The sequence below is a fragment of the Phoxinus phoxinus genome (assembly GCF_949152265.1).
Source record: "Phoxinus phoxinus genome assembly, chromosome: 16".
Classification (NCBI taxonomy): Eukaryota; Metazoa; Chordata; class Actinopteri; order Cypriniformes; family Leuciscidae; genus Phoxinus; species Phoxinus phoxinus.
Genome location: NC_136891.1, coordinates 30,734,399 through 30,878,577, shown reverse-complemented (window position 1 = coordinate 30,878,577; position 144,179 = coordinate 30,734,399). Strand labels below are relative to the sequence as shown.

At 37.6% G+C, this 144,179-nt stretch overlaps 7 protein-coding genes and 1 long non-coding RNA gene across 21 annotated transcripts in view; 4 read left to right on the top strand and 4 right to left on the bottom strand.

Moving 5' to 3' along the window:
* The window catches only part of asb2a.1 (ankyrin repeat and SOCS box containing 2a, tandem duplicate 1), an 18,329-nt gene extending 10,320 nt beyond the window's left edge, over positions 1–8,009 (top strand). For 2 of the 10 annotated variants that reach the window (XM_079639460.1, XM_079639461.1), the window contains exons 4-12: positions 231–363; positions 1,111–1,280; positions 1,376–1,531; positions 1,796–2,041; positions 2,137–2,308; positions 2,478–2,519; positions 5,703–6,264; positions 6,354–6,507; positions 6,597–8,009. In XM_079639460.1, coding sequence (XP_079495586.1) covers positions 231–363; positions 1,111–1,280; positions 1,376–1,531; positions 1,796–2,041; positions 2,137–2,308; positions 2,478–2,519; positions 5,703–6,264; positions 6,354–6,507; positions 6,597–6,742 — 1,781 coding nt within the window. In that variant the 3' untranslated portion in view covers positions 6,743–8,009. Of the gene's footprint in view, positions 1–77; positions 142–230; positions 364–1,110; positions 1,281–1,375; positions 1,532–1,795; positions 2,042–2,136; positions 2,309–2,477; positions 2,520–5,702; positions 6,265–6,353; positions 6,508–6,596 lie in introns of all 10 variants that reach the window. The other 8 variants (XM_079639455.1, XM_079639457.1, XM_079639458.1 and 5 more) reach the window with 6 other exon arrangements.
* Positions 8,010–16,507: 8,498 nt separating this feature from the next.
* On the bottom strand, positions 16,508–54,688 carry prima1 (proline rich membrane anchor 1). 2 transcript variants are annotated; one of them, XM_079583596.1, is made up of 4 exons: positions 53,989–54,688; positions 52,872–53,022; positions 34,781–34,913; positions 16,508–18,945 (listed from the first exon to the last, which is right to left on the bottom strand). In XM_079583596.1, the coding sequence occupies exons 1-4, from the start codon at positions 54,067–54,069 to the stop codon at positions 18,843–18,845; spliced, it is 468 nt and encodes a 155-aa protein (XP_079439722.1). In that variant the 5' UTR covers positions 54,070–54,688; the 3' UTR covers positions 16,508–18,842. The 2 variants fall into 2 exon arrangements, with proteins under 2 accessions (XP_079439722.1, XP_079439721.1); XM_079583595.1 differs by having other exon boundaries at positions 53,808–54,664.
* An 11,880-nt stretch (positions 54,689–66,568) lies between these two features.
* LOC306983771 lies at positions 66,569–71,645 on the top strand. Its single transcript, XR_013794431.1, has 3 exons — positions 66,569–66,664; positions 68,066–68,189; positions 68,269–71,645. It is a non-coding gene; the product is annotated as an uncharacterized lncRNA (long non-coding RNA).
* Positions 71,646–76,524: 4,879 nt separating this feature from the next.
* On the bottom strand, positions 76,525–78,573 carry LOC307012740 (cytochrome c oxidase subunit 8A, mitochondrial). Its single transcript, XM_079639733.1, has 2 exons — positions 78,323–78,573; positions 76,525–76,972 (listed from the first exon to the last, which is right to left on the bottom strand). Exons 1-2 carry the CDS (start codon positions 78,440–78,442, stop codon positions 76,862–76,864), a joined length of 231 nt encoding a protein of 76 aa, XP_079495859.1. The 5' UTR covers positions 78,443–78,573; the 3' UTR covers positions 76,525–76,861.
* Positions 78,574–82,059: 3,486 nt separating this feature from the next.
* On the top strand, positions 82,060–132,324 carry btbd7 (BTB (POZ) domain containing 7). 4 transcript variants are annotated; one of them, XR_013800639.1, is made up of 12 exons: positions 82,060–82,536; positions 104,146–104,366; positions 105,556–106,680; positions 115,558–115,766; positions 119,248–119,323; positions 120,532–120,692; positions 122,765–122,908; positions 123,181–123,370; positions 123,922–124,100; positions 124,757–125,164; positions 126,702–127,484; positions 128,130–132,324. XR_013800639.1 is itself a non-coding variant. In XM_079639397.1 (11 exons), exons 2-11 carry the CDS (start codon positions 104,285–104,287, stop codon positions 127,347–127,349), a joined length of 3,222 nt encoding a protein of 1,073 aa, XP_079495523.1. In that variant the 5' UTR covers positions 82,060–82,536; positions 104,146–104,284; the 3' UTR covers positions 127,350–132,324. The 4 variants fall into 4 exon arrangements, 3 of the variants coding, with proteins under 3 accessions (XP_079495523.1, XP_079495524.1, XP_079495525.1); XM_079639397.1 differs by having other exon boundaries at positions 126,702–132,324; XM_079639398.1 differs by lacking the exon at positions 82,060–82,536 and adding an exon at positions 103,836–103,957 and having other exon boundaries at positions 126,702–132,324.
* A 1,483-nt stretch (positions 132,325–133,807) lies between these two features.
* On the bottom strand, positions 133,808–139,745 carry ubr7 (ubiquitin protein ligase E3 component n-recognin 7). The gene is made up of 11 exons (XM_079639728.1): positions 139,165–139,745; positions 138,702–138,835; positions 137,948–138,008; positions 137,763–137,858; positions 137,169–137,222; positions 136,893–136,998; positions 136,265–136,380; positions 135,616–135,807; positions 134,902–135,082; positions 134,723–134,784; positions 133,808–134,630 (listed from the first exon to the last, which is right to left on the bottom strand). Exons 1-11 carry the CDS (start codon positions 139,294–139,296, stop codon positions 134,538–134,540), a joined length of 1,227 nt encoding a protein of 408 aa, XP_079495854.1. The 5' UTR covers positions 139,297–139,745; the 3' UTR covers positions 133,808–134,537.
* LOC307012739 (uncharacterized protein) lies at positions 139,722–140,935 on the top strand. The gene is made up of 2 exons (XM_079639732.1): positions 139,722–140,015; positions 140,479–140,935. The coding sequence occupies exons 1-2, from the start codon at positions 139,820–139,822 to the stop codon at positions 140,586–140,588; spliced, it is 306 nt and encodes a 101-aa protein (XP_079495858.1). The 5' UTR covers positions 139,722–139,819; the 3' UTR covers positions 140,589–140,935.
* A 773-nt stretch (positions 140,936–141,708) lies between these two features.
* Positions 141,709–143,194, bottom strand: tmem251 (transmembrane protein 251). Its single transcript, XM_079639731.1, has 2 exons — positions 143,088–143,194; positions 141,709–142,644 (listed from the first exon to the last, which is right to left on the bottom strand). Exon 2 carries the CDS (start codon positions 142,627–142,629, stop codon positions 142,201–142,203), a length of 429 nt encoding a protein of 142 aa, XP_079495857.1. The 5' UTR covers positions 142,630–142,644; positions 143,088–143,194; the 3' UTR covers positions 141,709–142,200.
* Between the last annotated feature and the right edge of the window lie 985 nt (positions 143,195–144,179).

The following is a 144,179-nucleotide window of genomic DNA, read 5'->3' as shown; positions in this document are numbered from 1 at the left end:
AAATATATTAAAGCCTATATGGCCACCTTATTAGGTACACCTGTTCAACTGCTCATTAACGCAACTCAATTCATTAGCCATGTAGACATGGTCAAGACGATCTGCTGAAGTTCAAACTGAGCATCAGAATGAGAAAGAAAGGTGATTTTGAACGTGGAATGGTTGTTGGTGCCAGATGGGCTGCTCTGAGTATTTCAGAAACTGCTGATCTACTGGGATTTTCACTCTAGGGTTTACAGAGAATGGTCCGGAAAAAAAGAGAAAATATCCAGTGAGCGGCAGTTCTGTGGGCGAAAATGCCTTGTTGGTGCCAGAGGTCAGAGGAGAATGGCCAGACTGGTTCGACCTGATAGAAAGGCAACAGTAAATAAAAAAAATAAAAAAACATTCGTTACAACTGAGGTATGCATGTCGTACCTTGAAGCAGATAGGCTAAAACAGCAGAAGACATATTTTACATTATTTTACATAAGCTAATAGTTTTACATTTTAGCTTTTGTGGTCAGAATGTCCTCATTGTATGTTTCAGTGTATGATACATCCAAATGTACACTACCGTTCAAAAGTTTGGGGTCAGTGTAATTTTTTTTGTTTTTGAAAGAAGTCTCTTATGCTCACTGAGGCTGCATTTATTTGATCAAACCTAGAATAAAACCAGTAGGGAATTAAGGGTGAGTGGGACACTTTTTGCCATTGAAATGACTTGGAAAAAGTCCTAATCAACCTGAATTCACCCTAATATTGTGAAATATAATTTTCAGCAGACATTACTCCAGTCTTCAAAGTCACATCCTTCAGAAATCATTCTAATATCATATAACATTATTATTCCAGTGTTTTTGTGGAAGCCTAAATTCATATTTTTCAGTATTTGTTTATTAATAGAAAGTTCTATAGAACATTATTTATTAGAAATAAAGAAACTTTTGTTTTAAGCATTTTTTTTTTTACTGACTCCAAACTTGTAAACGATTTAACTAATGACATCAGGCTGCACATGGAACAGTTTATGTTATATACATTTTAATATTTACATATGCAAGAGCCATCATGAACATCATCTCACCTGCAACACTTCATGCATCAAAATAAAAGCGGTGTCTTCTCTAGGGAGCTTGAGCCTATTGTTAAGGCCATTTTGGACGATGATGTAGGAACAGTGAGGCTATTGGTTAAGCAACCTGGTTGCAACCTTCTTACACCAAATAAAGATGGATGGATTCCTTTACACGAGGCGGCATATTGTGGACAAGATCAATGCATTAAAATTCTCCTGAGAGGTAGAGTGAGCTCATTTGAAAGACTCAGTTTAACTTTTTTTTAGCCAAGCTCTAACTGTTTGTTCTGGCTTTTATCATGAACTCTATTCTCACAGCTCAACCTGGCATGGTTAACCAGCGCACATTGGAACGGAAGACTGCTTTAATGCTAGCTGTGACCATGGAACATCTTGCATGTGTGGAGAGACTTCTGGAGAATGGGGCTGATCCTGATATTGCCAATGTGGAGAAGGAGACTCCCCTTTACAAAGGTATCCATCCATCCATCCATGGCCTTTGACCCTTCAAATTTCAAGTTATTTCCTCCCCAAAACATGTTAAATCTTGATGTTGTTTTTTTGTTTAAAAAAAATTGTTATTTGAATTCTTGTTAATTCTAGTTACATTCAGATTTTTTTTTTAAGTTTAAAAGCCAGCCATACCATCCCAGATCCACAAAAATATATTTTGTTTTACACTGAATAAGACCTTCAGTGGTGTGATGGAAATTGTATCATTTCTATACATATCTGTAGCTTGTGAGAAGGAGAACCCAGCAATTGTTGCCATGTTACTGAATTACGGCGCCTCTGTGAATAAGAACTGTATTCAAGGCTGGACCGCTCTCCATGAGACTGTTTGCAGAAACAATGTGGAAATCTGTGAGATGCTAGTGAAAGCTGGAGCCAAAGTCAACATGGCCAACATGTACGGAATTACTCCCATCTTTGTCGCTGCCCAAAGTGGAAGAGTGGATGCACTTCGCATGCTTTTAAAAAATGGTAACATCTTTCACTTCACTGTCATTTTCCTTTCTGTTTCATTGTTGCTTTGTGATGTAATGCATCTCAAATGTAATGCATCTCAACTCAATCAGGTGCAGATCTCAACAGCCAGGCCGCAGATGGAGCCACCGCGCTGTATGAGGCCTGTAAGAATGGTCATGAGGACATTGTAGAGTTCCTTCTATCTCAAAATGCAGACGCCAACAAGCCGGGCAAGACAGGACTGATGCCAATCCATATTGCTGCCCAGCGTGGCAATGATGGGTATGAATTAAGAATTCACTTAATAAGGAATTTGTATGAATGAATTAATTTACTTTGAGAAAAATGTTCTCAGGTCACAGTTTATCTAGACAACTCATTTGTATGCGAAGGTCATTGGTTCTTACGAGTTTGGGTTTAGTATATCTCATGATCTTGCATTAATTTTCAGCAATGTCATCGGGTGTACCTACAAAAATGCCAGGGAAACTAAGTAAGTCTCAATGGGTTCTTTACAGCAATGCTGTGGCAAGAGGGTGCTAATCCTGTAACCTATCACCTGAAAACTCAAGCTAACTCAAGTAGTAAATGGTTTTATTTGCCAAAAAAGTGTTCTTTCTTCATGTCTTGTTAACTCTTCTAGTTTATTGTGTGTAGGGTCTTTTTCCCGCCTAACAGTTAAACTAATCATCCCATAGCATAATTCCTGATAGCATGAGATGTTTAGGGATGGGAATCGTAAAGAATTTAATGATCCCGGGTTCTGGTTCCTCTTAATAATTTCAATTCCTTAACAACTCCATTAACAAACATTTGAGAATTTTTAAGGAATATATATTTGAAAAAAGAAGCATTTTACTGTCAAATGATTATATAATTTTCACATTAAAAAATACGTTAAACAATTCTTGCGAGTGAAAGTGACATCAGTCACAATTTGTCCTCTACATTTAACCCATCCAATTAGTGCACACACATCAGGAGCAGTGAGTGAGTAGTGAACACACACACACACAGCAAACCAAGGACACACACCTAGAGCAGTGGGCAGTCATTGTGCTGTGGCACCCGGGGAGTGATTGAGAGTTAGGAGTGTTGCTCAATGGCACCTCAAGTCATTTCATGCCACTATTGAGAATTGAACCCACAACCTTCGGGTTACCAGTCTGATTCTCTAACCATTAGGCCAAGACTGCCCCAATAAGAGTCATTCGTTTAGGAATTGGACTACACTGCACTGTATGTTTCTCTAGAAAGAGCCAACTCATAGGAATCCGACTCTATTCACTCTTTGCCCTGTAGATTCAGTAGAGGTGTGCGGCGCCGTTGAAAATGTAGTGAAGGAAACTAGTAAATAGTGAAGTAAACTATATTGGTATTTCAGTGAAAGAATGCATGTTTGTGAACGTCTAGCCATTCACACACAGAATGTGTTTTTGCATTTCCACTGCACTGCTTTTCTGGGGGGTTTTATGTAAACATGTGCTAGACTGACATATTTGACCGTCTTGTGTCTTTTGCAGTGTCTAGTGTGAGACATGCGTTTTTAAAGTCGCCATGAAATGGAAGTTGCGATAATCTATTCTTCCCTTCTGTAATGTACATTCAAGTTAAACAGCTTCTCGAACTTGGTTTTGTCCATCAGGAATTGATTGAATCGTTGGATCGTTGTGGTTTGCTATTGCTGTGATCTCATTGTCAAGGTTCATGTTTTTTGGTTTCTGTCTCTGGCATGGTTGGCTGTCAGTGTTGCTGGGCAACTCATTGCACTGACAGGCCAATCACACCTGGTACTCATTTTGTTCTCCTCTATATCTACCCTTGTGTTTGTAGTCATTCTTTGTCAGATCTTTGTTACTCATGACCTGCCGTTTCTTTTGCCGTTAGTGTTCCCTGTTCTTGTGTTCTTGTTTCTTGTTTGGATTACCTGTTGTCATCACTGTTCCTGGATTTCTCTTTGGCTCTATTGGTCGGCAGTCTGCTCCTCCAGCCCATTGCATTTTGATTCGTGCTGCCAAAGCCTGTAACTTCACCAATCACCATGGCTCTACAACACCTGACCATCTACGTTCTGTTTTCAGTATTTATTTTATGTTTAATAAACAACCTATTTGATTGCATTTGCTACTGGATCCAGTTGTTTTTTCCCTTGAAATAACGTTCTGACCAAGATGGATCCAGCGAGGGCTTTGAGCTGAGAGACATTTTGGACAGCAACAACACTCGTATGGAACGCCAAGAGGATCAGATCATGGCGACGGGTTGGACGGTTCAGGCTTTGGTAGCACAGGTTGCAGAGTTGTCTGCCCAGTTCCAGCAACTGAAGACCGAGGCAGCTAACCCGTTCACTGCGCCTAACCTAACGTCAGTTTCCCCCTTCGGAGATCTTACTGCTCGTCACAGCGAACCTCGACTACCACCATAATCTGCCTATTATGGTGATCCAAAATCGTGTCGTTCATTTCTGGCTAAGTGCTCTCTGTTTTTTTGCTCTCCAGCCGTCTGCCTTTCTATCAGAGGGATCTACAGTGGCTTTGGTGAACACGCTGCTGACTGGCCGAGCAGCTCAATGGGGATGACATGTTCCGCCATGAGCTGAAGATAACACAGTCTCACCCCAAAACGTCACATACTGACGGGTCTTGACCATACGTCAACATACGACGAAAAGGGTACCCCTATAACGTCCATGTGTGACGATTCGGGTATGGTTGGGTTTAGGTATGCGTTAGGGTACCGCTAGGAGGCGCTGCTGGAGCGCTTATGTCTGCGTCTCATATTGACGTTATAGGGGAACCCTTTTCGTCGTATGTTGACGTATGGTCAAGACCCGTCAGTATATGGCGTTTTGGGGTGAGACCGGGTTGCTGAAGAAGGTGTTTGACCGTGCTGTCTCTGGAAGCGGTACGGGTGTTGGCAGAACTGCAACAAGGTGATCAATCAGTGATCTGTGTTTCGCACGCTGGCTGCTCAATGGAACTGGGACGAGGAGGCTCCGTGGGACATGCTCCTGCATGGGTTGGCTGACCGTATGAATGAAAGCTATGCTCTGGACATACCACCTGCCTTGGATGATCTCATTGAGTTGTCCAATCCTCGTGCCAGTTGACACGTCAGCACAAGCACAAGAGACATCGTTGCAAGAGGTAGCAGAAGTTATTTTGATTAAAGATATGGACGGATAAATAATTTATAATAAAAAGAAATTGTCCATTTTGATTTCATGGGGACTTTAAGTTGAACTGTTGAACAGTTTTTAGAATGCGCGAGACACTGCAAAAGATGCATGGGAGCGCAACAGTCAAACACGTCCATCTTGTGCATGAATGTTTACATTAAAAACAATGGAAATGCAGCACAGTGGAATTAAAAACTATGTGAACGAACCCTAATAAGCCCAAATGTCGTTCAGCTCTGCATTTTTTTTTTTTTTTTACACAAATTCTCGGTTCCCAACCCTAGAACTGGTTCTCTAAACTTTCATTATCGCTAATCACTATACATAAACGCTTTTTTAAAAGGTTTACATGTATTAATAGTCCTTTTATGAAATAATTTCCCCATTTTATAATGGTCATTTTAGCCTACCGTTGTCAAATTCTAACATGACATTCAATTGTATTTTGGTGCACACTAGCAAGGCAACACTCAAGAACACAAAACTTCTTGTTTTTAGCATTGTAGCCATGCTGATCCCAGCCACAAGTAAGGCCAGAGTGAGGCGTGCAGGTATCAGCCCTCTCCATTTAGCAGCGGAGCGCAACAGAAACGATATTCTCGAGGTACTGATCGAGGCCGGCTTTGATGTCAACGCCACATTGTCTGAGGGACATTCTATGATGTATGAAGATCGTCGCAGCTCAGCTCTCTACTTCGCCGTCATGAACAACAACATCGATGCTACCACCATGCTCCTGGAGGCTGGTGCTAACCCGAACCTGGACACGTTCAACCCGCTCCTGGTGGCCCTGAGGCAGGGTTGCATACAGACAGTGACTTTGCTGGTGCAATATGGTGCAAATGTCAATGCCTACATCCCAACTCACCCAACGACATTTCCAGCTGCTGTTATGTTCTGTTTGAAGTATCTGACCTTACTGAAGTATCTGATGGATAATGGCTGTGATGCCTTGTCATGTTTCAATTGTGATTATGGCAGCAATCCTCATCCTCCTATAAAGACTAGGCGTAATGTAAGATATGATTTAGACGAAACTACGGAAAAGACCTGCGTTCAGGTGAGTGACCTGAAGCCACTACATACAGTATAATTGTTATTTTATTACTGAACTGTGTATAGTACCACATTTTATACACTTTTTACTAGTTCTGTGAGGTGATTTCCACCGAAACCTACTCCCACTGGGCAGGACCCATTATAGATGTGCTGCTTGACTATGTTGGGCATGTGAAACTCTGTGCACGACTCATTGAACATCTGGACAGTTATCATGAGTGGCGATGCATCAAAGAGAAATCAAGTATGCGCACCCATATCTTTTGCTTAAATTATTCATATATGCTAATTATTTCAGTCACCTGTGTATTCATTTGCTGGTTCTGATTGCAGTGCCTCCACGCCCACTCATGCAGCTCTGCAGACTGAAAATACGCAAACTAGTTGGGATCAATAGACTGAAGAAAATTTGCAAGCTTCCAGTTCCTCCAAGGTTGATCAAATTCCTAAATCATCAAGAACGAGAGCGAGAATTTTAAGCCTGCTTTTGAGTGTTATCTCTTAGTCAGTACAGAGAACAATGACATTAGAAAATCATAAACTTCTGTTTACAGAACTTGCACTGAGCTAAATTTATAGAATAAATGGCATTTACTTTCTGAGTCCATTTTTGCACAAATATAACAAACACATGTGCTGCTTAATAGTGTAAAAAGGCCATAAATGTTTTTATCGGACATAAACTGAATTTTAGGGAACATTTATTAAATAAATTTAGTGGTTACATAGTACTTTAATTTGTCTACTGTATGTATGCTTATAGGAAAAACAATTATATGGGGTGTTATTGGTGCCAGAAATGACAGAGGGTGACAGAAAATAATTGTACTTTTGCAATGTAGTAGAAATGTATGAACGTATTAAGAAATAGCAAAAATGGTAGGTGGATCCTGTTGTAAAACAAGAAAATCCACGTCCAGGCACTAGATACACCTGTGACTATACATTTCAGGATCTGACCACTAGATGTCTCTCGAGAGTAAAAACTGTCAGATCCTGAACATGTATAGTCACAGGTGTATCTATTTAGCTACTTCTTACTCTCTAGTGTCTAGCACGACAAAGACGTTTGGGCTGATAAGTGTTGGTGTTTTTTAAGCTGTAGCCCTATCTTACAATAAAGGCCTTTCTAACTAAGTGCCTGGACGTGGATTTTATAGCATTTTTGATATTTTGTTCCCTTTCTGGAGCACCCATAGTTTTATTTGTGAGTACCAGAAGCGCCCCTGGTTGAGATTTTCTTTGTATTTAGAAATATACATGATGTTTGTGTATAGTTTTGTATTTTTACTCTTGACTATAGTTTTCTTAGTCGGGTGTAAATTTTTTCTAGTATTTTAATGTTTTGTTTGCTTGCAAAACGAACCATATACTCAGTAAAGCATCACACTCTTCAAACTTTCAATTCTATATACAGTACATTTTAAATGGGATACATTTCCCTTATTCATTCGGTGCTTTATTACTTGTGACAATGCATATGCTTGAACAACTTCCAACCATATGATTAATGATGGCATTTGAGTTTAGTTTTTCTACCTTTTTGGACAAAGTATAAAAAATACATCTAGTATTTTTTGGTCTTCACTAACTGTTGTGTTCCGGCGAGAATGTACAAGAAGCTGAGCTCGTGAGGCACTGTCAAAACTGCAGCCACTGATTATATTGTTCATTCAAAGCATCACTGCAATATTTCATTTTTTTGTTACGGCCTATTTAAATTAAAAGTTATGTTCTGATCTATTATTTTCTCTTGCTGTTATATTTTTCAATGTTTCTGTTACGTGTAGGCAGCAGGGACAAAGAGGGGTGAGAATACAGTTGCAGCCGTATTTATTGAAACCAAAAACAAAGATTATCCAAATAGAGGGTCAAAACCAGGAACAGGAACCATAATTAAAAGAGCAGGAGCTCAACAGCTTCACACAACATGCAAAGACAACAACCGACAAACCAAGACTGAAACACTGGGGAATATACACATAACAAGAGGTTAATAAGGCACACCTGAAACTGTGGAATTGAATCAATGGAATGCATCACTATGGTAACAAACAAGACAACGGTAAACAGGAAAGGGGAAGTAATGATATAAGTAACAGAAAATGCATTTCAAAATAAGAGTCCACAACAAGGAACCATGATACAGGGATCGTGACAGGTTTAATGGCATTGCAAAGCGAAATTGCAGGTGTTTTATAATTTTTTAAAAAAAATATTTTGTAGTCAGAGGTGGGGTGGGGAGCACCAGCGTGACCAAAAGGTTTGAGAAACACTGAGTTATACCCATTAATAGGCACAGTACTTCCTTGAAAATAAATTCTAGTACAGTACTACTGGCTCAACCCATAATGAAATAACCCTTCACAATAGAATAGATAATACTCTACAATGAACACTGTTAGAGAGCTACATATGACAGTTTATCTGTTCAACGAAATAGCTTAGGCTACTCACCCGTTGAGTAAAAAAACGCCATCTCCGTGTCACTTTTCAAATCCCTCAGTTCTCGCTATCTCCGAAAAGCCAAGCCAATGCTGATTCTCGTTTTATTACGAGCTCTGCGACTGTCCCGTTCTTTTTTTGCCAGCAGACTCTCCTCTTTTAGGCGTTTAAAAAACAAAAACAAAACAAAACGTGTGATTTCCCCGAAGGTTCGATATTTAGCGTGCTATTCTCGGTCATTGTGAATGTGATAAAGAAGCGGTAACAATTAAGTGGCATGGCCTCTTGCGCACAGAAAGCACTGGCACATGCAGCTATGCTTAGTGACACATTCAGTGGCTCATCCGGTTGTCATTGGCATGTGCCAGTGGATAAAACTTGCGACACATGCCGGGCGCCGCATGCCGGAACATTATGTAGCTTGTGTAATACTCACTTAACGGCAGTACGACATTTAATTAATAATATGTTGCTTGTTTATATATATATTTACATTTTACATAGTCAATTTATATTTATTTTTAAAAAATCACAAAATTTGGCTATTTGTTTAGGATTTAGTATCACAATTAGATCAGTATAACTGCTCAACTCATCAGTCACTACTGGAGAGGGATACAATCCATCGGCACGTCACAAGTTTTAGTGGCACATGCCACAATCCACTGGCACATGTACAAGTGGCACAAGACACAATCCACTGGCACGTCACATGTTTTAGTGGCACAAGCCAATAAAATCCAGACGTGCCAAAGCACAGCAGCATTTGCCAATGGATTCTGTACGTAAGATGCTATGCCACTTAATGTCAATATTCTGCTACATAGTTTCTATGCCACTCCTACACCATACACATGTCCAACTGGCCCGGAGCAACTTTTCTTTATTCACGGATCTGACGGTACACCATCCCACAAGGTCTAAATTATAAAAACTTAGCCTACTTATATTACCCTTTACTCATCAAGTTGAGAAAAGCTACAGCTTTTTCTTCCAGTTCTTTTACTCTTAATTAAACTTAAACTACTTAACCTAATTGAATACCCCTGGAATTTAGTTACATACCTTTTTCGAAATATAATTAATAATAAATCAAATATAAAGTACTTTTTTAATAACTGATTTTGTGTTAATGAATGTGTGGCGACGAAAAGAAAACGTGTTAGTTAAAAATGTAAAACGATACAGAGTAGGATATAACGTTATGTGTGGGAAATTATTCTGTATTTTCATTCATTTAGCCATTAATTGTTTCATGTGACTTCAGAAATCCAGCTTCCAAACTGCTATTTATTTATGTATTTACTGCCGTGAGATGATCCACCAATCAGAGAGGTTCCTTAATCTCAATCAATATTTTTGATTGGTTAAAATTATTGGAGACGTGTTTTTCTGTGGGTGTCTATGCTATGAAATAAATACTAAATAGATACTTTTTTTTTCTTCTAGTAACTAATTTGCATAATGTTGTCAGCGACAATGCTGTCAGTAATAGTAACACTGAATCTGTCTGTATGCCCTTGAAGGTGAACTTTTTCAGGTCAGTTTTGATGTCAGCCAGAAAAGGCTCTTTCCAGATGGCCAGACTGCTTGTTGAGAGCAGAACTGATGGCATTGCCCAGATTCCCAGTATGTCTACTCCTGAAGTATCTCATGTACATCGACATTCTGTCCTGGCTTTTCGTATTGTTTAAATTGTTTAATTGTATCATATTTATCTATTTATTATTATTGTGTTTGTGTATATATGAGGTTTTTAAACCTCATATATAAATCTAATTTTAAGTATTAAATTGAATATTACATAAAATTCAGATATAAAACAAAAAAAATTTGACTTGGCATATTGTCTGTTACAAAAGGCCACTCTAAATTATCCTCAAAAGCTCACGTGCACATTGAACTGAACTCTGCAAAGCTGGCTGATGTGGTGGCGTTGCAGGTTATGGGATTTTTGGGGGGGGTTAGCAATAAATACATGTGTGGGAGGAGGGAACTAGGACCTGGTTGTCTCTCACCAGCAGGGGGCAGAATGGAAAAACAAACTCTGTGGGACTTTTCCATGTGTTTGTTGCTATGTTTACATCCTCAGGCAAAGGCTAAAAAAGGCGTTTTTCGATGTATGATTAATTTTTATATGTTTGCTGCTTCTTTTGAATCTGATCTAGTACAATAATGTCACCACAATGAATACATTGACATTCCTAGATAAAATTATAAATATAGTTTTCAGCTGTAAACAAACTGGTTCAATTATATTTGATACAATTAAAAGACAGAAATTGTGCCTTAATAGTTTAGTTTAAATCACATATGTTGGACCGGGCTCAATGACTATTAAAAAAAAAAATCTATTTTAGAAATATATTCAAGCCAAAGTGAACACTATTCACAGGTTTTGTTTTGGTATTATTTAATGTGTTTATAAAATAACCACAGGGTGGCAATGTAACTCCATAGCTAATAAATTGAGAAAACTAGAGGGCCCAGATAAGACCATTGGTGTTGCTGACACTGATGCATTTGTTGTGTATTATATGCTAGTATTTGAATATATTACATATTGAATATTTTATAACCTATAGTGTAATATTTCTTTGTATATTACTAGAAATGTATATGTCAGTTTAACCTAGAAGAAATGTGACACTAACAAAGCACATATGATTTCATCACTGATGATTTGGAGGTATTTTCTCTCTTTTCCCCTCCCTCCCAGAACCTGTCATCACTCTATCCCACAACTGTCCACTGTCATTACAATTTGTGAGATGGGCCAAACCACAACACTCGGTCTTGAGCTTTGTTTTTGTTCATCAGTTTTCCATTGCGGCATTTATGTGGATGAATGGCCTAAGAAAGGTCAACACTGAACATCGATTACACACCTCGCTGTCAGAGGGGCATGGGGGAGAGGGGTAAGTGGCCATTTGTTTCGTGCAAACTCTTTTAAATGGCCAGAAATCTTCAAAAAGTGCTGGCAGAAGAGGCAGGAGGAGCATGGGCTCTCCATCACACTCTGGCACCGGTCGACACTAGAGCCGTTTAAGGGCTGACTTTTCCCCAGGCATCCAAAACTGCAGAGTGTGACTCTGCGGCTTTATTTAATGCAGTCAAATGGTAATGAAATTAAAGCTAAACCTACCTTAAAACATACTCTGTAGAAGAAATCCTGTTGCTTTATTGTTTTTGTTTTCAGAAAAGAAAAAGAAAAATCTGGGAGCTGTGGTTGCCAGAATAATTCTGTAAAAATACAGTAAAATGTAAACATTTACAGAACAACATTTTACAATATAAACCTGTAATTTACAAAGAAAAATACTTTAAAATTGGAAAAGCATTGAATATGAGCTGTCTTACAGGGAATTCTGGGAATGACAGTTTATGGCTTTTCACTGTAAATTATTTGATTGTGTTCTTTTCAAAAATGGTACATTTTCCAGTCCTTTACTGTAAAATGATGTAAAGTTAGATCTGTAAGGGAACTTACTGTTAACCAATTAACATGTTTTTGTAGCATTTTTAAAGTCTTTTAAAATTAAAATTACAATAATTTTTTACAGTGTACATTTTTACAGGGCTGCACATTTTTTTTAGTGTCTCATGGAATATTTTAACTGTCTAACCAAATTGAGCCTGATAGGCTATTGCTTTTATTCAACAGTTCAATAAACAAGAAGATATATTTATAGCATTTCACATTGTAGCAAATTTTGCCCACTATATTTTTGCTCCGCTAATGAAAATAGCTCCATATAAGTCAAAGCAAATGCGTTTCTGAGCAACACACAAGGTGTTTTTCATTCCTGAATGAATCGTTTAAGTGGATGATTCAAAGACTTGCTTATAAAGACAGTCCAATTGTTTCATTCTTAAATGAATCAGTGGTATTGAAAAAATCAGTTATGAGGACTCCTTGACTCACTCAGGTTGTTTCATTCCTCTAAATCAGTCATTTTGAACGAATAGTTTGAATGAATGATTCAATGACTAGCTCATAAACACAGTTAACTTGTTTTGTTCTTAAATTCCCCTTGTAGTAAATTATTTTATTCCCTCATCTTTGATCACCAAAATGACAAATTTAAATGTTTTTCCCAGTTTTTTTTAATGCCTTGAAATAGCTTGAATGTACTCTACAACACCCTTGCCTCATTTACGCGGTTCTATGAATATGCAAATTAGCCCCGGCTCCACTCACTCACGCACGCTAGCTAAGAGATCCACACGTTGATGTGATTGGTTACAAGGTAGTTTGTGACGTCAGAAACACCAGCGATTTCAAACCGTGTTTTTGAGACTGTCTTTAGATCACTGCAGTGTTAAAGAGAAAATACTCAGCAATGGTGTTGACATGAATTTGCACATGGTTTGTCTTAAAGCATATTAAAAACACCACATATATAAACAACATTAAAAGCTTGATTTTAACCACAGGGTGACAAATCAGTCAAGTAGATGATTCGTGTTTTTAAAATGTTGAATGTCTTTTAATGTTGTGATTTTTGAAAGACATGTCACTTAAAAAACGCAACATGCAAGTGCAATGCTCAAACACGTCTGCCTAGTGCATGTTTACATGAGGTGCATCCCAGTTAGCGTACTTGTGCACTATTACATGCTATTTTGTAGTATAAATAGTGCAAAACTAAAAATTGTTCACGCTAAAAATTCTCAACAGAAATAGTGCACTTTAAATACGCAGATGATTAATTACCCGGGAAAAAAAGTGTGCCATGTTGGACACTTCATGCAATGTCCCAGCTTTAATTTATGTAGCGGAGAGGGAGTGGCTGTCAGAGTCTGTTGAATGACAAAATAATAACCTTATAATAGTCATACAATACATAAGTATATGAAGACCTGTGCAAAAGCCTCTAAAAGCCACCTCTCTCAAAAATTTGATAATAATATTGAGTGAATGCTCTCCGCACATAGTATACGCTCATCAAAAACTTTCACTTCAAACTCACTAAATCCCAGCATCAGTCCATTCAGAAATGCCGGTACTTGGGTAGAAACCTATACATAGGAGCCTGATAAAAATGTTAATATTAAACAAAAACTTTAGACAGGCTTTTGCATCTGAAGTCCTTATATAGTGTATAAGTGCATAGTGTAGTGTGTCATTTGGGACACAACTAAAGAAAAACAATGGAAAAGCAGCAGTGGTTATGCTAAAGCACGTTCTGTGTGAATGGCCCCTTGATATATCAGCTCATACAATCACATTTGTGTAATAGAACTAACTGTAATGTATACTAATGCACACTATAGTTACGTCCCGGATCTGTGTGGATTAAGACTGAACTGAAACCAATAACTGATGGTAACCTTGCTGAGGTTTCTCACCATTGAACCGAGTCTGAAAACATCTCTTCAAAGAACAGCCTGTACAACAGAGAGGTGCATTTTCCACAGATGTTGTTGTTGTTGATTCTGAGGCTTGGACCAATGAGATGCAAATGGGTGCAGCCACATTAGCAGTGGTGCATTGGTTTTGTTTATGGGGACAGCAGAAGGATTATCCCCTCCAGTCCATTTCATTTGATCCATATGGCCCAAAAGGCCTTAGCTTCAGCTGTGCCACAGCTTTGGAGCCACGGTTGAGTTTGTTATTGTCCCAACTCAGACTGAATGCAGTGCTACAAATCCTGACAATATAATATGCGCAGTCAGTGCTCTCTCTACAATGACACGGACAGAAAAGCAAAGCTTCTTTAGTGTTCTGCTCACTTATTACAAATGTTGTGCATGCACACTGAGCAAAGTTTAATTTAATCTAGCATTTTCGTATGATTTCTCAGTGGAATCATCGATTACAGGGCTGTCATGATGAAGTCATATATCTATAGATTTGTGTCATCGTCTAAAAGTGGACCCCTTTCTCTCTATCTCTCTCTCTCTCTTCCCATGAGCAGGAGCTGAGCAGAGCGATTTACAGGCTGTCGGCTTGGCTTTGTTCCCGTGTAAGTCAAGTCTCGGTGGAGAAGAGACGCATCAGTGCTCCAAATGGCCCCAGCCGTCTCATTGCATTATCTTCAAATGGCACGTCTGATGGAGAAGTTAGAGAACAGCTCTCCTAGCTTCTCTCATTTAGAGATGCCTCCCTTATTAACATGTACTGCACCTAGATAGTTGTGTATATGTTCGTGTGACAAGATTTGTGGTTATTCATGGGTTCGTGCTGTTATATGTCCTCTCAATCTCAAGGAACGGCTTGAGATCAGCACTGCATTAATACTGGGTCACCTATTATAAAGGACGATTATGAGGAAGCTTTGAAAGGTGAGAGAACCAACTCCTCGTTCTGCCAGCGGCAAATGCATGACTGCCTGGAGGAAAAGGAGATATGCACATGAAAACTTGTTGATGAATTCATGAATGCTTGCACTGAAACACACATTTATTTGATAAATAATTATTATAATATATGTATAATAATAAGGTATCGTTGTTAAGACACTTTTATAAATATTTGTATTTATTTATGAGTTATTTATTAATGTTACTCTACTCATTTATATGTATACAAAATGTAGGCTACAATGTTTTTTTTATGCAAGTCTTTTATGCTCACCAAGGCTGGATGTGTTTGATCAAAAAAGCGTCAATTATTATAGAAATGTTGTGAAATATTATTCAAATTAAGATATTAAAATAATTACAATTAAAATAACAGTTTTCCATTTTAATTTAAAATACATTTGAATTTTCAGTGTCACATGATCCTTTAGAAATCATTCTAATATGCTGATTTGGTGCTTAAGAAACATTTATAATTATTATCAATGTTGAAAACAGTTGTGCTGCTTAATATTTTTGTGGAAATCATGCTACTTTTTTCAGGATTAATAGAAAGTTCAAAATAACAGCATTTATTTGAAATAGACATCTTCTCTAACATTGTAAATGTTTTTACTGTCACTTTTGATCAATTTAGTTACCCAACTTTTGAACAGTATATAGTAGTATATGAAAATGGCTTTTAACTTGAACAATATCTTAACTATATTTATTTAGAGTTTCAGAGTTTACATACATTTCAGAGACCTGTAATGTACACTGAGAGCATTGGGTCTGAATAATATGAAGCCGCTGGCAAATAACTTTGACTGACGTGAAGCCGCACTGGTGCCTGACTAATTGACAGTGTAAACATTGTAAAGCATCAGCTTTTTCACGTGTAACTGACTGACAGACAGCAGACTCGGCCTTCAGGTTCTCCAAGCAATTTATCATCCTTATCCACACTGGGGTAATTCATCTGGCAGCACAGAGAAAATATCTTTACACTGTGGTTCTTATTGGAAAGACATCTTGATATTCCACTTTTCGAAACTACTTGTCAAGGCAAGGTGTGTCAGCAGACAGGTGAGCCGACAACATTTTCTCTCGTTTAACTCCTTCATCAACGGATTCACCCTTGCCTGTCTTAGCTGAACTTTAACTTGAATAAAATGAAAAACAAATATTATACACCCAAATATTATATTAGAAGAATATAACTAAAATAGAATAGAAGAATAAAAGAAAACGTTTTATATGCGTGTGAGAGAAATCTCTTTTATAAAGAGTCCCACAAGGCCTTGTTGTTGCTAGGTATAGGATATTTTTAGGACAATAATTATATAGAGATACTTATATCTCAGATAGCAATTAATGGAATATAATTATCCTCTACATAAAGGTTGACAGATATCAGGCATCAACAGTGTAATGAAATCAGATATTTATAAGCATACACTATTTACATATGAAAGCCTATCTGCTATTTTAAGACTGGAAAGATGCATGTACAGAATTATGGAATTAGTCTTTCAGTTTAAATTTTGACAGACCAATTTAGAGACCAAATTATTTGTGCAGACAAATAAGCACGAGATACGATTCAGTAGTACAATTTTATTTAAAACTAAAAAAAGTCAGCAAGTTGCAATTAAATTAGTTCAATGCACAATATATAATTGTTTTACATTTTGGTATGTGATGCATACATTGTGCAACAACCTCTGATTACTCAAATATACATTAATGGCTTTTTCCAGACAAACAATAACACTTACTCTGATCTGACGACACATCGATTTATACTTATCCCTATAAACATTTTCTCTTACTCTGTACACACGATAGACTGTCAAGAAGGCAAATATTGATATGTACATTCATGCAATACAATTCTGAGTATCTTTGTACAGTATAATACACATATATCTTCAGTACGTATATCTTGTTGAACGGGTGAATGACTGTACAGTTGAGTGTGAGAATGTTTTACAGGATATGAAGAGGGATGTTTGTTTACATAAGCTTGTGTTTTATGTAAACATCATTGCTCAGTTGTATATGGTTTTATAGTATGATTCATAGTTCAGTGTTACTGTATGCATGAACATTGCATCACTGTTTTCTAAATACAACAAGCTCCTGTCTATAAAACAGATATTTAGATACATTGGATATACAGTTCTAATAAAAAATAAACTAAACAATAGAGAGGGGCTGATTGAGAGTGACATTACAAGCTAAATTTAGGGTTAAGCTCGTTTAATGAATCACCTTGATGCATCTTTGAAGCATCCACTAACCCACATGAAATCACAGTATTAACCACTTCAAAAATAGCTATAAACCACCTTAGTAAAAGTATGACAAGGACCATCCTAGATTTTAAGAGTTGCCAGAAAGGTCAAGAAGGGACTTGATGTGAATCTAGAATGATTTGCAAGCATTCCCAAGACTCGAGATGGACAACAGCCCACAAATGATGACATGATTATCAAATCCAGTTACACTAGTGGACCGTTTTCTGTTATATTAACCTTACTGATTTCTGTTAGGAAATGTCTAATGTAAACATGTATATTTCTCATTGCTTGAAGTTCTAGAAACAATTTTTTTAAGTTGAAATGATTGAACATTTATTAAAAAGTGTTTAATTTCATTTTATAATTTTATTTCTTGCTTCCCACTTGCAATATATCTAATTGGTGCAAAATCATGGACCACTTTCATATACAACTGCTAAATATTTGAGAACGGGAATGTGTGGCTACTGAAAGGTAAACTGATTCTAGACATCCATCATATTGTGTGTCCGTTACATAAATATATAACACAGAAAGCCAAACTTCTATATTATTAAAATAGTTAGAGAGGTCTCCTATGTTATGACTTTTAAAATCTCAACTACTCAAACAATTATTCATCTCAAAATGAGTAGTTATCCATATTTCATACTGTACATAATGTTGTCTAAGCAGCCAAACATTGCTTTGACATTCACAAAAACTATACATTTCAGTTTTTGGTGTCTTTTATTTTTATAATTAGACAAAAAAAAAAGTATAGATTTTAATATCAGCTATTTATCAGCCATAACATGAAACATGATTGATATTTTTCACATGTAGGCTACATCAGCCATATTTAGCTTGTTTAAAATGTATACATATCTATAGAATGATCAAACTTCAATCAGCTAACTATTAGCAATGCTAACGCTAGCATTGTGTTTTTTGTATTATCAACATGCACCTCAAAAAACTCTATCCTTTCCAATTGCATAGTAACACAAACCGCAACAAATTTCTGGATGTTTTCTTGTTCTCTATTGTATATTTGGTACACAAGTGCAGGATGAACCAATCCATTTGGACGCTCTAACAGACTCTATTAAAACAATGGGGCCAATGCGTCATTTATCCACTCAACACATTTACACAATCTACATGAGGTGAGAGAACCCTTAATGTTCAATGAGGGACACTGCAGAGACAGAGTTAAAGACAAAAGAAGACAGGAATTTAAAAACATCATTGCATTCAACAGAAAGTGCATGCGATTATTTTATTTGTTGGTGTTGTATATTGTCATCAGGTTGAGTCTGGTGATACTCGTGCAGCTGCCAACATTGCTAGGAGTTTCCAAGTCTCCTCAAAACCTGCTTACACTTGCCTATACAATCTTTTCTTTAAACATCGTTCTATGTCCCAAGAAGGGCAGCCATGCAGTTTACAGTTCTTAAATTCATAATATACCTTGCGTCCTTCTCATAAACCCAAACAGAGAGACGGTGGTGCTGTAGGGAACAGAATGTTCAGCTGTACATGCCTTGCTGTAGCATGGCCACTATACTCCAGTGTTATTGGTTTCCACTACCTGCTGCTTACAGCGTGAGCTCATGGCATACTCCCCTCGGCTTGTGCCGTTCTCTTCTTTCCGAAGGGGTTTCCTGGAAGAGAGAACAAAAAGAGGACACTTCAAACAACTATTTTTGCTCAGAGTGAGGATGCTATTGATCGGTTGTAGAGGCCTGAGCTAAGTCGAATGACATACAATGTCTCAAAAGGCAAACAGGAAAACTAGGAATAGAACATGCTAATTGTAGGGTTAAGATGGCCGCTTAAAGATCAATGTGCATATACTTTCATATTTAGATGTATGTTTAGCATGTGCAGGAGGCTCATGCATCAGCCAGTGAGTTAAGGAAAATTAATGGAAGCATTTGCTAAATAAGTAGTCACAGCACAAAATGTTACTAACATGTATATATATTTGAAAGTTTCATTAATGTTATATACTAAATCAACTATTCTATTTACAATTGGTTTGAAAATTTAGTTAAATAGTCAAACCAAACTAAATCCCAATAAAAGAGGTTCATCTGAAATGGAAATGTATTCTGACTTATATACAGGCATGACGTGTTTCCCCGAGGATTTTTTCAGGGACCCCTGAAAAAATAAAGTTTTGATGAGAATTTCTTTGTTATTAGTGTTAGTATTATTATTACATTGCGGCATATCTAAATTCTACTGTACAACAATAATATATTTCTGTCAAGTTAAACCGAACTTTTATTTTGACAGGTTGCCGTGAAGACCTTTGAGTTTCTGTGTTTATGACTGTGTTTATTTCTCAAATGAAGCGATTAAATGCTCACGAAGTGACTTTCAGAGTAGATCTAGACTCTGGAGATTAGGTTTATGCATTCGTGTCCTTATATAGGCACAAAAAAGCACGTGCTTCGTTGTGTGTGCATGTGAGATAAATGAAACTGAGCGTCGTCTGCACCATTTATTCGTCAGAACATGCAGGATTCTTATTTAAATAGTCTTTTTGCAGTTTAATATTCACACACACCAGTCTATATCGTGATTTGATTTCAAGAGCTTTTTATTTATTCATCAAAAATTGTACAAATTACGTAAGATTCTGCGTTATACAGTAAATTCAGTTGGCATCACCACAGAGCCTGGCATTGCTTGAGTTGTTTCTCCGGATTTTGTCGCTTTAAGAAATAAAAACAAAATTTTGCCTTTTTAGGATCGTCACCTTCTCCGTTCCTCTTCAACATTTTTACCGCTAAAGTTACTACATCATGTAACATTCTTTCAGGGGGGGGCGGGTGTTTTTTTGTTTTTGTTTTCAAAACAATGGTAGGGGCAGAGGGGAAATACTGCGGCATGTGAATATTTACATATCTTTATTTAAAACATTGGTAATTAAATATGTCATGATAGCAACAATTCAAAATGAATAATTAGCCTATAGGTTTTGAAGAAAAGATGTCTGAATTATACCCCTTATTTATGGAATTACTGAATAATAACCCCATGAATTACAATAACTATTATATTTTAAGAAATTATAACAATAATAATAACAACATGCCACTTGGGGCCTTGCCTTCTGTGCCAATTCAGGGGGACCATCTTACCCAAACTTTTACTTCAAAATATGTTTAACTCCACAAATCTAAAACATTAATATGTCCAAAAATCCCTCATTAACAAATAGACATAAACAAACTGATAATCAACATAATACAATGTTAGACACAAAAAAACAGTTTCGACCAAATTTCACAAATGTTGATATTCAGATGAAATGACAGAATTAAAAATAGCGTAGCTATTCATCAAAAGTGTTGAGATCATATTTTGTGCCATCTATGATCCAGGGAATACATTAAGGTTCATCATACCCCATTCTTATGACCTAAAGCAGGTTAAATTTGAATCACAATGTTTTCTGTGTACTACGGTATATTTGTTCTATTTTTCTGCAAGCTTAAGTGCATGTTGCACTTTTGGACCCTCCTTGACACACTAACAAAGTCTGGGTTGATAAACAGCAGCACAGGTTATCAAAGTGAGTTATTCTGCAGTTTAAATGACTTCCCGCAAGCCGTAATATCTGCTATAGACTTAAAAAGCTGTGGTATGCACCCGGCCTGTCCATTCTTTATTACAATTTGAAATATACAACCTGCCTGCAGCCAATTGCCTTCATAACTGCATTAAAACCCATAGCTGCCCAAACAGCAGAGCATGCAGATCCAATCTGTTGAGATTTTGTTAAATCATGTCAGTCACATATTGACTTATTGGTAGAGAGGGCCTGAGCCCATAAAAGCTGGTTATGTAGAGAGATGGATGCTAGGGATACATATTTTGTAAAATACCAACATGAATATCAGTAAAGGTTTGAAATAGTTGGGGCATATGCTTCAGCATTCACAAAGTCAGGATGCATTGATGGAACAGATGTACGTAAAGCAGACATGAATGCAGCAATCGACAATGTTCAATAAGCTAATGTAGTGCACTGATGCCAAGCAACCACATCCGTACAATAGGGCTCAACGGCTGGCTTCCAGAAGTCAAGATGCCAGTCAGAATCTCCATAGTGAAAATGATTTTCAACAATACCTAATAAATATTTCAAGACACCCCTAATATAACTCAGAGGTTAAGTGCTAGCGTGTGCCATATAGAAGCCATTAGTCCGAATCCTTTTTTTTTTTTAGAAAATCGGATTGATAACCGCAGCACCTGAGACGTGCCGTGGTGAGGAGCAGAGAGTTCGTTCAGAGCGCGTCTCAGGTGCTGCGGTTATCAATCCGCCCAAGTAGCAGTGCTTCGCCTTCAGAGAATATAGTTCCCAGTATTTATATGGTTAAAATATGTCTGTGTCTCATGTGACTTTGTTTTTTGTACACTCTGTGACTATACAAATCACAACATGTAAATAGGAAAATGTTTGCGTTATTTTGTCACTTATTTGGATTAGTATGCTAGCTGCAACCATTTACATCCAGTCTTTGTGCTAAGCTAGGCTAGCGGTGGGTGCGTCAAACAGACTTATAGCACGCACGGAGATGAAAAAGGTATGTATGGACTTATCTAACTCTGAGAGATAAGGTGAATAGGCTAAAGTCCCAAAAAGTCGGAGTGTTCCTTTAAGTGAAATCCACTAAAAAGCCTGTTACCATGGAAATTACACAAAAGTTGACAATGCAGTGACAATGTGAATCTCACTAAATTCACAAACTATAAAAATGTATATCAAACTACTACTAGGAAATAACACAGCACAACAATGCAATAAATACTACAAGCACATATTGCTTAATATTTTTGTGGAAACTGTGATACATTCTTTTATGATTAGCAAGTTCAAAAGAACAGCATTTATTTGAAACAGAAATTTTCTGTAATATTGTCTTTACTGTCACTTTTGATCAATTGAATGATTAAAATTTTATTAATTTCTTAAAAAAAATGTTTTGAACAAAATGTAAATACAAAATACTAAGTATTTACATAAAACATTCTTTTCAGACATGCATGATTGCATCTAAAGTCACAATTATTAACATACGGTACATATGGTATTTAAAGATCCTTCCATTTATTCGAGTTTTGTTAAACAAATATAAAAAAATATATATATTTTCCACCAGAGATGGCTGGGTTTCAAGGCTTAGAACTTTGTGGAGAAAATAAATGTGAATTCGATGAAAATGGATCCGAAACTTACTAACAGAAGTTACTGGTTTCAAAAAAAAAAAAAAAATGGCATAAATTATTCTTGAACTGACCAAAATATTTAAAGGGAGGTTACATTAAAAACATACAGTACATTTTAATGTTAGATGTTAAATATTGATGTTAAATTCACTATTGTTTTATATAGAATTATTCTATAGAGTATAACTTATTTAATGCAATTTCATCAGAAGTAAACTGTAATTAAACTACAGGAAAATTAAGAGTAATCCCTTAGTTTACTTTTTCAAAAGGAAAAGTAGTTAAAATGACAGAAAATAATGACTTGGTAATGCATTACACCCAACAATGCCAAAACCCATAAAAAGTGTGCGGCTGGTAAGTTCTACAGTAAACTCACCAAAAACTTGAACAATAATGAACAAAAACTCTAAATACCAAAACGAGAGATTCCACATCACATCAATGATTAGGTCAGGAAAAAAAGTGAAATGATCATGAGAAAGAAAACAACCTGACCTTTACAGAGCCTATCTCTACTGTCTGCAGATCTCTGGGGTCTGTCTAGAGGACAAGTCTAATTTCATAAACAGAGCTTGAGCTCATTAAAATTGACCAGTTTCTTCCAGAGAAATACACATATGAGATAGCAACTTGTTGAATGAAGGCTTCTTTTGCAGACAGAATAAGATAAAGAGCATTTGTTTTCATCGGACTCATATTAAATGTCATTTGAGTGTGGAGCTGAGCTACGGCTTCAACATCCATCCCTTGAATGTGGTAAAATTTGTGTTCTATTGATGTGACAAGGCCATGCCTGAGCCATACATGCATAGTGAACTGTCTCTGTGAAACTTAAATCAAAGAGACAGAATGACAGTAAACCTGTTAATTATGATGTAAGGGGTGTTCATTTTCATCAGGAGTTGACCATTTTTAGCACAGCTTGATTTATGTAAAAAAGCAATGATGCAACAACATCCACCGATGGACTCCTGGATGTGCGCAACTGTTAAAAATGTTGGGGTCAGAAATTAATTATTTTATTGAGCAAGGGTGCATTAAATGGATCTAAAGAGATGGTAGAGACTTTTATCATTTTTGTTTCTAATAAATGTTGTTCTTTCAAACTTATCAACATGCATCAAATAACCTACAAAAAAAAAAAAAAAAAACATTGATAAGAAATGTTTCTCGAGCACAAAATCAGCATATTAGAATTATTTGAGGGATCATGTGACATTGACAGTAAAGCTGAATTTTCAACATACTAAAATATGGAAACAGATATTTTAAATTGTAATAATATTTAACGATATTTAACGATATTTAATTACATTAAATAAATGTAGCCTTGGTGAGCATAAGAGACATTGACATTTTTATCTAGAAGTTTTACGTTTTTTTTCCCTAGTCCAGAGGGCCCATGGCCCTATCTTCTTTTATGTTCTGCAGAAGAAAAAGCCATACACTCTGGAACAACAAGAGGGTGAGTAAATGACAGAAGATGCATTTTTGTGAGAACAATCCCTTTAAATAATAATCATTTGTAATGTTGATGGATTGGACATAGACCTAGTTTCATCCTCTTCAGCTTCTAAAAAAGATCTAGTTAAGGGCTCCAGGCTGCAACCACCTAATTTCTTGCCGGTCCGATTGATTTTTTTTTTATGTTGCACTGTTGCAATCACGACATTGCCCAACTGATAAGAGCTGCTATTTCTGTTGCATACTGTATGAAAAACATCAAACGCCAAACAAAACGAAAGCAGAATGAAACCAAACTTCTCATTTGAGCTCAGAACAGGTTTACTCGCCGGTCGATCTCGATCACATGACACCGTTACTACACAGCTGGCTGGGGGATCCAGTGAAAAGCGTTTGAATTAGGCGCATTATTAATAACATTGCTGCAAGATCTAGTAAAAAAAGCATTCAAATTGCGGCATTCTCTATTATAAACATCTCAACTCATGCCCAGTGCTTTACTGTCAAATGTGCATTTCCAAAAAAGAAACATGTAATATTATTAGTGACTGAAAATAATTATACTTTTATGATTAAAGTGCCTTTATGATTAAAAATCTCATTAAATTAGTCTGGAGCCCTGTAGTATTTCAAACCTTGAGCAACAAATACAGCTATACCTTCAAATGTATTCCACTCCAAGTCTTTTCAAGATTGATTAAATGTTTAGAGGTAGCTTGCGCTCATCTGTTGTGATAAACACAGTCTCTGTCTCTTGGGCAGGACTGATGAGACAATCCCGTAGCTCTGCAGGGGCCATCTGTCACAAGATGCCCCAGGCTGCAGGGCTTTCCTATAAAGACATCCTCTCGCTTTGCATGATTTACACATGGGAAAAACTCTGCCTCATCTGATTTTTGAGGGGTGGAGTGGGGAAGAGGGAGATGGGGAGAAAACAAAGTCTTGCTTCCCTCTATCTCTCAGAAATAAACACTCGGGGAGAAATAAAACAGTCACATAATCCTTGGGTGTACATCGAGGTTACTTAAGGACTGGTCTTATTTGACACGCTTGACCGCTAGACAACTGATAAACAATTAGATGGAAATGGAAAATATCGACTTGATAATGAACAGTCAAGGTTCTCCAGGCAAAAAGGCATAAGACAGATAAAAAAAGACTCTTTGGATTGATCACATCATGCAAGTCTTCTTAATTCACATACATTCTGTCTGGAAGTCTACTGCATACAATTACTGTTGATTCCTTTTCAGCTAAACAGTAATTTTCCACTGAGAGCTTGTTTCTGTCCCCCCTCCAACCTGCTAAAGGCTCATGGACTCCAGCAGTCGTGTGGATGTCCCTCGAGTCGTGTTGCTCTACTGCACCATGTGCAGATGCCCTGACAGTCGCCCAGTTTCTCTGTGGACCACTTATGTAACGTGCCAGGACGGGAAGCTAAAACTCTTTTATCTTTCCCCTGAATCAGCACTGAGCGTACTCACTCGCAAACCCTCTCTCGCTCTGTTTCTGCTCTCTTTACCACCTTTTCTCACTGATGAACAGCAGCACCTGAGAGGTCCACGTGGCCATTCCCCTGACATTTCAGTACACTGTTCGGTTGCCTGGATCTTACGTGACCTCTCATCTGAGGTCGACAAATAAATCCGGTGGGAAAACATGGGCCGAAAATGTATCTCATGACTGAAATAAATGCTGATCTGGATGGATACGTTCTGAAACATAGCTGAAGTTAGAAAAACAAGTGATAATATAATAATACAGCCATTCTCTTCCTGTGTACAGTAGATGCTGTAGATTATTTATACCGCAGTGACAGAGATTAAGCAATTATTGATTCAGCCTTTCCTATTTGATTTGGAAGAATTTAAAGTTTGGTTAGAGACATGCTGTGATGAAATAAAAATGGAATGTAAACTGTCAACAAATGATGTTGTAAATATTTCTATAATGTGAAATAAAAATGAATTAAGCTAGGAAAAAAATACTTTAAATATAAAACAAATTATTACACACTCAAGGTTTCCTCATGGTTCAACTCATGGTTGGATGCTCGTGGTGCAAATTTGTCCTTTCTTGTTGAAAATATGCCCAAAATATCGCTGCAGTACCAAAAACAGCCACATCCTCACCTCCAAATGTGGAACTGGGAGCTTAATAATACATGACGTGTAGTACACACATGGCGGAGAGCTACACAAAACATTACAGGTAGAGGTAAATATTTTATAACCTTGCTCTTTGGAATATGCATCAGAATGTAATAATTTCCTCTGAAAATAAACAGAGAGGGCTGAGATTGTTGCCACATGACTGTAGGTTCAATGGATAATGTAAATGATCTGTTATGTAGTACATGGTAATGTCCTCATCATATCTTGAAAAAAAATGGTTACATATTATGTCCACTTTATTAAGATGTCATTAATCACATTAATCAGTAATTTATCACAATATCACAATTAATCTGTTGGCACGACTGATCCCCGTGCATAAACTCGACGTAATTTTGTTTACCTTTTGTTTAAAATCACTATCTAGACAAATGCTACGAATGTTGACAAATTTGACATCTTTTGAAATGTCTAGGCGGGGTTTAGCTTCAGTATCCGGTCTCTGTTTTATGATAGACATTCTTATGCAACAGTAATATAGTAATTCCTTCAAAGCATAAAACAACTGTGCGCATACTCCAAAGGGATCAGAGAAGATTTGAGTTCAGGTATGTCATGATTGTGGCTTAAAGGGGGGTGGTGGGCGAGTCTCCAATGGGTTAAGCAAATGTAGAATGAATGAATAATAGAAAACAAAAAAACTTTGGATTGAACCTATGTTTCCATTTTTCTCATCTAACATGACAAGCAGGCAAATGTATTTAAACAAAATAGAACTTTGGTAATATTTTGTTTATGTTTTAAACATGTTTTGTTATGTTAAAGCATGTATTGTTAAATGGTTCCATACTTTTTCAAAAAATTACAGAAATCAGTATATCATAAAAATTTCACAAGATGGTTAAAAAAATATAAAAAATTAACATCAAGCTGTACCTCATGTACAATAACTGTCAATCCCTTACCGAGCAATTCTTTTAGGTCTGCATATCCACCCTGTTAGGAATCTGGTTAAGTTTCTTGTCATTTCTTGTAAAATTTAAGTGCCTGAGCTTAACCAAAGCATTTTTATGAAAGTCTTGTACACTTTTATAGAAATTACAACACAAGATTTTTTTCAAAAGTTAGAGAGTTCAAAAGGTACTGCATAACAGAAGTTGCCCAATAGTAAAACATTTAGAAATGCCTAGAAACGTTTATCATTCTCAACTAATAAACTCACATATTAATAAGAAAAGTCATCCATGGTGTATGTGCACATTTTTACCCTGGGAATAAAAGGCCTATAGTACATCATTTTGCAAATACATTTTACATATTATCACAGCACTATTGTTATGAACATTAATATTTCAAAGGCAATTTTAGCCTTCTTAGCCCCAGTGTCTCTCAGAGCACTTTAAATCCAAGCCTGAGTCTAATTAGCATTTCACATGTGACTTAAGTTCACCCAAAAAGTTATTTTAGGATGTATTGACTGTAACTATGCATGACAGCATTTAACAGTGCTGCATGTTCAGCAGAGCTAAGAGGAGAAAAAAGACAGATTGCAGTTGTGTTTGCACATCATATCCAGGGTTCTGAATGTTATGTTGAATGTTATGAATGTTGAGTCTTCGTTATCATAATTGTGCTAACGTTCAATGACCGGGATGCTTTATCATTCGTTTACAGCGGTCAAAAATTCACGAAGCACCCCATTTCTCCCCTCTAAGATCTATTCTTCACTACATGCACTGAGCAACTATTCAACAAAACTGATTTAGCTTTCCCCTCCAGTGCCTCTAATTCCATTAAACTCATTACAATAAGTGAGCCGCACAGGTCTTCAGCATGCAGAAGCCATAAAGCAATGATTGGGGTAATAATCCGAGCCTTCACTGGGACATTTTACCGAGTGTTTGAAGAAGCACCATTCGCGGTGCATCGGTCATTGGGCATAGCTAAATGATGTGTTCGCATGCATATAAAGGAAGGCATTAAACATATCTCTCTCTCTTCATTTTGGCAGACTGGGCAAGCTCATTAGCGGAGAAATAGCTGCCAGCTGGGTTTTCCTTTGGGAGTTGGCTTACTTATACCAAGTTCCCAGGCAAAAAAGAGGCAATGTGTAACAAACGAATTCACCAAGTGAAATGATTCCAAACCAGAGAGCTCATAACAAGTCCCCATTTAATAGCCAGGAGGGGATGTTCCACAGCTTTCATAAATAAAAGATGAATTTCCAGAAGACTGGAATGTTTTTACATTAACAGCTTGGATTCCACCTCCACTTAGTTTCACTTGAAAATCTGAATAGTATCAATTTAATGAGAGTAGCTTAAGGATGACATGAACCAGGACAAATATAATCCAGTGATAGTTATGTAAAAGCCGGCTATTCGGCCCAACTTCCGGTTTCCAAATAGCCGGTAAGGAAACGCGTGTTCTAGTCTTTCCAGCGTTTTAAAGGAATTTTGGTTAAATAAGACACAGGTTCGCATATGCAATTATCTCGTTTTAATCTGACTCCATGAATTAAATAAAAGTTCAATGTGCAATAAGGTTATGTTTACACTTAAATAGTTACAACATGATGTAATGAGAATTTAAACCATTTGTACCAAGCATAAATGTTACCTGAGAGAGAGAAATATAAAGAGAGAGAGAGAGAGAGAAAGAGAGAGAGAGAGAGAAAGAGAGAGGGAGAGGGAGAGGGACCCTCTCCCCAGCTTGGCATCCAAAGACAAGAGAGTGAAGAACCTTTGCCCTCCAGTTTTGTCATTTCTCCCCCCACCGTGTCCCCAGCACCCAGGTGTGAGACATTCAAACTGACCAATCAGACCATCACAATTTCCTCCATTGTCCCAATCACTGCTATGCTGGAAATGTCTTAATGAAAAGAAAGTGTCTTTGTTGCATTGAAATAATCTTGGATTATTTCCAACCTTACAGTTACTACATGGATTCTTTTTTTGGGGGGTGAATCAATCAGTTCTGGCCCTGGATGTCAAATGGTCAATAATTAATGCAGTAAATTCTCTCCCTTTTGGTCATGGGAATAACCTGTTTATCACGTGCATGAGACTCTCATGAGTTGTGATGTTTATAGATAATATCTGTTGGTTGCCTCCTGTGTTGACCCACCAAATAAGAGTGTTGTGGTTAATCTCTGATCAAAAACCTCTGATCTATATAAATAGCTGGATTGCTCATGACGTCATAAAAAGCCACTGCACCATATTGGTATTCCCTAGTATTCCCTCACAATTGTATCCTATTAATTACCGTAATAGGAAACCATCTGAATTGAATGAAAACATTACCTAGCAAGCTTTTTATATCTGAAGTCTCCCTGTACATTCTGACAAATCAGGAATTTCCCCTACTTATTAAAAATCGAGTCTTCATTATAGCAGCGGATATCAGATCAGCTGACGGATGAGATACCTCAACATTTGTTAACACATTTTAAAATGATTCTTCTGAAATCTGCATTGCACTGCACTGCATTTATGCTTTGTTAGGCATGCACACTTAATTCGCCATGTGCATTTATTTATTGTCGTTATGTAATTATATAACACATACAATATTGTTTTTATTCATACAGTAACTGTAAATTATTCAACAATGTTTTCATTAACAGCATGTTTTTCGAAGCAGTAAAGATAACGACTTAAAATTAGTCCACAAACTAGAATGGTTAAAACAAATATAAGGAGGATAAATGTTTGGTTGCTGTAACACCTGTGGTGATAAATCCTAATAATAAATGGTACTACTGCAAATAAAACTCCATGATATAGCCCAGTGGCTCTCTTGTGTCTAACTTCTCATTATGGCCAGGCTTGACATCTTATGGGATTTTAATACATTGTCAGGTTTTCACAATTTGATGTAGCCAAAATTGTTTTGAGTTAACACTACAGCTCATAAAAAATAGACAGAAAAATTTTGAAGCTACTGCAGAAAGTGATATAGTGGTATATATTAAAGATACATTTTTTCCCATAAAAAATGCTGTGACACCAACCTGACAGCTTTTATGATTACCTAAAAGAAAAATAAATATGATACAACACAATGAAAAATAACAATAAATCTGTGAAATCTATGTGTTATTGTAGTATTGCCCTGGGTGTATCAAAGAGAGTCTGGGAGCCTCTTTCCTTTTTTGCTGTGTGAGTGATTTGGGCTGTCTGAGGCCATTTCCCTGTCTGCAACTGATTTGACAGGCCTCTCAGGTTTCCCTTGACAGCATGTCACTGGTACCAGACCAAAAGAGCAGCTTAAGTCTGACACACCACGCAATGCCTTCTACTGCGCCATCAGTGCAAAACACATTAGGGTTGTTGCGATAACCGCAATATTGTAATATCGCCATACTGAGAAACCAACCGCAGAGAAGTGCAAGCAACCACAGCAACTGCGATGTTCGTGCGTTTTCTTTTTTCATAAGGCTATGGCCTTCTTGATTTACACTTCATGCATGTGTATTTAATGTTAAATAAGCAAATAATGATAACAATAGTGAAGAATGTATTTTTTCTGCCAACTGGCTCGTTTTTACTTAAGATTTCATGTATAATTGTGATTTGTACAGAGGCTCCGTAGATTAGCACTAAACAAGCCTAAACGGACAGCGAATGAGAGAGAAAGCTCGACTGAGCACGTGCGATTACCTGCGTCTGTCCTTCTGCAGGTCGAGTCATATATTTGTGAAACAAAAGTTAGCCATTTCCGAAGAGTAAAGCGAAATCTTTGTCATAGCATCCTGTCAACGTTTTGGGCACTTCCCATGAATGGCATCAGTGCTGGTCAATGAATAGAATCAATGCCATTGGTCTCTATTAGGGCTGTCACATTTGAGAAAAATCTAATTCGAACGAATATCAAAGAAATACCAAGAAATGCAAAGAAAATCGCACGGTATTCGAATAATACATAGTACATCGAATAATACATCGAATAATACATATTATCGAATAATACAATACAACCCCCCCCACCCCCCTCCCCCCCCAATCCTCACCCCGCCCCGAAAAAAACAACAACAAAAAACGTAACGGAGATTCAATCACAACTTTACTAACAGTCATGAACAGTACTCCCAAATTTACACTTATAGGACTCAAATAAACTGCAAATAAACCTTGCCTTTACACGTGCATCTGACAAGGTGCCGACCGGTTGTGCAGGAAAGTATGCAGTTATACGATGTTGGACGCCTGGCGATGCTCTGGCCGTCTGCTGCGTTTCTGGGGCTGTTCGATTACGGATATTTCACGTCATGTTCGAATGCATATTCGAATATCGAATAAAAAGTGACAGCCCTAGTCTCTATGAAGTGAAGCATCAGCTTCAGCGTTACTCTGGCGATGTCGGTTGAGCCTTAAAATAATTTCAACATGGGGGTGTGCGATATCACGGTTTTTGATCGTGGATGATTAAAATGCCTCCACGATCTGCTTTTGAAGAAATATCGTGTTACAGTGCATTTGATCAGTTCAGTTCTGGCGCCTCCATCTCAACATACTCAACGCAACATACATTCACACATCACATGTTAACGCAGCGGTAGAGTTGTTTACCGCCGCTTCTTACCTGTAGGCTTGTTTGGTGCTTTAACCCTCTGGGGTCTGAGGTGTTTTCTGGGCCCTGGAGGTGTTCTGACATGCTCTGACATTTGTCTTATTTCTGTTACATGTGACATTTTCATGGCTATAGTCTGATTACAATGTATTCAGCACAAACTCTGCTACAAAAATATGTAAGCAGCATGTATGTAAAACTTTGTCGTTTTGAGATAATGACGTTTATGCGTGGTTTGTGAAAAACAAAAACAAATTGTCAAGACTTTTGAAAATTGTTTCACGTAGCCTAGAATATTTGTTTCAAAACTACGTGAAAATAATTCTGCGTACTCATTCAGATAAAAAAATATATTGATTTAAAATTTGTAAGACATGTTTTGTGTAAGAGAGCTTTATGCGAGGAGGAGTGAATCATTGATGTGATTCACACCTGAGAAAGACAAAGACCCTCCCATAATGGCCCTATCAGGTGGGGCTATGAGAGAACTTGAACAAAGTATGAGAAGAGATTTAAAAAAGAATGGCTTTTTGATTGTTTGGATTTATTTACAACACAACAATCCAAAGATACACAACAAAGAACAAAAAAGCACATTATTGAACACACTGATCTAAAGACAGAGACTTGAACAGAGACTTTGTGCTACTCTTGAAACATAGTACATACCTGTCATTTCCAAGGCATTTCATTTTTCATTTTACCATGGTCATGTACAGAGACTCATGTGAATGTTTAAGTCAGCAGGACTCGTCAGTGGCATCTGGTCCCTGTATAAAAAAAAAAACTTTGAACATGCTGATATCAAGAGAAACTATAGGGCTGCACGATTTTGGGAATACATTTTAGATTTTTCTGATTAAAATTGCGATTAAAAATGACTTATATATATATATATACAGTATATATACACCAGGTTTGTTGTGCCTTGTAGGCATATACGTGTAGGGCTGCATAAAATAATAACAATAGCCTATAGCAGGTAGCTTATAAATCATTAAAAAGGAACACTCCAGTAACACTACACTAGAGAAAAATATATGGATTATCATATGCAACTTCAAATGTTTCCATTCGTTATGACGTTATGAAATGGGAGTAAAAACATGAAGCCTAATGTTTGGCTTTCCAAATGCACAGCGCAAGTGACTGTGCGTGCAGAGAACATATTTATACATGTTTCTGTCTATATAGCCTATATATAGCCTATATATGTATATATATATATATATATATATATATATATATATATATATATATATATATATATATATATTAGGGGTGTAACGGTTCACAAAACCGTTCGGTTCGATACGATACACTTGTGTCACGGTTCGGTACGTTTTCGATACAGCAAAAAGAAAGAAATGCCAGAGAAATTTCCTTGATTTAATTTTTTTATTATATTTTTATTAAAACTAACATCATAAAGTATGATATTTTTTTTACTTTGAGCAATGATGGAGCTATACTTGACTTTTCTTAGGAGCATATAAAACAAAACAGCTCCTTGGACAAAATGAAATGTAGTAGTTATAAACAAAGGTTTATTTTAGCTCAGATTAACATTTGAGGGCAGCAATTGTATTCATAATGTCAAAATAAAACCGACGTAATGTTACTTGAAAGCATTATAGCCTACTATTCTTGCCAAACTTCCGTGGTTACAGTTAGTAGTGTTACTACAGTAAATCCATGGTGAATGTTGCTGATCTGTGGACACTGAATAGTTCATTCATGGCACAATGTTTCTTCCTGGTTTCCACGTCAGCACTGTTTGATCCGTTAATAACGGAGAAGTGTGAATGTTTCTCACTAGATCTCACAGCGATGTTATTACTTCAGTGGCGAATTCAAATGCTTTCTTTACTGGATCTCGCTGTGTAGTAACAGTGCTGCTTGATCAAGATCGGCTCGCGCTGCATTGGTCCAAACTGATAAACGGTCCGTCAACCACACAATAACGAGTAGCTCAGTTTCATTACATTAGCCATTTGATGTTGGGCAATGTTGTGGTCGCGCTAGCATCTCTTACATTATGAGCCTACATTTGAAATAAAAAAATTTTGGTCGGCAGGAAAAATGGTCCAACGAACCGTTCGGTTTGAAAATGCGTACCGAAAAGCGAACCGAAAGCCTCGCACCGAACGGTTCAATACGAATACGTGTATCGTTACACTCCTAATATATAATATATATATACACACACACACATACATTTTAGTCTGGCACCAGTTTAACTAGTGTTAAACTTTAACAATGTAAGTTTATGCAACAATTACATGCTTACTATTATGAGTGGAAATGTCTTACCTTAAAAATCTTTCTCATAATCAAATCGTGTTCTTCTAATTCTTCCAAAGGTAAATCCAAGGTAAACAGCACAGCACAAACACAGTCTTCCAAACTCTATGAAAAGCAGAGGAATACTGAAGTCTCTGATTCTTTGTTTTTGAGGTAATGGGCGTTTACAGGTCTGCGTTCCTCCACGTGGACCATTTGCATGTCAATCGCTCGTGTGCGCGGTCACATTGAAGCTAATGAGCTCGGGTTGGAGAAACTGTACATGTCGTTGCTTTCATACAGATTACTTAAACAGAGAATATTAGTTTTTGATATGATTTACATCATTTAAAAATAGAGACTTCAAGCTTTGTAAAGACATATGTTGCATGTATGTGTGGCAAGCATTCGCTGATTACAGAGCAGTTTCTGTCTCGTTTCAGAATGAACTTCACATTGAGAGAGACGGCAGAACGCGCACCATGTTTATTTTCTTTCACACAAATAAAAGAAGACATTTAACAGTTTTGAATGATGTATAACACTTGCCTGTATGACAAAAATCATAGTTATTTGAGTCTCTTTTGCACTGATAAGAAAAAAAGTGAGACAATCGCGTCGGCGCAACAGCCGAACCCAGAGGGTTAAAAACCGTAATTGTCCATACTATGAAAGTCAATGTTTCAGATTAACCCATTATCACATTTTACTCATTTCGTATTGATGGAAATCTCTAGTTTCTGAGATCAATGACAAGTAAACTCAACTAAATTAACACATTTGTCATAAACTATCTAAAACTATTAAGTCTTACCTTTTGATGGCCTTGTAGCAAATGATGAGAGTCAGGAGGAGAAAGACCACAGATGCACAGCTTACTGTCCCCAGTACAAAGATCTCCATCTCTCTCCTCCAGGGTATTATGGGGGATACAGTGGAGGGAGCCACTGGAATAGAGACAAAGTGTAAAAAATAGGGCTGGGTTAAAGAAATTGATTTCTCGATTATAATCTATTCTCATTTTTAAGAACCGATATCGATTTATAAATTCCAAGAATATTTCAGTCTCTGCTGTTTTCAGCTGATGAATTAAAGATTTGTATCGTACCTCCCCTCCCATCCAATAAATCGCAATAAGCTTTGTGCTTTGTCAATTCTGATATGAAACAAAGGATCAGCTTTTAAATTCATGGCATGACAGATCACACCTCAGTTCAAGCAAAGTATAAAAAAAATAAACATGAATGAAAATCAGAAGGTATGTTGAAAGACGTCAATAAAACAGCATGAAGACAATGTCACGTTAGCCATTCAAAAGTAATAAGCCAGATAGTACAATCTAGAGCATTTTGCTAAATATATGCACTACATTGCATATTAATTGTATTTTTACTTAACCTGTTCTTCAATATTAATTGTATTTCTGAATAAATGTTATTATAAAAACTCCCTTATGTGTAATTTAAATACAAGTAGCCAACAAATCAGTTAATTTTAACCTTTAAAGGGGTCATAGACTGGATTATATTATTATTTCATAATGTTCCCTGGGGTGCCCTTATAATGTTAGTATGATTTTAACATCAAAAATTGTTAATTTAGAAATAAAAGGCATTCCCCAAGCCTGATTTTAGCCTCTGATTTGAACGCTCTGTTTTAAGGGGCGTGTCTGTGTGAGACTTCAGTGTAAACGCCCACTGCTGTGATTGGCTGACATGTTTGCATATGAAATAACTAGTATTACATGTGGAACTCTCTCTAAAACTTTTACTACGTTTTTACCATTACAGCTATCGAGATTAAGGAATCGTGAAAAGTATTGATCATAATGATCTATTCCCATCACATGAAAGGTTGCAGTGATGAGCATTGAGCAGATGACAATCCATTGATCGCGTATGAAAAGATCTTATCATTGCAACAAATACTTTCACCAAATAACAATGCAAACACGATGTAAATACAGTAAGAGCTTCGTTGTATATTGTAACAGCATCATTGATTTCATGATTTGATTTCAACGAGTTTTGGCAAGTGTCCAGATAAACTAGCGCTGTTTGATTGAAACGACGTGAAGTTGATTGTTTAGTCACTTGCTTGATTTACTGAATCAAGTTGATTTACTGATGCATAAACAGTATTGAACGATTTTGAGAGATAATCTGTCTGAATTTGAATAATTACATCAGAAATCACTGATCACAGATCAGGCATTAGAATAAACATGACTATCCTACTTACATGTTTGTGGCGTTGCTGGCAGATCTATATCGTAAAAGTCTGTTTGCAAATCCTGCGCCGAAATTTAGCAAATAATCTACAGTGAAATAGGCCTACACCGAATACAAACAATGCACTGCTGAGGCATTCACATTGTTGGAAAAAAAAAAAACCCACTATCCTAGCATTATGATCGTTTGGAAGGTAATGGTATTGATCCTGTGTTGATCTTTTCTTGTTCTCATGTCACTGTTCACTAACGCTCCAGTGGGCCGGGCCAAAGACGTGGTGATGTAGACGTAGCCGTTGATATTCTTCTGCAAAGGCGGTATACAGCTGCCCTGTGAAGTCTCCACTTTTTAGATCCTGTCGTTTGCTGGCCTTGGTTTCAATAAAAGCAGTTTTTGGAATATCAAGAAAGTTGTTGAACTTACAAGGTATTTTTATAGTATAACAAACTCTTAACTGTCAAAGGATCAAGGAACATTTGAATTCTTAGTCTATGACCGCTTTAATATTATAGTAATGTACCAACTAGGGTTCCCTGTTTACACCATTAGTTAAGAGAGATTTTTTTCCTTGAGGAAATTTGCCATCTACTGAACCTGATCTACACCAATTAATCGATATTAGGGATGTAACGGTATGGAAATTTCATATCACGATTATAGTGACCAAAATTATCACGATTATCACGGTTTTGTTCAAATGAGATGAAAATGTTAAAAAAGAACTGATACACACACTGAAAACATTTAAAACACATTTAAAACACTTTTTTTATATTTGGAAATCAACAAACATCAATTAAAATTAGCACCTCTTTGCAAGTATTTATCTGTCAGTCGGCAACAATATCTGTCAGAGCATCTGACAGGGCAAGCTGCTTTAAACTTGTTAACTATATCTTACCAGTTATTTGGAAGCCCTTAATAAGCTTGTGTCATGTTTAGGACAAATTGAACTATGTACTTTCACTGCAGCAGCTCACACTGCGTCCTCCGCTATTTTTCAGATGTGCTCGTATCAAACTACTGTATCGATATAAACGGTATTGCCTCATTCCATATCGTTAGAACAAATATATATTGATATATCGTACAAACTCGATATACCGACCAGCCCTATTAGAGGGGTTCTTACTTTTAGACTAATCGGGTTACAAAACTTTACTGTCAAATAAGTCAATGCGCACATCCCTACTTTGGATCAGCAGTGTATCTTAGCTATTTTCGATCATCCCACCCATCCCTAATGTAGAGAACAGTACTTTTACTATTATCAATTTCAAACTGGTCTCTCACACCAATACAGCTTGATGGCCCAATCACAAGGCTGCAGCATTCTGCTCTACTCCATTTATCATTCCATATCCGAGAGGCGCTTTATTTGGACCATTACGCAGCCGTCTCATCCAGAAACATATTAGTGCTTCAGGCTGCTCTACCTTCCCCACCACTTTAAAGTTCAGATGAGTTTTCTCTGGTTGAGAACTGATAGTGGCACCCTGCTTTACTGAGCAGTTTTAATGGTACTTATAAAAATGCACAGGAGAATGCTAATTAACAAGTTCATTGCCCCCATGAGCACACAGGGCTTCTGCCTCTTCTCTCTCACTCTTCTTTCCTCTAGCTCTTCGTCTCTCACTTTCCACCACTGTATACCTCCCTCTCTGTCTCTCTTTGCCTTTGTCGAAATACTTTTGAGAATTAAGCCTCAGATTCAGATGTATTTGTTCTTAAACCAAGGTTTTTGAATGTGTTTGGGATTGACAACCAAATTTACTAGTAAGCTCGAGTTCATACAATAGCTTTCAATAGCTCAAATACTGTCTTGTATGATTGCGACTGGAAAAAAACAGTAGTTTTACCCCTTTTGCATTGGCATTATTACATAATGCTTACCAAGGCTCCGTTTATTTGATCAAAAATACATTAAAAACAATAATATTATGAAATATTGCTACAATTTAAAAATATATATATTAATATACTTTAAAATGTAATTTATTTCTGGTGGCAAAGCTGAATTTTCAGCAGCAAAAAGTTGTGCTACTTAATGATTTTGTGGAATCTGTGACACTTTTTTAAAGGATTCTTTGATGAATATAAACTTTGAAACCGGTAGAAACTTTTAAATGGTAGTGTATATGTGTGAACTGATTACAGTATTATAAATTATTACCCATTGCATCAGCTTGTAACTACAAACTAAGGACTGCCCCCTAATAGTCGACTAAACGTAGACGAGAAGAGGCTTAGTTGACCAAAATTGTATTAGTCGCATAAAAAAAACAACTAATTACAGTATGTCGGACAGGAAATCCCAAAATGTACCTATCATCCATCGATCTCAAATATGGCTTATCATTTGAAACAGTAGTAGCCACATTAAATGGCCGCTCACTCTAAAGTTAGCCTAGATAAATGTGTGCTATTATTAGGTGCATATTCAAGTGTTTGGGTGGAGTGTGGAGGCTAAAGTATTAGTTTAGCGCGCTTATCTCATGACGTGTAATTTTTGGTCATTCAGATAAGATAATCATTTGAAACTGTAGACTTTTATTTGTGTAAACTCACAATAACAACAAAACTTTGTGCTTTTGTAAAATAAAGAAAACAAACAGGATCCATTTTCTGCGGCCTCCGTGAACTGGAGTGCGTCACAAAAACTTGAAATGTCTACTTTAAACAAACCAATTCGAAATGAAAACATATACTCTCTGATTATGCAATCCGTATGAAAGTTGTATTTCTCTCTAAAGGAGTGTCCACTATACTGCGGAGATGGTGAGTCAGCATCGTCAACTTTATCTTTGCAGTCGACACTGACTAAGAAATCACTAGTTTATTAGTGAATAATTACAATATCTCCTTTTCTTTCCAACAAATGTATTCCGACACAAGCATTGTACCTTTGGCGGTGCTTCGCAGCAAGCTTTAAGCATGCACTTGATTGTGGAATAGGCTATATATTACGCCTATATTAAAGGCTCATAACTTGATGTAGTAGATGTTCTCAAATCCTATAAACAAACTATGACGCAGCTTGCTTTTTTGTGGGTAGGTTACGTAGTAACAATCAGTTACGTCATTGTTAAGCAAGTTAATGAAAACTACCGTATGTGCAAATGAATCAAATAAAACATTTCAGTTTTTACTTGAGTGCTGAACTCAAGTTTAGCTTACTTGTCTGTGTTTTCAGATCACCCGCGCTTCTTCAGCAGTGTATATAGAGAGCGTATGTGCATGGTTGCCAGATACTATTGAAAATACCTGGTAAAAACGTGTTCTTTGCATAAAATCTCTGACTGGGGTTTAAATGATTGAAATCTGGCAACCGTAAGCATGAACGCTCGTAAAACCAGTCAGTTCTAGTCTCCTTTATTTGACAAAAACAAAAACAAGTATTTTTGGTCAAGTTATATTTTTTTTGAACACATTTCAGTCTCGTCTTTTTTCGTCAACGATATTGCATGTGTTGATATAGTCACAGTTATCGTTTAATGACGTGGGTGTCACTCATCTCTCATCATCTTGTCTTAGGGGAAAAAGGGTCGTCAGCGAACATTTTTCGTCAACGAAATTAACATTACTACTCGGTCTTATCTGTCAACGAGTTGTCTGTTCTCTTTGCTCTACGTGTGACATGTGCCGTGAGAACAGTGAGTGAATACGGAACAAAGAGTGAGAGTTGGTGGCCCTGCATATTATGGCAGCGTTTTTTTTTTTTGTAGTTATGTTAAACTCTCCCACATTTTACAGGTTCGACGGTTCGACTAAGCACCGTCTTCTTCTATTGGATTGGATCCGCGAGGGCGGCATTACAGTTTTGCGCAACAGCGCCCCACTGGTCAAACTGTGTTATTGCAGGCCCTTCAAATAGGTCATATGAGATCAAAAGACTATTAGACAAAAAAATTATTTGTCAACGTTGTTGACTAATCATTTCAGTTAGTATCGGTGCATCTCTAGTTTAGAGTTCTGACCAGCTGAGCACAGAATTTAGCACGGGAATCAGCATTGTTTCAATGGAAAAGAGCACTGGTACACTGTGACACTATTGCACAGGAGAAATACTAGAAACATCACTCTATTATTCCTCATTCTCTCAAACCTCCCATTAGTTAAAAGGCTGTGAGGTATTAGCAAACAGCTTTGGAGTATAAATCACTGAATAATTCTCCCTTGGGTTGAGACCAATGCATCAGCCACTTCAGATTGGCTTCTCTCTTGCGGTTTATCATCGACAGTGGAAATAATTCAACAGACCAGAAAGTAACTCTTATATTGATCAGCAAGTCAGATTCTTTACAGATGAACCACAACACAGCCGGAAATCAAAATACATTATAAAGATGGCAGAAAGACATGAGTCAAGATGAGTGCCAAGATGACCTCAGTGACCTCATTTAAAGGTCACTCAAAGTGGACTTGCCCATTTGTTAAAGCCCCCCTGTAGTCAGTAATTGTATCCCTTAAAACTCATCTTTGATCACCAAAATTACATTTTTAAATGTTTTTTCCTGTGAAAAAAAAAAATTCATGCCTTAAAATAGCTTGAATGAAGGCTAACTCTACACCCTTGCTACATTTAGTATACGCAGATCTATGAATATGAAAATTAGCCGAACCTCCACTCACTCACACAGACTCACTTGGCCAAATTACTGAGGTAAACTATGCACAATGGTGTCGGTCTTTACAACGTCGGACACATAATGGAAATTAATACGATTAGCCTTTTGCTTGACTGTTATCAAACAGCTAATAATGTGTTGCTAATGTTACACAAACCATGTTCCCATTCATCTCAGAGTCAGGCAGCTGCGTTCTCAGAACGTCAGTGGAGAAAGGCATATAGTTGACCATAACATTATATACATCATTCACCCGCTATATTGCTAAAACTAAAGGTGTATGTTGTTCGATTGAATCAAACTCAAGTTCATTTCCCCCTTTGGTGCGGATCTTTTGGGCAGGTGTGAATACAGCAATCGCACTCGGTTGCGGACCAAACAACCGAACCGAGACCCATCTGAAGAGGTGGTCTCGGTACGGTTCCAATCGAACTCTGGTACGGTTCATTTACGGTGTGAATATGAACCGACCCAATTGCAGAAAGCACTGCACCTTTTTTGACAGGGTCAGATTTTTACTATGTAATTTGGGGTGATGAAATGCCTACATTAGTGGTGCAACGGATCGCAGTTGATCTGTGATACGGACCAGCTGCCCCACTGTTCGGCACGCATGTGATTCGCGGATTAACTACTAAATTTAACCATCACTGAACGTTTATCATTTGGACGTGTTTTGTCTTACACATTCAAACAGTTTTAAACGCAGAAGAGGTGAAATTCGGGACTCGCACGCTATCTGTGACAACAGCCGCACGCACCCTAAGCGCGCGCACGCAGAGAGAGAGACAGAGAGAGGCGCGTTATAGCACTCGAACACCAAATTAATTCATCTTTTGCGTTTCCTTAAAACGGACCCGTCTTAATTCTCTGCAAGTATTCTCTCGGTTATGTCATAGTTGAAAAAGAAACCAGATATTTGTCATTTTTTCTCGGTCCGAGCAGAAACCCAATATTCCTACTGTTGTCTGTCATTAATGTTAATAAAACAACAAAATACAGCTTTAACAAAGATGAAACTATATATTTAATTTCTACAGTGAACAAATAGTGTTATTTATTTACATTTAGGCTTAATTATTTATTTCTGTACCGGAATTAGACTTTGTAACTTTGATATTTCGTATTCATCTCTGCTTGTAATTTGTGTATTTGTTCTTAATTTATTACTGACTGTTCACTTGTTTTTAATAATGTTAGAACTTTATCAGTGAAGAGAATGCCAGAACGCCTTGCAGCACATCTTCGTCTTTTCGCAGTCAACATCGTATAGATGACATTGTATCATATGATGCTCATAAGTTTCGTCATATTGCGTTAGTAGCTGATAACACAAAATCAGTAAAAGAATAAAAATTGCACTACGAAATATCTCTGTTTTTGCACTTCCTGCTTTTCCCTGCTTGAGAATGTCTGTCCAATGAATGGATGATTTTAGCACACATGTGGTTTTGTTTACAAATTTTGGTTCACTTGCAAGTGAACTAGTGGACTTTCCTGGTGTGAATACACCCTACGATTTTTCATATTAACAGAAAAATATACCGGGGATAACCGTAGTTCAAATGACTCTGTACGCAGTTGGATAGTCCTTCAACCAATCAGATGCGAAAACTACAGGCAGAAAATGTGTCAACAAACGTGTTGGTTTGTAGCATTGATCAGCGGTTTGCAGAAGCAGCAATGGCATCGAGGGATTTTTGCAGGTTGGGCAAAAAAAAAAACATGAAGGTGAGTGGTGTTTACACCCACTCAAATGATTTGTTTGCCAAACTAAAGAAGCGTCAGTGAGTTCAGTCTAAATCGTTGTGTTCAGTCTGAATCGTTGAGTCAGTGAGCATCGTTGAGAGGTTAAAAGAAATTGGATTCGTCGCTTCTCAATCATCATCGTGTTAAACCCACCAATAATGGATATCCACCCGCCAGGTGGATAAGCCAGTTTGTGATTGGTCCCCGCAAATTTGCAGTTGCAGTTTTAAAAAGAAAATACTCAGCAATGGTGTTGACTTATGAGAATTTGCACATGGTCTGTCTTAAAGCATATTAAAAACACCACATAGACATATAAACAACATTAAAAACTTGATTTTCACCACAGGGGGACTTAATCAACCAGTATAGTTTCAATTCTCATGTAGATGTTTTACACAACTTTAATGACAATACATTAAGACTCCAAAGATCAAGCACATTTTCCAGCAGTGATTTTATTTCCTCTTATTTCAACAAAAGATCTGTCTGCTTCTAGGCCCTCAGTGTCTTCTGCACATGCTCTCAGTCTGATAACTTACAGCAAAGAGTGAAATGACTATTCGGTAATGAGTGTAGTGGCTGCCTGGAAGACAAGGCCTATTTTCTGAAGACTCCTTAGTCTCGAATGCCCCAACACACACTATGTTCTTACCGAGAAAAGATGGCTGCCCGAAAGATATGACCTCCAGTGGAAATGAGTGTCTAGCTTGGATGAACTCAGTAATTGGATCCTTGTGCATTTGTAGGGAATGTAGTGGACACGCATAGGAAAAGGGAAACTGTGTTCCAATAGGAGCCTTTTAGACTCATCCGAAAAATTAATATTCTGTCATCATTTACTCGCCCTCATGTCAAACCAAAAGATCCAAATATCTCTGTGTTAATACAATGAAAGTCAATTCAATCCCATTATATGGACAAAAGGGGAAACATTCTTCAAAATATCTTCTTTTTATAGTAAGCCATAATGGTTTGGATCAACATGAGGATAAGTTTTAAATTTGGGGTTAACTACCCCTTTAAAATTTGATAAAATGTCAGCAAATGCATCATTGTCTATAAAATTAGATTGCATGTTCAATTGACATCCGTTTCCATGTACTTCACACTGCATACAATTAAATATTTACTAATATGTGTAAACATACACTACCATTTAAAAGTTTGGGGTCAGTATGATTTTTTTTTATGTTTTTGAAATAAGTTTCTTATTCTGCATTTATTTGATCAATCAATGTTTCAACAGCTACACTAAAACTTTACTTAATAAAAAATTTAATTCAATGTTAAAGCATGTAAAATTTTGATGCAACGTACTACACACTGTGAATAGTAGCATCTCCTGTCGATGATAAAGGAGCAGCAGTCATATCAGAGGGTTGGACTTATGAAGACAGAGAGAACCAGGCCTATTAGATTAGGCTATTTGTGTACCTGCTCTCCTGTTTAATGGAGTTACATGGCTCTGGATTGCCTGGGCAAAACTGATTTTAAAATAAGAGGACTGACAGGCTGCCAGATATAAAAACAAACAATAACTCCATCTGAGTTGAGCGCTGCACATTTTTCTGGTAGACTGCCACACAAAGAGCAATGTCAGGGACTTTTAAGTAATTTACAAGAATTTTCAACTCCAGACTAATTCTTACCGCTCGGTTAGAGTATGGGCTCACATTTTTTTTACTCTCACTCTCTCTTTGGTTGCAGTACCATCTGTTTGTACTTGAATGGTATCAGATATTCCACAAGCAAGGATTTCACTGGCTTTGATTTTGCATATATTCAGATGCCGAGACCCTCATTCTGCAGAACTAGAGCCCCTGGTGTACCCACTTTTATCCTTTGTCACCCGAGCCACAGACCTCTTGCGTTTGATCACAAGCGCAGGTAGAGAGGGCCTCTGCTCTACTTGTACAATGGGAAAGTCTGCAGGCGGAGGGAAGGAGCAATCGTGGGCCTCCATCCCTGTGGGTGGCTCATCCACACTCATGACAAAGTGCATCCAAGCAAAGGTCAGTGCAGACTCAGAGCCTGCAGGCAACTGCTGCATCCCCCATCCTACCTAGTTAGTCATCAACGGGAAAACATCACTCCATCATCCAATGACGAAAAGTGGAGAAATGAAAAAATAAAAAAGATTATGAACAAAGATGATTCAAAAGCTGTGGGGGTGTGGAAAGCTAGATGAGACGGTGAGGGTGATCGATGAAGGCGACACTCCAAAGTCTTTGGCACACATCCTAAAGCACTCTTTAATTAGAGCTAGGAGCCTGGAGCAGGGCCAGACCGGCGAGCACGTCCCGTCCGTTCATTTGAGGGGATGTGGTTGAGCCAGACCGTGACTCCTGACATTTTCAGCGGCATTGGGCTAGATGTGCAAGAGAAAGAACAAGAGCTAGAAAGAGATATTGTGTGACTTCACTGTCTCCTGTTCATGTATTTACACGTGTACATACTAGAATTTTAAAGATTTCTTTATGAAAATATTTTCAAAACAACGAAAATAATGATTCTCACAGTAACTTAATTATTGTCTAGTTTTGAGTTAAATATTATGTTACATAATTTGCTTGCTAAATGTTTCAAACATCTCAGTACTGAAATCTAATCCCACCCAGATAGAAATGTCTGTGACTGGATTTTTTTTCTAATTTATTTTGACCTCTGGTGAATACCATAAGCTAATTTTCTCGTTGTGCTGCCTGGTGCATTTTCATTATTGATTTAGACCTTTTGCCAAGTTTCTGAGTGAAATAACAGTTGGTCGTTCAACTGCCTGCTGGCATCCTTTCCAACATAAAAAGCTAATTAAATCAATAAGGAAAGCCTGATCCCGGAAACTGCTCAGAATAGCCACTTTAGTAGAAGGTCACGATTCTGGTCTAAATTGAGTCCTTCTCTTAATTATATACTAACATTATAAATAAATGTAACACCCACATCCAAACAACAGACCAATCAGCCTTATGGTAGTAGCTACAGAGATCCCACTCCCAACTGAATCAGACATCCTCTATTAATAATTTTAACATAATTAAAAAAATACTTCACTCTATCAATAATAAAATAAAATAAATAAAAATAAAAATTGTTACATTTATATAGCACTTTTCTGGGTACTCAAAGCACTTTACATATGGAAGGGGAAATCTCTAGTCTATCACTAGACCAAACTCAATCTTTTAAGATTGAACATTAGTCTGGGGAGTCTGCTCTGTATTTTCTACAGCAAAAGAGACGCGTGATCAACGGGCATTGTTCAAATTACTCTTTTACAAATACGCAATTGGATAGTCCTTCAACCAATCAGACGCGAAAACTCCAGTCAGGAAAGCGTCAACAAACGTGTTGGTTTGTAGCATTGATCAGCGGTTTGCAGAAGAAGCAATGGCATCGAGCGATTTTTACAGGTTGTGCAAAAAACTATGAAAGTGAGTGGTATTCACACCCACTAAAGCAATTTGTTTGCTAAACTAAAGAAGCCATAGAGCATCGTCGAGAGGTTAAAAGGAATTAGATTTGTCGCTTCTCTATTGTCATCGTGTTAAACCCTCCAATAGCGCGCCAGGTGGATAAGCCAGTTTGTGATTGGTCCCCGCAGATTTGTAATGGAAGCGGAATAGAAAAATTTACAGGTTTCCAGCCTGAGCTGCAGGGCGAAATCAAATCGCCGGCAGATCGGGCTGGGTTTACCCAGTCTAGGAAATCTCCTCAACGACCACCAATGTGCAGCACCACCTGGATGATGCGACGACAGCCATTTTGCACCAGAACGCCCACCACACACCAGCTTATTGGTGGAGAGGAGACAGTGATGAAGGCGATCATTAAATGGGGATGATTAGGAGGCCATGATGGACAGAGGCCAAGGGGCAAATTTGGCCAGGATGCCGGGGTTACACCCCTACTCTTTTTCGAATTTTCAGGACCTTGGTTTAATGTCTCATCTGAAAGACATTGCTCTTTGACAGTATAGTGTCCCCATCACTACACTGGGGCGTTAGAACCCACACAGACCACAGGGTGAGTAGCGCCCCCTGCTGGCCTCACTAACACCTCTTCCAGCAGCAACCTGGTTTTGCCAGGAGGTCTCCCATCCAGGTACAGACCAGGCTCAGCCCTGCTTAGCTTCAGTGGGCAACCAGTCTTGGGCTACAGGGAGATATGGCTGCTTGCTTATCAGTACTTAGTGATTATGGCTTCAACATGCTTCTAGTTCTCTTTAACAAGTTTTATTTATTTATTTAGGTTTGATTATTGATATTCTTTTGGGGACAGTTGTGGCCTAATGGTTAGATCCATCGGGTGTTGATTGGATTTTGGGGAGATAGAGGCAGATCTGAATGCAAGCTTGAGGTCGATAGTAAGAAAGGGCGGAGATTAAGCAGACTAAATAATTTACACAGGTGGCAAAACAACTCAGCCAAGACATGACACAATGTACAAAGTTCACAACATTAAATCTTGATTCTAAAAAGGGCAGCAATTCGTTTTATCTGCAAAGAAATGTGCCTATCCCAGATAGCACTGTTGAAAGCAACGGTTTTAAAATCCCATTATGTTACTCCTACCTAGGGCTTTACCTGCTCTACACTATAAGATACAAACTTTTTAGGATCTGCACACCTGTATCATAAATTGTATTGTATCGTGAAGTATAGTTGGCAAAACGCAGCCCTAAATATGACACTTAAAATTGATTCTTCATTGCAGAAAGCAATCTGGAAGTTGATGAAACGCCTTATTATGATTTATAATACATTCTCAAATAGCATTTTTAAGTACAGGTAAAGGCACACTACAAATAAAACATTCAAACTAAATGCAAACTGCTGCATCGTGAGAATCGTGATTAGCTTCTCTAGTGTGTAATTAACCTAAACTGGAAAGCATTAATCAGCAGTACATAAAAAAGCTTTATGGCCTCGAAGCTAAGACTATTCGAGGGTCTTGAACTTATTTGCAGCTAAGCATTCCATCTTGTGTATACAACAACTGCATGGCTTTCAGCCAATGATTGTCAATCTACTAATGCTCCTCGATTACCAATGTCCAATGTAACATTAGCAGATAAGCTTGACAACACATTGGACAGAGGGGAAGGTGAATGTACGAGTGTGTGAGTAGAGGTGAATGGCTCCTTATTCATCAGATTCTCTACTTTGTGCCAGGTAAATTTCTCAATTTCACAGTCAGCGAAAACATCAGCGGTAGTTACACCCCTCATCCTCCTGCACTATGGTCCAGTACTCATACAGCGGACAAGATCTTGTGTCTATGAAGAAAGGTAGCTTTGAAATTTCCTCTGTTTGAAAAGATTTATGAACAACCCTAGAATGAAAGATCTGAAACCCAAAATTGAAATGAAATTAAAAACTGTAAAATAAGCCTGGCTCACCAGCATCTGCATTGCAGTCCACACTTCGACATACTAAAACATGAGTGGCTTTATTTGAAAGTATACTGGTCAAAAACAGAAGGTTACTCTATGAACTAAGAGCAGCAACAGGAATCAGAACTAGCCAAAATGTAGTGATGTAAAATGTAGGCAACATACATGACTATTTCTACATCTTGGAAAACACTGAATATATGCACAGATTGCACACACACACACACACACACACACACACACACACACACACACACTCTTTCAGCTGCAAATACTACACATTCACTGACAAATAAAACAAAATGTCACTATAATAGTTTTTGTTGGTCAATGGCGCAGTATTTTTGGGGGTATTTAAAGGGAGCATTAGTAATATGCGCCTATAGGTGGGTCCACAACGCGCATACACTCTACTTATTATACACACAGGGATGTGCAGCAGCACACAAACTAGCCAAATATTAAAAATAAATGTAAAAAAATGAAATTGTGTCCATAAAGATATGGTGGAATTCGGCTTGTCCCGTAGATGGTCTGCTTGCGCGCTTTCCTCGCGCACGAGTAGATTCGTTTCCTCTCTGGAGGCGCGTTCAGTCTTTCCGCTCGCAAACTCCGTCATGTAAATAGCAAATCCACCATGGCTTGAGTGCAACTGGCTTTTAAAGGGAATGGGAAATTAGACTGTTTTTTTTGCACGTTACGCCCAAAACACACCCATTACTCATCCAGAGAATAGAGACAACCCTTTTAGACCATGCCGACCATTTTTCCCAAAAGTGGCAAAACTAGCAAAAGTGGATTCGGACACACCCTAAGTGCACTTGCGCCGTACACTTTAGACCATGCACTTAGATCATTAAAATAGGGCCTTGTTTTCCTTTCTAAAGCTGATAAACGTAGGGCCCTAAGTTCATTCGCCTTAGAAAGGACAAACAAACAAAGGACAACCAAAAAGATTTGGAAACGTTGTGGAAAAAAATAGTGTCTTCTCTAATGCAGCTTAACCAGACCTCACAGCCTTTTTTTGCGTATTCCGTGGGGGCAAATTATTTAAATGAGGAACATTGTGACTTCATAAGAGCCGGAAAACATGTGTTGTAGTCCAACCGAGTCATTAGTTGTAATTTTTTAAAAGGGGATTCTGTTAAATAAAATATCTCCCTTTGAGCTTTGCAACCTTGCAGATGTTTCTTATACACACTAACTAAAGTTGAAAAAGTTGAAAAGCATAATAAGGCCCATTTAAGTATGCCAATCTTTAACTCTACACCTATTCTTTTACATTGTTATGTATTGTAGCACTTCACAGAAGCAGAGCCACTGACTGCCTTCTCACTGTGTAGAACAATTTTACATTTCTGACAAAGCAATTTTCCCTATAGCAAGCTATCCTACTTCCATACATTTGAATAATTCAGAAGTGTGATACGCGGGAGAATTTTCTGCAATCCGTCATGCTGTACAAGCAAAAACATTGCCTGGTTATCTCCGAAATGTGCTGTCACCTGCCTGATTTCACCTGATGAGAAGATATAGACAGATTAATTTGTTTTGCTTTATTTGTGTTTTGTGTCACAATGTGTTTTTGATTTGGCTACACTTAATTAATTCCAAAGATACTGAAACGCTTAACTAATGTTGACATGCTTTGAATTAGCATAAACAGGCAGATACACTTGCAAGACAAAACAGCCCTCCGGACAGGGAGACATTAGCTTTGCTTTTTCTCTCCCTTACTTTGATTGTCAGGAGGGGGAGTCAAGTCGACAGGCCCGGAGGGAGAACGACTGACAAGAGCAAAGAAGTACTTGCCATTTCAAAGCTCTCTGTTATCTTGTTGTTTTAAGGCAGCAACTTTTTGTAAAAAGTTCATAAATAAACAAAAAGCACAACATCTAAAATTACTTGTTTTAAATGCGATAAGTGAATTTAGACATCACAACATTGTAATGTACAATTTGAGATTTGCTAAAGATTAACATTTAAAAGTGTTATTATTATTAAAGTTTTTAAAGATTAACCTTTAGTTAGTGTGTGTTAGATGATGGAAAAGGTCTTTTTTGCGACCACTACTGCCACTACAAACCACATCTTGATTAACACATAGGTTAGCACCATACAAATAATATCAAATTCTTCACAGCTTAAGGTAAAAGCCTGTGAAAACGGGCTCTTCTGGCTTTTAGGCTACTATAATTTGTCACAACGACAATCCTAGTGTTTCTAAGCACCTCTGTAAGGTTAGCTGAGTTTGCCATGCGTTTCTGACTGCCACACATGCCCTTTTTTGGGCTTAAAAGAGTGTGTTCTTTTCCAAGAGCCCAGGAGCAATTCCATCTAATCTACTTCCCCTCATCTACATCCTCAGCAGTTCTGTTAAAAATAGATTCAGACTAATCTTGAGATAAAAATGTGTACAATTTGGTAATATTCTGGGTTCAATCAGTTCTATGTGTCTGTTCCAAAATAATTATTATGAAGACAATACAATATAGGTAGAGCAATACAGCGTTGCATTATCCATTGTGGACGATTATTGGACTAACTGGTTAAAACGATGTGTGATAAATGGTGACTTAAAAAAACATCTTGTTATTTTATTGCTTCCAATATTCAGTCAAAGTCAACTGACATTTAATCCTACAATTAGGTTTAGGGCGGTAACACTTCTTATTGCAATCGGGCCCTCTGAAGCTGCCTTTCCTTTAGCACAAATATAATACATTGCTCAGTTTAAACCTTTTATCACTGCTTCAATAACGACAGGTGTGGGAGTCCTCATTAAATGCAACTTCCTCATGAATAATTTTAATAAGCTAATGTTAAAGTCATTTCGCCCCTAAAGGCAAAGCCTGTCACCAGCCTTCAACTGGTTACTTATCAAAACCGCCTTTTACATTTAATTCCTCAGCCCTTGCACGGTTGTTAATAGCTATGTTGGATTTCGCACTCAAACATTTCATGTCACAGACTGAAAACATAACATTAAAGTCTTTCAGGCTGCTCATGGTGAATATATTGATTTTGTTCGCTTCAGATCTGAAGATGTATCAAGCATGTATGCATGAGGCAGGTATCGATGCAAGGCACATACTAATGTATTTTTCATAAATTCTTATAAAAATTCTCTTTCCCAAAGAGCTTGCCGTTGTTGTGGGAGTACATTACTCAGGCTTAAACTAGAAGGCTAGAACTCTAGTGGCAGATTGATTTCGCAACCCTTTCAATGCTAAGGCCTCATTGATCTGGCTTTCCTGAACGCCTGACAGGGAACCCTGATGACAAATCTAACATTTCCTCCCCCTGTAATAAAGCGGATTGAGCTTTGTGTCAATTGCGACCAGCAACGTACTTTCCGGCCATGTCCATTTCTCAAAATGGGAAATGTCAGGAAATGAAAATTGTTTCAGCAAGAAGAGCAATCTATTAAACTGCTTATAAGCTACCTTCAAACGGAAGGCGAAAAAATATGATTAAATGAACTCGCCCGTCTTTCTGGCAAAGCGTGCAGCCACAGCCAATTCATTCATTTTGGGGATTGAACTCACTGCAGATTCTGACCACATGACAACAGAGATAAAATCACACTTGTTAGAGGAAATCCTAGATTGCAAGATGTATTTGAGAGACACAGAAAGCAATCTTTCAGAGGTGATGCAGGGGAATGTGTTTAAGCTTACAAACTGTGTTCTAGGGCCCCTGGCTAAAGACTAGTAGTCATTCATCCAAGCCATTGGTCGACTAATCGCACGTTTACATTCATTTATTAACTTAAATATATACTGAGGGGTTGGGATACTAAACCATGAGCCTTTAATAGGCTATATATAGGTGTAATATAATAGCCTATTCCGCGCTCAAGAGCACGCATAAAGCTTGCCGCAAAGCACGGGCAAAAGTAATGATTATTAATGTGTCTGGAAAAAAATAGAAGGAGACATTTTAATAATTTATTAATAAATGTTTTCTTAGTCAGTATCGACTGCAAAGATAAAGTTGACGATGCTGACTCACCAACTCCGCAGTATAGTGGACACTTAATATAGAGGAAATGCAACTTTCATACGGATTACATAATCAGAGAGTATATGTTTTCGTTATCATGTGTTTGTGTGTGAGGCAAGTACCGTCATTTTTGTGACGAGCTCCAGTTCATGGAGACCGAGGCGGCAGAAAACGCATCTTGTTTGTGTTCTTTATTTTAAAAAAGCACAAAGTTTTGTTGTTGATGTGAGTTTACACAAATAAAAGTACACAAATGATTGCATGGCGCCTCCATGTCGTGCAAGCACGCTAATACTTTAGCTTCAACAATCTGCACAAACACTTGGATATGCATCAAATAATAGCGCACATTTATCTAGGTTAACTAGGGCCCTATTAAATCCATTTATCTAGGCAAAATTTTACAGGCAAAAAAGATCTATTGTCCGTTGTCTATAGCATAGCGATGTATGAAGTCACTTTCAAACCAAGCAGCTTTCTATTGGTCATGCAGCAAAATCACATGACCAACTTGAACATGAATGAAAACTGTATCAGGATTTTTTTTTACTCACACAAAACTCCCGCTGGATTTCACCAGTGAAATTTCACCAGGCAAAGGTAAATGTAACTGCACCTTTAGTAAATTAAGCCACGTTAAGCATTTAAGAACTTTGCGCTGTTTTTAGTGATTGAAATACTACGACGTGTACTGTATGTGGACAAAACTTCTAGTTTGTTCACGTATCTTTATTTTCCTTCTTTAGAGAGGTTATCTAAATATTCATGGCTTGAAACATATGTAAAATTAACAGGCCTGAGCAGCAGTTCTATGGATGTTTAGCCCTCCAGGTCTCACGTTACTGAAAACTATGAATCAGGACTGCAGAGACATAATTACAGGGCAGAGCTGCTCACCAGTTGGAGCCAGGAGCCTTGGGGGTGGTGGAGGAGGGGGTGGGGGCGGTAACGGTGGGTAGGGCCTACACTGGCATGGCAACTGGCAGCTTCCTTCCAGCAGTGCCACTGTGGTTCGAGAGCATGACTTCTGGAGCTCCCCTCTTGCAAACTAGGGTGAAGAAAACAGCACAAATTAGATTAGTGTTTTAGTCACTTTCATCACCATGCCATGTATAGTGCAGCAAAAACTTGCATAGTAAAAAGAGATTTTTCGCAATAGTACTTAGAATTTACAATGAAGAGAACACCACAAGCACTCTCTTTTTTCTCTCTGCATGCTGGCGAATGGGAGCTCCCTCCCACTAAAGTGGAGAATGAAGGGTGTGTGGAGGCTGAGGTCTCTCAAAGAGAGCACCCACCCACACCGCAAAGCCTCGGACCCCCAGAGGAGTGGGAGTACTGAGGGGTGAACCCTGACACTGCCTCCCCCTAATAGGGCATCCTGGAAACACTTTTGCTAGTCTTGTGAGCACTGTTGTCACAGGAGACAGTAGTAAAGGAGCAAAAGCCAAGTCTCCAGAAAACGGTTCAATTTCAATTACTTTAACCAGTGCTGAAACTGAGAGGAGAGTAGAATAAAAAGTATTCTAGTAGTACAACTATTAGATGTGTAAAATCAAAATATTATAAGTGCATTCAAGTGAAATATTCAAACACTATTCCCCAAACCATAGCATAACGTTACTGATTTACGTTAACTGTCGTAGGTTAGTGACTTAAAATATATAAATGACGTATTTAAATGTACATTTGGATGATATATGATCAATCTCAGCGCAGTAACGTTAGATAATCCAAAACTGTAACCGTTATGCACGTGCATTTTCGCGACGGTTCGTTATTGTACTTCACTATGAATTATCATCAACGACTGAACTGCTAATTCCAACTTACCTGCAATAACGGAAGAAATACTGAGAGAAAACAGTGACTGAACAAAAGCGGCAAAAAACCCAAACTAAGCGGCAATGAATTTCGGATAAACATTCCTCTTCTGTCTCTTCACAGTCCACCTGGCGAGGACGCGAGTCTGAGGCGCATAAAAGTCATTTATTATCCGCTTCTCAAGGCTTACCAACGATGTTTTCCCCGAGTTTGAGCAGATATGGTGTCTGACACATGCTCGTCCAATTAAAGCGACAATAATTGGTGACATGGAAGGGTTTGAAGCGACATAGGAAGGACGCTAGCGCTGTTTCTGAGGAAAGTTGTTGATCCTCCGCGCGCTGCCGTGGCGCGTGCCGTATCCACACAAGAGTTGCGAAGCAAAGTTCTCTCCGCGCGCGATTCTGTGCGAGTCGAGCGCTGAATCAGGATTCATTTCTTGCCAGGCATGATGAAATGATGTCAGTACACGGCACAGAAGTTACGGACACTCAAAACAGCACGGAGAACACACGTTGACTCGGTGAATCGCACGGACGCCGGTGCTCAAATAGGTCCCTAGACTGGATTCACCTCTTCATTACTTCTATAGCACCAGCTGACGTGAAGGCGTCCAGTGAGAGACGCGCGCCAAGATAACGCACTATTGTTAATGTGATAGCCATTTACAGTAGCGACGAAATCACACGTTTTCTATCGCTTCTGGATTGAGCTAAAGAGATTTATTTAACGAGGACCCTTAGGGTTACGTTTAGTTAGGTCACGGCGTTAGACAGTGAGCATGTATTCGGGGCGAGTTGAATGTACTCTGCAGAGTAGACAGACACAGAGCACACCAGGCAGTGAGGGAGAAAGCCGAGGGGGAGGGGGGGCAGTTTGCCATCCACAGCTTTTGTTTAGGTGGCAGAATTTTAATTTTAGCTTGGCTTGCGTGGTAAATTAAATGACGTAGCTAGTGTGTGTGTGTGTGTGTGTGTGTGTGTGTGTGTGTGTGTGTGTGTGTGTCCATCCTATGTATTGCCATCCAAATGGGATTTGATTAAGACAGGAGCAGAAACAAAGTTCTAATTGAAAGACTTCAATAAATTAAAAATGACATGAAAGCCAAAATAAATAAATTGAAAATGGCAGTAAAAGTGGCAAAGTATTGGAGCAAAGTAGTAAAGTCACGAACAGGAAGTATATATTTTAGTAGGCTATATAAACACTTCTTTCGATTGGCTTGTGTGTGTCTGAATCATGATTTTTGGTTGATGGAACAAACGCATTGGTCCTTTCTAATTAGACTACTGTAGGATACAATCTAATTTACATAATGCATATTGGTGCTAAAACTACAGTTTAGTACCAGTGCAAAACATGTGTGCTTTGTGATATTACATAAGTTTATGTCTTTGAAGTAGATCATGGAGTAACACAGCATACTATTTGAACATTTTTGTATATTTTCTGTTAATGTATAACTTTGTACCAGAAATGGCCACCTTAAATGTAAATCTCAAGAGGTGCAGCACACAGTCTGTTTAGTATGGCTGTATTGTTGTGTATCTGGATGTCAATAATTTAGCTTGCACAACATCAATAATACATTCAATCTTTCCAATCTAATACAATCTTTAAAAAAAAAGATCTTCAAAGATGTTTGTTTATACATTTATATATAAGCTACGTAACCGTATATTGTATATATATAACATGATCACAGTTTATTCGCTACAGTTTAGAAAATGGGAATAAAATATGACGAACTGGTTTTGGCCATCCTTCTGTTAGACTGTCACAGTCTGTGTTAAATTTAAGTACACAATTAGATAATACCAATTTAGGTCAACAAATTACAGAGCAATGCTTAATTTTGTCCAGTCTGTGGTGTAAAAAGGTCGCATTAGCAATTAAAGAAAAAACACTTCAGCAAAACATGGTCAGGTCAAAGTGTATGAATAATTTTAGGTCCCAAATTTCTATCAATTGTACTGGTGGTCCATTGTATTAAGAATTTTTGGGCATAATATGTCAACGTTTACTTTATTTAGCTATATCCTCACTTATAAAAATGAACTATAGTGTCCTGCACCCACTAGTTAAAAAATTAATTACATCTGGTGTCTGAATAAATATTGGTTTGACTGTAACATTGTCTACCTGTCTATGTGCCTAATAAGGATTTAAATTGAATCAGAAAGACAAAAATGACCAATAATTTTGTTTATATTTTTTTGTAGTTATTGACAAATTATTGGGAGGATCTTTTTTGTCAATTAATTAATTCTCCCACCACTTCCTCTACCAAACTGCAGTGTGTGGTGACAGCTTACACTTTTGCACTAAACCCCCTCCTTCATGGGATTTAATTAGACTGAGGAGCCCTCTGATGTGATCATCCTAAATGAGGTTGCTCCAGTAAATCACCAAAGCAATAAATTCTACCCAGAATAAATTGAATCTTAATTTATAGGTCTTGTTTTATGGACTGAGTCAGAGTCTGCCAGCACCTCAGACACCGTGTCTCCAATGTGTTGCTTCTGTTTAATCACAGCGATCATTCATTGGCTCTTAAAAATGAACTGGCAGATATTTAGATTTATTCACTTAGTAAACGCCACCAGGATTATTTAGTGCAGTTTAAACACACCTTTAACTAATGATCTGAAAGTAATTACAGTAATTTACAGTATTATTTAATCAATACTTCATTTAAAAATCCACCTGCCTGCGTATACTTCTCATAAAAGAATCAGAAAACCAGTGCGATGCTATTAGAAATGCAGGCACCATACATGCGCTCTCCTAAGTACTGGACAAACGTAGGAATCAATGTGAGTGCTTGGTTTTAGTGATAGGCTCTAGTCCAAGTTAATGCCATTTCATTAGTTGAGACATGGCATCCTGCAGAGTAGATTAGAAGTAGAAATAGGGGTCGCAGAATAATATTGTGTTCAGACAATGGCTGATCCTACAGCTTGATGCCAGGAAGTCCTGCTTGGTCTGCAGCGGTCCTCTCCCCTGCCTGCTGACCAACCCTAAAAGGTGCTGTAATCTAGTTAAAAAAGAGATTGATGGCTCTTTGTACATTGAGGTAGATCTGTCCGATTGTTCATTCAATTGAGTCCAGGCCATTAGGCCTGCGTTCAATCAAGATGAGCTCACGCTGATTATTTTCCTTCCTCTCTGTCTTTTCGATTTCTGTCCCTTATCTCCTGGTCTTGAATTCTTTATTTGTTCTTCCTCACCTAAAGAAACCCTCAGACTATTCTGGGCTTTTTTTCTGCCGAAGATGAGATTGAATTGTGAATCAAACTTGCTGTAGTGGGTATTCTCTTGGCAAATTCAATATGGTTTGAGGGAACTTTGCACCTTAACAACCCCATGGTTCTGTCTCAAGTTGGCACCAGCTTCATGGCAATAAAGTAGCTTTGCAGGCCATCCGAGTGCTCTCAGTAGACATAATGTCAATGGTGTTGTCATAAAATAGATCAAAGAGACCTCTGGGAATGTGTACTTAGGAAATGTTATAGGTGTACTCAAGAAAGATGATAGCATAACACAATCTGAAATGATCATAAACAAAATACTTAAGCACTCACTCAGTCTTCAGACTATTTTTGGTACCTTTACTGCATGAAGACAAAAGGCACCACAAGAGACATTTATATCTGTGTTGATCTGATATATTTAAATTTCATTGATCCTAAGAGAACAATCTGAAATTAGTCTTATGGTCATAGAGCATAAACTGGTTGTTTTGCCGTGTTAAACCTTTTTTTTATCAGTGAATGTTTCTGACAAAAATTAATTGATGAATATACAGTCACAAGATAATATGGCTCAATGCAATTAATTTGAGTTAGTCTAACTAGTGCTTTTACTATTTTTAATGTAGCCAGATATTGCTCTCAGTCAATAAACTAATAAGTTTTTATCCGTTTGGGACAGCCATTTGACAGATTTGTTGCCGAGGACAAAATGTTCATGTTCAATTTTAAGAAATAATGTGGCTTCATCCATTTTCTGAAAGGTAATTAAAATGAGGACCATCTTGCATGTCATTCAAGCCTATGTGCAATTATCTTCATTTCAAAATTGAATCGGTCACTCATGCGGAAATACTACATATATTTTTATGACTGAAGAATTAAGCAATTCAAAAGTGCTTGAAAACACTATTGATGACAAGCCACATGACGTTGTCCTCCAATCACTCAATTCTAATATTCACCTTAATGAAAAGTTTTTAGACATTGACCAGACTTGCTATGAACCTCATTTAATGCATTTGCCATAAATGTTATAATATGACAAGGACATATGCTAAAATTAAGCCCCGCCCATTGATTTCTAATTTGATATTCTGTTTCACTCGGAAATATGTCACAATAACATAATGAAATCAAGTCTGCAAATGATCCACAGGAGTGAAAATGCCTTAAAGGGATAGTTCGACATTGTCAACACTTACTCACCCTCAATCCATGTAAGGCTGAATAACATAGTGAGAAAAAGATTTTGGCCTTTTAGATGAATCAAACAACAACAGCCTACCTCTTACTCTTGTCTTTCAGAGAAGACTTCCACACCACTGCATTACTCCATGTCAGCTCTAATAACATGTTGCAAATCATTTCTTTGTGCTTGCATGGTCTCTTCATGATGTAATGCTCTATTGAAGCCTGTGGAGAGCACTTGGATATAATGCAGCTGAAGCACAGTGCCCAAGTCCTGGGGGGGTTGCATGGGTAGACTGTGTCCTGAGATGGAGGGGGCAGTGGTGATAGATGATGTTGTGACAGCCATTCGTTTCTTGCTGAGTTTTTTCCGCCCCAGGTCAAGGAGTGAAGTGCAGTGGAGTCAGCACAGCCATGGCACTGTGATTTAAGGCCTGTGCTTCAGCAGTAAATCGATCTGAGTGGAAGAGACTAAGTGGCCAGCAGCAGAGAAGCGAATCCAGCAAGGTATCCCTCAGCTCCCAAAGACCACATTGCACTTTCTGACAGTGTAGACGTAGCGCTGCCAAAAGCCTCTGCAAGCCCATGCAATCCTTGAAGTAAATCGCTACAGAGCATGTCTACAGAAGAGTCTGTTCTGTGATACAGTAGATAAAAATGATCAGCTTTCTTAACATTTGCCAGAATCACTGTCAGCCATTATTTGTTGTACCGGAGCCATTTTAAAGACTTTAAATATTACTTAGAAGTCTTTTTAAATAAAAATGATATAATTATTATATAATATTAACCACTTTAAAGCAATTTATAATGTTTCATATCAAATTTTTAATGGGATTCACTGTGGGCTTTGCAGTGTCAAGTTCCAAAGGACAATGAAAATGTAGGCTATACTCTCAAAGAAGCTCAGAAAAAACACCAAAAAGTACCTTAAAAGGATCAAAGTATTAAGGCACCATAAAAGTTTGTATAGCACACAAGTTGTATTGCCTCTTGCCCAAGTTGCATCGACTACGTTTATAGACACAGAATATTTGCTCTGTGATTAAAGGCCTTTTACTTTTTTTCACGAGCCAGTTCATCTCTCTTCTAACTGTCAAGGCAACTTTTAAATCTAAGCTGAGAACAGCTTTAAGTGCCAGTGCTGAAGTATGCTTCACCCACTACAGCGAAAGATAGTTAATGGCACTTTACAGATAACAAGTGATCTACGGGAGCTTTTAGCATTATCATTAAGAGGTATTGCACCATATGTCTTTGCATTCACCTCTTCCGTTGATCTCTACATCCGATCCGATGAATTTAAGTATTTTTAAAAATGGTGAAGTCCGGGTCTTGCAATTATAAGTAGGCTACTTTAAGTACTTTAGATGCTCATGATAGATCTTGCGGCATGAGCAGAAATAAACTGTAGGCATTCTGAGTTGAACTGACGTGAAAATTACAGAGTCATTTACTTTTACACAGTAATGAAATACTTGACTGGACTATTGACACCTCATGACTTAAACATAATAGGTACTAAATTAATTGTTAGACCGAAGGAATTGAATAATACATGAGCAGAAAATTTTGTTTTAGTCTTATTTTTACTTGTGCTATTATGGAGTAGCGCCAGGGATGTGTGATGAATTGCTGACCTGACCTTTGTCCTTCCCATTCTGATGCATCATCGCCTGGCTCAACAGCACAGGTCAGTACAGAGAACAAATGGAAAGATTATAGGGGAGAGCGGGAGGTGAGTCGTCAGAAAAAATACAATGAACTTAAATGTCAGAATGTAAAATAACTCACAGTAATGAAACACACACACACACACACACACACACACACACACACACACACACACAATGGGGTCCTCGTTTTCTTTTGTTTTCTTTTTTCTTTTTTTTTCTTTCTTCTTATCTGGCTTAACCAAAATAATGATGTCTATTTACGGGGATAGTCAACCCAAAAATATAAATTATATTATCTTTCATTTTCATTTTGAAACAATTCTATGCCATGACAATTTTAATCCAAATGATACCTAGCTAATATCTAACAGACAAAAGGTGAAACGAGGAGCTCTTGCTCTTGACAGAATTTACATTGAGTAGACACAATTTTGGGTCAAATAAGGACAAATCCAAACGTTGGATTAAAAATGCATTATAAAAATGTAACCCAACGGCTGGGTTTGTTCATATTTGACCCAAAATTGGGTTAAACAACCCAGCATTTTTTAGAGTGTAAGGGGTCTCAGTTTGGTTCTTTTAAAAGAGGACTCACGTGTGACAATTGCCTTAGTTAAATAAATTTTTTCTTAAAAAAATGTCACAGTATCAAATGTCAGACCATGGCAAAAGATCAAACAGGGCTTGAGTCCTGAGACCTTCCACAGATTGGATATGCTGTGCGTGGTATCGCAGGTCTGCAGAGGGGAGATGTTTAATTTCCTGAAAACTAGCCGTCTGACATCAATAGCAAAAATTAACATGAACAATGTGATGCAACCTTCTGTATTAGTGTCATCACACAGTGTTTTCTGTGCATCAATTGGTGCCTGAGATATCAGTGTCTGTCCTTGTGTTCTTTTGAACGGATTAATGACTTCTTTTCATTTATTATCTACAGGTAAGGGCCTTTGAAAACATGGATGCATTGTTAGCCAAACCATTATTAACGCCCAGGCTCCAGCTTGGCATTCGTGATGAAAGAGAGCAAACTGAATGTGATGGTAATAGACATAGATCCACAGCTGTGGGATTGAGGGCCTCTCTTTGTAACCAACCTTCTCTTTCAGTTTGAATATTGAACTTCGATAACCAAGAACATCTTTTGTCTGTCAGACATTAGCTAGGTATCATTTAGACAGATTAGAATTGTGTTTTAAATAAAATTCCAGCACAAAAATAAGTTCTCATTCCTAAATATTATTCTAACTTTAATGTTATAAAATCTCTTGGTTAACACCCTAAATACTAAAAAGTCTTAGGGTTTGTTTACATGACACCGGTTTCAACTAAAAATGGAAAACTTTTGATGCATTTTATCTCAACTGTCTCAGAATGGAACGCACAGGATTGTGTGATATCAAAGGCAGTGAAGGATACATGCGGCATTGAAGGTATCTCAGGAGACAGAAAGTGAAGCTAACATTGAATTCCGACATGCCTTGATGCCTGGCTTCATATCTTGGAATGCATCTCCCGAAAGCAACGTTTTTACTTGTCGCTTTACTTTACTTGTGGCTTGTTTTACACGCCACCTACTGGCATGACAATCTAATTGATACAATCTTTATTTGAAGTATCAAGTTACTATTAAAAGGTTATTTACTTTATTTTGATTCAAATGTTCCACTATGATCGTACTTGTCAAAGGCTTAATAGACATTAGCCGAATCGTTGTCATTTGTAAATAAGATCATATGGGTATTTGAATTGAGATTGCGATTTAACGATTTTTAATGATAAATTGTGCAGCTCTATGAGAAATGTTGCCTTGGCAACTAACTAAAAGTTTTATATTTTATTTTATTTTATTTTAGTTAATGTATATTTTGTTTCAAGTATATGTATTTTTTTATGGTTTTAGTTTTAATTAACAACCCAGCAACATCCTATCATGGCTGAAAGTTTTGGTCAAATCTTTTCAAATACATTTTCAATAATTTTTATTGTTCCAGTGAATATGAATGGCACTCATCCCCCCACATTAAATGTTGCTATATGACCAAATCTGGTCACAATCCATGATCCACTATGGGGAGTGAGGAGGCTTTGAGAATGCTGCCTGTCAGATTAAATCCTTAGACATAGGCCTTGGGGTGGTGATATCCATCCTGCCAGTCACAAAGAAAATAATAAAGGCTTTAAAATAGAACCACGGATCTGTGATACACACAAATAATTGCTGTCAAATAATTGTATAGCTCATTCTATAAATAAACATACACAGCACAATATTAACTATATGTAATCTGTCATTTACTCAGCCTGATGTTGATGACTTTCTTCCTTATGTGGAACACAAAAGAAGATATCTGAAACATTGCGTGGTTTTCTTGCCCATTCAGTTCATATCAATGTGGTCCAAAACAACATTGACTTTCATTGAATGGACAAAATCTGCACAACATTTCAAAATATCTGCTTTTGTGTTCCATAGACGCACCCTTAATGAACTTCTTGACATGCCAATACACAAGACTAGGGTATGTTTACACGTCAACGATGTACTAAAAACAAAATTTTCCTTGTGAGTTTTTTGCACAAAGATGATTGCTGATCAACTTTGTCAAAATGATCCCTGTTCACACGGATCTGCGAAAACGACTAAAAACTCTATATTATGCATGCCAGGCCAGTAGTTAGCAATGTCACTTTGTAATGAAACACTACTATAGACTAAACGCATAATACGGATGCGCATGACGTCACCGTTTTCACAAATTCGCATTTTTGTATTTTACACGGAGATGATAACAGTATAATTTGTGTAAACGAACGGCAAAAAATAAAGATGCCATCTGAAAGTTGTGGTTGGTGGTCAGTTTGTGTGTAAATTTCTGACCAACGGTTTCCACTTTTTATGTAATTTCTAGTGAGAAATTAGTATTGTAGAAATTAAATATATTAGTTTTCACCAAAGCTCTATTTTGTTGTATATCATTAGACAATTACGTTTTGTGAGTTACCTTTGTGCGCAAACACTGCCTGCAAAGTCATTGCCTGATAGGGCATTGAGGCAACAAGTCAAGTGCCTTGTAACTTTTGGACGCAGCCAATTTGCCACTGAATCATTCATTCAAGAGATTTGTTCAGATATGTTGATTCATCCAGTGATGAGTCATTGAAAAACAATTAATTCAAATTAATGAAACATTTAAAAATAGACTGCAGCAAATACTTAGCATTTTATCCGAAAGTGTTTTGTTTAGTTGTCTTTTCAGAATCGTGATCTCTATTTAGATTCTCAATCAATAATCGTGCAGCTCTAATTTCTCATGTTCATTTAGTTTAACTTGAAGTACTAAAATAAATTTTACAAATGCAGCTATTCTAGCCTATCATCATTCGGTCTAAGAAATCCTTCACTGCACTGTTATTGGTTAGCTTAGCACCAATGCTAATTTCTTCTAGATGAGCGATATTGACAAAAAACACACTCTTTTTCCGAGTCATAATGTAATAGTTTCTGAGAACTGAGACCCAGCTGTGAGAGGAGTCGGGAAGCCTGGGGAGGACAGAGAGCATTTGTGATTGTGGTATGAAAGGAAGACAGTGAGTGGGTTTATGCTGCCAGGTGCATCTGGCAGGGTCAATTATGTGACTGATTTACCGCGTCACAGCGCTACACTTGGCTGTGGATAACAGGGCATGAATCACTGTCCTCCAGAGGGGGGTCACCACTTTGAATGAAAACCTGTGTCCACTCTGCATCCCAAGTTTTCGGTTGGTAAGATTTTATGGTAACACTTTACTTGAAGGGGTCTGCATAATACTGACATGACACCTTCATAATCATGACATGACACATGTCATGAATATGAAGGAGGTTTTATGCATGTTTATGACAACTGTCATTAAAGGAGAACTCCGGTCAATTTTAACATTGAGCTAAATTTTTTGTAAATTTGGAGTGCTGTCAATACAGAGAACAACGACAAAAATCGGTGTTGCCTACACTGTGTTATCCTCTTTTTAAAATTTGCACCCTGTTGACTTCAATGGGGTAGGTTTTAAACTTAACCAGTTCTTAGTCTTAACATCCTTGATGTGTCACTACAAGTGCCCAGCCATGTTGAGTGATTCCTTCAGAGTGAACACGGTGAATCTGACTGCAGTAGATGTGAAAGATATTAATAAAAATGATGTTATTTTAGCCAGCGCAAATACCTGTATTTAGTTCCTGTTTTCGGTCGAAGTCCAAAGTAGTCGATTGTCGAGTTCACGCGCATAGGTTTAGTTACCTATGATCACGCGCGTGAACTCGACAATCGACTACTTTCTGAAAGAAGTCTTTTGTATGCTTATACCCAGGCTACATTTCTTTGTAAACAGAAATATTGTAAAAAAAATATTACAATTTAAAATAACGGTTATCTATTTGAATTTTAAAATAAAAGTAATTTATTCATGTGATGGAAAAGCTGGATTCAGTCTCCAGTCTTCAGTGTCACATGACCCTTCAGAAATATTTCTAATATGCTGATTTTCTGCTCAAGAAACATTTCTCGTTATGATCAATGTTGAAAACAGTATTTTTGTGAAAACTGGTCTTTGAATATTAAGTTAAAAATAATAATAAAATATATAAATGCCACTATAGATATTTGCATTCACTTTATGGAACTACTACTGTATGTGAGTGTGTGGGAGAAAGAATGAGACATAGCGGTCTAGTATGGTGCTTCCTACTCCAGCGGTTTACATACTTGCTCAAACTTTGAATCATGTTGTCCTTAAGGTAATTTTCTGGCAGCACTGTCAAGCTCAATGTGTACATGGACTGTTTGTTCCCATACAAAATGAGATATTCCAAAAAACAGGCACTAGTATTAGACACAAGGACATGCACTGGATAAGAATATTGTTATGCTGCAATTTAAATAAATCCTTGAAAATGTAGAGTATGGACACATTAAGTCTTGGAAAGTGAGGCTTGATGTTTCTGCACTAAATCTGGCAGTCAATTACAAACAAATAAACACCAGTAGATGTTTCAAATCTGAGCTTGAGTTAATGCGATGTTGCAAAGCCGAAACCTTAAAATAATTTGATTTCAAAGCTGATTGGTTTTACAAATAAATGGACATGCTAGTAAACCACACATGAATGCTGACAGGCTAATTAAATATTGCAGTAATGTGTAAGCTGACCACAGATTTTATCCAGTCTAACTGAATCAGTCACAAATCTGGTAGCAGTCAGTTTCTCTGCTAATATGAAGGACACTTTGTCCCAGTCATGCTTTTGCCTTGGTCTCATCTCATCTCATTCATTAATCACTGATCATCTCGAGTAGTGCCATCAGCACATGAATGAGGTTGGAGGTTGAAAGACTAATTACACATTAAGGTAATATATATATATATATATATATGCTTTCCTGTAGGTCAAACAGTAGAGCGTTGGCGGGAAAATTGTTTTGAAAAAGTTGCCGTTGGCGGGATTCCCAGGGAAAGCAAGAACTGATAAGAATGTAAAAATATGTACCTTTAAATGCAATGTATGCAATGTAATATATATATATATATATATATATATATATATATATATATATATATATATATATATATATATATATATATATATATATATATATGTGTACAGGTGCTGGTCCTAAAATTTGAATATCATCAAAAAGTGTATTTATTTCAAGAATTCAACTTAACAGGTGAAACTAATATATTATATAGACTCATTACATGCAAAGTGATATATTTCAAGCCTTTATTTGTTATTTTGATGATTATGGCTTACAGCTTATGAAACCCACGAAATCAAAATCCCAGAAAATTAGAATATTTCATGAAATCCCACAGTAATTACAGGTTTTTGAAGAACCAAATGCATCCAAAGCTACAACTGAAATAAGAATATGACTGAAATTTCAGATAATCTTCTTTTTCCTACAATGCAGCCACAACCCCACTTTCATCTATTCAGCCTTTTCTTAGTTACTTATGCATGCAGAAGTCTGACATTTCCAAACAGTAAAAATTGCGAATGCATAAAATCCCCAGCTGTCTTTGATCTAATTAAGCTGAGTTTTCATTCCTCGTTTGTCATTTTGATTCAGTCTATAGCACCCCAGTCAGGCAGAGCCATTGACTGAACTCCACCTTGAAATCAGATGTACCAAACGTGATTGCACACACGTGAGTGATGTGTGAACATCTGCCCATCAGCCATGAAGCATTATACAATTGTTTGTTCTGGTGTTACACCAAATTCTGTGCACGTAATAGGCACTGTTGTCATCCCTAAACCTTCCATCACTACAGCACCTATAAGGTCACATCATTCGGTGCAACATTTGTCCTCAAATCTGATTGGTCAAACAGCGTTCACTGTTTGTATCACTCTGCTTGTCGGTGTTTGCGTGTCTCTTTACTTTATCTGTGCTTTGTTTAAAAACATGTTTTATTTAGTGGCGCCACCAGGGGGTGGCCGTGGCCACCCTTGGCCGACTCCTGGCCACCCCACTGGCCACCCCACTGGTCAGTATAAATTTTAGTAGCATCAGTTATGCATTTCATCCCTAATGCACAGCCAGGTAGGCAAGCTGATCTAGACTTTCGATCGCACACAGTAGCCCGCCCCTCCCCCGCCCCTCCGTACATGCCGCTGTTGCGCGCTCAGACAGCAACAGCTCAGCGCGTGCCCGTCGGTCAACAATTTTAAAAGAAGTTAAGAAAGAAGACGAAGACTACCAGTAAGTAAATAAGTAAAAAATATTCTTTAGTAAAAGAAGACGGGGAATTATGTGTCGTGACTTGCTTTTTAAGTGCCAAATGGTTACAGTATACTGTTACAACAGCTTTTTGATGCGTCTTTGACACGTTTTGACAAGAGTTACCTAGCTAACGTCGTTAGCTGGTGCATGTATATGTGTACCGGAGTTTAAATAATGCTGTTAAATTCATGCATTAATTGGGAAAACTCGACATTGGCTGTTGCATCACTCGCATTTGTGTGCTTGATATCGCGGGCGGAGCTACGTCACCACCAGCAGAGCCTCACATCTCTCGCTGCTGGTAAGTCGCATCAATAAGAGCTGCGTCATAAAAACAGAGTTTAGATTGTTTTCAAGTGCAAGGTTGGACTTTATAAACTACACACAAGTTTACTTCATGTGTCTGTTAGTTCCTAGTTCTGTCAGTCGAGTCATATGTGTTATTTGCAATGATGAAATGGAGTGTGTGTATGTATTAACCTGCTTGTGAACTCTGTTTATTTCATTTAAGAAATTCATGCAACGTGATGCACTGTCCGTTAAATATAACACAATAAACCAAAGTATATCAGTAGGAGTTTCCTTTAGTCTTTCTGATAGTTTTCTTCAGGCCGGTTTACTACAACAGTAGAATAAAATTCTGAAATTATGGTTTATTGTTTTGGTGTGCCACCCCAAGATTTTAAGTGATCCCATCTGGCCACCCCTATGAAAAATTTCTGGAGGCGCCACTGTAGTGCGTCATTGAATCCTTTACTTAACCAATTTGATTTAAAAAAAATTATCATTCAGAAACAAAACTTTACATTTAGGCTACCTTTAGTCATTTAGCGGACGCATTTTTCCAAAGCAACTTACAAACGAGGAACACAAACAAGTCTTAGTGAGTGAATCCTTATTCTTGTCTTTGCGAGTGAATCCAATTTATTCAAAAACACTGTCTGTATCTGAAATCATCCCCTACACTCCTTACCATGACGGCAGACCGAGGCTCCGAGCCAGTTGCTTACTACATGAATGAGTGAATGAAATGAGTGAGTGAATTTGGACACTGAGGAGTGCCGTGGAAGTGCTACTGCTGATGCCATATTCTGGCGAGGCCTCATTCATGAAACACGAGCAGAACAAAAACATTTTCGTTCGTAAAGCCTTTCTGAAGTAAATTTTCAGATTCATAAAAATGTTCATATCAAAATGTTAGTTGGTATGAAAGAAATGTACACCTGCTCCCTACCACGTGTAAATGGTGCGTAAAACATTCGAACATTCTGTGTTCTTTTAGGCAAACTAATGACACTGCATTTGATGCATATGTAGCATAATAATATTTCACAAGTATTGTCTTTTTGTCCTTGTCTTTTTTTCTTTTTTTTTTTTTAGCTGAGAGATGAAAACTGGGTAAAACGCAGCGTTCGAAACCGTCACTTTTTACCCAACCATCAAATCACAGTGGAAGAGAGGCGGGACAAATACTACATATACCAACCATTCTTCTTGTACAATGGTAAATGGACTGCATTTATATAGCGCTTTAGCAGACCCATGGCCACCAAAGTGCTTTACATATTACCTCATATTCACAGACCGACGGCGGTGTCAGCCATCCAGCTCGTCGGGAGCAGCTGGGGTTAGGCGTCTTGCTCATGGACACCTCGACAAGTCATGGACCAACCTTGGTCAGGTGGAACCAGGGATAGAACCACCAACTTTCCAGTTTGTAGACAACCTACATGAACCACTGAGCCACTGCCGCCCAATGACTGAACAACAATGGAGAATTAATATTGCTGGTTACTGCATTTTTATATTCAGTAATATTCTTCAAAATCTGATAATAGTAACACATTACTGCCATAGATATTCCAAATCATAGCAACCAAAGCATCTCGGCTGGAAAAACGTTCTGCCTCCAAAGCACTCTCAAGCACCACCAGCTGGCCGCTTTTCATAAGAGAACCAGGCATTTTTTCAGCTTGATCAAACGCTTTGGTGGATGCATGTTGATTGAATATTTATTGTTAGGCATATGGCATATTACTCTCTTTTGCATTTATGCAATATAATGGAGCCAACCCTAGAAGGGAGTCCAGAAGATTCCACAGCGTTCCTGGACACGTCATTTGCATAGTTGTAATTCATTGGCGGGAATTATGCTCTTTACGAATTGGAATTCATTAACATACAGGTACACACGTTTAACTATCAAATCTGATGTTTACGAAGCGTTTGTGAATCCGGAGTTGAGTTTTTGGCAAGGTCCGTTTTACGTGCAAATTACTCCAAATTTACTCATATATTTACAAAAGTTTCCTGAATAAAGCCCATTGTGAGACAATTATTGAATCATTCACACAACATATTCTCCAAAAGAAGAAGAAGAAGATGATAATGAAATGAAGAAATTCATAAATTAAACACCGTGTGTTGCTCAGGGATTCGAAGATTAATTATATTTTTGACATTATTTAGACTTTTAGTTTCATCGGCATCGTAAAAATACAAAAAACATATACTATAGGCCTACATTATTGGGTCTAAAATATTAACTTCTTGTATATTGAACTGTTGGGGGGGAACAAAACAAACAAAAAAACATGGTCTGTGTTGCAGTTGTGTTATTGGTCTGAATATCAGTAAATGTTAATGTTGTCTTTTATTTGCTGATCTGAGCCACAATTTAAGCAATTCATCCTAAATTCATTCTCAGATAAGGGACAATACGGTTTTGTTTCTGCAAGTCACAGGGTCACTGTTAAATGCAGCTTTGGCAAAAATGTAGCACAAGGTGCTCTTTAACAGATGTTCTCATCAAGCAGAAAATAATTGCCAACAAAAGGCTCTTGATCCAAAAATAACACACCATCCTGTAGTGACATTGTGGTTAAGGCTTGAACAAGTTAGAGAAATGGCACTGCTGTCTTTTACACAAAGGCTCCATCTGCTGGGGGCATTGAAACACCAAGTGATCTGGATGAATACCCTTAAAATGCCATACTTTTGCTGTCTTTATGCTGATTTATGTTGACCACCGGCTGTTTAACTTTTCTAACAAAAAGAACATGTGTGACTTTGCAACATGTTTAATTTCGAAGCCTCTTTGAATGGATTTGATTCGTCAGCTTTTTCATATCACAAAGCTACGTGTAGCCTTTAGCAAACCCAGCAGTGAGTTCAGTGAAATGTTGATAATAGCATTTATCTCTCTTGTGAAGCTGAGATAATGGCAATGCAGTTTCAGCAATGATTTTTCCCCCCCTTACAAGTCTTCATGCTGACTTTAAATTATAAGAAACAAAAGTAGGCTTGTAAGAGAGGAAGATGAGAATAACACAAAAGGAGATTCTGTTTTTAAAAAATACTCTGGGCTTACTTATTTTTATACTGGTCATAACTGAGATTTGTGTCTATATTTATGAAACTTTTAGATGACTATTTTTAGTTTGAAAGTAGAGGCCTACAATGAAAAAATGGCTTGATGCATTATTCATTTGGCTAAATTTAGAGGGGCTGTATTAAAACAGGGCACTCAGCTACGGTCTGATGCTGCTGTGTTCTGGGTTGGACAGGATTCCAATCTATTTATTCTGTGCCCTGTGTGCTATTAATAATCTGCCACTCGAGTCGGATGTGATAGTGACTTGTTTGGGGAACGACCCTAAATATATGGATGTGGTTCATTTAGGGCTATGCCTGTCTGTGTGTTTGGTTTGGGTGTGTGTGTTTGTGTGTGTGTGTTACATAAATTCTTCATAATGCTACACTGTCTTGACTTGACAGTCAAAAAAAATTGTTAATTTCAAGACATGCACAAGATATTTTTTAAAACATTCATTAAAATATCTAATTAAATAGCTCATTTTTCTTTATAGTCTAACTGGTGGTATACATTTAATCACATTCTAGCTAAACTTCCTGATAGGTGTAGATTCAGCATATAAATTCACCAACCTTTTACATGTATTCATTAATTTATTGTTTGTTTGTCTGTCTGTCATCTAGGGGGAAATCTTAGAGCAATGCAACCATGTTGCATGTTACTGAATTTATTGTTCTTAAACGGGTCATGACATGGATTATTTTATTATTTTAATAAGTTCCTTGAGTTTCACTTACAATGTTAATAAAGTTTTATGCATAAACACACACACACAGTCAAAAGTTTGGAAACAGTACTATTTTTAATGCTTGTAAAAGAAGTATTTTATGCTCATCAAGTCTGCATTTATTTGATCAAAAATACAGAAAAAAAATGCAAAATTGTGAAATATTATTATACAGTTTTCTATTTGGAATATACAAAAAAATGCTTTCCATATTAGTCAAAAGTAAATTAGACTTATGTCATAACCTCTTTAAATTAGCATTATATTTTGAAATGTTTATATTTACATGTATTTTATATTTTATAAACATTGGTCACATCGATCCCTATTGATTTAAATAAGCTGCCTTGTGTTCATGGTTTCATTCACTAGCAGTGTTACACCACAAGAGAGCACTAAATCAGTGCACACTTAATGTTTGCTATTTTCACTACTTAAACCATACATTTCTGAAGTTTCTAGTATATTCAGAATATTATTTGTTTGTTAATATCTTCTTAGTATTAAAATTCCTACTAATATGGCTTAATGTGTGTGTTTTCTTTGTATTAAGAATTTGAATGAGCTCATATCTTTAATGCATTTTTAGTTCAGTTATCTCCTTTCTAGAGTCAAACTGTTGATGTCTTAAAAAATATATATATAATTTTAGCTGTTTTTATTTTTGATATGTTTTCATTACCAAACTTTTTCTGCTCAAAAATATTACTTACGCCTTTTAGGTCTTTATTTCATAATCAAATTAAATGTTGTTTTCACAGATATGTAATATATGTAAACAAAAACAGGGTGGAAAATAGTCTTGTGAAGGCATAACAAAAAATAAAATAATAATCATGAACATTTAATTAAATGTCAAAAGAGTGTGGGAAAGTGTGTGCCTTATGACACCTTAACTGTATGTGCATCCTCATAGCAAACAGATACAAACACACACACCCCTCAGAGAGCATTTTGCCTAGAGCTCACTTATTTATCATACACACATGCTGCACACACACACATACTCACACACAACTGGTGTCACGTATCTTCAATCTTACTCATCCTTGCCTTAAGGTAACGTGTTTAAAGCTCTGTGGTCACATTTAACCCTGATCACTGTCTATTTACATTATTGAGAATTAATTTGTAGTGTAATGCATGAATGCACAATCCTGGATATGAAATAATTCAAGTCCTTTTGCAATTGTTTTATGTATTATTATTAAACAGAAATGCTGTTAGTCTAAAGCAGACAACTGCAGCTAGACAGTCCTGCACAGTCTTATGTGACCAGGAGGGAAAGAACATTCTGTCCCGAGTTGTGGGAATATCAGGAAACAATGTTTGCTCTAGAGACAGTATTGCCGCTATTTACATGATAATCTTTGAGAGATCAGCTGCAGCATGCCAAAAACAGAAGGAAGCATAATTCTGTTTTGTTTTTTTTCAGTATACATTAGGTGCACGTAATTAAATCATTCTAAAATGAATTAAATATATACACCAGCATCACTCGTCACACTTTTAATCTTTGTACGCTATAGCATCTGAAAAGCAACAGGAAACACATGGGTTAGTAATGGGTAATCTGCTAATGATAATAAAGCTCTACTTGACTTTCCATAATCAACAGAGCCTAACAAAATAAGCAGTGTGTTTCTCTGGGGCAATTAGCTACAGGTCTCACAGTACTTGGGGGGTCTGGTTGTTCTGGATGCAAAATTGAAGACACTGGGATGAGTGACACTATTAAGCCCGGGGCATCACTAAAATGTACGTATTATAATTATACAGTCAAGCTGCTGCTTTAGTTATCTACACCCTGTGCAGGCAAAAAGTTGCAAATTACATTACTAAAGGGGGTAATATTTACATAAATAAAAAATAGGGTATATAGACTATTGAATTATATAATTTAGGCCTATAAATTATTGCTCATTTAACAAAAGTTAGGGTAACAGTATAAAATTTAAACATTTATATAAACACAACAACAGCAACCGTGACGAGAATGAATCATAATTATTGTGAATTGTTATTGAATAATTTTTTGTGAATCTATTCATTGAGAGGAACATTTGGGATGAACCGATTCACAGAATGTATCGGACTTTCCATTGCTACATATAGAAGAGAAGACCGTTTATCATAAACCGATTCACTAGAATAAATCAGACTTTCCAAAGATATGTGACAAGAGAGGTCCATTTAGGATGAACCAATTTACTAAATTTACTAAATTCATACTAAAATGAATCAAATTTTCCATTGCTATAGGAGAACCATTTTTAGACAAATTAATCACACTAGTTAGCCTACATATGAGAGAGAAAGAGTTCTGCGTTTGATTATTCCCTTAACTTAATTAAAACAGTGATAATGTAAAGTAGCGAGAAAGCTAAACTGTTATCACAATCGCTGTTGTAAATGTAACTAAGTTAACAGCATCTTTAGTTTTAGTTAGTCAATACCCAAGTAGGACCCAGAACGTTATATTAAATGATGAAAAACTATGATGTACCAGCAATACTGACCAGATTAGGTTATTTTGTTATATTTATTAAGACTTAGAAACGCATATTGCTTCCTTTATGAAGATTTGAGAAAATAAACTCAACATTCCTGCTGTTCTGGAAAAATAAACAAACAATGGGGATTCTAAAGTGCTCGAGACAAGGGTCACTATAGCCTGTAGAAAATGGATGCATACTTAGCAACTCATTTTAATGACTAATTGAGTCCCATGTCGAAATATTAACAACCACTTAACACGCGTATCATTGGAGTGCTGTATTTATTGCTGATATTAACCCATTGGTTGACCAGGGTTGTTTTCTTAAAGGTATAGAGCTGCCTCATGTTCCACATGCTTAGGTCGTATGGACCTTATGGATACCCATGTGCAATGTCCTGCCTGTCTAGGCATCGGACATCTAAGGGAGGCTTTAACTGACCCTTGCTCAGAATGTAATTTGATGCCTTTGGAGGTTAAGCAACCAAGGTTGGCAAAATTTGACTCAGACTAGTAGCAAGCGCTCAGCTAGGAAAACTAAAGGGCCTACAAGGACCCCGGATGCATCACTATCCCACCAGGTAGCTAAGCGATCCAATGCTGTGCATGGCATTCAGGCTTTGTTGGCAATCTGTGCTTAACCCCTTGTTGACCAGGTTCGAACCAGCAGCTGAATGTTCTAGGGATGAACTGGACACATTATCTCTGGCAGCCTCAGATTCATTAGCCGTTGATGAGGAGGACCGTTATACACCCTTGGAGGAGACTTCTGCTGTGCATGCTCAGTCTCAGCACTTTAGTGATTAGATCCCCTTCCTATATCAGAAGGGGAGCGAAATCTGATCGGCTTATTTTTTACATGCTTGCAGAGAGAGGCTTGCCAAAACAAAGTTACTGGGTTGTCACATTTCATGTTTTTTGGGTTGGCAGAAGCACTGGGAACCCGATTAGCACTTAAAAATGGAAAAATCAGATTTTCATGACATGTCCCCTTTAAGGGAGCTGTACCGTCTAAAGCCACCAGTACAACAACCTTATTCAAGGAGGAACGTTAGCTATATATTTTCTGTCAAAGGGTTCATTAATAGAAGTGTGGCTGGTATGATGTCTTTAGCAAGCTAGCAGACTAGCTCATTTGTTATGAATGAAGATTAACATTGTTAAGTAAAAACAAGTCTTGAAAACACATTAGCAGCTTGGTGTGGCAGGCGGGAGTAGGCAATGCCTTTCCTACTTTATTTAATGACTGCTCACAGTTAACTAGGCTAAGTTTCATACCTGCAGATGCTTCCTCAGATTCGACATTGAAACCTTTGATGTCAATAGCATTTTAGTTGGCAAACATATTTTGCACTGAACTGTTATATTTGCACCCTTTTCTGATATCTGGATGAAATTATTTTTTCAGCACTTGAATGAATTGTTATCACTTGCCATGGTGGCAACTCTCAGACAGGGTGTTGCTTAATACAACTTTGTAATATATTGTAATTCTTCTTCAGGCACTTCAGATAGCCAGCTAACAGGGAACGTTCTCAGAACGTTGGCTAATGTTCTGGCAATGTTCTTTAAAATTTATTAACAAAAATTCTCCAGTAATGTTAATAGAATGTTCTTTCAAAGTTATCTGGTCTTATTGTTGTTGTTTTTTTTAATTGAATGATCATCAAACATGTTTAAATTTTAGCCAACTACTTGTTTCCAACTGTTTCTAATGTTTGCAAAAATATAAAAATAAAATGTTTAATTAACATTTGCATAACTAAGAACTGGAGGTTTGGAATGATCAGAGAACATTCAGATTTGTCGTTTTTATTTAATATGAACATTAGCAAATCATTCTTGGAAAATGTTTTTGTTAGTTATGTGGCTAACATTTAAAAAAGGCCTGTACATGTGAACAGCATCATGATTAAAAACAAAAAAAAAACTAAAACGTTATGACCGTCTTTAGCCTATCACATAATGAGGTTTCCTTTGCTCCGAAGAGGGCTGAAACACTCATGGACAAACATTGACCGTATCATGTTAGTGTTTGGGATGTTATCAAGCACATACATCAGTGTTCTGTGTAGTTTCCTCAAGTATACAGACCTTTCGAGATGCTCAATGTGGGTGGTAGCTTGCCATTTAGCCAGCAGCGATCACCTTGCAACTCTACTGAAGCTTAGCAGAGATGAGTCAATACCTGAATGGGAGACTCCTGGGTAAACCTGGGTGTTATTTGGAGTCCGGGACGGCCGATTATTTAAAATTGGAATTTCTCTTAAATTAAAAATCTTTGGGAACTTTTGGGATTTTGTAAGTACACATTGCAGGAAATATATCACACAAGTGATTTTTGGATATTTTATTACAAAATTCTTACATATTGTACCTTTAAGTAGAAAGGTTTAAAGGGGTTTCAGTGATTAATAATCAGTATATAACCTGACGAAAATATATTTATTCAATGTTATCCATTATATTTAATCTGCAACAACAATAGCAAGATATGTATTTTTTGTAAAGATATGTTTGGTCATTAACTTTTAAATGCATTATTATGCAAATTGAAAACTCATGAGAAGAGTCTCACATGAAAGACCTACGACGGGCAGATCAACATGCTACTACTGTACATTTCTCTCCGAAATAGTAGGAAATTAAATTAAATTGAACTTGGAGGATTTTAACTGCAGTTTCAATGGTGACAGGATGCATGTAACTAAGCGGCAGAGCTTCCGGTAAAGTTATGATGAAGTAGTATGTCCCAAAGCTTGTCTACTCTTCTGCTACACACTCAAAAGTACTTTTTATTTACAAAAAGAGTACATACTTTTAGGAAGTAGTAGGCTATAAGTAGTTGAATTGTAGTCGCATTGTAATTGTAGTCGACCCTCCCTTCAGAACGTCTCCAAAGCCACGCCTCCTCCAAAAGACATGAACGCTCAGCAGAGTCTACAAAGCATCACGAGTGGCGGCGTTAAATTACTCATGTCTCAAAGCACATAACATTACAATCATAATGAATGTAAACAACTTACAAAGCTCTTACTTGTACCACCTGACTGCCGCAGATTCATTTTGGCATTGATAGTGTTGACGTAGAAACGCAAAAATCCGAGGAATGATTAAAAGAATTTGCCTTTGATGCAATTATATATATTCCGTGTATACTTCTAAACAATGCACCCAAGCCAAGAACATTTATCACAGTGAAACACAAGTTGAAAAACAGTTATATCAATCAAAACAGGTGGTTTTAAAAAAAGACTTTATTACAGGAAAACAAGCAGTCATTTTGCATGAAGTAAGGGCCATTGCTTACAATGACATTAAGGGCCACAGTCCTAAGGCATTAAACACCATGAAATTATATTTCTTATTAGATTCAAATGGGGCCTTTTCTTCCTCTCAAACAATTGTTTAACTGTTTTATTTTATTATTGGATAATGTTATTAATGTATTGTTGTACATAATATTATTAAATGACTTGTGATGTTGCTCATGATGTTGTATGTTATAAAGATCACTGGAGGTGAATAATGCTTTAGAGGCAGCCAGGTCTGTCTGTGTACACCAGTGTGCTTTCTTCAGGATGGTGGGGGTTTTGCTCTCTGACGATATTCTGGGATGTGGTGCAGAATCCACCCGGCAGGGGCCAGGAGGGCAACGGCAAACACAGACATAATCAAGAAACTTTGCTGCAGAAAAACACAGGAATACACACATGAAATTGAACAGCTTTACAGAATTTTCACCACTATTTAATTCAAAAACAGTAGTATTGTGAAATAATATTATTAAACTGTTGTCTATTTTTATATATTTTAAAATGTTATTCCTGTGATGGCAAAACTGTATTTTCAGCAGCCAATACTCTACGCTGTATTTTTTTAAACAATTATCTCAACTTTTGGAAGTAAAACTAAAAAAAGAAACTATAAATATAATGAGTTGAGTACATTATTATCAATGTTGAAAACAGTTGTGCTGAGTGATATTTACAAAAGAAAAACAGAATTCTTTAAAAAATAGAAAGTTCAAAAGAACAGCGTTTATTTGAAACAGAAATATTTTTTAAATCTGCACTGTCATTTTTTTTATTTAAATGCATCCTATATGGCTGAATAAAGTAAATAGTATTTTAAATAGTACTGACCCCATATACGATGTATATATTATATGCCTATATAAAAATGCCTAATTCATTCAAATGCCTCATTCATATATCTATATCTAATTATCTGAAATAAATGTGATGTTTTAAATGTTTTAAACTTGATTTGACATTGTAACTCTGTTCTTGTCCAAACACAAGGATTTTGTTCTCCAATACATCCGAGTCATCCGAGCTAATCCCACATTCAAAATATTTGTAAGCCTTTTTCCAAAATGTACGCAATTCAATTAATAGTAATATACATCAAATTAAATAGAATAATCCTTACATATTATTCATATTATTAATTAAATGAGTAAAAAACATTAGACATTTTGTCTACACATTTTGTGTAGATCTTAATGGAACAAGGGAAAAGACCATTTAGTTTTATTTAAAAAAAAATATTTTCATGATTTGTTATCACAACTTTTTATCTTTTGTCAAATCAACTTGATAACTAATGTGTGAAGATAACATACTATTTTGGGTTTCTGTTTATTAAACCATTCTTCTTCATTGTATTAACTCAAATTTTTATTGCAACAAACTCAAAATTTGAAGGCAACAAGGTCTTGCTTTTTTTAGTTAAACCAAAATTTTTTTTACAGTGTGTGATTCTTATTCAGAGATGTGAGGGGGGATAAAATGTGGTTAAATTTAAGTTTAAGATTCATAGATTTTTTTTTTATTAAGTTCTTTTACTCATTTAATATTCTTAATTCATAATATGAACGGATTTTTTAATTCAATTTGATGAAATGTTAATTGAAATGCATAAATCTTAAAAAAAAAAAAATGTTGAGTGCATTATCTCCATTGACCTCAGTTAACTTTGACTGATGCCGTGAATCTTTGCAACCTTTTAGGATTTTGTAATGGTTTCACTCACCCCAGGTCCGATCTTGCTCTTGGCTGGCTTGCTGTAGATGCTGGAGTTCCGTTTCTGGACAATATCCCTCGCCCTGCTGACTGTCACTGGCTGCACAGATCCCCTCAGAAAGGCCAGCATCCTTCCAGCTGTATGGGTCAGCACCAGTAAGTCTGGATGCGGTCTGAGAGAGAGAGAGAGGTTAAGGGAGAAGGAAAGAGGGGATGTTCACTGAGTTTCCTGCCTCGGGACTGCTGAAGAGAAAATAGATGTATCCTGTCATATAATGGACTTTATCTTCTAAATCCAGCCCACTCTTTGGGAGGGGCCTGGACAATACGAACCCCATCAACTTTTCTTTAATGCCCCTTTCAACAAGATATGAAATGAAGCAGTAGCATATAACCTCATTATTCATCAAAGAACCAAACGCCATTTATTTGCCCCTAAAGAAAAAGTACGAAAGTTGACTAAGCTCATTCTCAGTATGCTTGTCTGATATTAAGTCCTGGTTTTCCTTACATTTTTTGCATCTACAGTAAACGAGAGCAAAACTGAGGTTTTTGGTACCTCGGGTGTTTTTGTTACTCCTGGTGGTGAGATTTGGTCCCCTATGTAAAACACTCTTGGGTGTTATTTTTGATTCTGCTCTTAAATTTGATGAACAGAGAAATGCTAGTTAAATCTAGTTTTTTCCAATTAAGATTATTATCTAAAGGCTAAGAGTTTTTTAACATTTGCAGAGTTTGAGAGAGTGATCCATTCATTCATTTCATCTAGACTTGACTATTGTAATTCTCTTTACATTGGAATGAATAAAATCCAATATTAGTCGTCTTCAGAATGCAGCAGCCAGACTTTTGACTGGCATAAGGAAGTTTGATCATGTTTCCCCAATACTGCGTTCATTGCACTGGCTGCCAGTTTGTTACAGAATTTATTTTAAAATTCTGCTTTTTGTTTTTAAAGCCATGAATGGATTAGCTCTCTGATCTTTCGAAATGAAATAACTCTGCTAGGTCATTGAGGTCATCTCAACAAAGACTGTTGACGGTACCGAGATCTAGACTTAAGACGAGAGGTGACCGTGCATTTTCTGTTGTTGGTCCAAAATTGTGGAATAGTCTTCCTCTATCCTTAAGACTATCCACAGAGTCTATTTTTAAATCTATAAGTTAAAAACCTACCTCTTTTCACAGGCTTACAACTGTCCTTGATTTAAATGTTGAATTTTCAAATTGGTGTTTCCGATGTAAACTCCCTTTATCATTTGTTTTGCGATCTTGTTTTTTAGATATGTATCCTGTTGTACAACACAATGGCCAACTACTGTTGATTTTATTGTGCTATATAAATAAAAGTTGATTGATTGATTGATTGATTGATTGATTGATTGATTGATTGATTGATTGATTGATTGATTGATTGATTGATTGATTGATTGATTGATTGATTGATTGATTGATTGATTGATTGATTGATTGATTGATTGATTGATTGATTGATTGATTGATTGATTGATTGATTGATTGATTGATTGAGTGAGTGAGTGATTGATTGATTGATAAATTGATTGACATATTATTGTCCTTGATTTACATCAACTCGGACCTAACCCATAAAATTATAAAAAGTTCTTCTTAACCTTATAGACAACCAAAGCACATTTGGCTCATAATATATTTCACAGATCGCAACTATGTTTTCTTCTACAATTACTGTCTTGTGTGATTTACACCATGGTTTGCAGCCGCTGTTTGACAGCATGTGAGTTCACAGGAACATAGGTAGCCGAGAAACACCTGGCTCTCTGCTTAGTGTGCATTTAGGGCTGTGTCCAGTACAAAGAGTTACAAATTACAAGAGATCTGATTAGAGAGCAGATTAAAGGGAGATAAAAGTGCAGAAAGTAGTGCAGCTGGCTGTGTGTTCTGTCAGCTGTCGGTACGGCCTGTGGTATTGCACCTCATTCACGCTGGTGATCACATTACAGAGGCTTGTCTTTCATGTTAGAACACCGCTTGCCATTCAACACTTCCACAGTTTGTCCACAGTGGGTACACCCTACTCTTTGTTTGGTTTATGTACTGGGTGTGAGCAATCATTTTGTGTCCTGTTATTATGCTATTTTGATATCTTCTGTGGAAAGAAGAAATTGTGGCTGAGGATTTTTTTCCCCTCCCAAAACCATTAAACCTAGTGATCTGAAACTAGGGGGGGAAACATACTGAACAAGGTAGCTTTTTGAAATCATAATCTCCATACCAACCTTTGTTGGTGATAATGAGAGGTGTGTATAACGTTTTTGAAATGACAAAAATTAATTTAATCAACATTTTCATAAATTATGAATGTCATAAAGATTTATGAAAAATTGGGCCATCATTTGAAGTCACCTGGTAGACATATAGTTCAATAATGTGGTGTTGTCGCCACCCAAAGTAAAAAGGCCTGATGAGTGAATAAACATATTATATTATATTATATTATATTATATTATATTATATATTAAAGGGTGGTATAATGCCCTTTTCACAAGATGTAAAATAAGTATTTGAAGTCCCCATAGTGTGTATGTGAAGTTTTACCTCAAAATACCCCATAGATATTTTTTATATAGCATGTTAAAGTTGTCACTTTTTGAGGGTGAGCAAAAACGCACCGTTTTTGTGTCTGTCCCTTTAAATGCAAATGAGCTGCTGCTGCCTTTCAAGAAGAGGGCGGAGCTTCAACAGCTCGTGTCCTTTTACCTCACACGCATGCACTGACAATTTCAAAAACTTTTTATGTTCAAACCGAAGTCAGAAAGATGGAGAGACTCATTTCTGAATACTCAAAACATTTCTGAATGGTTAGTTGGTGAATGTATGTAGTTTATGTGTAGTTATCTTCTAGTCATTGATTAGCATATTTTGTCTTGATAATCAAATCGTGTTCCGGGGGCGGGAATTATGTTAATTTTAGGGTTCGTGGTGTCACTAACCCGGGAGGAATGTCGTGTAGTTCAACCAGCCGTTTGTTGTAGTCCTTAAAAAGCAATGGACTAGTTGATTTTTAAGGACTAAAACAAACGGCTGGTTGGAACTACACGATATTCCTCCCGGGTTAGTGACACTCAAGGTTCAAAGCAAAGGGAGATATTTTCTTTGAAAGAAATTGAGAAAAAGAAAATATCTCCCTTTGCTTTTAACTTTGAGTGTTGTAACTTTGCAGATGTTGTTTATGCTCAAACAGCAACATTACACACTAACTAAAGTTAATAAAGTGAAATCATATTCAACCACCCCTTTAAGAATTAGTAAGAATTATTATATTAGAATAATATAGAATTAATTTAATAGAATAGAATACTAGAATAGAATAGAATAGATCTCTCTCTCTCTCTCTCACACACACACACACACACACACACACACACACACACACACACACACACACACACACACACACACACACACACACACACATAATAGATTGTTATTATTATTATAAGTTTATATTATAACATATAATTATAATATTATTATTATATAGCTAAAATATATTATTATAACAGAACATCATTTATTTGTAATAAAACCGTGTCTTTACTGTCTCCTTTGATTGATTTAAGAATTCATAAAAATACTAATTTATTTAAATATTCTTACTTAACCCCAAACTTTTAAACAATAATGTATTAATTAATATATAAAAAACCGCTTTACTACATTTCGACACTGTATTGTGTATTTATTTGGCCCATAGGTCCAACCAACACAGAAGGTTGATTGGACCTTTTTGCTGTGTGCCTCATCTGAGCTCGAGCAGATAGATGGCGTAGCGACATTGCTAACCGATTCCTGAAGCTTAGCCCTCCCCTCATTGTTTTACTGAATAAGAGGAGGATACAACACTACATGTAATATTTGCTCACGGGAAACTGAAAGCGAAGAGCACAGACTCTAATTGAGCTGTTTTGTTGTTGAACGAGGCATTAAAAGCGAGTAATGTAGGACGGATGGTGTAACGTAAAAGTACTAGCAGCCTGCTAGCGCGTCATATATGTGTTTGTATGTGTGTATGTGTGTGTGAACCTGGGACGCGCAGAGGCTTTTTTTTTTTTACTCAATAACACTACGAAAGAAAAGTGCGAGCGAATTTGCTCGGCTAAGCAAATATCAGAAGTCGCTGGCTTGGATTTTGGCTCGTTTTATGAGCAAGAAGAGAAGAGTGGAGCAGTAAACTTGACTCAGGTAGGGCATTTTTTCTCCTTTTTTGCTTTGCTTGCTAATCTGCCATGGCGAGCTGCTGAATTAGCTACATTTACAGTTATGCCTTGTGTATTAAAACCACTACAGTCCTTGACTGTTTATGCGTAATGGTGGTTCTTATAACCTGCTAAACTTCATATAGTAACATATTTCACTCTTCCACTCAGAACTAGTAAGCAAAGCTTAGTTATTATGGTTAGCTTGCATGCTAAACCAAAAGAAAACATTAACACCACGTAAGTTCTTTAGTTTATTGCACAAAGAGGTCTAAACAACCAGATAAGCCGCATTTTGGTAACTTTTTCGCCCAAAGGAGCTGTTAAGAACCACCTGAATGCTAAATGCACATAAAGCTAGGCTAGCTGAGAATGCGTAGTTTTCAGTTATTAGAGATGTAATGCCTTCATGTATGCGGACACGTCATTTAATAAAGAGGAAGAATCATACCAGGAATAAGCTTGCATGTTCAAGTGGAGCTGTCAGTAGCTACCAGCATGCTGTAACCAGTTTGGGTTCAAATATGTGACTTGCTTGATTTAGGAGATACTCTTCGAGTTGCCCAGCATAACATATTGATACTAATGAGATCAAAAAGCTTACTTGGCATGTTAGAAATGTTTCTGCTTGTAAAAAGCTTGTATAGTCCCCACGAGAGAGATTTGTATGCATCATCTAACAGGTTCTCCCTCACTGACCTGCCTTTATTTGTATTTAGAAAAGAGGCAACTGGACTCTGCCTTATTTTGGACCTGTGTAATTGGACCGGGTATTGTTTAGGAAAATTAGTGGACAGGAACACATTCCCCTGTCTTTGTCTCGACTGTTTATTTCCTCTGGAATTCTGGAAGTCATCAGGGTCTAATTAAAGGCAAAGTTTTAACTGATGGTCAAATTGGTTTACATCAAGTCCCATCCTGTTTGGCCCCCCTGAGTTCATTCACCTTTACAGTATCTCTCAGTTTCCCACATGGAGCCTTTTGACTCATGTGTTTACAGGAGCCTTAACATTTTTTTGTGAGATTTGCTAATGAAGAATTGTTTTGCAACCCAAATTGCTGGATTTCAAGTTCCTTGGTTATCATATCTCCCCCACCCCAGACGGTGTGATTTACTGATGCCCATGAGAATCAAAGGTAAACGTTTTAATGAAACAAAACCAAACCAATTCTGTGCGGTTTTATCTGCCGCTTCTTTGTTGAGAGAATGTCGCCCTTAATATAGCTCAATCAGCAGCGTTGTTGTTCATCAACGTGGGTAATTCAAGAAACAATTGAGTGAAGAGAGCAGTTTGTGGTCTGGGTCCTGCAGTATGTTGTAAACGTGTTGTGACTGTGGACAATGTGTAGGGGTTTCCCCCTCTTTTTTCATCTTCCTGTGATGTAGGCCATCCTTTCCTCTGCTGCTGTGCTGCAATATGTGCTTGTGCCAACAGTTAAGTCAGATTTACGTCTGACGGTGCTGCAGTTCTGTGTTAAAGGGATAGTTGACCTGCAAATGTGAGTTCTGCCATCATTTACTCGCCCTTATGTTATTTCCAAACCTGTAGGACTTTCTTGCGCCAGATATGATTTTTTTTTTTAAAGATCAGTGACCACAGCTCAAGTGGAAATATAAAAGTTGTCCATATGACTTGTGTGCTCTATACTACAAGTCATATGGTTTTTAAAATCTGCAAGTCATATGATTGGCACATCAGTGAATAATAACTTCTATTTTTTCCTCATAGCTTTCTATATGACTTTTGTATGACTGGAATTTAAGGCAAGAGACAGATGAAATTAGCCTAGAAATCTAGACGCACCCTAGCGGTAGCAAATTTAATTTAGCAGCCAATGTCGTAGCAACTCTTTGTTTTCCATTGACTCCCATTCATTTTGGCGTCACTTTGACAGCGAATAACTTTACATCTGAGATGTTTAAAGACTCTATTTGTCCATTGTTTATTTCTAAAGAAACACGACAATGTATAAAAGGCTCCATTACCTTGTATCTTACGTTATGGCCCCGTAGAAGCCGTACAAAATAGGCTAATGATTGTGTCATAACCACACGACTCTGTCGCACAGTAGAGAAATTACCGTATAGACAGGCGGAGAAGCTCACAGGCAATCGGGGGGACATGGAGGCAAAATTACAAATTAATCAGAATTCTCTGCAAGATTCGGAAGGGAATGATTCAGGTTTCTCTCGGCACAGCTACTATAATGCTTACAACTGTCAGACAGGTTGCTCACGTCACATCTATGTCGTCAAGCTCAGTTTGAGGCTGCGCAGTACGCTCAGCCATCAGGAAGAGAGTGCTTCTAATTGACTTCACTGGTCTTCGTCGAAGTCTATGGGGTCGCTGGGTCCATTTCTTTTATGAACGGTCTATGGTGAATTCCCTGCTATTTGAAATTTAAACATAGAAGATGGCTGCAGCTGCTAGCAAACTGCGGTCTTTTGAATCGGCTTTGGCCGCGACTCTGGAAGACTTGGAGTTTAGCTTTTCTTTGAGAAAAGAACTAAGAACGGCACTGAAGTCTTTCTTAAAAAATGAAGATGTGTACGTCACTTTCTTCGTTGCTCTGGTTGGTTGTAGCGCTATCCTATTGCGTGCAGAGGGAATTTGAAAGACAACCGTTTATCCCGCCCCTCGGATTGAGCCCTACCAATGGTGTGTTCCCAGAGTCCCAACATCTTGATGTGGGTCTGGCTTGTCAGGCTAAGAGGAACTGCTTTTGCTGTGTATTTTAAATTTTTGTGTGTGTGTGCTTCATTTAGTGCTATAAGTGTGTGGAAATTAGCTGAGTAAAGATTCTTCAAAACGTAAATCGTTTTCTTTTTGTGAGCTGTTTTTGCCTAATATATTCTTTATTGCAGAAAGCACAATGCATAGTGTGCATGGCAATAGATGAAACATATGGGTTTAACACATTTTTTTTTTTTTTCTGATGGCTTATTTTGGGTCAGTCAATAAGATTTTTATTGAGTCTTTTATGCTCACCAAGGCTGCATTTGATCAAAAATCCTGTTAAAAATTGTATTTATTCCAGTGATTTTCAGCAGCCAGTGTCACATGATCCTTCAGAAATCATTCTGATATGCTGATATGGTGCTTAAAACATTTCTTATTTGTATCCATGTTGAAAACATTTGTGCTGCTTAATATTTCTTAAGCAGCACAAAAAAATACTTTTTTGAGGGGGAAAGTTCTCTTTTGTAAAAGTATAAAGGTTTCTGTCACCTTTGATTAATGTGTCCTTTTTGAATAACGGTATTAATTTATTTAAAATATATATTTACTGACCACAAACTTTTTGGTTTTTAACCCATTCTTCATGGATATTTTCAAGACTAGGCCAGGCCTATCTCCAGTCATTCTTGCAAGCCTAATCTACATTAGTCAGCTGAGCTGGATATAATGTTAACTTGGTGTCATTAAAAAGCAGAATTTTCAGCTCGTCCAATTCGTGACAAATGTTTTAGTTTGCAAGACATGAAAACACATGTACACAATCAGTGAATGCAAGATGTGACAACGCAGCACTGACCTGATGGGACAAGTGACAGTTCTGCCAACTGTCCCGAAACTGTCTCACACTGGGAACCGTCAGGCCATCCTCATCTTGACTGCTGCCTGTGGGATAAATGCTTCACAGCTGACAGTAGATCTAGTCAGTCCATCAAGAATCCTTATAAAATATTTTTCTGTTATGAATTAGTTCACTGTCTCTCTGTAGCAATGTGCCAGGGTTGTGCAAACTGACTGTGTTGTACTTGTGTACAATGTAACACGAGAAGCTTGCCAGTTGTATAACCTTGAAAAGCATCAGACAACTGCAAATCTGTTTGCATCGATTAACCATGCCCCAGGTACGATTCAAAAATAAGGTTTTATTGAGCTTTTGTTTACAACGCATCCATAATCTTATAATAATCTTATCGCAACAAAAATTTGATGATCTTATGATGTGATGATAAGATGCGTCCTCATGTTCAGTTCAGTGTGTCAGCTCATTTGGCTTTTGCATTTCAGACAAACAAGGAAATATGCTGCATTATAAGGACTGCTTCCTTATTCATTTGGACTTTGCTGACATGATTGCCTTAATGGTTTGGTTGTATTTTTTTTAAATTAAGCCAAAAAATTGTAGTTGGCTGATGGATGTAGAAATATGAATCAAATATTTTTTTTCAGTGTGCGTTCTTTGAAGGTCCCTGTAGTTCCACAAGCACACTGGCTTGACCTCTGGCTGCTGTCACTGGAGAGAGAAATTGGATGGGGAAAGGAAAGTGGGACATGTTTTCATTTTCCACTCCCCCTTGTTGTCCTTGGCAACCACTCCCCCTCCCCCCTTCTCTTAAAATGACAGGCTGACTCAGGTCCCAATATTTCACCTTGTCCAATGGGTTGTTTGAGCTCCCTCTCTTTCACAAACACACATGGGAATTAAGTACTCACTTCCTTTGTCTAGCCCTCATCATCATCATCTTCTAATGAAACCCAGTGCTGTTCAAGACCAAGACTTCAGCAGTGGATTTATTTAAAATGCTGGAAGTGAGCTTTAATGCCGTTTCACTAATTCTCATAGAAATGCCTTTCTCTAGATCTGCCATATCTTACAGGAGTGAAGTTGCATCATAAAAAGTAATGGTAAATTGCAGTGCAGAAGGGGTTTACTATACGAGCCACCTCCTGTGCCTGTTACGTGTTAACTTGCAGGTTGGCCATGATCACATGTAGCTATTTTTCTTAGATGGGAATATTTTTGACATTTCAGGAAGTTAAAGTTCTGTACTCCACATTAAATCGAACTCTGAACACCAAGCATAGCTGGTTGTTTTATCTTCTTTTTTCGCACTGTTTTTTATTTAAATTTGACTATATTGAGCTAGCCTGGCTCCGCCCTCCTACGTACTTCCGCTCAATTATCATTTTCCTTCAGTACTTACTTAGTCTGGGTTTGCGGTGTATTCTTGGGTTTTCTCCGGTCAATTTTTTTACAATCAGCGAAAAGAGGGAGTGGCTGAGAACGATGACGTTGATGTCGTGCGCTAGTTTGAGTTGAATTTTCGTCACAACCAAACGTTAGCGATTGGTATTGGCAGATCCAATAGTTTTCAACAGAGTACCCGCCGTCAATGGAGAGAGGCCAGGCCCAGACTCTCTGTACAAATGAAATGTATGAGAGTCTGGTAGGACCAGGCTAATATTGAGCACCCTCAGGCCTGATATGGCAAGCTGTTTTAACATTTAGGCTCTAGGCTCATACCACTAGTGCTTATTTTTTTAGATGCTAGTATCTGTACTAGTCACAATTGGAATACATACTATCTAAAACTGAATAGTTGATAATATCTGAATGACAGATCCCATGGAAGTTAAAACATTTTACGATAATTGCTGAAGCTTTTATCATCGTATATGGTATCATCACGTATTGAATAGGTTAGAAAAAAGTGTTGTCCTCCTAACAGGTTTAATAAAAAAATTATTGCAATAAAAGAACTCTATAGATACATACGTGTATTGATTTATTGTATTGAAATGTTCAAGCAAACAAATGTTTCAAGCAGATTAAATGGCAAAAGAACTATAAAGAACAATAGGTTACAGTTTACAATAAGGTCTCATTAGTTTATGCATTAAAGCTACAATATGTAATTTTTTTCACCACTTGGGGTCGCTAATCTCTTACAATAACAAAGGCGTAGGTTGATGACGCATAAGCAGAATTATAGAACTTGTCGTCAAGCTGATGGATCTAATCATGTTTATGGATGAGTGAATACATTGATGTTTTTAACATGACTGTAAAGTATAAAGTGGGATAAAGTAGGGCGTGATTGCTAATGAGAGACAGATAATCAGGGCCACAAGCAAGTCCCGTGGATATAAAGGAATAAGGACATTTCATTCTACCGAACTACACGCAAGTGCAGAAATACTACTCACGCAGGTCAGTTTATTTGATGAATGAAACTTGTGAGGTAACGCAGCGCTGTTTCACTTAGTATGTTATCCAAACTGTATTTGAGTGTGTTGAAAGTTATAATGTTAATCTATGTGTTAGTTTGTTGGCTGTATGAGACTAGCAGTAAGCTAGATCAACATTAGAATAACATACCACTTAAAGTCTATGTAAAGGAAATTCTCAAAAAATTATCTAAACGCATTATAAATGTTAGAAATGTATTGCTAAAACATTACAAAGACTGTGAACTGTGAAGTACTGAATTGTGTAGTTAGACCGTTAAACAGTTTTTCACCATTGCTGTGTTCCGGATTTTTTGGGGCGGGGCTAAAACGGGGGCTCTGACGCACTGGAGCCCCTGAGCTCCTGGACACGCCCCTACTTGACTACGCACTGGAGCCACTGATACTGGCCCCTCCCCTAACAATATAAATAGAGCACATTCACATCAGTTTGTCGCACAATTGCGAGTTACTGTCAGTACTATTAGTTACTAGGCTACAGCCTACAGTTTGCTAGTTAGCTAGGCTATGCCTTCGTCACGGAAATGCGTACTACCTGGATGCGGTCACGTATAAAGCAGATCGGTGTCCTTATTAAAATTTCCGAAAAACAATCAGATCAAGAAGAGGTGGATTAATTTTGTGAAGAGCTACCTTGATGGTCAGCTGAGGATCACCGACAAAAACCAGCCTCTGTAGTGATAATTTTACACGGGATAGTTTCATAAACTTTAGTCGGAGACAACTGGGATTCACTGATAATCCGCTGTTACTGGTGACTGGGGCCGAACCAACTATCTCCCGCCTCGGCCTTCATCCTCCCATTGCGCCGACAACTGTGCCATCATCGGCAGTGCACGCCCACCAATGAGTGTAAGTTTCAGCGCAGCCAGCGGACACGCCCCCAGCGTTTGAGAGCAGAGACTACTGCTCATTTTTTCAAGATTTTGATAGCTTATTTTATTTACTTGCTGGCTTTTTTATCATTCAAATTTGGCTGGGTGGCTAATAAAACATTTTGGTGTGACAAACTCAGAACTCATACTTAATTTTGACTTTACAGGGACTTTAATGTGGAGCTCAGGAGAAAAAAGCAACACGCAATTTCTATATAAAAATATTAAGAGGAAATAGCTCTCGAAATATCATTACCATGAGTAATGAGTTCTTGTGGTGTGTGTATAGCTCTATTGTGTTAGAAACGGTAAAATGGTGCTACCGTTGTCATTCTGTCTCGTGGTCCGATTTACTGAATAAACTATCTTTAAAAAATTACTAGTACCTAAAAAAAGAGGCTCTTATATCTAAAAGTAAATAGTAGCATGTAAATAGATTCTAGTATGTTTTAAGGATTAAATGTTAAAATTGCTTGCCATATGCCTGAGGGTTGTATCAATCATTCATGAATATTGTGTTGCGAAGTCTCTAAGTTCACTCTCATTCAGCATTACTTCTGTGGCTTGACATCACTCTTGTATGAGACCTCAGATCTTGCAGGATTTTATTCATTCATTTTAAAGGCATGAAATAGGCAAAGTGGTTTGTTGGAGTGTGTGTTCAGAAACCACAACTCACTGCTGGAATGCCCTGCTTGGAGAGTTGTGGTCAGGGTATTTAGTTTTTTTTTTCTTTGGCCCAGACAGACTAGTTATTTACATATACTCGGATTAAATCAGCTTTTAATTAGGGTAAGTTGTGTTATTGAGAAACATCGCCAATAGATTAACAGATGGGCATCTTTGGCTGTTGCATTTTCTCACACTATTTGTTTTTTACACCTAGCTATTTGTTATTTAACCTTCTGGGATCGGCGGACGCGTCTGCGCATTCTACAGATTTTTTTATGTTACAACTTAAAATAACTTTATTTTGGGGTGGGGGGTATACAGAGAAGTACAAGACATCATTAGAAACTTTAAAATGTGTACTTTTATTTGTGTACACTCACAATTACAAAAAAAACTGTTGTGCTCTTGTACAATAAAGAATCAAAGATGGTGCGCTTTTGTCTCTTTGAATATCTTTCAGAAATGCACCTCAAAAAAGAACTGAAACTTAGCGAAAACTTGCCACACAGACGAGAGATAGGCTATGTCTTTAGAAAGCTTGAAGCTTCTACTTTTAAATGAAGCAAGTTTTATCGAACAACAAATATTTTATAATCCGTATAAAACCAACGAGAGGTAGGCTACACTTTCTCACTTTCTGCTCAGTATCTGTAATGTGTTTTTACTTGCATATTTAATGTGTTATTGTTAGACTACTTAAACTTATACACATTTTACTAGTTGCACTTTTACCAAACTTTATTACCAGACTACAATCTGTAAAATCGATTAAAACATGTTGAAATATAAAATATATATCAATATACATCAATAATTATGATCATTCACACCTCCTCGCATACAGCCTTTCTGACACATAACGTGTCTCACAAATTTTAAATCAATAGATTGTTTAATGTGAAAGAGTGGGCAGGATGATTTTCCACATCGTTTTAAAGTAAAACGGCTATAAGATCCGGTTTACAAAAGTCTTGTGAAACGAATATTCAGTATGGGTTTTATGGCCTTATTTCAGTTACTTTTCTGATCTACAAACTTTGACATGCTCCTCACATAAATAAAGCTTGTGGTGAATAGTGTAATCAGACTTTAGTCATGAAAATGTTATATGGAAATAAGGAAATAAGCACAAATGTCAGGACATGTCATAGTACCTCCAGGGCCCAGAAAACACCTCATACCCCAGAGGGTTAAATTTTCCTTGTGAAACCCATCCAATCTGTGTCAGGTTATCTCAAATCTAGCCTAAGGATTCAGGCAATTTGCAATTGATTTAGAAAATATGCATATTTGCATATTGTTGTTAATGCTCAGTTGGTTTTTAAGTAGCCAATTGTTTGTTTTGTTAGTTGGAAATGCTTTGCACACATGGCCTAATAACTTTTCTAAGTGTTATAAGTAGACAAACCTCAATCCACATGGCCATCTAAAAATGCATTGCTAATTCTAGGCTGTAGTCTCAGCAGGGATTTTAGAAGCGCTTTCCAAAAAAGCTTTAATTTTTGACTGACTGGCTTTCTGATGGCAATGATAGGAGGCTCTCAGTGACCCATTTAAGGTTTTTGATAATGCATTAGCTGTCTACCCCACATCAGGCTTCACTGAGATGATGGTGAAGACTTCAGTCCATTTACTTGTAAATCAACTTGTAGAGGGTTGATTTACCGTTACAGCCCAACTAAACTGAGATTATGAGGAACAGATTGTACTTGTTTACTATAGTGCTTAATCCTTTCATTGTATAGTGACCTGTGCACAGCACTGAAGTAAGGTATAATGTCCTTCGATTGGCTTTGTAAATTGTAAATCTTAGATTCTTTGTAAATCTACACTGTGTATACATGAGTAAAGTGCTTTGCTTAGAAGTCACAATAGCTGCTTTTCCACTGTTGGGCCAGGGATTACAGCGTGCCGTGCGAGGCCAATAGCCTTGGATCTCGAGTCTCGAGGCCAAAATCAAGCTATGTTTCCACTGTTGGGCCAGTAGCCCGCACCTTAAAACCCTTAAATACTCTCTCAAACAAATATCACGCAACCCCACCATTTCACCAGCACGGGCGTAGCTGACGGGAAACTAGCTAGATCGCAAAATGAGCATGACAGAAGCAAACATTTAGTCTTTAAGTAAAGACTTAAGAATCCAGCTTTGATATTTGACCAATGATTACAATAAAAAAAAAAAATGTGCGGCAATAATATCAATACATCAATAATTCTGAATCAAACTGGTATTTCTCATTCTCGCATAAAAATAGAACATGCATACTTATTCAGTCGCGCCTGCTTCCATTTATTTGTGATCCCAGGAATGCACAAAACAACTCCATTAAGGCTTTTAAGTTCAAAGCCTTACACATTTAGATTTTTTTAATAAAATATAAAATGGTTGTCACAATTCTTTAGAAGGAATGAGTATTTCTATTATTTTTCCACAAAAATATGTGATGTGAGCCTGAGGAGGTTTGAATGATCTCTCCCATCTCACTATACTGTTATCCTTTCAGCCAGAGCAACAGAGGGAGCTCACTGGCAGAAACAGGAGTTATGAGTTAACCAGGATGCATGTAATTTGACATGCAGATGCATGCAGTTTCTCGTATTTTTCATATTTATATGTGTATTATTGCAATGGATAAGCTTTTAGCATAGTATATAGCTATATTTCTGCTTCATACGGTGAACAGAATCTCGATTTGATCGCAATCGGAAGTTTCTTTATACACTCGCTCATGTCTGAAAGTGAGTTTTGAGTTGAATATTGTCTTAAAAGTCTTAAATGTTGAGCCCTGACATGATAACATGGGAAATGAACAGTGGTGTTGACCCTCTCCTAACTTGGATAAACTACTTTGTTCATGACCAATCCTCAAGCCCTAGTTCGCCCGCTTTGGGCCAAGGTATCCGGCGGGCCAAAAACCCCTGGCCGTTGCTCCCGAGGAAGCCCAGAGGAGGCCCAATCAAGCCCCGGAAGTAACAGTGGATACGTGACTGGTAGTCAGAAGTCCCCACCTCCATACAGAGATCGAGTCCTGTGATTAGCATTTCCCCTTCTCTAGAATTCAGAGAGCCCCCCAGCACTCCTCTGCTTCACAGAAATTAGGTTTCATGGTCACAATGACTCATCTTAATGAGAACAAAGTCATATGAACAACTTTTGTCTCGCCCAGTAAAGCCTCCTCACTTCCTGTTTCATCTGCATCGAACCGTTTGTCTTGAGAAAGTGAACGCCTAGGCTACCTGTATCTGGACTGGGATATCAGGTCACGCTCGGCACAGAAATACTTCACAAAAGTCTCTCCTCAGGGAGGAAGAAGATCCAGTTTCAACTTCATTCTGGACACACTTTTTAGTTGTCCAATGTGGTTGGAGTTTTTGTTTTCTTATAAATTGCTCTGCTTTTCTAGCATGAAGACCAAAAAAGCTGCCATCCCAATTTTTCCTGTCTTTGGATCAAGCTCTTAAACTGTGTACTTAGTGGATGCAGATGTCAAATACATTATAATGCTTGTCAGTCCTGTGTTGATCTAATTCTCTGTGGTCTTTAAGAATAGCCAAGGTCCTGCTCTATTTAAGCCTTAAAGTCTTGTACAGCAGAGCGGTCTTCAGAAACGGCATGCTGCAGTGTCTGATGGGTACGATTACATTTATTTATATGTCTTTTGTACAACAGAAGTATTCTGCCAAGACTGATAGTCCAGTAATAACTTATTCATTTTAGTCAGTAGTACTTCACAAGCTTCAGGTGTCAGAAGTCTCTAGGAGTGACTTTTAAAAATAAAATGAAGCAATTAAATACCTATTTAATATGTCATAAATCAGGTTTTAAATGGACAAATTAATAGACATATAAAAAAAAAATATTAATGTTTTAAAATGTGTATTAAAATTATATTCAAATATTTGTATATTTAAAAAATAATGAATTTATTAATTAATAATTTGACTACATTTTAAACATGTATTTTAAACGTTAATTTCTTAAGTGTCACTCCTAGTCCTCCATACTCAACAGTTTGGAGTCATGATATCAACAAGGAGCTTCCAAAGAAATGTATGGTGGCCAAATCACTAAATTTAGTCTGGCTGATTGTGCAGCTAAACGCGTAGATGTAATTACATACTGAGGACACCATTCATTAAGGTAATTGTCTCTATTGCTTGCATTTCTCTCTGTCTTGCTGTTCTGGTGCAGAATATGAGTGGAAGGTGAAAAATGGATTTCGATCGTTCATATTGTGAGTTCCACATCTGGTTTAGATTTGGCTAGTGCAAAAGAATCCCACACAGGGTTCATTCATCCCAGGCTACGTTTAACATTAGGTACATTTCTTGCACTTCAGAAGTTTGATTTAATTTGGACTAAAGCATTAATTTGTCTTTTTAAAATGTCATGTACATACTTTTAGTCCGACTGAAGTTCTACCAGTCAGTTATTTGTGAAGCCGGACTAACAGATCTAGATAATGCAATTGTTGCTCGACTTCATCCAGCAAGACAGGTGATATACAATGTGTTTTTCATATATTAGATTTTTGCATTTTCATATTTGAACAGACAGATGAAGACTGTATAGCTCAACTAGGCAAAAAAAACGCTCTAGCTCTATTTACTGTGCATGTATACGTCTCATTAGTCAAATATTTACATTTGGTTATAGATTTTTGTAATGGCATTTTTGCCGCTGCCAGGCTGTACCATACTTTGCCTCACCATTCCTAGGTTTTAAGGAAGCACATTTGTCACACAAAGGGTCTGACTTATGCATACTAACCATGTTCTAACCACAGCCAAGCTATCTTCCACTGTCATCATGTGGCTCAGTCAAACATTTGTATGATCCGGGAATTCCTCACCATTCTCCTCCTCCTTTCCTTTCTCCTCCTCCTACATTCATTCATGCATCACTGAAAGGGTCATAGGCTGAGTCTACTGGGAGTGCAAGCTGATGAAAGTCCTTTTAAAAATTTAACAGAGTGCTGGAGTCTTGCCAAGGAAGGGGACAGAAATTGTACCTTTTTTCAGATTCCTGGTTTTACTTCAAAATCTTTTCTATTCCAGTAGCTTAATTCATTGAAAATATTTGGACCCAGTGAAAACTGAATTATGCGACCCAGTACGCTTTGCACTCTCTAACGCACAACAGATATTTAGACTAATTAATATTGACAATGATATTCCAGCAGACTCATTCATGTTGTCAGCTAAAATGGCAAGGGGTGATTTTAAAGTATTAACAATAATGCTTGAGTCAGTGAGGTGGTAGATTGCAGTATTGATCAGCTGGCTTCTCATTCGGTCCTTCTGTTCTTATCTGTCAAAGTGTAGCACTACCGTTTACCTCCAACACTGTGATTAGATAATCCCAGCACCCTTCAGCTAGGTCCAGCACTTTTCCTTGATGGCTCGGTAACAAAGTGAAAAGATTCACACAAAAAAAGAAAAAGGAATACACCTTTATTTTAGTTGATGTATATTTCTAAAAAGTGTATATTGTCAAATAGGCCTAAGCAAACTACACATTTATATTATAATTAATTGACTCACACAGGATGAAGTTTTGTTAAATGCATTTTATTTGGAAATAGGCAGTTACTTGAAAACACAAATTTGTGTGTAGAAAATCCAAAAGCTATGTCGTTTTTAATCCGTTTTGAATTAGCTTAGGACACCAAAATGAGCATGACAATATATCCAGCCCAAGTTTGGAGAAATTAATGAAGTCAGTATGGCATTTTCCTTTTTGTGGAGGAGGGAGAGATAAAGATGCTTAGATGAATGGAAAAATAAGCGCAAACAGGAAGCAGGCCAATTTACCAATGAAAGCATAAAACATGGATGTGTGTCCGTGGAACTGTTCTTATGATGGTGCCATTGAGAAAAGTCTCTCTTTGTCATGCAGGCTGTAATTATTTCAAGACAAAGGATTTTAAATATTTTATACCCATAAACCTGAAACTGTACATGATCTTCTAGAGCTAATCCCATGAAACCCACAGGTAATGTCCAGATCAAATTTCTCCCCAACACCAAAAAAGAGAAAAACAAATATTATTTAGCATAAAAAGTAATTTACTATTATGATCCCTAAACCTTTTCCATTGTTACTTTATTGTATTTTATGACCCATAATTCTGAATACTGAAATGCATCTGGTATGGTCATAATTTTTGCTTATTCTCATATGTTATTGTTTACTGTAATACTATTTTAAATTAACAGTTTAAAATGAAAATGAATTACCGTAATATTTAATTAATACATTAATTATATTCCATGTTATTTGAGCATAGGACTGAATTTTACATTCTAAATAATGAGAGGGTAATAATGGTAGACTATTTATGCAAAATATAATTTTTCTTTCTCTCTAGTCATCTTTTTTAAGCGGTGTTGGGGCTGGGGTAAAATGTGACCTGGAAAGCACAGGTTTACCCAGTTACATATCATTACATTTCCGTCAATGAATAACCAATAAAACACTGATGCTTCGCCGGCGAACAGTGCTGCATTATTTAGAAGTGCTTATCTGACAATGAATGAATGAATGCATGCAAAGAATGATGACAGGGAAAAGCTTTGGCTGATGTGTTTGTCAATTCTTTCCCTGACCGCTGTGGCCCAAGCATATTGAACATCATCATCAGTCAAGATAAATCCATATTAATTACTTTGAAATTCATGCCAAAGACAGTTCTCGTATATCCTGTTTATTAACTTTGGTATTTTTGTGCTTTACACTTGTGTCTGTTACACCTTTTATTAAAAGGAGGAACATCTTGTATTTGTCATCTAGACATTGAAGTGACCCCATGTTCCTCTGATGATTTTTAGGTTCCTTGCTTTTAGCAACAAATCAGACTTGCCAATTCTGGCATCTATAAAAGGCTACTGGAATGTGTCCAATCTCCTTAGAAAACATCTCATTGTCTTGTGCTGGTCTGACCTTTTAGATCCTAATTAGATGATGTTTTATGAAATTGTATTTGCTGAATCTCACATTTTGAGGACGGGTTGTGGGCTGAGTGCTGTGTGAAGCATTCCTCAAGCTCCTTCTGGAAAAGGGCGAGCCTTGTCTGTCAAGGCACAGTGTCTTCTGATGAAATGTCATGCCTCCTCATCATCATCATAAAAAACTGTCCTTTAAAGGTGCTAGCCTCTTTGTGTTTCGCTCACTGAATGTTGTTGGACTTGACGGATAAAATTTGATCGCGTGGCATTTTCACTGTTTCTCTTCTTCGCCCAGCTTTGCTCAAATCTCTCTGGAATTCCAGTAGAAAAGCAGGGCAGGGTGGACCAGACGACCTGCAGCTGGCCTGGTGTGGCTTGGCTGTGTCCACGCTCATTAGTTTCACATGAGCCAGACCGCCACAGCTCACAGGAAACTGCCACGGGGTGCCCGTGACCCCTCCCCACCCCCCCATCTCTGTCTCCCCACCTCAGAGAGAACTACAGACACCCTGGAACAGAGAGTCCTTTATACCAGTGATTTTCAATGGACATTGCTTATGCTCAGTGGTCTGGTAAAGTGTTGTACCCCAAACACATTTAACTTTTCTCTCACACAGTCGCTTTACCCTCATGCATGCAAACTGGATGTCATTGGCATTCACGTGTGGAAGTGGAATTTAGTGCATGTTATGTTGAAATTAAATGGGATACAACTGGTCCTGTCCAAACGCAACAGAAAAATGGCACACGGACATATGAATATATCCTACAATGTCTGTTTGTTGTTATTAGGTCATGAATATTCTGCTTTGTGATTTGGAAGAGTAAAGCTTGATTAAAGGAATATTCAGGGCAGGCTTCATAAAATAAAGCAAATAAGGCAAAGTCAACAGCATTTGTTGTCAGCATTGTTTATCATCTCAAAAATAATTTGGACTAGTTCCTTATCTTTTTACTTTGAGACACAATTTTGTAAAAAGAACTACTGTTTAAAAGTGTGGGGTCAGTAAGATTTTAAAATAAATTAATTTTATTTACCAAATATGCAATAAATTCTTCAAAAGTCGTAGTAAAGACAGTTATGATATATTTCTATGACAAATAAATGTTGTTCTTTTGAACTTTATATTCATAGAAGAATTTGTTTTCAACATTAAATGGGCTATATGTAAGAATTGCCATGTATTAATTGCTTTTGACTGTGAATAGGTTGTAACGAAATTTTTAAAAAACAAGATCTTCCCCAAGACCTGTGTTGTCTATGAAAGCCTCAATATTAGCCTCAATTCCCAATATTAAAGTTTTAACTGTATTTTTAATCAAACAAATATATAAAATGTGCATAAGACTTTTTTTTCAAATGCATTTTAAAAAATCTTACCAACCCCAACATTTTGTTTTGTGTACATTAGTTCTGCTAAATTGTGTATTCGCGTGCGTAATTTTTGTGGTTGTTTTAAGGTTTGTCATGGCAACTGTTGTCAAATGGGCTTTATGCACAGCTGCACTACTTCCTGAACTTCAGGCAGCTCCTTTGTTTCCTGTCTGCCATTATTGGACAAACTGATTAATCCAGGTGTGTCTGATTATTGTTGTTGGTCAGACACACCTGGATTAATCAGTTTGTCCAATAATGGCAGACAGGAAACAAAGGAGCTGGCTAACGTTCAGGAAGTAGTGCAGCTGTGCATAAAGTCCATTTGTCAAGACCTGTGTTGTCTATGAAAGCCTGTAGATTTTTATTTCCCAATATTAAAGGTTTTACTGTATTTTTTTTCAAATACATAAAAAAAAAATCTTACCAACCCCAAATTGTTAAGTGGACATTAGTTCTGCTAAATTGTGTATTCGCGTGCTTCATTTTTGTGGTTGTTTTAAGGTTTGTCATCATGGCAACTGTTGTCTGTTGACACCACAAATGCTGTCGATTGAGCTTAACTTGTATTGAACCTGTAATATTTCTATAAGGCACTGGTGCAATGTCTGATGCCCTTTTTATGGTGTGCTAAGTTGTTTTGTGTAATGTTTTACTGTGTAAGAACAGCTTTTTATAAGCATTGCAGCGCTGCTTCATTTCTAACCACAGGGCCTGATTTAATCTGAGTCCACAAACACCCACCATATGGGGCACACCCAGTTGGAGTGATGATGGCAGCCTTTTTCAGGGGAGGATCCACACAGAAAGCCCCTGTCATCAGACACAGTCAAGCTGAAGAACAACCGAATCTCTTCTCTCCGAGTAGCATTTAGGAATAGCCCAATATGAAGACAAATCGCAGTGTTTCAAAAGCAGTGCTTGACCGTTTCAGACATTTAAGAGCCTGTGTAGACAGCCTCTCTGAAACAGGTGCTTCTGTTAAAGCTGACCTTTCTTTTATCAAGCTTATTGTGACCCTTCTAAACCAGAGAGAAAAAACATTGATCAAAGATCAATTTCCCTTTTCCACTGAAGTCGATTTTAAGATTGGGATTGAAGCTTGGTCAGAGGCAGCTACAAGGAAAAGCACCTCTTGCAATTGATGAACGAGTGTACAGGCTGATTTATGTGACCCAGTTTGAGGTTTGCAGACGCACGGGGCACACATCTCTCCGTTTCACTCCGTGGTCTCTCTCTCTCTTTTTTTTTTTTAGATTCATAGTCATCCAAATAAAAGAAAACGTTGGCTTTCTGAAGCTTTAAATGTCGTTTTAAGTGGAAGCATACCTAGAAGGCTTGAAAACCTTGAGGTGCATTATTGATACTTTCCCCTGCAGCAACGGTGTAGTAGAGGCTCCCTATTGATTTGCCTAATGTGGCAAAACTGCTCCACTCTCCTGCTTGCTTGCATAACTGTTGTCTGTGTCAGCGCCTGTTCTGGAGCTCTGCAGTATTAAAGAACTGTTCATTTATTCCCTCTCCATTGCTGTCACTCACGTTGAGAGACAGTTGTTGCATCGGACACTGTGATTATCATTTTTCACTGCAGTGTTTATAATGAGCCTTCTGTCCCTCAATGTTGGCCTTATCTTTGACTAACATTTTCAGTTCTTTAAAGCAACTTTAATAAACACTGCACAATGCAGTGCTACTTCACCTGATGGAGGGTTCGGCTGTGCTTAGTGAATACAAATTCAGCAAAGCTCGTCAAGTTAGCAGTCGCTGTGAATTCGCAGTAATTGTAATTGTAAATTTGATGTGTTCTCCAGTTGCAGAGTTTGCCTGTTTATGCTTTGCTGGAATGATGAAATATGTGATAAACTGTTGCTCAGCTTTATGCCTCACTCTCTAAAGATTTTCTTATGACTGGAGCTTGTCATTTTCTTTTTTTAGTTAATGATGTGACATTTAGACTCTTGTTTCAGCTTACAGTACCAGTGAAATAAGCTGTTAGACAGGTGAACACATCACAGTTTTTTATCAAGACCCACGGGATGTCAGAGACCACTCACATATGCAGGGTAAAATATATGAAAAATGCATCAAATTTACTTTTTAATAGCCTTGACATTTTAACTTCTCTGGTTTACTTTAGTTAGTTGCTTTAATTTTATTGACACTGTTAGGATTTCCCGTTCTTGTTTAGCCTAATATTATTATTATATTATTTGTCATGTCCTTAATAATAATAGCTATTATTATTATTATTAGGGGTGTGTTCTTCATACACTTATCTCACGAGGCAAGACGATACACAATATTGGGTTCACGAAAACGAGATGAGACTATTTTAACTATTTTATTTTTTAGAAATCTTCAATGAGAAAATGTATGACTGAATCTTTTCTTATGTCTTTTATTTGACTGAAAGTCACGAAATGCAAAATAATGTAGGTGCATTTTAGAAATATTTTAACTGAATGCTTGCCCATACTAAAATACTTTTTTGATTTTCTTAGATTTTCAAAATGTGAGAGACCACAAACATGATAAAAACAAAATCATAGATTTAACTGTTTTGTTCTTAGTGTGTGTGGAGTGCTGCGAAAAGTGACCAAGACAGCACATCACACACTAACAGATTTCCATTCACAAACAACCAGTCCCGACCACAAACACAGGAAATCTAGTAAACAAACATGGCGGACGACGGGCAAGAAGAAATGCTGATTAATAGCTGTTTTTTACCGAATATTTCGTGAAATAAAGAAAAAGGTTTGAATGAGGTTGTGTTATGCTTCCGTCAACTCTCTCTCTGATTGGCTATTGTTTCATTCCACATGACAAGCCACAGAGCGTGCGCACGTTTGTCCTCGGCGTCCCCACACACAATAGGATTTCTGATTGACCAATTTGAGATCGGTGCAGCCCTGACGACGTTATTCAGAGCAGATTCAATCACACTTCATACACCTCACTCCACAGGAAAATATAAGATAATCTGTAGATTACATTGTGCCTGATGAAGACCTGAGGGTCGAAACGTTGCTTTTTTAATACATTTTGGAGCAGTTATTCTCAGTGTGCGGACTTCACACTTCTTTATTTGTTTATATCACTTAGTTGTCCTGCACCTGAGCCCAATCTGGGTGTTTGGGATGTGCGCACCAGTTTTGTATTTTAAGATAATCTGTAGAACCATCAAGCTAATCAAGACTTTACCTAGTATTGTCGGAAGGGGAGTAGTGGGCCCAACATCGTCCTGATTATCTTGTAGTGTGGGTGCCTTGATCTAGGGCGGTCATGAACAATTATTTTGGTAATCGAGTAGCCTAATCGGATAATCCGATCATACACTTGCAGCCTTAAAGGGCCAATAATGCGGTTCATGTATTCTCGTCTGTGAAATGTGCCACTTCCGGTATGCCGGTTATAAATTGCAGTCAAGGATATTTTTTTAATTCGTAACAGCCCTAAACAAATTTTCTTGTAATGAATGCCACATCAGTTCTACTTTGAGTATTATATGCAATAAAAAAAGACATAACAATATAGGCTTAATGCACGCACTGTAAAAGTGTTTGCCACAAACTCAACTCCATTTCACCTCGACGAGAAATATTATCATGTTTTAATATTGTCGCACAAGATCTCGTCATACCCTAGTTTGTTTGGTTACCCCATTGTTTTTGTTGTTGTTAAGATATATTAATAATTATTAAAACACTAAATGCTGTAATATTAATAATAAATATTTTATCATTGCTTGCCATTATTGTTTGTATAGTATTGTATGAGGACACAAATATTTAGAATCAGGCAATGTCAATATAAAGTGAACCTGCAGAGCTTTCTTTTCACATGTTATAAATCCACACTGTTGACATAAAGCTGAAACCACTGCAACGTCATTTCTTGTCAGTCAATCCAAGATGTTGTTCTGGTCGCCTGCCACAGTGCCTGGCAGATAAGCAAAATTACCTGTCACTTTGCAAAACATAACGTATTGGCTAGGGGCAGGTTTTAACCTTGCACATCTGCAAAATTATAAATATTTCAAGAACAAAGATCAAAAAGTTAAATGCCCCTTTTTGCCAAGTTAACTTCTCATTGTTTTTGTTGAAAACGGTGTTGAAAGGGAAGTTGCGATAGTCTTTTCTTCCCTATTGTTATGGAAATAACATCACATTCACAACATTTATTTCCATCAAGAAGTATATACATTTTTGGTCAAGATTGGAGTCAAATCATTATTTTTCATGCTCTTTCACAATTTGAGCCTGACGAATCTTGACATTGGAATATGGACATGTGTCTTCCTACATGTTTAAGAAATGAAAAGCTACACACACTGTCAATTAGGGTTAGAATAATTGTTGCCAAACATATAACATGCTAGAAACATAATAATCACTGCAATGATGATCCAACCATAGACACTTGCCTATTTAAATCCAAACATCAACTTTTTTTTTGGTCCGAGCACGAGCAGTGTATATCGTTATTGTGAAATAAAATTTCTCATATCGTGGAATAAGAATTTGATCATATCACCCACCCCTAGTAGTCACTTTATGGAGTAGGAAGTCATTGTATTTTAGCCAGACTGGGGAACGTTGCTGGAGCTGCTGTGCAACTGACCATTTATTATATGAACTGGATTTCCAGCAGCTGAAAGCACATAGCAATGAATTTACCCTGTAGACAGCTTCGTTCACACCCTGTCAGAAGAAAGGAGTCTTGATCGTTCTGACCTCTGGGGATTTAACAAACACCAGTCCAGCGTTAAGCAAGCAGATAGGGATCTGTGCTTTACCCACATGCAGTGGACATCTGCTTGGTTTATCTGTATAGGTAAAAGTAAAGATGATTATTTCTGGTCTCGTTAGGCTTTCAGTTTGGCTCAGCCTTGAAAAATGCTTCACTTTACTTACACCCCACTCTCAATGTCACAAATTGGTTATGTAAAGCGTTTGTCTCCCCAAACTGTTATGGGCTCCCCCTTTGAGGAGCTTCCGGCAGTGCAAGTTTGAAATGTAATGTGAAACACAAATATCTGATGGAGCAATAGCTCTTAATCTGGTTCAAGAAGAAACCCCCAGTCTTCCACCTATCTGGCAAAGAATTAACAGCATTCAGTTTGTTGACTGGTCAGTTCAAGGGAAGCTGTCTGGTTTTCTAGAAATTGTGTGAACTTTCAAGCGTGAGCGCTGAAGGCCAAAGCAAGGTCAACAGGCCATAGTTTGGAGATTAGAGAGAACTGAAAAGAGACATGAAGTACTGTAGACATTGTTTAGCTGGAGTAAACAAGCCAGTTGTGCCTCTGTGTCAGATTGCATTAGCATGACATCAGTGGGAGGGTTTAAATAAGTCAGAAGTCTCCAGCAGTTTTGTAATGGCCTTTAAGAGCAGAAGTAAACATCAAAGCTATTCCTTCCTATGTAGTTTGTTTGATTTGGTTGTATTGTTCATTTTGTTTCTTCTTTTCAGATTTGAACAAGAACAGTTAAATTCCATTTTACCTTTGCGCTTTTCCTTTAAAACAAATCAAAGAAATATTCTTAGAAATAGGTAATAAAATATTAAAATTATTTTATTGTAATTTAATAACATTAAATTACAGTTATTGTATTATTGTTACTATAATATAAACAGTTGTAATGTGTTATTTTTATTTATTTTTTGCTTGCCCAAATTTCATGACTATCTTGTTGACTTTTTATGTATTAACTCTCCCCCTTCCTCTCTCTCTTGCCCAGGAATGACGGACATCGGTGCAGTGTTGCCACGTTCATTTAGGTCTGTTTGAGTGGAGCGGTGAGCTGCGTTCTCAGTGCGTCGACGCTCGAACGGAATGATCCAGCAGGGTGACTAAGAGGAGGAAGAAGGGGGGAGAGGATGGGTGTGAATGCCTCCAGCTACCCTCACTCGTGCTCCCCTCGATTCGGGGGTAACCCACAGACCCAGCAAACCTTCATAGGTAAACACTCATATGAATTGTGTTACAGAGATATTTGTCCTTCATAGTTTAGCAACTACTGTGATCGATGACAATATAAAAGGTCTGACAGCCTGAGCACTATTATATCTTTTTTTTGGCTATGCGATTGCATATGTCAGCGGGATACAAGACTTAAACTCTTCGAATCACCTTGCAATATGATGATGTGTTTTTCAATTACAAGAAAAGGAAATCTCTCTCAAAGACAGAAGTTGTTGTTGTAAAAAAAAAACTACAACAAAAAAACTCAATGATCATGTTTAGAAACCGTTCAACGGCACAGAGAAAAATAATCTCATTAAATAGACTTCACCAGTCTTCATATTCTTTCACTGTAACATCTTGTCTGTATTAATTTAAAGGCTTGGAAATTGTATCACAACTGTCAGCAGTTGCTTCGTGTGGTTTTATTTATTTATTTATTTCCCCCCCTTTCAGTATCCCACAGAGTCTGGCTTTAACGGCATATTCTGATGTGAATATTTTTATGTCTTTGCTGTCTGTGAGATCAGTAAAGTAATGGTGCTTTCAAAATGCTAAGCCATGCATGACAGCGGGCCTACAATGAGAAATGGAACATTGGATTGAGACGTAAAGTGTCGTCAGGGAGATATTAGCCTTGCTGGGGAGGACATTAGATGACTTCATAGTTTCCTTTTTTGGCAGGTGAAAATTTTGAGATTTAGAGGGGGGAAAAGTTAAAAGTACACTGAGTGGTTTGGGGATGCATACTTTCCTTTTTGAAAGTGGAATTGTTTATGCAGTGCTACTTCAAGTAGGGATCTCTTGCATGCACTATTTAAAAAATTATACTTTTTGAATTTGTTAAATTTTCTCAATTTCTTCAAAAAAATTGCGCACATTAATTTTTCTTTTTTTTGTCTAATCCTAATGGATGTCTGTTATAGAGAGACAGTTCTTTGAACCGGAGTTCTATTTAATTTTGTAATTTTTTTTACTCGTATTGCATTCAATTTTCTCCATCAGGCTTTTGTTATAAAAAGTTGTTCTAAAGCACTTGTAAAAAAAAACCAAAGCTCTGTGGTGTTGCATTTATTTGGAATAAACTTTAATTGTACAATAGGCAGACCTCACAATGCACATTTTCCTGCTGACAAATTTTAAGACATCCAGACTCTTACACGGCGTGTTTCTTTTCTGTCACCAGGCGCCTCCTATGCACCACAGGGTTATGGCGGCGAGTCCAAGCTCTACAGCCTAGAACATGGCCCTGAAAAACCTCAGGACAAAAAGAAAAAGAGCTCCGGTTTGGCTACGCTCAAGAGGAGGTTCATTAAGCGACGCAAGTCCAGTCGTTCGGCCGACCATGCGCGACAGATGCGCGAGCTCCTATCGGGGTGGGATGTGCGTGATGTCAACGCCTTGGTGGAGGAGTATGAGGGCACGGCGGCACTCAAAGAGCTCAGTCTACAGGCGGGTCTGGCCCGGCCCGAGGCTCGCACACTGCAGCGTGATTTGGCCACCCTTTATCAGCACAAGTACTGCACCGACGTGGACCTGATCTTCCAGGATTCCTGCTTCCCAGCACACCGTGCTGTTCTGGCCGCCCGCTGCCCGTTCTTCAAAACCCTGCTTTCGTCGTCACCGGGTTATGGGGCCGAGGTGTTGTTGGACGTTGGGACTGCGGGCATGGATGCGCCCATGTTCTCCTCATTGCTGCATTACCTCTACACGGGTGAGCTGGGCTCGGAGGACGTGAGGTTGCAGAACGTGGATGTGCTGGTGAGACTGAGCGAGGAGTTCGGTACGCCCAACACCTTAGAAGCCGACATGCGAAACCTCAGTGAGCACATGCCGTATTTTGACTCACTGCTGAGCTTTTCTTCAGACTCTGAGCTGGTGGAGGCCTTCGGAGCAGGTGGACCTTCTCCTAGCGGCATGGGAAGTGGAAATGCAGGGGTGAGCCACAGCTTGCCTGATGAGGAGCTAAGGGCCCATAAGGCAGTGCTCTCGGCGCGCTCACCCTTCTTCCGCAACCTTCTGCAAAGACGCATCCGCTCGGGCGAGGAGATCACTGAGCGCACTCTACAAACCCCCACCCGCATTATCCTCGACGAATCCATAATTCCCAAGAAATATGCCAGAGTGGTCTTGCACTGCATGTACACAGATGCGGTGGACCTTTCGCTGGTGCTCCGCGGGAGCCCTTCCGAAGGCAGTCTTGGTGAAGTTCAGGCGCTGGTGGCTGGGAGAGGATGCATGAGCCGAGCTGAAGAGGCCATGGAGCTCTACCACATTGCCCTCTTCTTGGAGTTCAGCATGCTTGCTCAAGGTAAGTCTTAGCCTCTCTTTTATCCATTATTTCTAGTCTTTCTCTTTTGTTTCCTCTCGTTGCTCCACAATCGCCCAGCTTTGTTTACTGCCTGATTAATTCACAAGCTGTCAAGGGACGACCTGAGGAACAGGGTGGGGTTGCTGTAGTTTATTCGCCGCCTCATGTTGGGATTACTGTTTGTGAGAGACTCCCATATGTACCCAACAACGATGTACTGCAACCTCTGCTCTCTTCTTAATACCCTCATCCAATTCCACTTATTACGTAGGGACACAGGGTTTCTAAGGAATGTACAATTGGTCCTGTTGTTAGCAGTGTATAGTTAATAATGATCAAAGTGACATAAGTCTGCTTCAGGGCCGACTTTCTGAAGAAGCCCCATATTAAAAACGATTTACTTGTGTAATTCTGGCAGGAGGTAGAAGAATAGGTCACCCACCTCAACACTTGCATTTTAGATTTTAATTTCTTATTGTCAATGTTTACTGCAGGGTTATTGATTTATGCAGTTATTGATTTATGTATAATGTCTTTTTGACAGCATAATGATTTTTACAGCATAATTTTTCACTAAATGCACATGTCACTCACTGCTATAGATTGTTTTCATTAATGCTCTAACACAACACTCTATGCACCACATTTGCATTTTTGTAATCAAAAATATATACTATACCTGGACATTAGTATAGTATTATACCCCCCCCCCCCCCCCCCCCCACACACACAGTTGTAATGTTGTAATGTCCATAAAATGTCCAAATGTTACAAAACATAAAAAAATATTTATATAAGATTTCTCTTCAAATTTGTCAATAAAATCCAGAAAAAAATTTATCCGTTTCCACAAAATGATTAAGCTGCACAACTGTTTTAAACCTTGATAAGACATTTTTCTTGAGCACTAAATCAGCATAAAATTATTTCTGAAGAATCACGTGATAATTAAGACCGGAGTAATGGGTGCTGAAAATTCAGTTTTGTTATCACGGGAATAAATTGGATTTTAAAATATATTAAAATAGAAAACTTGTTTTAAATAGTTATTATTTTTCACAATATTATGGCTGTCACTAACTATTAGTCTGTTAGAGTAATCGGTCAATTATTTTGACGATTAATCGAGTCATGTTAAAAAAAAAAAAATCTTGTAATAAAAGTAAACCTAAGCAAACAATAGCCTTTAAAATCCATAATAACAATGAGGCAATAATAATTGGTTCAAATAAGTTATCATATAGTTTTATTGAACAACTCTTAAAATACATAACTGCAGTCCGCAGTTTTTCCTCTTTGTCGCCATCTCGGTTTTGATACTTGAAAGTTTGGGAATGTTAATATTAAGTTTCTGATTTAAAAGTCATGAGATGATGAGTATCACGAATCTACTTTGGTCATTACATGGTCTTTTGGAAACTTAATGATCAAATAAAAAGGCATTAAAATCATTGCCATATTCACTGTTACTTGAATTTTATTTCACCATCAAATTCTATGGACGATATAAAATTAGCCCTACTCACTGGAGGAAGAAATAACTTCCTTGAGTGGTAGCTAAAGTAGTTTCTCAAAGTAATTTACATCTAATTTATCTCTGCTGCCTTGCCCAAAGCTGCCGGTGTATTAGTTCTCCCCCATGTTGCACATTTACTGGCTTGTACATCTCTTACTTGCTTACTTTATCATTAGCCCCTATTGTGAATTAGCCAGTTTATCACTTTACAGCAGAAAGTGATGGGCTTCAGCTATGCTATGCAAAGATATGTTTTTCAGAGACCCAGCCATCCTTTCAATTACTGAATCTACAGCACAGGTCTGCAGCGTCTGTGTCAGCTGATCCTTATGACCCATTGGTCAGCTGTGGTTTGTAACAGATAGCGATCCGATTCAGTCCTGTCAGCATAGCCTGATGATGAGCTCAGGATGGCTTGTTTTCTTCCTGAACTTGCTGCGCCATTTGCCACATCAATTCTAGATTTGTTTTCCCAGCGACATGAAACATATGGCAATTAAATACAAATTGCTTGTGCAACCCTGACTTTGATTTGTCTTCTTTTTTTTTTTTTACAAACTTATCTGATTATTGTCAGAAAACTTGTCACCTACTCCTGGTAGTTTTGAACAGCTGTGTGATGCAACCACATAGATTTTCAACACACAATTTTATGATTCCACATTACTGCATTTGCATTAGTCATTGCATTTGCTTGTTTGTTTTGTAAGGACAACTCAGTCCTCCGTCAGTCAAAGAAATCCCAAGATGGAGAGTACTCTGCACTGAACACAAGCAATCATTGAGGTCATTTCAGTGCATGTGTGTTGATAGCCTCCGGTGGGAGACAAAGGTGGCGATGACCTCTAGGAAATAGAGGCACAGCAGTCATTTTACACCCAGTCAGCAGCCGGCCAGTGGATGGTACATGGCAAAGATAATTAATATGCTGACCAGACAGACACCCGTTGATAAAAAGCCACCCATTGGTCTGGAACCGGCTCTGCAGAGGAAAATCAGTCTTGTTCACACTAACTGCAGGAAATCAGCTCCTGCAGCTGTGGATCTTGTTAACCTCTTTGTTAAACCTAAGCAATTAACTTTAAGTCGACATATGGTGGGGATGCACAGATGCCTTTTGCTGGTATCAGTTGTGTATGGAGAGAAGTTTCCTAAATGTTTTGTCCTTTCTCGCTTTGTTTGATTTAATTGCTGTGAATTGGTTTGTTTGTTTAATGGGGAAAATAGTCACTTTTAGAAAAAAATACTTTTCTTTGAGAGTAAAGAAGCATAACCCCGGATTTCCACCAACTGCTGATCGGTTCCGCTGCGTGTCGGCTCCGTGCTCCGCCGTCCTTTAATACTCGCCAGGTCCGGATCTGTTGCGGAACGGCTGCGGCCATGACTGACAGCTGAAGTCACGAGGACCCACGAGATTCACGTATGATCGCGCGATGTAACGGTTGTGATGTCACAACCATATGCAAATTAACATATTAGGCTGGCATTTACATAAACGGCTATTCAGTAACTTGGCACTTGGCCCAACGTAATGAATGACATTGGCTAACCTCAGAGTACTGTCACACTCTCAATTGTAACAGAGATCATTTACATATAAGTCTTAAAGTGCATTAGCAAATTAAACAGCCTGTTTAATTCTAATGGTCAGAGAGAGAGTAGTAATTGCTCCTGTAAAACTAAATGACGGCTCTTTGGTGCAGGAAACCTAGCTAACTAAGTGGACCTCGGGGTGCAAAATTAGCATCTAATCAGTATCTTACAGAATAGATATGATGCAAAGTGGTGGTACAGAACAGATATCTGACTTTAGCACTATGAGGCCGTTATCAAACAGTGTGATGGATATAGGCCGACTTGAAGTTTTGGTGAGGGTTTGTGCCATGAATGAACTGATAGACTGAGTGACACAGGGCTGAGCGTGACACTGCATCTGTGACGATAACATTAACTGACAGCGTGGCATGCCATAGGTCTGTTCTGTAGTGCAAATGAAATGCAGCATCGATGGGCCTGCAGGGTGGGAGCTACAGAGAGCTATGCACATTTCTTCCAGTTCTCAGCACCTTTAAAAAATGCATTGCTTCTCATTTGAAAAAGAGACATCTGGGGATAAAGAGAGAGAAATTATTCACAAACTGAAAACCTTTTGTGCGTTCCAGTATGTGTTCATTTGTATTTTTCATTCTTTGTTCCGCTTGCAGTTTTGTGTCACTGTTCATCAAGTTGAATGGTTTTAAAAGGATGCTTTGATATTTCATCATTATCTAACAATGAAAATTGGATTGCAGGAGCATTTCAAAATTCCATAAAGCAAGGTCTTTGTGATCTTGTTTTTTTCTTTTTGTAAAGCTTTTTAGACACTCAATTTATACTGGTTAAATGGTGATCGCATATTGTGATTGTCTGCTAATGAGCTAAAAAACAAATCAACCATTTATTAAGATTGTTGTGCTTTTTGATAATAATGCATACTTTATATGGAGAAATCAGATTTATTAGATTTAAAGCTATTTAATTTCTTGAGATGCACTGATATTTGTTCACATTTTTTTGTCGTTATAGCTATTAACCAATATATGGACAATTAATACAATTCTGAAAATAAACCAATCAATAATTTTAAAGCAACACCAAGGAACTTTTCCTCTGCGGTCGCCCTACAGGTTGGAAGTGGAATTGTCCATTACCGCTGTAATTTAGCCTACCGCAGCTACTGTCGCACACACGCTCACTGTTTATCCAGCACCGGCTTTGGAATGAATGAGACATAAGAAAACTACAAATTTGACTTGCTTTATGGCAAACGTTATCATGAAAGTATGTTGTATTGCGACATCAGAAACGAAGAAAAACTAAATAATGACTATTGTAAGTTACAATAGTTGTTATTTTGTTTTTCTTTGTTTATGATGTCACAATACATCATACTTTCATGATCGCGCTTGACGTAAAGCAAGTCAAATTTGAAGTTTTCTTATGTCTCATTAGAACTACAGAAACGCGACCCAATCTGGCAATCTTACATAGTGTGGTTATAGCAGATAAAGGACCGCAAAGCGGAGGCAGAAGTGCCTTTCACCCTGTTACGACTTGATGAACCACTGAAACAATTTTGGAAACATTATTTTAAGGTAAAAAATCTTCCTTAGTGTTGCTTTAAATGCTGCAAGTGAAATTAGGTACCACAAAATAAGGTATAAGATACATTATTTTGAGATTTGCTAAAAAGTGACATTTAACAGTGTTATGAAATTTGTAGAATATTTAAAGAATAACTTTAAGTGAGGGTTAGATGATGACATGGGTAATCTAAATGTAAAAATAGACCAAATGAGCATGTACAATTTAGTAAACTATCAGTAAATTAAATAAATGTCTAACATTAATATGTGCATCCCCCAGATTTTTCTTATGGCTTATTCATTATTTAACATCTTCACATTTTGTTCTGATTTAAGGGAAGGGAATAACAACAATCTTGTGGGTAACAAACACTGTCACCTCATCGCCTCTGTTCCTAGAGAGAACAGGTCTAATATTGATATCTTAGGAGGGAGAGAAGAGCACTTTTGAAATAGCAATGCTTTGATGCTTGTGCGAGTGGTTCAGTCAGATGTCCTTTAGAGTGTGTTTCAAACTCAATACAGAAACCCTTCCTGCCCCCAAGGCACCATTCTGATTAGTATTAACACAGATTGCTGGTGGTGTTTCCATTAAGCCTATGAGAGACTGTCAGCTCTGTAATGATTCTGTCTGTTACAGCTTGTCTGAAAGGTCATGGAGAATTTTAACCTAGCACCTCTCTGGGGCTCCTTCACTCTTTCCTTCTCATTTTCATCTCTGTATCTTTCAGCAATTTCCATCTTTCACATTCCGTCATACAGAACGGGCTAATTTTCCACTATCTCTGTCCTTTTTGACATTTACCCTCTTAATCTTTACTCCTCCTCCCATTTTTCTTCCTCTCAGCATGTCGCAGTTTCTCTCCCTGACTGGCTCTCTCTCTCTCCTCCTTCTCTCTGTCTATTAGCCTGTCTACCCCTTATATCAAGCTCCGGGGCTCTGGCTAGGTAATTGGGGTACTGCACTTGTTCAAGGCTAATAGATACCCTAATGATTAGTCCTTAACTGTCTGCTCCCTTCCTGTTGCGGTGGTCCTCTAATATCAGGTGTACTCAACTGTAAAATGAGCTCAAGACTACCATTAGGTATTTCACATCACATGGCCTTGTTGTTAGCTTTGAGTCCTTGACAAAGTGTGTTTCTTCAGAGGAAAACTATTTTAAATGTATACGTTATAAAACATATGCACTATGTTTATTACTACACCACTTGCTTGTGGTTTAGTTTTTTTAATTAGTTGTCTGTTGAAATTAGTTTTACTTTTTGCGTTGCATCTTTTTATTTGTGTAGTGCAGCAGATCCCACTAATCCATTTACATTTTTAACAGTTTAGTGTAAATTCAGATTGTGTGCTGTTAGTTTGAACAGATGTTTTCATTCCCAATGTTAAGAATCTGCTCTTAAGCAAACATTGAGAGGCTGTTTGAAAAAAAAAAAGAGACTGTTTATCTGCATTTCCCATGTTTATATATATGGTAAGGAGATACAGAGTCCACAAAATAACATTTGAAGTACTGATGAAATCTGCTGCGTTTGCTCTGGACTCATTACCATCAAATCTTCTGCACTTGGCTGCACTTGGCTTTGCTTTTGAGTGGGAAACACTGTATGTTGTTTGTGCTAAGTCTTCCCTGCCATGCATTGCTATTGTTTTGCAGACTTTTGTTTCTGGTCTCAATTTAGGACACTCATCTCATGTTTGAATAATTATTAACACCTTGGTGTAAATTCTGCAATCATTCTTGTGGTTTGAATTTGACTCGGACCTAATCATTAACTTTCATTAACTCGCATTGATTTGTTGCTCTGTGTTTATGTCCAACGTGAACAATCTGCACATTGATCTCAAAGTCAATAAAGAATTATGAGATTTTTGGATGCTGGGTGACATCCCCTTATAGGCTAATATGATACTGGTTTTGGAAAATGACAAGTTTATGGCTCTGTGAGCAGAGATTATAATTAACTGGGACGGGTTTATGAGGGAATACTCTGCACTGCTTTGCTGCTGCATGCTAAATGGTTTCTTGCCATGCAGTGAAACAGATGCAGTGCTACTCTTAATCTTTCGTGTGCTCCAGGCTGGAGACGTGTGAGCCGCCATCCTCAGGCTATAGTGCCCATCACAAAAGAAGACATTGTCATTAGGTTTCAGACAGCTAAACGATACACCTTAGCACTTTGCAGGCTAATCAATCAGTTAATCCTCCTCTTTTTTTTTTTCTTTTTTTTTTAGGCATAGTATATTTGTCAAACCAACACTAGTCTATGTTCGTTTACAAATTTTTGGCATAGAAACTTTAAGACATCAAGTGTTTTTAGTTGAATTTAAAGATGTTTGCATGTTTAATGATGGCATACAGGAAAAGTATTATTTTCAGAGCTTGGCCAAGAAACCTTTGGATTAATTACAATTGTTATTGTAGCAACATGTACCTGCCCCTTAACAGGACGTTGAACAAGACAAAACTGTGATCGTTCACTTTACATCTCTATCAGATTGCCTCTTCTTGAATTAGTGGCCGTTCCTTGGCCAATTGCAGTGGCTATAGAGCCGACACCTTATATTGTTGTTAGGCAAAGGTCTGGCTATGCAAGACTAAATGTGCGGGTACTAAAGACATTTCAGAATGTTTAAACCATATATTTAGAGACATAAGGTACAAGTTGTGGTTTTCAACAGGTCAGGTGTTATGCCATAAAATACTACAAATGCTTGTTGTCTTTATTTGCCTTCCTAAACATCATATGAGTGTTTGCATGGAGAGTCTTGAAAAACAGCTTATTTACTTACAAAATATGTAGTTCGAAAATGTAATTGTCTCCAGAGCTTTGAGAGAGCTGCTCTGACGCAGGCTGCCATCCAGTTGAATATTTAATGGTACTGATCAGCACAGTGTGCCTGAACACTTAAAGGAGTAGTTCACTCAATAATGAAAATGTTGTCATTTAGTTACTCACCTCATTCCGTCACCATGTTATTTTTTTGACCATGCTCTTTTCCATACCATTAAAGATGTATAATGATTTATACTGCCAAGTTTCAAATACGTTGTGTGAGGAAATGACTGAAATGGAAGTTATTTACTGATAAGCTTAAAAAATCATTAACACTTATTAATTTAGAAAATGTCACCACACTGGCATTCAAAAGTTTGGGGTCGGAGTTTTTGCTCACCAAGGCTACATTTATTTGATTCCAAAATACAGTAAAAACTGTAATATTGTGAAATACTATTACAATTTAAATGAACCTTTTCCCATTTAAATATATTCTAACTTTAATTTATTTCTGTGATGTCAAAGCTGAATTTTCAGCATCATTACTCCAGTCTTCAATGTCACATGATATCATTCTACTAATATGTTGATTTGGTGCTCAAGAGACTTTTCTTATTATCAATATTGAAAATAGTTGCTGCTTAATATTTTTGTGCAAACCAGGATGCATTTTTTTCCTCCAACATTTATTTGAAATAGTCTTTACTGTTTCTTTTGATTAATGTGTTGCGTCAGGAACGATACAACAAATCTTTACAATTTTGTACACAAACTATTGTTGGAACTGAATTTATCATAATTCCTGTTAGAAAGGGAAAACCAAGCTTGCTCTCTAGAGATGCTTGGCTTGGATTGCATTGGAGTTGAAATTCTCCACTGCTCCAGGGGTCTTTGTATCAAGCACAGCAAAAAAAAAAAAAAAAAAACGGTGGCATTTACTGATTAAACTGCACTGAATGCCTCTCCTTTGACATTCGGTCTTTGATGACTGGAAAAAGAGACCGAAAGAATCGAATGGAAGAGACAAAACAGATCAAATCAGTAATTCAAGGCACAGTTTAAAGCAGCATAAAGGAGTGTATTAGTTGTGAATAATTGGGTAAATTATTCATCGGTTCCCACAGTGACATTTAAATGCATACATTTTCATTAATATTTTAGACATATCTGCATATATTGTGATGGAATATATTCTTGGTGTATTTATGGACTCAGTTTTACCTTTTGAAGTGTTATATTACAGTCGCGGTGATGAGAACATTATTTTAGCAATGGGTAAAATGGATAGAGGGCAGATACAGGTAGTGCCCTGTTCTAAGAGCGTCTCGACCACCCATGTTTTGTGTTTTCAAATCTTGACTAACTACATTTGGACACAGATTTGTATGTTTAAGAGCAGCTGAAGCTCTGTTTATACCTAAATAAAATGCAATGTCTTTGTTTATTCGTCTTAGGCTGTGAAGACATTGTGGCTGACAGCATCTCGCTAGACTCCGTGGTGGCCATCCTGAAGTGGAGCTCACAGCCCTATGGCTCCAAATGGGTTCATCGGCAGGCCATGCACTTCCTGTGCGAGGAGTTCAGCCAGGTCATGACCTCCGACGTCCTCTACGAGCTAAGCAAGGAGCACCTGCTGGCGGCCATTCAGTCTGATTATCTGCAGGTGATGACCGTACACCAATTCACCCCGAGTTATTTTCAGATTTCCCAGTGCAAGATTGTTTAGTTCATGATTTCCCAATCTAGGGGAGCTTATTGTGTTTCAAATAATCAATCTTTATTAGTGAAAAATGTAATTTTGTTAACTGAAACATGAAGAATAAGGGATGTTCACACAGGACATATTATTGGATCCTCAGACTTGCTCTTGACAAAATATATTCATGTTTGCAAAAAAACCTGGTGCTTTTTTTAATGGGTTGTTAAAAAAAGGTTCCCTGGGAAATGTTGGTCCGATTGAATTAAATATAATTTTTCTAGCTTAATCTTACAAAGAACTTCACTACAAGGTCTATTACATGTGCTTTTACGACAAGGTCAAGCTTATTTTCTCTCTGGAAACATACAGGGGTAATTCAGGGCAACTGCACTGCATCATATTGCACTATTGGGAAAATTGTGTTTATTTCAGTCCACAGATCAATGCAGGGCTTAAGGCCTATCCATTTCAGACAGCAGAGTGTTAGTATCAGTCTGTTTATCGATCTCTGTTGATCAGGGCTCTTGAAGGTCACCTGCTTTTGTTTTTGGACAAATTAGTTATCTGGATCAGATGACCCCCTTACGTCTCCTCATTGAGCTTATATAGAGAGCTGTAACCCCATCTGGGATTTGGCCTGGCACACAGAAGTCTGTTAGCGCCTTCACACTCATGTGTGCTAGCTCTTCAACGTTTACAAGTCTTTGCTTACTCTACCCCGGGTCAAGCCTGTTGAAATAATCTAATCCCTCTAGTGACTGAGAATTCGTAAACAAACTTGAGCAGACTATAGTGTTGGTTTGACAGATATACTATCCCTGAAAAAAGGGCGATTAACTGATTGATTCATTACCATGATCATGGAAGACTGTATATCAGTGAATCTTAAGCTTCTTTTTTCTTTTTTTCTTTTTTTTTTACAGGTCTGTAAATGAGGTGGAAGTTAATGAAATCTTAAGTCATTTGTAATGTCTCATAAATGTACAATGTTTGTAGTTATGCTTAATTTGACATTATTTCATTAGCTTGAAATTGTTATTGTCTAGAGCTTTAGTGGAGTAAAACTTTAGTGATATTTTCAGTTAGTTAACAAATTGGTCTGAATGATTCATTTGTGAATCTAAATTATTTTTGAAAAGTTCTGTGGGCTTGGCCAAGATATATAAGAGTTGTTGGTTCACAGAGATCAAGGGCTAAATGTATAGTTCACCCAAAAATGAATATTTGCTGTTAATTTCCTCACCCTTAGGCCATTCAAGATGTAGGTGTCATTTTATTCTTCAGTAGAACAGTAAAGAAGTTTTTAACTGAAACTGTGGTCCTTGATTCATATCATATAATGCAAGTGGATACCGCCACTTTGAGAGTCAAAAAACTATAAACGGGCAAAACAAAATTAATAACCGTGACTCCTGGCCTTATATTGAGGTCTTATGAAGCGAAACGATTGGGCTGTGCAAGAAACTGAACACTATTTACAACATTATTACCTGTAATACACAGCCTCGGTAAAAGGTCATGAGCGTGTTCATGGCAGTCTGAACTCTGAACCACAAGCTTCGTCGCATAATGACATTTTGCGCAGGAGCAAACTCAGACGTGAGCTGAAGCTGTTTGTTTACAACAGAGAAGGAAGATGCGCGTGTTGTATTGTTCATCAAAGTGGTACTTATTTGCTTATCCTGGAAGCCGCAACCTATATAAAAAAAATCTGATTTAATTTGCTTGCATGATCTCAATCGGGAAGATTGACTTTTCACAGATTTCAGTGTCTGAGCTGCTGCGCACACGTCACTATGCGACAGGAAGCTCACGCTCCAGACTGCCATGAATGCGTTCAGGGCTGTTTGCTGAGGCTGTGGATTACAGGAAATAATGTTGTAAATAATTTTAAGTTTAGTTTCTTGCACAGACCAATCGTTTCACTTCATAAGACCTCAATACATGGCCAGGAGCCACAGGTATTCATTTTGTTTCGTATGTTTTTTTGATTCTCAAAGTTACTGTAGCCATGACTTGCATTATATAAATCGCCAAGGACCACGGTTTCAGTTAAAAATCTGAAGGAAAAATACACCTACGTCTTGAATGGCCTGAGGGTGAGGAAATTAACAAAAAAAAATCAATTTTGGGTGAATCATTTCAGGGTGAGTCCACCCTGGGTCATGTCCTAATCCCGTTCCCCCTTTCTCTCCCTCGCCCCCAAATTTCCTGTCTGCATTCTCTTGTACCATTAAAAAAAGGCAAAAATCCCCAAAAATAAAAATGTAGGAAAAAGTGTAAGGGAAAGGACCCTGGCCTGATATTAAAAAATGTAATTTAGTTAGAGGGATAAACGATGTCCATTAAACCTGGATCGGCTTCTGTCGATGAATGAAATGAGATTTTTAGCTGTGCAATATTCCCAGTAAGAGATAAGATAGCAAAATCATTTTGCTCAGGTTTCACCTGGCACCTGCAGGACTTGCTGCTATAAAAAACATTGGTTTTGTATATCCTGTTTTTAGTTTTGAGATTGTTCTGTTGTATTAAATGTGCCATCTTTAAAGGGCATATTGCAGGTTAGAGTACCCAGTCAATGTGTAGGAAAATAATGTGGGAACTAGATCCTCTTTAAATATATTCTTATAAAACGCTATTAAGGCTTCTGGAGTCATTTTGTTTTTTTTGTGAGAATTTTTCTTCTGCATCTGACAAACGGCATTTTGTAAAACAGATGGACACCAAGTGATATTTTGGATTTATATTGTTCACAAAAGTGAACCGGACCCGATGAAGGTGCTGTCACTGTGACAGTGTGCACCGAGGGAACCAACAATCCCATGTTGAACTCCATCATATCGTCGGGATTATACTCATCTGGTCTAAAGTGAACGCTAAACACTACTGCGTTTTTCGAAGCAGATGCAGAAGTGAAGTCCCGTCTCTTCACCTGCACAAAACGCACCCAGGCACGGAAGATAGTACAGTCCTTTTTCTTGTTTGGAAACCTGTGGACTCAATGTCCTAACATGCTATAATTCACAATAATTTACCATGACGATGGAAAATTTCAATGAAATAACTACCAAAACACCCTGAATCACGACCGCTCCTACTGAATACCAACCTACTCTCTGCACTTAGCAAACGCAGAGCCCAGGCAGCAAACAACTCCCTCTCATGACGTAATATGACGCGATGTTGGAAAGAAAGAAAAAGGAAACTCACGTTTTCTACTAAATTTGTGCCCTTACGTCTTGCAAAACCATTTTAAATCATGCATTCATTTTTTCATTTGGTATTATATATTATTGGTATTATGTATTAATGGTTATATATTCATTTTGAAAAAAATTCAACCTACAATATGCCATTTAAGCTGGCATACACCAGTTTCCTTCAGCCTTGCAGCGCTGGCTAAATTCAGTAACAAACTTCTACTGTTCTTCTCCCCTCTTCACAGGCCAGTGAACAGGACATCCTCAAGTATGTTGTGAAGTGGGGCGAACACCAGCTCATCAAGAGGATGGCCGATAGAGGTATCACACACAGACATTTATGTCACTAGATGCACATTAAAGGAATAGTTCATCCAAAAATCTATTTACTCACCTTCATATCAAACCTTATATGTTTTTTGTTACTAAGACATTTATAATGTTACAGAACGTTTCTAATCTTTTATAAATTGGAAATGTCTTTACTATTACTTTTGATCTATTAATTTTTTTGTTTTTACTTTCTATCCTCAAACTTTTTGAATGCTACTGTATATTTTATTACAAGAATTATTACATGGCTCATTCTATGTGTTCATAGTGACCATGTCTGTCATACTGAAAATACAAAAATATCATGAATGTGGTCCGTATGACTTGAAGTGTTGTGTACAAGTTATTGCTTACTTTTATGGTGATATCCCCACATTGTTGTATGAAAAAAGAAAAGCAGCTTGGCCATTCTGCTAAACTACTTTTGTGTTCCTTGGATGAAAGCAAGTCCATACAGGTTTGGAATGAAAGTAATGTTCAGGCAAAAATTTTAATCCTGACTATTCCTTTAATCCCTATCTACTGATACACACACGCACACTTTTCTCTGGCCCAAACTTTTTTCTGTGCCGCTGAATTTGTCCCTGTTTTCACCTCTTGCCATAGATGGTGGTTTAAACTATGCCAGTCTAATGATTTATTCCCCAATCCTCCTAATGTCTAGTAATGACTCTGACTGGCTCAGCACTGAGAAATCAGGCCAAGTGCTCTGCAGTACAGAAGCGTAGCATATGCCTGGCAGCTCCAGACCTGGGTCTGCATTTGCTCTGTGTACCCAACAGAATCAAATATACCCAGACTAACACTGTCTTAAATGTTTATAGCTGGTGCCAAACCATGAACACGATCTTTTGATTGCTTTCCCCCCAGAACACATTCTAAAGGGAAACAGCAATGCAACAATACACCTTCATTTTGTCGTTAACAATCTTTATGCATGATCCTAATTTGGTGTAGATAGTAATTCAGGGTTCATTGCAGTGCAGCATCCCTAGAACAGAGGAGCTTTAATTCCTCGCTCAAGGGCACAGCAGCAGCCAGTGGAGCTGCATAGTGATACCGCTAATCCTCTGGAAGCACACACCCTCCCACCTATCATTGTCCAATCTTTACTGTGGGCTAGAAAAGTTGGGCCACCTTTTCCTCCAACTTAAATATTTGTGTATCATGACTGTGTGTTTCTGTGTGTTCCCCAGAGCCTAACCTGTTAAGTGGTACTGCGCATAGTGTGAATAAACGTGGTGTGAAAAGAAGGGATCTGGACCTGGAAGAGCTTAAAGAGATTCTCTCTCCGCTGCTGCCTTTCGTCCGAACTGAGCACATATTACCCACCAACAGTGAGGTCCTCTCTGACACCGTAAGTGTGTTTGTCATTGGTTTGTACAGCTTAAACAGACACATATAAAGGGCTGTTTCACTAGATTTTAAACGCACAAAATTCCATCCAATCCATACATCCTGTTGTAATTGTTATAATGAAATTGAAAATGAAAACTCTGTAGTGATAGATGGCCCTTTTTTACATTGTGAGCCCGTGTCCCTGATAAACTGATCTTTCTATTCATCAAAGAATCTTGATAAAACTGGTTTCCCACTAAAATATTAAGCAGCACAACTGTTTTCAACATTGATGATAAGAAATGTTTCTTGAGCATCAAATCATCATATTAGAATTATTTCTGAAGGATCGTGTGACACTAAAGACTGGAGTAATGACTGCTGAAAATTCACCTTTGCTGTCACAGGAATAAACATTTTACACATTAAAAGAGAAAATGGTTATTTAAAATTGTAATAATAATAACTATATATAACTTGTACACTATAACTGTTTTTACTGTATGTTTGATCAAATAAACACAGCCTTGGTATAAGAGTATAAGAGATTTCTTTCAAAACCATAAAACAAATTACACACCCCAAACTTTTGAATGATAGTTTGTCCTTAAAGGGCAGCTATTATGACATTTAAAATGTTCCTAATGTTGTTTAGGGAGTCCCCAACAACAGTTTTACATGCATGCAATGACAAAAAACACTTTTGTTTTCGTATAATATGCATTTATTTTTACCTGATATGCTCACCGACTCCCAAATGATTCGTTTAACGACTCGTTTTTCAAACCCCTCCTTTGCGCGACGCTAATCTGCGTTGATTGGTCAGATGACCCAGCAGTGTTTACAGAGATAATACTTATTTTTAACACGGAGTACAATGATGCTTTTATCAATTAAATTGTATTATAATAATGATTATAGTCCACTGCTTTATAGTTTGTAGTAAAAAACGAAAAATAAGATAAATAATTTAATGTTATGTTAGCGAGCATAGCCCAGAGTTCATATTGTAAAAGCACAATCAGTCTTTGTTTGCGTTAGCCCGATGCATAAACATAACGTTTTTACAAAAAAAAAAAATGCAGTTACGTTACTACGAGGTATTACTCTATTCTTTAGACAACTCCGAAAACAACGACAAACACTTCACATATCTCAATACAATTGTCATTGAAGACCTAGAAGCTAAACGGTGCTTACACAACAAACAAAATAATTATTAAGCATGCTACATAAAATATAAAAGCAAAAATTATTAATAACACTTACAGGTTGTGATACGGAGGAGGAAGCTGATGCAAATACACTTGGAACTGAACCTTCCTTCAATATCAGTCGGCTCGCGAATCCAAGTTTGATTGCATTTAAAAAGCAATCGTCTTCAAAATGACGCGAACAAAGCACAAGGCTCGGACTATACTTCTGTGGTATAGTTATATGAATTGTAGCCACTTAGTCTTCAAATGCTCCTCCTTGGGCAGATGAAAAAAGTTTGCTTTTGAGCTGCACTTCAGAACACAGCGTCTCGTCGCCATGATATTTTCCTGGCCTTGGAGCGCAATAAGTGGGCGTATCGTATTCAAATAACTTGACAAGTTGACGTCATCTAGTCAGAGAAAAAGCTTCGGTCTTCTAACGATTCATAAAAATGACTCAGAGTCGACTCTCACTTTTGAAAGACAACTTTATATACGGCGCACTTTCATATTTCAAACTTTGCAGGATGTTTTTGTTCACTTAGATCTATGTTACACACTACATGAAAGGTAAATTTCAAAATTCCATAATAGGTGCCCTTTAAAACTTGTGCTATATAGATCAGGATGACTGGGAAACCACCCATCATCCTCCATAAGAAATGTGTCATGACACTACAAGCCAAATGAGAAACATATCATTGCTATTACTATTGTTCTTCTGTACAGCACACTCTGAATAAAAATGATAAAAATGTCAATATTGATGGATGTATGAATGAGTATATACTCTGATTCTCAGTATTATTCAGTAATAAAGAAAACCGATACACCATTTCTCTTCTTGACTGCTCTCGTCACGTATCGGTAAAGACATTTCCTCTGCCTTTAACAGATGAAGAGGGGTCTGATCAGCACCCCTCCCTCTGACATGCTGCCCACAGCAGAGGGAGGCAAAGCCAACGCCTGGCTCCGGCAGAAGAGTGCTGGCATTTATGTCCGCCCACGGCTCTTCTCTCCTTATGTGGAGGAGGCCAAGGTAGGATTTACTTTCTCACCTCGCATACAGCAGAATATTTAACCGCTACATTAAAATGAACAGATGAAGACATGGGAAAAGTTATTGAAAAAAGAGGAAAGAAATACAATTGAACTATTCACTAATTCTTTAATTATATATATTAAAGTCTTATAGATTGTACTTAAAATCAAATCATTTTGAAAAGGCACTTGGTTTATAGAATAACCTTAGTTAGTTACCCATTTCATTTTATGACTTGCATCAAACTTTGTGTATGTGTGTTCCTCCAGGCGGTTCTGGAGGAGATGATGGTTGAGCAGACCGATCTGGTTAGGCTGCGCATGGTTCGTATGTCCAATGTCCCCGACACACTCTACATGGTGAACAATGCCGTCCCTCAGTGCTGTCACATGATCAACCACCAGCAAATGTCTGGCAGCCAGACAGCTCCGCCGTCTGTGGTTGCTAATGAGATACCAGGTGGGTTAAGCGCTCATTCATGCCTTGTAATGATGCATTGTTTTAGCCAATCTACAATTTCAGTCCCATCATTGTCTACTATATATCTGTGTAATACTCGTTTATGCTTGATAAAATGAATCGCTCACAAACACCACAATCAAGTAATTTTAGAGAGATATTTCACAGAAGCCAAATATATTGTCCTAATCTAGATGTAGTTGTGACCCTCATAAATCAAACCATGAGACATTGTTTTCTCAAGTTAATTTTGCAGTTTGTTTTCAAGAAACAAATATAATTTGTATATCAAAATATATATATCTATAATGTGAGTGGGAACATTGGCCTTGTATATTGGCAAGCTTTGTGGTGATGTGGGTGTTATATAAAACAAAATTCAACACCAATTTAAAAAAAAAAAACTTTTTGTTGTCAATATACCCATCTTTTATAAATCTCTATTTATGACCTGGTATGCAATATTATTAATGGATGCACTTATTCATCTGTATTTACACATTTATTCTAACTTAAGTCATGTGTTTTCCTTCTCTCACCCTGTCTTTCAGTGCCCAGGTTGGCAGTAGTGAAGGAAATGATCCGTAGGCTGCAGGAGCTGCGTCACACAGACCAGGTGCAGCGAGCGTATGCTCTGAACTGTGGTGAGGGCGCCACAGTCAGTTACGAGCTGCAGATCCGTGTGCTCCGAGAGTTTGGCCTGCCTGACGGAGCTGCAGAACTCCTACAGGTAACCCGGCACATCCTGTTTGAGTGGAGGCACTGACAAGTTGCTATGGGTACTGTGAATCTCTCTTTCTAGGGATTGCGGGCACTCATACTAATTTTGTAGAGAGAAAAAAAAGGATTTTAAAAAAGAGATTCACAGATGTGAACGTCTATATAAATGTCTAAATACTAAAATATTGTGAAATATTGTTAAAAATAACTGAAATAATTTTCTATTTTTATATATTTTAACATGTAATGTATTGGTTTGATGTCCAAGCTGAATTTTCAGCAACCATTACTCCAGTCTTCAGTGTCACATGATCCTTCAGAAATCATTCAAAATTCATTCAAATTGCATCCTTCCTTCATAAAAGTATTAATTTCTTAAAGACTGCATTCACGTACTTGTGTAGAGTATTTTTCGGGCCTTCGCTTTCATCACTCCATGTTGCTTTGACTAGCATGTTTCTCCAGATACTGTGCTATTGGTTTAGAAGTGCTCTGAGCCCTTGAACTACTGTGATGTCTTGTTATTCTCACCATTAAGTGACCAGTGAACCCATGTTGGAAAACTTGGAGTTAAAACTTCTTCAGCATACCAGACAGCCTATTAACTAATTTTTGAAGCATGTCTAGCACGAACATGCCCTTACATTGATGTGTGCTGTGTTTTAGAATCCGCACAAATTCTTTCCTGAGGAGCGTTTCGGAGACGAGAGTCCCGTCCTGGCCTTGCGCCAGTCAGGTCGCTGCCGGGTCAACAGTACACCAGCTGTAGAGAGTATGTTCACTGACCTGGAGTCTCTGGTGGGCTTCCACCCCCCTCTGCCCCCACCTCCTCCACCCTACCATCCTCCGGCCACCCCGGGCCATGGCCAGCAGCAGTTTAAAGCAGGCTGGAGACCACGGGTCCCCAGCCAACCTCCCTCCAGATCTTTCTCCTACCCCTGCAATCATGCACTCCTTCATAGGCAGACCTCTACAAAAATGGGCAGCCCAGTCTACCCACCAGGAGCCAAGCCCCTGCCCCCAGACTGCACTAACGCACAGGGGGGGAGGAATCTTCATCCTGACAAGCAAATGGTGATTAATACCAATATATTATTCTTTGTTATTACTATTATTTTATATATTTTTTTTTTTTTGCTGTTTTTTAACTATTTTTTTGTTTACATTTTTATATTTTAAATTGCATTTAAAAGTTATTAAATTATTAGTGTTTTTTAATAATCTAAATGTAAAAAATGGGAAAATTAGCATCTATACATGATACAACATTGACATACAGATTAAATAAAATGTTTTATATTACTATTAAATAATAGGGGTGTAAAATATCGTGTCACAATATATCGCAATACAAAAATTCAACTATGTATCGTGGATAGTGACAATATGTATTGTGTATAAAATGAAAATTACTGTGCGTGAAAAAAAACTACTTTACAGAGTTTTAGTGCCAGTACTACATTAAACTACTATATATAATGTTGAATATAATGTATACTAATGCAATGGGGGAATATTTGTGTCCTGATCATGTCAAATGTCTTATGTTACCAGTAAAAAGTGGCCATTGTTACCATTATTTTAAATATATCTAGTCAGTGAAATAGTGCAAGCATATTCGCATATGTATTAAGCCGTGACTTATTCACGATACAGCACTTGCCTCGAGTACCTTATTGCTTTTATAAAACGGTTACCACACAATACAACTATTAAAGACGAAAAATATGTATCTATGCAACTTTCATGAAGTAAAATCACTAAAAGCCTTCCTTCCGCTGGAAAAAATAATCCCTGACCGTAAACAGCAACAGAAGTTACATACATTATTTCGCCAATAGATGGCGGCAAAGACTGTCTTTATGAGTGAGTCAGTCAGTAGAGAAGACTTTTGCATTGAAAGGACTCAAACTTGCTACTGACAGATGACTATGGGCACGGGAAAACCCCTTAACTGTTAAAAGGACAAGATATTGCAGCGGACATTCAAACAGATTTTTTATTATTATGAATATACAGGAATGACCTGAAGGAAAATGCTATATCTACTGTAAATGCAGGTACACTCGCTTACTCGATCTCTTACAATACTCTACTAGAGCTTCAATGAACAATATCGATGAGATCAAACATGTTTAAGTTGCTAAGAGTGGTTGCTAGGGAATTGTTTAGTGATACATAGAACCGTTTGATGAAGCGGTCATAGCCGTGTTTTATCGTGAATAAAACACAGCTATTGACCAATCAGAATCAAGGATTGGAACTAACCATTTTATAAAAAATAATAATTGTTTTCAGCTTCAGAATCATGAATATTTTGATTCTGGTGTCACTATTGTCCCTGTGCATTGGGGTACCAAGTCCAAGCCTATTCATTTACACCCACAATGTAACACCAAATTTAACATTTTAATTAACAGTTTTTTGTTAATCTTTTACCATATGTCTTGGAGTATCACAATAACATTGTATCGTGATATGTATCGAATCGTGACATGATGATATCGTTACACCCCTATTAAATAATAATAATAATGAATGATAGCCAGTATGGAAGTGGTATATCATGCTTCCCTAGAGATAACAGTTGTATTTTAACTTATTCTTGCAGAACATGGAGCCTGTCATCAACGAGTTCATGCCAGACATTGCCATGGGTGTTTCGGCAATGAGCCTGAAGGAACGGCGACTTCCGGAGGTCTCTATGGAGGTGGAGAGTCACGAAGCCCACCCTCACATTTCCACAGCTCCTCCCATGTCCCACAGCTACTCCAGCCGTCACCCGCACTCCTCCCGCAAGCGGCATGCAGCCGAACCCAAGCCCGAGGGCCCGCAGCCTGATCTCTACGAGTTCCCGGGCCGCCACGTGCCTCCTTACTGTGGACCAGACCTCTACATCCACGGCCGTCAGGCAGGCGGAGGGGCGCCGCCTCCGTCCTACTCGGAGGCTTCAGAATCCCTCCGCCTGGATGTGCTGGAACAGCCTCCACAGAGACTAGACTTGGCAATTGTCTCGCAAGGGGGCATTGCGCAAGCCGTGCAGAGGTCACGGCCCGTAAATGAGACGGACCTCACCTGTGGCCTCGGCCCCTCCACAGAACAGTATGAGGAATGGCCCACAGGCCGCCGGCCTGCTCCAGAGGGCATTGGGCTGGGCTTAGGGGCGAATGTAGGGACTGGGGACGAGGGAGGGTTGGGGGCCCGAGACCGCAGGTCACCCAACAAACCCGACTACCCCTACAGAAAGTCTGCTCTCTGACCCTTGATTAAAAAAGAGACTAAGGACTAATTTACATGCTATGTGTAAGCAAACAGGTGAGGCACCAGCAGTCCTGCACTTTGTATTCTTTCGAGGGACGGCAGTATCTTGAAGTGATGAACGCCCATAAGCTATGTGAGTGGCTGCTTTTCTGATGGGAGATGCTAAAGGGAGATGTCACTTAAACCGCTCCGGATAGATTTGAAACCTAGTATAGAGTGAGGAGAGCTTGGTTTGGTTGTGTGCACCCTGAAAAGAGGTCAAAATTGATTTAGTCTGATTCATTATGGTTCTCATATTTTCATCACATGCTGCATATTAATGTACAGATATCACAGTATATTTTATTTACGTTCATTTCCTTGAACATACTAGGATGACTGGAGAAAATATATATTTATCTAGATGCACAGATTTTGTTCCTTAGGAGTAAATTTTAAAAATATGAAGGCAATAAGTTGCAAACTCATTACTTTGTCTAGTCCTTGAAAAACGTCTCCTTCTTTTGAGGGCAGAGTGGCAGTAATAGCTTGTGTAATCCGCTGCATTTGCCGGCTTTTACATTAGCCTGTGCAATTTAAGAGCCGAGATGGAACATAAAAGGGAAAACAAATGAAATCCCCTGTCTCCTATGAGGCAACTTATCAGGCATAACAATGGCACAGATGCGCCATTAAATGTGAATGGAGCTTTGTTTTACCGTGTTTCACAACTCAGATCTGCAGATTCATTCTAATGTATTTAACTTTGACAAAATTTGGCACCCTCTTTTGCATTCAGATTCTCTTTCCAAGGCTGCAGTTGCTGGCATTCCTGAGAGATGGCAAAAGCAGGTTGATGGTTATCAGCCTCGTCCTCCAGAAATGTACAGGAATCTCAATCAAACCAACCTCACGCCACATCCTCAGTCCTCTAGTTTGGTGGGACAGCAGACGTTCATTAGCTTTTCTGCGCTAGTTCTGTCAGCAGACGACCAATAATTATGATGTCATGAACAGGCTTTGCAAAAAAAAAGAGAAATCTTAGAAAGTGTCATGTACACAAAGATTTAGAGGGTTTACTTTTGATTTGTTACACATTACTTTAAGAAACCATATCTCACACACTGCTGCATACCCTATCTATAAAAGTGACTTATTTAAAAACTTTTTTTTTAACATCTGAAATACCTGTATTCTGTATTCTATAGTAACTGTGCAATAGGCAGCCTTTTTTATTTTAAAGACTCATTTTGCTCTCTTCTCCCTACAATAGAAATATTTCTCGATTATCATACTGACACAAATATGCAGGCTAGTTCACTCAAAAATTGTATTTGTCACCATTCATGTTGTTCCAAACCTGTATGACTTAGTTTTTTTTCTATAGAACACAGACATTTTGCCCATTAAAATGCAGTGGGATCCAAAAACAACATTGGACTCTATTGACTTTCACTGTATGGACAAAAAACAAACAAACAACTAAGCCTTGAGACATTCTTCAAAATATATTTGATGTTCTGCAGAAAGCCAGAAACTCGTACATGTTTGGAACAACATGAGAGTGAGTAAATGATGACAGAATTAGCATTTTTGGGTGAACTATCCCTTTTAAGATAATCACCAATAGTCTTTCCCCGCAAGTAGTGGTTCTGTATTTTCACATACTCTCAAATATTATTATATAAGCATCTCTGGTTGTATTAGACCAGGTGGGACCTCTGTTGAATATCCAAACAATCCTCAGTCATATCCATCCCGCGTTCCTAACTTGAGTGCTTTCATTGGAGCACAAGAACTGTTTTGTTGGTTGAAAGCACAAACGTACTGAGAAATACTGAGAATGTCATTTATTTCTTGTCAGATAAAAGTGCTCAAACATTTTATACTCTAGTAAAAGGCTTGAGGTTTGGTTGGATGGTCGGGAAGATAGTTTTTAGTTTTTTTGACTGTTAAGAACTCAGAGTTAGACCAAAGATGGGTTGGGGAGGATGTTTGTGTTGCTTGTTGAATCTCGAAAGCATTTTATTTATAAGGTTTCTGTCTCTCTTTGTCAGCTGAATTGAAACTGTCGGCTTGAGATTCATGTTAGTTACACAGACTCTTTGATGACTGTGACCATAGAAGGAACATTTATCATCGATTGATTTTGTTGATCCCTCCCCAGGTATTTTGACCTATAAAGATAGCCTTAAGAGTTGATGTAGGGTTAGTACTGCTGTATCTGCAGTTACGGCCTTAAGACCTCACCTTGGGTAACGCAGTTCTCCATCTTAAATCACGTAAGGTATTCTGTGCCAGAGAGACTTTCTACCTCTGACCAGCTTCTCTCAACATGTACATCAGTCAATTTGATTTTCCTTTTTTATATTCGTATCAACTTATTTAGACATCTAGAGCCTCAGCTTGAACATTTATCTCTGAGGGACCAGAACCAACAGCCAGAAATCAAATTTTCTCCACTTTCTAGCATTTTTCTTAAGTTCCTCTCCTCCTTTCCTTACACTTGCTGTTTAATTAGATTCAGCATAACAGCTCATTTTGGTTTAGAAAGCGAGGACTGTGCCATCTTACATGATAATGAACGTTATGGCAGTAAGCTTGTGTTATTGTTCATCTACTCTTAGAAATGTTAGCCGGCTGATGCAGTTGCAGTGCAACAAATGGGTCCTTCTGGACTCCTACTGCAGTGCACCTCTGAGTCAAGCCTGAAAGAGTCATGAACCCTGAGTGGGAGCGCTCCAGTTTGCCATCCCGCAAAGCCTCAGAGGGTCAGATCCAAAAATAGATCCAGCATAGACCCTGGCTGGGGTACAAGTGATCTCCTCAGAGAGTTGAAGTCGGCTGAGATTGGTAGGAGGCTGCTCGTCTCCTCTTAATGTCAAGGACGTAGTTCTACAGTTGTCTTTACGCCAGGCTTATCGGATACGTGAAAATCTCCAGTCACTGATGCACATGGTTAAACCTTTCCTTTGGAATATGAGCAAGCAATTGATGGTCCTCTCAAAATGCAATGCGTCGCAGCCTACTTAATCCTACCTTCACTGACCTCATTCTGCAGCAAAAAGAGGAGGAGTTGAACCAATTTATTAACCACTTTTATTCAGAATAAATAAAATGTTTTACCCTAGATATGTTTCACAGAGCAGGTGTCTTCATTTTACCTTGCAGATCCTCCAGGCTTCATCTCATCATGACAATAACGATTCGATCTACCTGGCATGCGAATTGTTTTACCAGCAGCTTGCATGTTCTCTATGATGTGCCGTAAACTCTTGTCAAAAGTGCAGTCATTTAAATTCTCAGTGTTTCTGGTTTGTAACTCAGTATTTTTGAACTGTGGGTCCATCCCTCTGTACCAATGCCATTTTGAATTGGGTCATCTGAGGTCTGGTGAGCAAAGACTTCTCAGTATGACATTTCTCTCTCTCTTTAAAAAAAAAAAATCTAACAGTTGCCTTTTTAGTTTGCTATTTTTTAGGTGACTGTTACCTGTAACTCTAAGCTTTGAGTAATTGGCATCAGCACTTCCCTTGGAGGCAGCCTAGAGGAGATCTGAGGTTTGTCATGTCATTCTAGTGAATCACACTCGCTGCGTAACCATGACCCAAAATCGACAGATGGATATTTAGGCCTACTGCTGCTACTCAGAGGTTTTCCTGCCAGCGGAGAACATTATTTCTTGACGTCAATGCCGTTCCCAGCGATCTAGTCCCGTATAGACCCAGCCATGCCTTAATCTTAAGGGGGAGGTTAGGAAAACTCCTTAGATTACCTTCGCCTCTGCTATACTCAGGCCATTTTTTAAGATGCTGAGAAGTCATTTATTTCATGTTATAAAACACCAATCGGATCATTTTGAGGGTGGGTTCTGATTGCTGCAAACGTCAATGCACACAGTTGAAGGTATTATTTCACGTTTGAGATGCACACTGACCTCATAATGAATACATTTCTATCACAAATGCTATTTGTTGTCATTTGGGTTTAGTCTGGTTTGTGGGCTGCTTGCCTGGGAGACTGTTAAGAGAATGAATTGGAAATGCATTTGAGCTCCCAGATGAGCAGCTTGAATCATTGTTTAGTCTGTGTTGTAGAACTCAAACTAGCCATTGTTTGACGTCAAATTGTCATTGTCTAAAATCATTGGGTTCGTTGACCATCTTAAACCAAGGAATAAAAGCTAACACAGATGAAGGTACCCATTGCACTAAATTTTTGATGGTGGTATGTGTAACACTTGTGGAATAGTGCCCTCTGTTGGCTCTATTGGTTTATTTTTGACTGAAGTGTCTGTTTATTCAGTTCTAGAATCACAGCTGAGTCATTTTTCTTAAACATTCATTCCTAATCCTTTTAGTATATTTGCATGGCGTTGTTATTTATCTCCAAAGTGCCGCAAGGCTGAACTGAACCGAAGGTTTGTGTTTTGGATGTGTGAGGGGCAAGGGAAGTTGTGTTTGAAGACTTACAAGTCAAGATCTCCAGGTTCTCTCTTGTGCTATCTCTCTTATGGAGACGATTTAGTGCCTTCCCTGCCTGAGGCTGGGCTTCCTCCACACCCCTTTTGTCTTATGCAAGCCCTTTCTACAAACCTCTGTTAAACCGTCTCTTTGTAATACTGTAGCCAACGCTTAGTGTGCATAATGTTTGTTTTGTCTTTTTTTTTTTTTCTTCAAAAAAATATTTTTCAAGATTTTTGGTACCTTTGATCACAGGCCTCAGAAATATGGTGTTTTGTTGTATGTAAAGTGTAAAGTTTTTATAAATATATATAAAACATGCGATATCTATTTGAGACTGTGTGTGTGTGTACATATATTTGTGTGTATACATATATATGTATATACACACACACACACATACAAAAAAAAAAGCATTCTTTTGTGGAGTTGTGGAAAGTGTCTATTTTTCTATTCTTTTCTTTGGCCGGTGTAGTTATGAACTTTACTCTGCAATTAGGTGACTAATGTCTTGGAAATAAATAGTTTTGAGTTATAATGCTTGTGTGTTGTTTTCATTCATTTGAACTGCCAGATAAGCAGTGAGTAACACCTTGCCATTAGTTGGAAATGGAGGGTAAAACACTTGGTCTCCACTCTCCATTCATTAACACTGTGCATACAAACATTTACATTCAGAAGTCATAATTCATCGATCTCGTACTGAAATTAACGTTTAAACTTAGCAACTGAAGCCACACTTATCCAAAATCACATATAGGCCTACTTCTGGAGGTAATTTGTCAAACTAAAGTTTATTTAATTAGAAATATGAATTATTTCAGAGTACAAGACGTCCGAAACACGTTCACGTGTATCACGTGCCTGATTGTTTTAACTAGTTTTGAGAACTAAATGTTTGGCTTTAGTTGAAATGGAAGCTCTGCGCGAGCATGAAAGCAAACAAGCTAGAAAAGTGAGGTCGTCCGTAAAGCCCTTATAAGGACATTGTTTGGGCGCATTTATGTAAATGACTACAGCCGCAGAATCTAGTGTTTCAAAAGATAAATAAAATGTATTGCTATGTATTTAAAATATGCTATATATCCCGTCCAATTAAAGATTTGATTTTCTAAATTAAATACTAGTGACAACTACTACTTATATATGCTTGTGGTACCAGTATTTGAAGTAAATTTCTAGTTTGTTCCAAATTTATTAGAAATATGCTACTTTGAAGAAAATTACAGTTCTTAAGAAAAAGTTTAATTTTTCATCTTTGTCCCCATTTCCACCAAGGGAGAGTATAATGTCTGTGGTGTTACCATGAAAGACTGTAACATCACAGACAAATTAGCACAAATCTAGACTTTTCTAAAATGGAGGCTGCCATTTTAGAAATATTAATAAGACTTATCAAAATTTAGATGAAAATGTAACAAAAAAAAACTGAGTTATCACTATAACACAACACTCTTAATAAAGTGTGACATGAAATTGATAGAAATTAGTAAAATGAATGCGAATCAACCCCTCAGATCCGCAGTCACCTGCAATGACCTTTACACAAAGAAAACAGTCAAAACACAATTCCCCTTTTTCTTAAATGGGTAACATCCATTACTGTAACTCCACAACCATGAAGTTTATGGACAATTCTTTCTTTAAATAGAACTAAATTTTTTAAACAATTTAATTACATTTGTTAAATTACATCTTAATCACAATAACATTTTGTTACACATGAAATCTCTCAAACTCGATTAAATATGCATTTTTAATTAACTATTAACAGTGCACAAATGGTTTTCACCCTACAGGACATACATATGCCAGCATTTTATGATTTCTTTTTAATCTAGTGGCCTTGATTAGTTCTACCCTTTTGAAATGGTGTGTAAAGCTTGATCAGTTATTAACAAAACTTTAAATTCGATTTAGAAATCCTAGAGGCTTTACTGACTTCAACTAAATCTCATCGGCTATTTTCACCCTAATGGAGTTTCTGGGATAAACTGAGACATACATCACAGGGCCCAAATGTATTACCATGTTTATTTCTCAAAGGTAGTACATAAAAAAAAAAAAAAGATAACAGAATCTACACATGAAACAGGTTAAAACAAGATCAAATAAAAAGGTTTACTAGATCACAACAATGACTGAAATGAATGACCAGAAAAAGCACTTACATAGGTTTGTGTTTCCTAAACAGATTTTCCCAATAGACTGTAGCACTATTCACCCTGACATACATGGATGTGAATATTAGCCATCTCTCCAGAACAATTAATACTGAATGCAGTCATGTGATTGTGACTTTCCTAAAGCCTTCTTCAGAATGTAACGACACCATTTTAAATTGCTTAAAACAGAGAGCTCCTGAGGATTGACTGCAGTTGCTGTTTTATGACATTATAGAAGTGCCTTTCCATACATCCACTGTTTTAAATCTTTCCATAATGCATCTTTCTGGACACTGGGAGCCAATCGTGACATGTTGAGCTGAACGTTATAGCAAATTCAACCCCCTGTTTAAAATGGCAGGATTACAAGAAAAGTATTACAGCTATATCTTTGGGAACACAGAACCTGTCATACATCACTAATACACAAGGTCAAAATCATACAAGCTTATGAGGGCCTGAATTTAAACTGCATGTTTATTTTATAAAACCAGGAATGGCCTTGGAAAAAAGCTGGAGAAAAGGAAACATGAAAGGTTGGATGTCGCTGGTATGCTTGAAGTGTCGGTGCGAGGCGGTTTAACTGCAGTAGTACTGGCCTGCGTCGGCTCTTCGTCTCTTGCGGCTTTGCTGCTGTTCAAAAAACTGGCGGATGTCCTCCGGTGTCACCACCTAAACAAGGAAGGAGAGGAGACATTTAACACTAGACTGTACACACTTATCTTCAGCTTAACACATTCAAAATATAAATATTGAACGCCTACCTTTCCTTCTGCTGCAAATCTCTGCAGATAGTCCTTCAGTTCGGTCTTCATGTCATTATATTCTGAGGAAAAATTTAATGGGAACGTCACAGTCGAATTGATGGTATATTGGGAGTAGTTCAATTTGAAATCTCACATCAGGAATTAGTTTTGCTTGCACACGGATAAACCCTACTGACCATGGATGATCTCCAGCTGCTGAACCCGATTCAGGCTGTTTAAGGCCGACATCAAGGGGTCACGACCCTCGGCACGACCCGCTTGCTCAGCCTGTTCTGTGGACTTGCCCTTGTTCTCATACGCCAGGACGGTGTCCATCTCATCCGTCAGGAAACACACTCCTGTGTCTGCATAGAGGATCTAAGCAAACAAAGACAATTAATATGAGACCAGGAACAAAGAAGATATCCTCATTCTCACAAAAAAGTCAAGCCAATCAATACATTATTTATATGGTTAAAAATATAGTAAAAAAATATATATTTTTTTTACATTTTATTTATATATACTGTATATTATTTTATTTTTTTTGTCATATTTCTGTGATGGCAAAGCTGTATTTTCAGCATCATTACTCCAGTCTTCAGTGTCACATGATCCTTCAGAAGTCATTCTAATATGATGATTTGGTGCTCAATTATCAATGTTGAAAACAGTGGTGCTGCTTAATATTTTTGTGGACACCATGATACATTTTTTTCCAGAAACCTTTAATGAATAATATTTATTTTAAATAAATAAAAAGAAAGAAAGAGAGAGATAAAGTTGTCATTATAATAATTACAATTTATAATCCAATTCTAATTGAAATGTTACAGAATTGCACCTGTTACCGAAGGGTGAAAGCAGAGCTAGTAAGTAAATGTGGAGTGTAATGTGTGTGTGAGCTGTACCTTGCAGTCGCTGCAGGAGCAGAGTGTGGTGCGCCAGGCAGACGGCCAGAACACGGCCCCCTGAGGAGCCCGGCTCCTCCCCGAAGCCTTCATCTCGCTCAGCCTGCACCCGGAGCACGAGCCCTCCTCTCGGGAACCTTCAGCTTCCTCCTGGTGTTTACGCTTGCAGGCGGATGTCCCGTTGACCTGCACCTGTCGGCAGAGAGACGGTCATCAAATCTTGATCACTCATTCCTCTCTTGCTGTGTAGACTGTTCAAATAATTTAATATTCCCGTCGTACAGCTGGGTTAGCATCATTTCTAAAGGCAACAAAACAATGTGGTGTAAATTCAATTTAGCTTGATTCCTTCAAATTATGGCTCGAGATGACGCATGAGATGCGTTATTCCCCAATGAAAAAACTGTTAACTACCGCCATCTTGTGGTGAGAAAGGCAAAACTGCGTCTAAAACGGCTTGAAATCTTTAGTGCTTCTAGTATATTGAAACACGTCACTGCGTATCTGTTGTTTAAAGGAGATTTAAGTTCGGCTGTCAGCAATAAAACAGACTGAACAGGAATGAATGGACAAGCTGCCGTTTCATGAATCAGCCTCCAACTCCGAGACGAGACGACAGACATTACACAGCAGACACTCGTTCAAGTACCTTCTCATCTACAGGGTTCTTCAGGCTCTCGTTTTTTATCTTCTCTTCATCGTTTTCGACCTCCACCTTCACGTCCCCTTCTCCTTTGCATGGGCTTACCTTTGTTATGGGTGTAACTGATGCAAACAAGACAAAATAAGCCTTCACAAATATATAAATGTTTAGTGAAAGATGCTAACTGACAAATTATATGTTAATGTACATAACTGGTAAAAAGTTTGGGGTCGATAAGATTTTTTACATATTTTTGAAAGTCTATTGTGTCCATTTATGCTGAATTTATTTGATTAAAAAAAAATGGGTATTTTATTAAAATGTCATTTATTTCTGTGATGGCAATGAAAAATTACATGATCCTTCAGAAATCATTCTAATATGATGATTATTATTATTATTACAGTTGGTGCTGCTAATATTTTTGTGGAAACTGATACATTTATACTGCCACTTTTGATAAATGTATTGCGTCTTTGCAGAATAAAAGCATTAATTAAAAAAATATATATCTTAATCCAAATGTTGAACGGTAGTGTACATTTAGATCCTCTCCCTTTAAAAAAAACTAACTTTGCAGTCATACTAAATATCTGTAAATGCAAAATGGATGCAGATAAAAGTATAACATTACCTGCAATATGCGCAGCATAGTTCCAAAGGAAAGGTGTTTTATTCATGCATGACTCGCAGATCATCTCCTGTAGTTCCACACAGTCTGGCACTGCACAGCCTAAATGCTGATAGAGACACGCATGGATGTTTTCAGGCATTTCACCAGAATAAGTTATGTTACACACACACACACACACACACAGACACACACACACACACACACACACACACACACACACACACACACACACACACGTTCAGGTCCTGCCAGAGTACAATCTGATTTGAAACTAACCCGCCCATGGAGCCAGTCCTCACACACGATACACTGGATCATCTCATCTGCAACCTGGAAAGAGAAATTCACTCTAAATTTGTACATGTATATAATCTGTATAAAATATAATCAGAGTATAGGCCTATAATTTAAGGGCATCAGCAAGTATACACAGCTGCAGGCCAGAGAAATCCAAAGTGGGGTATAAACTGCCAAAGTGGGCGGTACCTCCAAAAAGGGACTTTTAACTAATGTAGTTGACTAACATTTCAAAATAAAAGTTTGTAAATTAAACAGTTTCTCGCTGAAATATCTGAATTAAGCTTACATAAAATGTAAGCATATGTTAAATAAAGTTAGCTTCTTGGCATCTGGCTACGACAGTTAACACTTCCAGTTGCTTAAAGTCCCTAATGTCATCAGTGTACACCTGAACAGAGTGAACCACCTGTAAAACCGACACTCCAAACGTACAGTACACATACAAGCAGAATTCAAATTGGAATATGGATTATAAATTCTAAAAAGTATGCAATACAGTATATGATCAAACAGACCTAAAGGTGACAGAAAAACATTATAGAAAGCAACTCAAACTAAAATGCACATTACCTCGTCTTCTGGATCTGGGTAGGGTCTGTCACATGTGCAATACAAGCCAAAGAAATTGTGGCTGTATTTGTTCCCTGAATTCACTTTCTCTTTATCCTGCATAACAGAAAACCTTAAATAATCACCATCAACTACAGTTGAAACTGAGAGACACAAACTCAAACTAATAGTAAAACATAACTTACAGCAAATAGCTTGCACTCCATTTCCCCAAACTTGTCGTTTCCACAATCACATCGGAAATTCCTGTAATATTAATAACGTTTATATAATGAATGCAGCTTCTGCATAACATAACCTCTGCAAGTGATTTAAAGTAAGGTCTGTGCGCAAGTAAATTTAAACTGTCTACTAAGAAAACTTGATGCTTAATTTTTCCTCCAGATCTCCGTGTGGAATTTTCCTTGCAAAGTCAGCATGAAACGCAAGTTGTGATAGTCTTTACTTCTTTATTGTGACGTATATCCGAGTGAAACGGCTTCTCAAACAAGAAAACAAGTGTAGGGCAGGACTTGATTGTGTCCATTAGGAATTGATTGGATTTTTGGATCTTTGCTGTGATCTCATGTGAGTGACAGGTTGTCCTGCCTTTAATCAAAGTGTATTTGATTAAAGATTATGAGGGCACATTTATTATTAAAAGAAATTATAATGATGTGCATTGATAATTCATTTGTAATAAAAACAGCAATATTACATAAAAAAAACAAGAATTGTCCATTTTGATTTCTTGCTGACTTAAAACCTATTTTCTTGTGACCGGTCACAGTTTCACTCACATTGCCTATGATGCTGCAAATATGTAAACTGCTAAATAATCTCACTGCCATAATGACAAAAATATTATGAATAAAAATGTCCAAACTAAGCATTTAAGCTTTGCTTAAATGGGTTAGAGCACCAGCAAAAATCACAGCTGGTTATTGTAGGAATATTCACCTCTTAGTATACAGCTCAAAAAGGTCATGGCCTTCATGGCACTTGTAGGAACACGCCAGACAGATGCCAGCTGGCTCTCCTCCCTTTGGTGTACAGGTGTTGCAGGCATACAGAGCCTGACGCTTCACATGTCCCTGTGAGGGCAAAAAGAAAAATCACCTTTTAGAACAATAGCTTATTTTCATCCTAAGAATATGAATGTAAATGCAGACCATCTGCTGACAACTACTGCTAGATGTTTAACTGTATTAAAAGGGATCCTGCTACTATGTGTTCATGCAATAAGGGTTATTTCCAAACAAATAGACGCTGCATCGACGAATTAAGCATATAAGGTGTTATGCTAACCCCAAAATAATCCAACAAACACTTTATACGTATAACGTCTAGATTAAAAAGGCTGTGTCAAGTTATAATCAGCATGCTAAAAACAATATTATACGACACGTATAACACGTCAAACCTCTGGATACGAGCATTTCTCTGAATCGCTCCCTCCCAGCACCGCCGAGGCTTCGTTCTCCAGCTCCTCGTCCTCCTCTAGGACGTCCACCAGAGATACAGTAGCCTCCTCCGCTCCATCATTTGCCGCCATCCTTGAAGAGACGAGCGCAAAAAAACCTTTCCAGTTCCTGTTCCAGGGCACGAAACGAGACACGAACTAACTGATGACTGATATAATCACGTTTTATTTGCGACTGAGAGTCCACTGTAATATTAAAAAAGGAAAGATGTGTGAATGTGTCATGCGGTTTGACATAACCTGAAGAATTTATAGGGATTAACTGTGACAATAACAAAACCAATGCTGCTTCCGGTTTATGCAAATACATGATGTTTTGGCGGGAGAGTTGCAGGGATTATAAACAGTATTTAGCTATTTTTTCTCAATAACGTGTATTAAAACATTATACCACATAATCTCACTGATTCTAGATAAACAGGAACAATTTGAATTTTCGCGAAGCCAATTCGATGGGTCAGGGTTCAAAGGGTAAATCCGTGTTGCCATGTCCACTTATAATACTACTTAATATTAACAGTAAGTTATAGTCCAGGTTGCGTGTATTTTGTTGTAAGATCTGGCAACCGAGTTACAGTGTGTGTTCATCTTCAATATGGCAGCGTGCGAGCTGAACGGAGAGCTGAAGTACAGAGATGGACAGACAAACCAGTTCACAGTACAAGTAGATGGCGATTTGAAATCACTGTTAACTGGCATCAAGAAATTAAATGCCGATATATCGGTAGTCTTGACGGCTCTTGTTGAGCAAGAAAAGGGTTCAACGGACAATAGCAGAGGGGTTCTGGATGGTAAGATGCTAAAATGAAGACTGGGTCGTTCATGGGAAACCAACAAACATAAAAACATTTTTTTTTTAAACTTGCAAAGTGTAATGATTGCACAGCAGGTGTCAGCGTGCTCCTTGTGTCGCTTAACCGAAATGTTACTTTATTATATACTTTATTACTTCCTTATTCTTATTACAATTAAGACATGTCAGTTTCCTGGTAGCAAGACACTTAGCACACTTTTTATTTATTGCCTTTTCCCCCCTATTACATATTACAATAATTCCCACCTTTGAAACCCGTTTTAAAATTGGACATTGCGTTATGATGGAAACGGTATTTTTTTGTGATATCAACTTCAAATTTGAATGCAATAATCTGCTGAATGTCTTAAGTGTCTGTGTGCTCAAAAAAGGGGGTGACCGTTAACAAGTTCAGTAATTTTTTTGTAACTTTTCTTTCTCTTTTTGAACCCATGTTTTAGATGATGAGGATGAGGACAGTGATGAAGAGGATAGTACCACAGGAATGACCACCAAAAAAAAGTCCAAGTCAGAACCTCCAAACAAGCGGATAAAGACCTTACGGGCGTGATCTTCGGAGCTATAATTTTTCTGTTAAGGCTTTTATTGCATAAAAAGGTGTTTGTATAAGTGCTCTCCTTTTAACTTTTATGACAGCCGTGAGTTTAAGATGTAATGTTGGGATTTTGCCTTATTTTGTTTCCATTAAAAATACCTGATGTTATTTTTGATAACTTCAGTTTCCTATAAAAGGAAAAACATAATAGTGCAAAGGGGAAATTCTTTGATCATTACACTTTTCCTGTTATAAAATGTTACAAATTGACATTGGCTATCAGTACTTGCGTTTCTTCAGCTAACGGGTAATCTTAAACCATTGCGCAATAAATTGTCTGTAACAATTTCAAAAGAATTTGCACTGCACATTACATTTCTTTATTGATTTTTGTCAGAATCCAGAGTTGTTTCAAACCACAGAGTGGTTAAGATTGCAATGGAAAGTAATCAACAGGTACCATTAAACATTATAAATTCACAGTCAAGCCCTTTTAGACATTTGCCTTTTTTTCAGCATTTCAACAAATTAATAAAACCATGTAACCACAAAAGAAGTGATTTTAAAGATCGAAACACTTGGGTCTGTGGCACAGGCTCATCTAACATTGAGACCCATGGACAGACTCTTTACAACCTACCACACCCATAACCTTTGCATTTCTTATGCAAGAGAAGATTATTCACGCTGTAAAGTTATACTGATATCCCTCAACAATAAGACATGAGATTGAGTACACTATTTCACAAGACAGATGAACTTGTTTTCAGAAACACGAATGTCTTTTCTCTGAGGACACTGGAATATCACTATGATACAGAATTAGTATTTGCCAAATAAACACAAATTAAGAAATAAATCTTTCCATGACTAGAGCTGACAAGAAATCATACTTGATCAAAATACTGATATTAAAATGTATTCATCACAGATTGTTTTTTAATACAAAAGTTTTTTTTTTATTACAAATTCTTTCCTTGGGTGCATTTTATTTTCAAAACAAGTAAAAAGATGGACACTTATAAACAAATGGGAAACATGTGGTACCACTGTCAGTAGTTCTTATTTTCCTCTAATACAGTGTCCACTAGAGTTGAGAACAAACAGCTGGAGCATTAAATTGACAATAAAAATCCATACTCGTACTATGGAAACATTTAGACTCCTTGATTTATAGGAAATCTACCCATCTTTAGAAGTGTAATTCAAGTAGTTCATGCGGCCCCATCGACATTCTCCACATCTTGGACTATGGCTTAATTGCCTCCATTTAGGCTACTTAAAGTTCATACATTTAGTTTAATTTCTTTGTGTTCAGTTAAATCAAGATGAAACTTCCAGAAAAGGTACTTTAAGACTGAGCCGATATGGAAAATACTTCTGGATCCTGTTATAAATCAACTTTGATTAAAATGCAGACCAAATTTGCCAATCAGTTTGAACAAGTATGAAACCTTTCTAGTCGATATTCCTTCTTTGTTTTTTTGCTAAAATAATCCCAAGCACTGTCTTCATTTAATTCCTACAACAAAAGAAGTCAGGGCCAAGTCTTAAAAATTAATAATCTTATTTATGAATGCACTTTTGTATCGCACCAAGATCTGATCCCACATCTTTAACAATCACTTCAAGTGTCAATCAGCTGCAGCCTGCTGATCTGATTGGAGGCCTTGGCAAAGGTTTGGTGACGGTTGCAGAGAACAGCCAGGCAAATGGGCAGAATACAGTATCCTACAGTCTTGGGGTCCGCCCTTGTGCAGGAGTATAGAAAGAGAAACACCTGGAGGTAGGGAATGAGGAAAATGGTGGCCCACACCCAGAAGGGCAGAAGGAGAAGTCTCGTTTTCAGAGTCACTGTCCATGAGGTTGAAGAAGGGGAAGAGGAAGAAGCATCTCCCGACCATTTTGTCTGAGCTCCAGAAGCCTTTTCTACGTGTGCCAGTGCAAGTCGGTTGTATGTTTGGCTGATCTCAAATATATAATACACTGCAGCGACACTAGCCAACAAGTACAGTCCGACACCTATCCACCCCATCCGCTGGCGGAAATTCATCATTCTCCATGCTCTTCTCTGGAAAAACAAAGTCAGAGTATGCATTCAGTGCAACCGCTGACAAGAAACCAAACACTTACATGGTAGTGAACCCCATGAGATCAATGGTGAGATGAAACTGCTTAGGTTTCAGGAAATAAAGAAAAGGAGCTCAACTTAAACTGTAAGCCACCATTTAAAATTGTTTTTAAATAATTACCAAATATAAAACATGTACAGTAAATAATAAAATGTGTATTTTTCAAATGATTTTCCAAAAACAAGTTGTACGAAACACATAACTAATCTAATTATTAACACTGAAGAAACAAACATGAAGTCTTTTAAACACAAGAAGGCTCACACACAATATGGAGATTTCTTAAAGCTGTTGACTAGTAACGTTACTGTTGTGGCATTTTATAGCAATATAGCATCATATCGACTAACTTACACACATGATTTCGATGAGTGTTACTTACTGTGATCAATACATTTTGCGCGGTTTTCAGGGCAATATGTTTCTCAATCCAAAACACACAACCCTGTCACAGGATTGTTGTCATAGGACCCACTTCCTGGAATGGCAAACATCCGGGAAGTTCCCGTGAATCTTCGGAGACTTTATTATTAACCTCAAAAAAGGACTCTACTGCCCCCTAGAGCCTTCCTGTCATATATGCAATGGTTTTATTTTTTGCTTACAAACTGGTATAATCTGAATCAGTAGGCTAGGTCATCTTGTTTTTTATTTTTAATCTTTATTTTAAATCTATGTTGCCCTTCCAGAGGAACCACAAATACTGCACAAAGATTTTTAGAATTGTTATGGTGGTAATGGGGGTAGAATAACAATTATTTTGAGGAAAAATAATAATAATAATTTTAGGCCCTGAACACAGGATGCTGTGGTGGTGCATTCTGCAGGGTGCACCAGACCCAGTGGGTCTGGTCTTGTGCCTAATCTACATTTTTCGCCATTCTCAGTAGATAACAGGTAGATCACGTTTGTCAGGCGGGAAAGGTTCTGTTTGTTTGCTGAGAGGAAATCAGCAATGGTGAACGTGTGGGAAGACTCGACAAAGCTTGAAAATACTGTCTGGGTAGTAACAGATTATATGTAATCTGGATTACGTAATCCGATTCCAAAAATTGAGTAGGCTACTTGTTTTGGATTAAATTATGTTTTAAAATACTCGTAATTAGGCCTACATCTATGTTATTCTCACAATTCTCTATTATTAATAAGATACAGTAGCCTAAGTCAATAATACAATTAAGATAATAATGATGATAAATAATAATCTAATTCAATTCACTGTTCTCTGATGTCAGTTAATGGTCACATGACATACAACAAATAAAATATATTTTAATCTTTTTAATAAGTGTTTTATTTATATTGTTTTTATATAAAAAAATATTATTTAGTTATTACATTTTATGAGTTAATTCTCTCTCACAAAACTGCAGTTCCATCATGAACCCCATGGCCTATGCACATCATGTTGTTGATAACAGAATGTAAAATATATAATATATTTTATATCAATATGGTATATTAGCCTATTCAA

Bases quoted from the DNA above. Each gene is read 5' to 3' on its own strand.
- prima1 (XM_079583595.1), bottom strand. From the start codon at position 53,900: ATGTTTATCCGAAATTCATTGCCGCTTAGTTTGGGTTTTTTGCCGCTT. The intron at 53,023-53,807 runs GTAAGTTGGAAT...TCTTCACCCTAG, and splicing joins TATTTCTTCCGTTATTGCAG to TTTGCAAGAGGGGAGCTCCA. The intron at 34,914-52,871 runs GTGAGCAGCTCT...TCTCTATTCCAG, and splicing joins AAGGCTCCTGGCTCCAACTG to TGGCTCCCTCCACTGTATCC.
- LOC307012740 (XM_079639733.1), bottom strand. From the start codon at position 78,442: ATGCTGGCCTTTCTGAGGGGATCTGTGCAGCCAGTGACAGTCAGCAGG. The intron at 76,973-78,322 runs GTGAGTGAAACC...GTTTTTCTGCAG, and splicing joins AGAGCAAGATCGGACCTGGG to CAAAGTTTCTTGATTATGTC.
- btbd7 (XM_079639397.1), top strand. From the start codon at position 104,285: ATGGGTGTGAATGCCTCCAGCTACCCTCACTCGTGCTCCCCTCGATTC. The intron at 106,681-115,557 runs GTAAGTCTTAGC...TATTCGTCTTAG, and splicing joins GTTCAGCATGCTTGCTCAAG to GCTGTGAAGACATTGTGGCT. The intron at 119,324-120,531 runs GTATCACACACA...TGTGTTCCCCAG, and splicing joins CAAGAGGATGGCCGATAGAG to AGCCTAACCTGTTAAGTGGT.
- ubr7 (XM_079639728.1), bottom strand. From the start codon at position 139,296: ATGGCGGCAAATGATGGAGCGGAGGAGGCTACTGTATCTCTGGTGGAC. The intron at 138,836-139,164 runs GTTTGACGTGTT...TTGCCCTCACAG, and splicing joins AGAAATGCTCGTATCCAGAG to GGACATGTGAAGCGTCAGGC. The intron at 135,083-135,615 runs GTACAGCTCACA...TTGTTTGCTTAG, and splicing joins GCTCCTGCAGCGACTGCAAG to ATCCTCTATGCAGACACAGG.
- LOC307012739 (XM_079639732.1), top strand. From the start codon at position 139,820: ATGGCAGCGTGCGAGCTGAACGGAGAGCTGAAGTACAGAGATGGACAG. The intron at 140,016-140,478 runs GTAAGATGCTAA...CCCATGTTTTAG, and splicing joins TAGCAGAGGGGTTCTGGATG to ATGATGAGGATGAGGACAGT.
- tmem251 (XM_079639731.1), bottom strand. From the start codon at position 142,629: ATGATGAATTTCCGCCAGCGGATGGGGTGGATAGGTGTCGGACTGTAC.